We start from the raw sequence: 114,186 nt of genomic DNA, 5'->3' as shown, positions 1-114,186 counted from the left end.
ATGGTACCTGACCAGTCTATAAAGCACGACGAATTGTTCAAGGGTGGCGTTTCTTTTTTCGCGCTACAAGCTAGATGCTATACTTGCATGTATAAACGCTAAACATTTGCTGGCTGATTTGAAAGTACTGTTCTGAACTGCTAGTGCCTGCAGGAAATGTGCGCGACCGTGACATTCTCCTACAGCGTTTACAAGCAAGAGAAAGATGCCTGTGTCCAACCATTGTTCCTGCTTTCGGTACAGCAGAGCCAACAAGCTGTTGCGAAGTGTTCTCCATAGTGTGTCTGACAACTGTCCGTACTCTCTCGCTTAGCAGTTGTCTATACTTTTTTTCCTTAAATGGGAGGGTTTGATCCTTTTTTGGATTGCGCTGTTAGTTGATCGTTTCTGTTGCTTCATTTACGAAAGTGGCCAAAATTTGTGTCGCCCACTGCAAGGAGCCCGCTCCTTGCAAACCTCCCTGTAATCTGCGGATTGTGCGATGGCCATTTGTGAGTATACTGCGCTCCGGATGCCTCCTACGTACCTCTGGGCAAGTTCATTCCGGACGAACGCTTATAGCGGCCTGAAGACATTTCTACATGACGCTGGTGTCAGTGAACCGACACGCGACATCATCTGAGTCCTCGCCTGAAGAATTTCATTTTGCTGCCAGCGCCAGCCCTATATATACTGTCCGAAACTCTCGCGTATGCCCAAGGTCCGTGTCTGCCGTGTGGGTATTTGGCGCACGGCGCCAATTAAATTATCACCATCGGCCTTCTGGCGCGGCGAACTGCGACCGCGTAGGCGATGTTGCGCGACGCGCGGCGCACAAACGAGAAGCCCCCCCCCCCCAACCTATAGCCGCGGGTCCGGCCCTTTCGTCGGTCGGACGCGCTCGGTTGGCCACGGATCTGGCGCGTTGCTCTGTCCTGTCGGCAGCATTACGTGGAATGACTCTGCGCTGCCCAATGTCGCGGACGCTGATCGAAGAAGGGCCGGCCACCTCTCAGCCCCCCCACCCTCCCCACACACTCCGGCGCTGCTGCGGTCGCGCCCGTTGTCCGCGGGGCTCCTGTGCCCACCGGAGCTGCAGCTTTACCTGCCAACTTGGGCTCTTTCGCCGTGTGTACACGGCTCCTGTCCCCGGCTGGTGCGCCATGTCCCAGCAAATTTTAGTCCTTAAACGAGCGAAAGTGGGAAGGTCGTGGTGAATGTCCCCGTACTGGTAGTATTTCCTTTTTTTTTTTTCAAAATAGCTTTATAACGCCACCACCCAATCCCTGTTCCAATGCACTTGAAAGTTGGCGAAGGGAGGGTGGTTATAAATGGCTGTATATCCTTGTCTAATATTCTCGCAATATCGGTTTTAAACTGATACCTTTTAGTTCACCTGAATCGCCGGGCAAATACCGATCGCTTTTGCGAAAAGCTCTGACAACTGCGTTGCGGTAGGGCACTTCGAACGTGGCTTCCTTCTTTTGGGGACTTCTAGAATTGCACGCTATAAATGCGATGGCTGAATCATAGAGTTTCCCAATATTACTCGGAGCGTAAGCAGACGGTGCTGAGCACTTCATCAATCATGGACCGAGGCGCAGAGATGACGGGGAGAGGAGGTTCCGCATTTGGCTTGGCTACTGCTGGGCGTGATACGTGGACTCAACCAGTACGACACTTCGCGCGGCAAACCTCGAAGAAACGGTGTGAACGTTTTTACACCAGCCTACCGTTTGCATTCAATGTATCGGAGAAGTAAAAATTTTGTATTAAAATAGCCTAATCTGTGCGGGGAGGAGTGCACACCGGCGTAGCTGCCGATTCAGGTGCGGAATCCACGCTTTCGGCCTAACACTAGCAGAGCCAAGTAAGATACCTCGTCTTCCCGGCATTCCCGCGGTGGAATGAAGTGCTCTTGCAACTCGCTTAGACGGTGGCGCCAACTTTCCCTCTAGGTAATACTGAAAAACTCTGTGGGCTGAATCGTTACTGACTCAAGGTTCAAGAGTGCCTGTATACACAGATTCTGTGTCCATTAAGCGAGTGATCTGAACCATGATCACCATCGCAGCGCTGCCTCTCCAGCTGCTTGCCTTGGAGACGTCACCACCCGCGTTATAAATCCCCTGATTAATAATCCTGCATAGAAAGCCCTACGGCTTTATTCGTGGGGATCGTTTGGCTGTGTATTGCATGCGTTTTGTAGTTTTTTTTGCATTTTGTTCTTGCTTCAATTTGTTCGTTTATATTGTACGCTTTGCCATTATGTTCCTGTGCATATGTTTGTTCCTTCATGCTGCTAAAGTCCCGAAAAGGGGATTGCAGTATTAATAAAAACAGTACAGATACAGTCTTCTTAGCCTTGCTTTGGAGGGCGTTAAAGAATGAAACATACGTGCCATAAGGATTGTCATGATGTGAAAAAACAAAAAAACAAAAACAAAATTGAACTCGCAGTATCGCCTCTCTTTTTCCCCGTACGAAATTAGGCTTAGCGCAAGGTCAAACACTTAGAAAGATTCCATTTCTCGAGCCCAAATATTTTGCTCCCCGCTGCCACCCCCCTCACGACTGGAACGTGACGGAGTTACGGCAGCACAGCGTGCAGAACCAAAGAGGCCGGCCAGGCGCTGCCCGTGTCGCCGCTCATGGTTTGTACTTTTTGCGTGGCCGTGGAGCTGCAGTGCCCACTTTTTTTCCCCCTCTTTCACTCTGCCCCCGTCGGGCGTTTACCAACGAATTCAACGGTTCGCTGCTCGAGGCCATCGCCCAGCGACGTTTGCGTGAAACGTGCGGTTATCGCTGACTGCGCAACCTTTGTATTCGTGCAGCCCGTCTGCAGAGCGCGCAATGAGTTCAGAAGGGGTTCTGTCTAATAAGGCACACGTGGCTTTCAGTATGGAGCTGGATTTCGTTGCACTGCAAAGAGTTGCGGTTATTTTTTTCCGGGATTGGGGTACGATATTTGTAAACTGCTCACCCAAATGAGTTGTTCAGCTGGTCCCGCAAACAATGTATACTCAGGTGCAATTCCCGGGCACCTGTCGCGCTATTCAATGGCTATACGGCGTTCACCGCGCAAGAGGTCGCAAGTTCGATTCCGGCAGCTGCGATCGCATATTGAGGACGGTGCAAAAATGAGAGAGTGTCCGTGCACTGGGATTTCGGTCCACGGTGAAGAAGCCCAGGCGGCCAAAATCTGTCACACTCCACTGCTTGTCTCCAAGCCGAGGCGTAGATTTTGGCACGACTGCGAATGCGCGCACTTTTCCGTCGTGCAGCATATGCACAAACTTCCAAACCACCTTCCTATGCGGTCTGTGCGAATTATCTGCTCTGGTAGCACAGGTATCAGAGTGGTGCTGCCCTAACGTCATAATGTTATCTTATTCGATGCTAGGGATTTCGAAAACTGTTTTTCGTCTTTTGGTCGGCCAGTGGCGATATACTATGGTGATATACTGTTTACTTCGAAACGAAGCGCATCTTGGGATTGTTAAAGAGCACTCAGAGGAGAAAAAAAAATACGGAGGGTACTTAAACGCGAAAGCATGCACACAGGGTGTTCGGCTGCGGCGATGGCGTACTACTCTAATGCAGTGGCCGGCGTTGTTGATCCGTTCGCGGCGCCCGAATGGAAGCTGATGCAGACGACGGTATACAAACCCAGCACGAGAGACTGACAGTTTAGCGCGCGGAGTGTTGTGCTGCTGTGATGGCGCAGTGCTCTAATGAAGTGGCCAGCGAAGCTGTTCTATATACGCGTCTGCCTTGCTTCGAAACCCACTTCGGGAGAAATTTTATTTTTCTCTCTTTCCTGATGCGGTTACATGTGCTTTCGGGCCAGCTGGCATGAGCCATATAATGCTTTCGCATAAATAAGACTAGTTTGCAAGTGTGAAAACATCTGCTTCACTTGTTGAGGTCGTTCCGTATAGGCTGCGCGGGCCTCTTGGCTAGGTGCACCTGTTTTTTTTTTTCGTCTTATTTTTTTGTGAAAATTAGCCGAGCTTGATGGCGCTGTTTTGTCGGAAACGCTAGTTACTACACACTTAGCGCCCGGTGCTCTACTGCACGGCATGCGCTATGCTCTACTTGCGCGACTCGTTGTACAAGTATGAGCACAACCACACAAAACACGCAGCGTCTTTTGATGGGAAACAACTCTGTGTTATGTGACTTCGCACTTTGAAGAAAAGCTGCAAAAATTGCTGTGATTAATACTTCGCTCGTTTGCCCTTACCTTTGTCTTGTATGCTTTAACATCGTGTGCTGTATGCCATCTTTTTCACTGTTGATGAAAATTATTTGGCCCTGATGAACAGCGACGGGCAAGCGCTTCTTGTCCCTGCTTTAAACGTCCGCTGGTGTTTGCTGTTTCGAAATGGCTAGGAGGGATCAGTTGAGCTGCGTCAGTCCCGAATGTCTTAGCGCATGCGGTATGGCGCACTATACCAGGCGCTTGGTTCCCTTCGGGCGCATTCACACCTGCGAGTCGCGGACATCGCGAGGCCGATTTCGACCGATTCGTTACGGTTGCTGGAGGGAGGGAGCGCATTCATTAATTGTCCAAAACCAGTCGCGCGACGTCTGCGACTCACAGGTGGGAATGGGTTATTGCTGTTATATATATATATATATATATATATATATATATATATATATATATATATATATATATATATATATATATATATATATATATATATATATATGCGCTCGAAGAAAACAGACGTGTTCAAGCAACACTGCATTTTTATTGACGAATGAGGGGCTCGTTTGACACACACACACACACACACACACACACACACACACACACACACACACACACACACACACACACACACACACACACATATATATATATATATATATATATATATATATATATATATATATATATATATATATATATATATATATATATGACTGTTGGCTCCATTCATATGTTTGTCAAACGAGCCCCTCATTTCTTTTACCTTGCCTCTGCTTATAGCTTAACGGGGGTGTCTCGGTTCTGGCAGTCTTGATGCTGTAGGTAGCTTAAGAGGGCTCTCGCACAGTTTCCACCCTCGCCGTCAGATGACGTTCCACGTCACACTCGCGGTATTACAGGACGTGCAACGTCCGCCGCTATGGAAGAGGGTGGCGCTGGTGAACACTCTCAAGGTTCGCTTACACGCAAAAACATAAATACCCAAGAGAGCAGCAGACCGGACAGCCGTCGCCGTAGCTCAGTTGGTAAGAGCACCGGACGCGATATTCGGAGGTCGTGGGTTCGGATCCCACCGGCGGCATGGTTGTTTTTTCTGCTGCTTTATAAGTAATTTTCTTTAAGGTATAGATTAATCGAAGTATTATTATCGCACTGATCAGCACTACACATTAAAAAAATTAGACATTCCCCCTATACACCTTGGTTTCGGTGACTGCTGGCTCCCTTCAGAAGTTTGTCAAACGAGCCCCTCATCTCCGTTACCTTGCCTGCTAATATATATATATATATATATATATATATATATATATATATATATATATATATATATATATATATATATATATATATATATATATATATATATATATATATATATATATATATATATATATATATGTATATATATATACACTAAGGGTTGGATTCCCGGTTTTAGTTTTTGAAGATGCGAAAAACTTTTATTCCTGTTTATTTCACAAAGCAGTTTTTTTTAACGAGTGTTGATATTATTTTCTGGAGTGAATTACTGTTGTTTTCTTTTCCGGTGACATAATGTGGTATTCCTGTGCAGTCGAAAGCCACTTAGAGTGTATCTTGGTCTTTCCGGCAGCACGAGAAATCGATTTACCGCTGATTACGCACATTTGATCGTACTTATCGCTTTGGTTGAAGAGGAAAGTGGTGTCGCTGATAACGAAATAGGAACGGAAGTTAAATCGTGGAGTCGTGAGACAAAAGTGCAAGTGAAGGTTTACAGATAAGTGGCTATCGTGTTATCTTAGGCTTATATTGCCGCGTGTAGCGGGAGAGCAGTCCATCACGTGGTCTGTGTGTTGACGGTACCAACGAAACTGCCGCTGCAATGTTGCGGTAGCCACAGCTTGACACCTTTTAGTAAGGCTTATGCATCATGTAGCGTCAGTGAGCTTACATGCAGTGGAGAAACACACTGAAACAACTGCCCGAAGCGGGTGATGAGAGTGAACAAACAGCGCTTCGCAAGCAGACAGCGCGGACGTGGATCCCTCCGGTCTGCAGACGCACGCAGACCCGCGTCTGCAGACGCTGAGCGATGCCTAAAAACGCATAACTGCGCGAATCCAACAGCATCAGCGCCTCACCACGCGCCTTTCTTCCTTAATTTTTCAGTACCCTCCTTTAACCGAGTGCAACTCTGAGTCAATAGCCGGCTAGATGTGGCGCGCAATTCGGAGATACGGGCCTTTCCCGGTGAAAACCCAATTTCCAAAAATGAATTCGGCGGACGGTTATCGTTTTCGGCTTAATCCGAGAGGCCCGACCCGTAGCTATAATAAGCAAGCAAAGGAAAGACCAGATCGCGAGCGCGCCGGCCGGTCCAGATCTCCATCGTCGGGTCTATCGCTTGCCGTTCGTGGATGCTCGCGACGGCCTCTCCCATCTGCGTCACGCACGCGAGACGCAACTCGCTCTCGTATGCGTCGCGCGAGAGCCCACTTGGCAGGTGCCGACTCTCGAGAGGATGTGAACCGGAAAGACGCCCGGAGTCCCGCCTTGGATGGGCGCCAGCGAGAAGCGCGTCGCGTGCCAGGAGCAACACAAGAGGGGGGAGGCTCGTCTTCAACGATCCCGTCGAGGGCGGCAGCTCGGCTCGCTCGCGCGCACCGCGAGGGCCACTCGTGCGTTGTTCCTCGCGTACGCGGGGCGTCGGAGTGGGCGACGCAAGTGGGACGGAAGGAGCACTCGGCAGCGAAGCGAAAGAGCCGCGAGCCGTCGTGTTCAGTTGGACTCGTGCAGAGCAGCGCGCTTGTGGAAGCCGTCGCATCGCGGCCGTGAATTTGTTCCCGAATATAGAGCCTCAAAGGTTGAATTCGTCGCGAAGGGGAAGACCGACTAGGGGAACCTGCGCTGCCAAGGTGCCACTGCAATTGTTCCATTCGGTGAATCAAAACTGCTTTTGTCAGCCGCTTGGGCCTCTGCAAACGCGAGATACCCGCGTTTGGCTGACAGCATTCATCGCCTAGCTTCTCTCGGCGTAGCCCAGATAGCTGACGCACGGCACGTGCGCCTTCGACAGAGCGCGGAGGGTCACACCAATAAGCGCCTGAAGGTGGCGCGGAAAAGTACTAAGAGTACTACCCAAAGATGCTTGCTCTTCTCGCTAGGCAGTGTGTTATGGCGCTGCAATCGGCACCGCAAACTTCAGCGCAAGTTCCCCCCATAGGCAGCGCTTCACGAGCTGTACGGCAGCTCCGTTTCAGCACCTGTCTGAATAGCTCGGCTGACGGGTGGAGCTTTTTGCAAGGGGCTCGACAGCCCCTTGTTTTTCGTGTTTTTTGTTGCGCCGTTTTTAGATGGAGCTTTTCGGAAAAGAAACGATGCGCCAGGTGTCGTGACAAAGTAACCTTTCACGGTGCACTTACGACGCACGCGGCGGGTAACACTTCGGGCGCAGCTTGCCTGCCGGTTTCCGTGAGCGTGGCGTAAAGGGCGCGCACGCCACATTACTATTCCGCTGGGAGAATAAAGACGCGCCGCTTCGGGTGACAGATATGAACGAGCGCTCGGCGCTCGTGAACTAATGGGACGTGGATGCGCGCGGCTGTTTTTGAAAGTGGAGCGCCCGCCCGCTAATGCGGCGCGTTGTTCCGCGCGCCGCTGTTATCATTAATGCCGGCCCGCGTTCGAGAAATGCGCGTTTCGACAGAGGCTGACCCAGTTTCGGCAATGTTTTTGCGAATCCGGCGCCATTAGGCCGCCGCGCGTTCGTGGGCCAAAACGTCGATACGGCGCCGCCGACGCGATTGCTTCCCGCGCGCGGCGGCAGCGTGACGGGGCTGCCTCCGCTAACCACCTTTACGCACGGCAGCGCCCCTCGCGTTGCGGCTTATCACGGCCGAGGTCGTTCACAGCTCGGTCGATTGTTGTGCAACTTTCGGAGCGCCGGGATATACGCGTATACGGACGCTGAGGGAACTGCATTCTGGTGGCATGGAGCACCCCGAGTGCCAGCCTGCTCGGTACAAAACGAGAGCTCTCTTGCCGTGGTGGTCTATCTGCACGGAACCTGCAGGATGGGAAGGTGTTAGGGAAAAAAAAATAACCGTCCCCCCCTTTTCCTTTTTTCAGGCTGTCGATGTGTAAGGAGCGCACTAGTTAGGAAAGTTAGTAGCTTTGCGCAAATCCGACACCTGCAATGGGTTGCGTATAGCGTTCCCGTCTATCCGTAGTATGCGCAAAACATGTGAACGACGTATATTTCTCCTGGCCGGAGGCACCCGAGAGCCGGAATTTGAGCCACGCCACGGGTACCTCCTTTCGGAAACAAAAGGCCAGAGCTTTCTACGGTACTGGAAACAACGACACACACGAGCGCTGTGTGTGTCGTTTCTTCGCGCAGTTTCCAGTACTATGCATTACCAACTAGCCAGGAACCTTGCTCCTCTTTCTTCGGTACTAGAACACACGGAAGCGAAAAATGCACTGGGACACCATTAGGCGTTGGCAATGCGACAGCATTATCGGCTGTTGATGCCTTTACCAGAAGTGACGTCACTTCCGCTCTGATGACGTCACACCCTCCAGCCAATGGGCGAGTTTTATGACTGACGACGCATCTTGGCCCCATGTGGCCTCCCTGCTATCGCATTAAATAATGACCATTCGTCTGGTTGAACTACAAGCCGCATTCTGCGGTCGCCGTGGCTGTCGTCTGATGCCCGTCTGGCTGCCGAAAGAATCGACACCTTTGTGTAATTTTCCTATACACCGCGAGTCGTGAGGTATAATCCATCACGTGTACAGTATAGCCTACTAAGCAGATGAGATCGAGGTCCTCGGTCCGATGAAGAGTCGTGAACAGCTGATACTACTGTCATCATTATTGTTCTTGAGGGCAAAGCCTTCTCCCAGGGAGCTTTTGTTATTGTTTCTTTAAGAGATCTCAGCGACATCTAGTAATTCTTCTCATAAGAGAGTGCAGTGCTTGTTGTTGCAACACTTTAGTTCGTTACTTTGCTTCTCGTTCTTTGTTTCTATTTTGTTTTTATGCCTAAAGTTGAGAAGTGTAGGCGTTGCAAACATTTAAAGCGTGAACGTTAACGATGGAGAAAAAGCGCGAAACCGGTAAGTTTTAAAAGGGCACTTCGTGCTAATAGCGCCGTTAATGTGCCGCTCTCTCTCTTTTTTTTTTTTGCCGTTGCCAGCCCTCTGCGTGAACAAAGCGTTCGCAATTCGAAACGCAAGGCTACGCAAAAATGCGGCTGGCGTTTCTGCAGCGGCGCCTTCTAGCGGCTATTCGGCCGCAGCCCCAATAAGCGTCGTGCCACGCTGGCTGCTCAATCCTCCGCGAGCGCCGAGTCGAAAGCCGGAACGATCGGAACGCCGAAGGCGTCGACACGCCGCCAAACAGTGGAATAGCAAAGCTATATGGAGTGCCGGGCCTGTCGCGAAAGGGTCTCACCGAACTCGAGTACTACGCTCGAAGCTAAAAGAGTGCCTGGTTTCTGAGGCAGCGCGCACCACCTATAGCGTGAACTGCTGAAGCAAGTAAAAGGAAAAGGGAAAAAGAGAAAGAGAAAGAATGGAAGAATAAGGAGGAAGGAAGGAAAGGAAAAGAAAGGAAGAAGAAAGAAAGATAGATAGAAAGAAAGAAAGAAAGAAAGAAAGAAAGAAAGAAAGAAAGGAAGAAAGAAAGATAGAAAGAAAGAAAGGAAGGAAGGAAAGAAAGAAAGGAAGAAGAAAGGAAGAAAGGAAGGAAGGAAAGAAAGAAGAAAAGAAAGAAAGAAAGGAAGGAAAGAAGGGAAGAAAAGAACGAAAGAAAGGAAGGAAAGAAAGGAAGAAGGGAAGAAAGGAAGAAAGAAAGGAAGGAAGGAAGGAAGGAAGGGAAGAAAAGAACGAAAGAAAGGAAGGAAAGAAAGAAAGAAAGAAGGGAAGAAAGGAAGAAAGAAAGGAACGAAGGAAGGAAGGAAGGAAAGAAAGAAGGGAAGAAAAGAACGAAAGAAAGGAAGGAAAGAAAGAAGGGAAGAAAGAAAGAGAGGAAGGAAAGAAAGAAGGAAAGGAAGGAAGGAAAGAAAGAAGGGAAGAAAGAAAGAAATGAAGGAAGGAAGAAAGGAAAGAAAGAAAGGAAGAATTGAAGGAAGGAAGGAAAAAAGGAAGAAAGAAAGAAAGAAAGGAAGGAAAGAAAGAATGAAAGAAAGAATAAGCTCAAAATGGCGGCGAAAAACCGCAACCAGACATTGCCCGGTCCTCACCACGGACATTATTGACCGACCGTCCGCAATTTTCTCGTATCGCGCGCCGATCCCTTTTATCTGCGGAGGTATTTTCGCAGAACTCATGATTCCCCTGACGTCACTGTACGGCGCCCGCTCTACGGCGCTGCGGCGTTTTTTCTTTTCCTTCCGGAGCCGGGATAAATAATAAAAAAAATACAGCCGCACCCGCTTAGAGGTTGGTGCAATCCTGGCTACTACACGTGCCTGGTTTTTATTTATTTACAGGTTTTTTTTCATCCCGTATCGCCGTTTTTCTGAGAACACAATCCTTCATCCACGGACATCACGCGCCGCCAGGTGATTTTGTTTTGCGCTTCTTCTTTTTTTCGCTATGCCCGTCGTTTAAATCCCGTTGTCCACCGCGCAGTTATCTGCAACTTTTATTGCCGTCAGGCGGCAGCGCAGCACGCTTGTCCGCGGTTCGAATCGGTTGCCTCGACGACTGCCGTTTTGCGCTCGCCGCTGTCCACACTGGCGCCGATCAATTTTGCTGGCTGCAACGATATGGGGCGCTGTGGAGTAAATAACAGCGTCCGTCCTTCGCGACGAGGCCGGCGGTTAGCTAATGCGGGGCCCCTGACGATCGAGCCCAGAAAATGGGTTTTAGGGCCACTTTGATTCTTGAATATATCCGGGCTTTGTTTTACTGTCTAATAAGCGCGTGCGGATGAGTGCGCCTGTCTGGGTGTCTTCCGTCCTCGGCAGATGTACTACTTACATTCCCATTCATTTGTCGGCTGATAGTCCATTTGTCTTCCCGCCAGCGAGGCCTCACCGTGAGTGAATTGCACACTTCGTCTGGCGTGATGGGGAAAAGAGCTGCAAAGGCGAAGTTGGGGAGGGGAATAGTCGCTTGTGTTTTTGAATAGCTTTCTGTTGGTTTTTGTTTTTTTTTTGGATGTGTTTAGTGTCATCGCTGATAATTAATCGGCGTGTGAACTCGCCAGCAGCGTTTGCAGGAACCTCAGTCACAATCACAATAATGTAAAGGCAATATAAAAAAAAGGCGCCCGAACAATATCATAGTCTGTGGATGCTAACAGCTACTAAAATGTAAGAGTCAGAAGAAAGGAAACGCATAGAGGCTGAACAGGAAATGCTTGGCTGACTACCCTACACGTGGAAAGGGGCGGGTTAAAGGGAACGAAAGGGAAAATGATAATTAGAGTTTAGTTCACAGTCTGGAAGGTGGGGAAGGTGTACAAGTTGTTGTTTGGTCTATAACGGAATTGTACACGTTGCACCAAAGAAGCAACCGATTATAATTACAGTTACTTCATATGAAATGTGACTAATTTCAGTGGTCCATTACACGTTACAGCAAAGAAGCAACCGCTTACAATTACTTCATATGAAATGTAACTGATTTCAGTGGTCAATTAAAGCCCCTCCCCCCCCCCCCTATAAAGTAACTGAACAATTACTAAATAGTAATCGATTATTATTGCGTTATTTTCCTTCCCAGTTTTATTAGCATAAGGCAGTAAAGTGAGTCAGTGCGACTTCCTTGGTCTGTTGAGTGCTGTAATTCATACGCTGTTAATTTTTTACCAGCAGTTGTTTTTCTAAATTCTTGTTGGGATTTTTTTTCTACGTTTCCTATTGCAGACATAAACAGTAACACTAAGGACTGTGTAAGTGTGCTCGCCGGAAGCTAGGGCGGAGTTCTGACACAGAAGGCCTTGATCACCAACTCGTGTAGTTGCGCAAAGCGCCCCCCCCCCCCCCCCCCCCTTTGCGAGGAGACTAAGGTCCAGCTCACTAAACATGACATTCTGGTTTGACCTCGTAAAGAAATGTGAACCGCAGAAAACGGGGCTTTAGTCAGATGCGGGCAGCTCGGGCTTGCATTCTCGCACGCGCGGCCTTCCCACAGCGTTCTCTCGAAGGAACGCCCCGCGCTAGCACCAGTTGCCACCAAGTTGAAGTTCTCGAAGTTATACCGGTGGTTACAACTTGTTTTTCGAATAGAAAGTAACTGATTACTAGTAATCGATTACAGAAAAAAATAGATTACTGAAAACGCTACCCTTTGGGAAAAGTAACTAGAAGAAAATGTAATTTATTACAAGTAACCAAATGCCTGTAACGCGTTACGTACAACGCTGGGCTGTAACAACACGCGACGGCCAGAGTCAGACTACATTGTGGCATTGAACCCCGTGTCTGTTAGATATTTGAGGAGCACCTTGATGGCTTTCCTGACTGAGAAAAGTTGAGGCCGTGTAAAGCAAGCACAATAAAACAAGCACTGCCTCAGCTACGGTGCTAACCTGCAGCGCATGGATCAATCTAGAATTTAGCATTTACCTTGAATGTTGCTGGCCGGAAACAATGTTTAGGCGCAGTCATTGCACATTTTTATTGCGAACACGATGACCAAGAGCCTAACAGCTTTTTTAACTAACATTTTATCAAGGGCTGTTGAACTAATCATCAATAATGTCCTAAAGTTTACGTGTTGTGAACAGTCAAATAAAAGAATTAATATTGTAGTAATTACTCACTGGCATCCATCCAAGCGGCCACAAAGGAAAGCCACAGCTTCCACGGAAATTACGTAGTTGAAGAAAAATTCGTCCTGGTCAGGGGTTCGAATCCGGAACCACCGTCTCACCGGAGCAGTCGCTCTACCAAGTGAGCTAACCAAGGAGGCTAGCATATGGTAGGGGGAACGGTGTTGCGCCAGCGTTTAGGGGAATCCCCCAAGGTGGAGTAGATTTGTTATAAGGGAGTAATTACTCATTTACACCCACCCAAGCGCAGACACGTGGCTATAAAGGAATGCTGTACAGCTTCCACAGAAACAGTCTGATTCCTAAAACCAACGGGTGCCTACCTGTGATACAATGGGTACAAGCTTCCCCCTGGCCTGGTGCTCCGCTGAACTTGGACGAAATACTTGGAAAAGGTGTCTATGGCCCCACCTTTTGTACTCGGAAAAAAAGCAAAAGGCCACAATTGGCATTACGCTACGAGGCGAATTTCGGTACCACGCGGATAGATTTTCAATCGAGGGAGGGGTGCACTCTCTTATCACAAATCTACTCCACCTTTTTTCGTCAAGTTTTCTTCCTCAAGTTCTTTGAAAAATGCAATGGTATGTCGAGTTCACCGTCCTAAGCGACACATAGGCTATGAGGGACACCGTAGTGGAGGGCCCCGTTGCCGTGCGCTCACATCGCTCAGCACACGGACGCCTTTTGCGTTTCCCGCCGCCGGGGTCGAACCCACTACTTTGGGATCAGCAACCGGACGCCAAACCTACTGAGTAACCGCGGCGGGTATTAAAAGCGGACAATTCCCCGAATGGTACATAACTGATAGGTGGGCTTCGTTCGTGGCCAATTCTGTGAAGTGCTTTGTGTGGGTGGTTTCCAGTCGCGAACGCTGAATCACAGTCTCCAGACTTCTGTTTAGAGTCAATAGCATGTTAAACTGAATTAGAGAATCATTGTAACATACATAGGCCAGAACTTCTAAAACTGGACTCGAACCAGATTCTTTCTTGTGACAAAGTCAGCACGAAAACTAGAAGAGGGACTGAAGAAAGAAACGATAGAGACGACATTCCCCAGCTCTTCTTCATAGCATGCAGTACGAACTACTCTGGCATCATGCTCTCGTGAACAACATTCTTTCGCTCATTCGAACACGCGTGAACCTTATTTATGTGACGGCGCATTTCGCATTGCAAGAATGGAAGGCCAGAAGGGCTTGCATTGTTATGTGCTTGCCTAGCCGTCGCGTAAGCGTCAATGTTTTCCGAAATCGGGCAGTATCCTGGTATCCATTGAAAGACCACTGTATGTTGCTCTTTGATAGTCCTGGTAAATTATTTGTTTCATGCAGCCACGTGGTATTCAGTGATTTCGAGTTTTGATTTGTCCAGATAGGTTTTTTGTGAGTCATTGAAGATTACGTAGTTCCTCCGACGCTGTAGTGGTGGTATGATCCGCAGTGCCTGCGTAAAAGCGTAAATCTCTCAATCGTTGATGTTGTTTTGTGCATTAATTTAAATGCTCTTCGCTCATTCTGCTCTGGAGTCACAAATGCGGATGTAGAAGAATTTTCAAGACTACAGCCACCAGTATACAAGGAGTCGTGGTGGTGGCATACTTCATTCCTTAAATAGCTTTGCACCCCCGTGAACTGGGAGGGGCCCTTAGTCCAGGGCTCCCACGGCCTTAGCTGCTTGCTGCGCCCGCTGAACCAGCTGTCTGTGGTCCTCTACAGGCTTGAGCTGAACAGCACGGCCTCCCACTGCTCAGATGGTGGATTTGGGGTTTCCGGGGCAGCCTGCTTGCTTTGGCAAGACCATGTAGTGTGATACAGTGCCGGGTGTTGCCCGCATAGCGGGCATGTGTTTGAGTATAACGTGGGGTGTATGTGGTGGAAGAGGCTGATGTGCGAGCATGTGTTCGTCTGTAGCTGCCTCCAAGCTACGGCTTGTTCCCGCGTCAGCTTCTTGCGCAATATCACTTCACCAGATGACAAAGAATGCTAAATATATATCACAAAGAAATGTCGCATCACATTACATACGGGTATGTGTATGGGGTTACGTGAATATAATACCAAGCGAACGACAATAATATTCGTATGTGAGGTACGATTGGAGAGACTTCTTCGCCCCCTAACGTGATCCGAATGATGGTACGGGGTTTCTGGGGGTTTGCCTCGTGGTTTGCGTTTGAGTATTACTCGTTCTGATATTTCAGTGGAGCACCGTAAGCCCCTTGCACACGCGTATTTCTGTGCTCCATCGGTCGCTTACTGTAGGGTGCCTTGCATCTCCCCCTCGGAGCCTGTTGTGGCCCATAAAGTGATGTCACCCGCCTACAAATAGTACATCAGGGATTGAGCTGAGCTGCTCTGGGGTCTCATCATGGGAATATTGAAAAGGGTGGGAGAGAGGACAGCCCCTTGCGCGTCTCTCTGTTTGAGGTGGAAATGATGGAAATTCGCAGGCGCACCAATTACTAGTGTGGCTGTACGAACTGTATGGAAGGAGCGAATGTAGCTGTAGGTTCGGTGTCTGCAATTGGTTTGATTGATATTTTCTAATATTGTCTGGTGGCTGACATAGTCAACCGCGCCTTTCAAATCCACAGCCAATATTTCCTTGGGATTGTGCTGGGATACGGGATTCAGGGCGTCTTCTTTGGGCTGCTAGAGAATATCTTGAGTGGCGGTCTGAAGCCGAATATGGTATGAGGGAAGTATACAGATATGGTTGGAGCCTGTTAATGATGACGCGCTGGAAGAGTTTGCCATGCACGATGTCAGCGATATCGGTCTCAGGCTGCTCAGCTGAAGGGTATTGGCTGGCTGCGTTATTAGGACAATTTCTGCGTGTTTCCACTCCGGCGGTACTTTGCTACCAGTGGGTGTTAGTCTGTGGGGGCTTGTATGGAATGGTCGTCAATGTTTCGGAGAAGCTTCTGGTGACTTTGCCCTTTGCTAGGGGCGGTGTTCCTGGTAAGGGCGTGCAGTGCTTGCAAAACTTATACATGCGTAATCAGGAGGTCGAAGTCGCTGTTTGTATTGCCGCTATACTGGAGGTTTTGTGCTAGTGCGTTGGGGACGCCTATATATATGGCTTCTATTTCTTGGGGGATACGTAATATCTTCTTTCCAAATTTCATAACCGGCAGAATGTTGGCAGTGGTATTGAAACATGGTTTCTGTCTCGTTCCTGCATCAATCGCAATATCACATCATTCACAAGGTCCTGTGAGCAAATGGCTGAATGTATTCAGAGCCACACAGAAATATCGGTAAGCCATCATTTGGCACCCTCAGTTTGCGTTTGATGACTGCAATATCAACGACCCATTCGCGATCGTTGCAGTGGTCACTACTAATAGTAGTATTGTGTGCAAGTGAAATCGTATATCTGTAAATTTTAGCCTACAAACTCGTCATATTCTCGGGAGAGTCGACCGAAACGCGGCTAGAGGCTTGCAGGTAACAGTTACGCAAACCTCACCAAGGGAGAATTCACAGGCCACATACCCTGAAACGTTTTACTTGCTTGACTGGATCTGGTACAAGGTCAGGTCCTCTTTGACACACTGCGTCGCTCTACTCGGGCTAACACGACGTGATGCCTTGCAAGTCACTTAGTTTGAGAGACTGAAGTCACCCTCACCAGCTTCCTGCGCACAGTCACAAGTCAGTTGTGTCGCACTAGAGATCTGTGAGTCTGGTTATTCGGAAACAGCTTGCTATAGCGAGGAGCCAGGTGTAGCTGAGCAAGTGAAGGCTCTATGTACAGCAAAGGATTCATCACTTCTTGGAGGGTGCTTGTATGCGGAATATCCAGCACAGAATCATCGTAAGCAGCATAGGCTGGACCATCTGCGCTATAGAGGGACTGCTATGTCTCCGGGTACTGGAACTGCCCCAGCTGCCACTAGCGCAGGTCGCTGAGAAGGACGGTGGAAAGACACAGCTCGAGAATCCGAAGTAGGATCTCGCACTTGGCTGCTATGACGCTGCCGAACGGGGTTCTTTAACGCGAACACGTATGACACAGCCCGATGATTGGAAGCAGGATCCTGCACTTGGCTGCATGGTATACTGCATTTCAGGCTTCTTTAACGGGTGAACTTCATAATTCAATGCCTGTAGTCGTTGATGTTGCATTGGCTCCCACCGCAATGGATTCGCTGTTGCTTGGTTAGGAGGCAGTACATTTCGGAGAAAAGGTCTGGCATGAATTCGATCGTGTAAATTATACTTCTCGCTCAGTACGCAGGTATCACCACCGCCATGGAAAACGTGCAGATCTACGAGGTGTCGATCAGGCTCAGTGGTGGCCTATATAGGCGGCGGTTTGGCAATTGATGCAACCCCCTTTTAGCTTTTGCCTGGGATTCCGGGCTCGTACACTGGTTGTGGAAGCTGTCCATGAGCAGCTCGTCTTCCCGTTCCAAACAATTAGCTACGCGACGACGACATGGTTTTTATGCGAAGCATAATAGGGACACTACTTAGCTCAACCATAGCCCAGCCTGGCGCGGCCGCGACCACCAAGGCTAACTCCCGCTCCTCCCGCTAGGGGCGCTGCAGCCGAGCACGTGGTCTGACGTCACGACAGCTGAGGAGAGACGGGGCTCAACTCGCGCGGTCGCCGCGCGGCCGCGACCACCAAGGCTAACTCCCGCTCCTCCAGGAGATTGCTAAACAACGAAGAGACTAGCCTGACTTACGGGCAGGCGATACCGAATCCCTTTCACAAATCTATTATGCTTCGCATCCTAGGCTTAACCTTAGCTAAGCCAGGCCATTTTTTTTCTTTCTTTTCGCTCAGCATATGATGCGAAGTATAAAATGATTCTTACGTGCTACGCTTTGTGATGGGTGTAGAAGTATTCGAACGCTGTTGGCCTTGCGAAACGTTTGTCCAAAACTGGCAGGCCTGAGAGGCTTCCGAAAGGGACAGAGAGCTACGTTTTAACGCAGAGAAATGGCCGACGGCCATGCCAGTGAGGAACAGAAATAGGGGAGGAATGGTTAGTTGCATGCCAGTAACATTGCATGCGTGCCGTTTACTCATGAATGCAGTCGACTGGCACCATCAGGAATATCAGTACTCGATGCACTACATTTGCTTAATTTCTGGTCTTTGAGCGGACAGTTCCTAATTTTTTTAATGCTGTGTCACTGTGGAGGAAGTTTTCGCCTGACGCACACTGCTGTCCAGCCTATCGCATGTTGACGGCGGCTGGTCTTGCTCATAAAGCAGGACTATTGCAGCACAAAGCCAAATGTATAGATAGATCCGCCACGGGGGCCCAGTAGCTTTGGCGTCCGGCTGCTGATCCCAAGGTAGTGGGTTCGACCCCGGCGGCAGCGGCCGTACTTCGACGGAGGCAAAACGCGAAAGGCGTCCGTGTGCTGTGCGATATGAGCGATTAATCAAGAGCCCTCCACTATACGGCGTGCCTCATAGCCTATGTGTCGCTTCGGGGCGGTGAACCCCAAAATTCGGTTTGGTTTGGTTTATCGGGTTTAACGTCCCAAAGCGACTCAGGCTATGAGAGACGCCGTAGTGAAGGGCTCCGGAAATTTCGACCACCTGGGGTTCTTTAACGTGCACTGACATCGCACAGTACACGGGCCTCTAGAATTTCGCCTCCATCGAAATTCGACCCCCGCGGCCGGGATCGAACGCGCGACTTTCGGGCCAGCAGCCGAGCGCCATAACCACTCGGCCACCGCGGCGGCCCCCCAAAATTCAATTGAAATGTATAGACGCAGTCTAGCCATTCTGCCAGTTCACGCATGACGAGTCAAGCTGCACTAAAAAGATTCGAATAACGAGCAGTATGTAGCTTGGACGCACTGACAACCATCACTCATTTAGAAACCGTTGACACAAGGACAGCGAAGGCTTGAATTCCGAAGAGGTTGCTTGCTGTCTTTGGTCACCTCAAGCCTCGTCAAAGTTTCATTAATGAAACGCGAGTTAACGCGTCACTAAAAACGCTTTTTTTCTTCTTCTTCCGAGGGAACTTTTGTTTCCCCGTATGGCGCATGAACATTACTGTTTGTGTCGGCCATTTTATGTCGTTGAGAGATGCCGCCGAGCGCTTGCTGCAGCCATGCGTCGCTCAAATTCTCAACACTGCGCACTTTTTTTGTCTTTGCAGGTAGTCCTGGTGTTCCTGTTAAGCATAGCATCTCTCATAATATACTTCATTGACGCTTCAAGGTGAGCGCTGTTTCTGCACGCCTCATTCGCATATGAGGCCTTCACGTTCTTGCTTTTGTCTTCTTTATACCAGCGCAGCTCAGAGAAAACTCTGGGCTGCGCTGCTGTCACTGTGCTTGATCTTGTTTGCCCGCACGTTAAGCCGGGCTAACTGTCGGTAATGTGTAATGTGCAACGCTCTCTCTTTTTATTTTCGTCCGTTTCCAGACAATTCAACTGCCTTTTGTCTGCGGAGCCGTTCTTTTTTCTCTTCATTTTCTCGCCTTCGCTTCGCAGCGATAACTGATGTGTGACCGGGATCGCAGCAGTCTGGTCACTTTCTTTGCGAGACAATATTGAGAGCGCGCTCTGCTTCCACCTCGAAAGTTCGAGTCGGGGCGTTGACCTCTTCGAAATAAAAAAAAAACATGGCTGTTGCAGCTGGGTGCAGACTAAAGTCTGCATCCAGCAAATCTTTTTTATGGCCATCATTTTTGTCTGTGAGTAGTACTCGCAAGCTAGCTTGACTTATGTGTTTACCTTACATTTCTCGAGGAAATAAAAGCGAGAAAAAAACTTAGTACCTCACGTGGCATGTCACGGTGCGAGAAGAAATGTTTGTGCTTGCTCTTTTAGTGTCGTCATTATGTGTTTACAGTATGTGTTTACACGTGCCGTAAGCACTCTCTGTGTTGTGCCACTAACACCCATGTCCAGCCCGCATTTACTGAGAGTTTATAAAGGCAGCACTAGACGAAAAAAAATGCAGGTACTCGCGCGAAACGCCGGTGTAGCTACTGCAGCGATTTCTCGTAGTCCCTGTATTATGTCCCTGTATTATGTCCCTGTATTATGTCGAAGCTGTGTGTTATTTCGTCTGCTACCTCATCCTCTTCTTCCAAGGTCACCCGGACAACGCGGATAGCTTATCGCATCAGATAAACGAAAAGTAACTGCCTCGCAAGGGGTAGACGAGTGTATTTTACTGACCACTCCGATTTTGCTTCATAAGTGACTTGACTAATGGCGTGTTCCAATCAGCGGTTCGGAGCCAACCCCCGAATCCGCGAAGGAGCGGGATATCTAGGGAGTCTAGGGACCATACCGTGCGTTCCAATCAAAACTCAAGATCTGACTCCAAATCGCCCGTGGAAACACGCTCTTAATTCGGTTTCGGGGAACAAGAGAACTTGATCCGCATCGCCGATTGGAGTGCGCCATAGAACCTGCAACTTGTTCTGCCGATGTCTTTGGTCGCCTCGCTCAAAATCGTGTGATAGGAGTCTGTTTACAAAGAGCTGATGTCGTATACGTGCTGTATACGCGTTGCGAAGCGCTGCTGGCTATCATGTAAATGTGGCGCTTCTGTGTGCACGTGTAATTTCCTTTTTGAGATCTAGCGAGGAGAGTAATTACGGGCCGCAGGGCGCTATCTTATCACAGCGCATATCAAAGCTCTAAAGCTTTTTATCGCAGCGCATATCAAAACTCTAAAGCTTTATGCCGGCAACAAGCGCCGCACACTGAGTTCCTCTTAACACGCAGTTTCTCTAATGTGGCCTTTCGACCGTTTTCACGCGACGAGCCAGTGATTTCTGTTTGTAACGAACTTGGGCGCCCACGTCAGTGCCTTCGGTTGGTGCTCCAGACTGGGTGCACAGAGTGGATGCCTTGCCTTTCCGCTCTGCACAATTTCCCTTTCTCTCTTTCCTTGTGTGCTTGGCGCTGTTCCTTGTGAGAAAACGCAAAAAAGAGAAAAGAATATTCACACCATGGCGTTTGCGTTCCCCCATGCTGCGTAGAACTGGAGCCAGTAAGCAGTAAGTACTGGCCTTGGCCTCAACGTCACGGCGGCTGTGCTGCATTTACACACTGCTTGACCTCACTGGCGCTTTCTCTTTTCCTTAGCCCTGATATGTCGCAGTGCCACGAAACGCTTTTGCCTTGGGCCCCGCCCGCGCGTGTGCGGCGCGGAGGGGACTGCGCAGGCGCTCGAAAATTTTCCAGAAAGCCTCGCAGTAAATTTAGCGCTGACCATTTGATTTGTGCGCGCGAGGGTTTCTGGCGTTTTTCTCCCGCCTGCGCGAGTTTTGTCAGTTTATATACTATATTGCACACATGAACGTGGCAACGGTGAGGTGACCATGATGCGAAATGTTCAAGAGCCCCAGCTTCGGAGAAACTGCGCTGTACCGGGGATTATTTGCGTTCGCTCTGCGGAACAGCTCGGCGGTCGCGCAGCGCTCTCTGAGGGAGGTGGCATACTGTGCGACTACTCCTCTCGCGGAAGGCCCAGCTTCGTCAAGCTTCACTGCACTGTCGAAACAGGAGCGAACAAGAAGCAATTAGCGCGTAGACAAGGTGTAAGGGGCAGTAGGCGAGAGGGTTCGTGAAGTAGTCGCTCTCCGAGAGGGCAGCAGTAGGTTATTCTCATCCAGGTTTTTAATTTGGTCACTGCGTTAGCGATTGCTTGACTGTTGACGGGATCGCTCGACTCAGCGCAGGTTACTGCTGCGAGCGGATTAGTCTGGCGTCGAATTGGGTCTCGAGCAGTGAGAGCACCGACACGCGCGGGATAGTATCCTGCTCCTCGCTGATTATGGAAATGGGGACAGCGAAATGGGTGACATTGACTGCGCCCGCAAATTTTCTGCACAGGCGCAAAATCGAAATGGTTTAGGCGGAGAACTGCATACGTGCAGAGAGTGTTGCCCTCGCCCGCGACAGGCAACTTTCAGCAAGTTTCGCACGCTTATCGAAGTTCAAGCGTAGGGAACAGTTGCCGTTTTTGTTGAAAGGAATCGCAATTCGCCCTGCGCATGTACATAATTTTGTTTTTGTCGAGTGTATCCGTCGCAGCGTAGATTGGCCCTTCCCGTAACATATTCCGGCACACAGAATACCAGGTGCAGCTGGGGCGTTGAAATTTCTGGCGACTGTCAAGAGAATGTTCCTCTGAAATGCAGCGCAGAGCGCATACGTCCGAACGTTGAGCGCGTATGTATATGGGCGGGAGCATGCCTTAATGACGCATGATTCGAGTAGAGGGGTTTCTCTTCGCTTCGGCTCTTGAACGTATCGCCGATGTTCGACATGGCGTTTCTCTTTTGTGTGCGTGTGTGCGTGTGAAAGTTCCGTGCCACTGTTTGCGCAACACATCGGCACAGCCCACTGCTAGAGACTTTCTGAAGACTGCACACTTTGTGCTTGCAAACAAGCGCCGGCGGCGACCACTTCGCTCGCTGCCAGCGTGCACATATCGCTTGGTACAGGGCGAGCACAAGCTCGAAATGCTGTGTAAAGCCACAAATGTTACTCTCGCGTTTTTTTTTCTTATTCTTCTCCTTCTTCTTCTTTTTTTTGTTTTTCTTGGCACGTTGCGATCCTGCTTTACGAACGTTTTCTTGCGGGCGGGGGACCGGCACCTGTCAGAACCGCAGGAATTCGTCACTGGTTTCATACGTGCGAGCGTTTACGTGTGAAAGTGTGAACATTGTACTCCGGAGGAGTGAAACCGAGGCCTGCAGTCTCGCCTTCACACGTAAACGCTGGAATAAATTTCCGAGTGTGCGGCTTTCTGCACGTGCCCGAACTAAGCGCGCACGCCGATTACCTCTGCGCACTGTGGAGTCCGTGGTGCCGATGCGGTGCGCAGCAAAATGTTGTGCCCTTCGTGTCTTTTTGCTCTTCGTGTGTCTATGAGTGCACAATTCACGCTGAGCAATGAGAGAAACTAGGCAGTTAACGACTGTCTGGGATTAACCGCGCAAAACAGCGGAGGGTGTTAAAAGGAAGAAATTAAATTTAAAAAAAACCACAACAAACGCGACTGACGAGTAGTGAGGAGGTCCGGCCTAGTTCTGCCCAATAGAAGTACTGGGGTGGAGGGCTGTGTATTACTCGTAGTTGTAGTTACGGTACCTGTGCATTGTTATTTTTTTGCATGGTAGTTAGTGTGTAAAACGCTTTTCACTAGTGTACTCTTTTTCTTTTCTTTTTCATTTCGCATTCTTCGAGACGTTTCTTGAACTGGTGGGCATTTTGCGTAGGCATAGAGAACATCTTGCGCTCAAGGAATTGTACAATATGCTCAGTAGGTGCTGTTTAGTGACGCAATTGCTTTCTGCTCTCTTCTGTTTCCGCTCATTTTGGTTTCCGGCTCTTTCTCGATTGGCCAATCACCATGGCCAATCTTACCTTCTGCCTCTTTACGGCTGCCGTATTGGTCGCCTTTCTTCGGTTCAGTAGCAGGTACCATGTGACAAAGCGTCCTTCTTTTTCTGTCCGCTTGGTTTGAATACTGTCTTTCGTTTGGACTACTTGCACGGCATATATCCTGGCCCCCGCCTAAACAAATTGGCTTTTTGTCTAATTTCATTACTAAATATATCTTACTAGAGTGTTGATTTTGATTGTTTGTTTTGGGACCTCCAATTAGGCTGCTCTCCAGGATTTTATTTCTTGCCCTAATAGCCTAAACAAGTAAACGTCTGGTGTGAATACCTGTGTCAGCAAACGTGCAGTGCCTATCACTAACGCGATGTTAACAAGCTTGCCACTGTTTCCCGCACCTGAACACTGCTGTTATTTTCAATCTATCTCTCTTTTTTTTCCGTTATTACTATTGATTACCAAAACCGTTTTCGCACCTCAGCCTGCACCTCTTGCTATCAAGGTGACCGGTATGCTTTGCGCTGGCACTGACTAATCGTACGATCAAATATCTCTTTCTTTTTTTACCGCTCACTTTCTCGTGCGACTTCATTGTCATCACAAGCCGTGAAAACATACAGTAAGTATGCATTACGAAACACGCGTTCGCACTGTGCTTAAATCGTGTTCGCAAGAGAATCTCTTACTTCCGTTCGAACGAGCCTTCCACAGGCTCAGCACGAGCTTGCTCGTAATCGTTCTAAACGCAGCCATCTGTTGTTCTCTGCCACTTTTTCAAGTAGACAACGTAAAGCGTAACTCGTAAATTGTGCAAGACATCAACGTATTGTCCTGGACCGCGATCTCTGACTGTGCATCAAGCGACGAAGTTGTAACCCTGCGGCTTTCTTCTTTGTTTCTCTTGCGCTTACCACCTTGCTGTCTCAGCGGTCCTCACGACATGATACAACAGTAAGTTTCACATCTAGTTTTCCAAACGAAATGTCAGTTGTGTCTTGTGCGCGAATTAAAGAAGAAAAAAAAAGCCTATTTCATCTAAAGGCACCTAAGCTCGAGCTCGGAACTGAAGCCGTCGTTTGAGGCGCCATCTAGCCAAGAGAACCAGAAAGACCGTGAATCAATTGTCTTCGTAGCGCCTAAACGGAGCGTGGTTCATGTGTTGTGTGTTTGGCTTTAATAGTCTTATTCGCGTACGTTAACCAACCAAAGTGGGGAGAAACTGAACGGCTGTGTCTGTCGACCTCCCAGCGAGCTGCTATTGGCTGGCTACTTTCAGCATAGTTCGTGGACCCAAAATTACGCTGCTTAGGTTTCCTTTCGCGGCCTGCGTTGTTACGTCCATGTGGGCGACGCCGAAAAATTCGGACACTTACAGTTTTCAACGTTTAAGATTTTCGCTACGTGCAGACGATGCTGGAGAAAATCAACAGCGTGAAGGCAAAAAATTATGTGGCTGTTCTTTTGTTAGCCATACTTGCGTGTTCCACTGTGTTGCTGCGTCTGAAAGACAGCTGCTTCCGCCCCTCGAATCGAGCACTAGTCCGGCCAGGCAGTCTGACCATGTTTCATCACGCCTAGTTAAAGCGGCGGGCGGAATCGCAGGGGCGAAAACAGAGAAGTGGCTTAGCTGTATGAGATGCTCCGCGTATAGTCAACTCCACTGCGCCCCAGCTTTGTCGCTGCGATTAACAGCAACAGCGTCGGCCATTGTGCATCAAAATCGAGTGGCATCGACTCGCGTGCGATGCAGTAATCGACGCTTATTGCATGCCACACCGGAGGCCTCAGAGCTGCTTTACATGGACCTGCTCTATCTTAGCTACTTGTGTCGTTTCACGCTACGGGTGTAGCGGCAGAAAGCTCCGGAATCGCGCCTCCTGTTACGAGGCTTGAAATAACAGTGACGACGCCGGGGTAACGAGAGCGAGGATAGATGGGAGCGTGTACGCACGTATTTTATCCATTTGTGGCGCATCGCAACGCGCAGCCCCGAGCTCGTTTTGTTGTTTTCATTCTCTCTTTTTTCCACTCCCTCCAGTTTCGCCGAGTCACCGTTTCTAGGCGTCTCTTTTCTTTTTCTTTCGCTCGCTCGCTTCGATTTAGGAGCGTCACGTGCGCGATGTATACACAGCGCGTTGCAACACCGCCGTCGCTGGTTTGCGCAACGCGGCGACGGCCTACTCAGCGCGCCCTATACGAGCCCCCACGCGCAATTCCAACTTCTCTTTTTTTCGGCTTGCTGCTAGACTTGTTTCAATTTCGCCGCGAAGAGCTAACCGCTCGGAGTTCAGCTGCGAGCGACGCTCGGCACGGTCGCCCTCGGCACTTTCGATTGACGGCTTTTGTGTGGGCGTCCGGGATCCTGCCATGCCCTTCTGTTCGGTTCTTTTTCTTTTCTTTTTTTTTGCTCATCTTTCACGCAGCGATAAGCAAGGAGCGGAGGCGGGGGGGGGGGGGTCGTCCGGTGTAGTTTGGCGCCCGGCTGCGATACGCGCGCGCGAACGCTTCGCAGAGGGGTCGTGTCGCGTAAGCGCCGGACCGCAACTACCACGCAGCGTTCGCGTTGCAAAGACACCCGCTGTGTGGTTACCGTCTACGAAAGTATTGCGTGGAGCGCAAACGGAGAAGCCTCTCGCCCGAGTAAAGCCAGCAGTCGAAGCCCTGTATACGGGTCGGCGCAGTCGGGTGTACACGTAGCCCGCGCACGCTGCGAATATTGCTGGTTAAAAGGTCGGAGGAAGAAATACGACGGCTGTTTTCAGTCGCGCCTCGAAATGTCGGTTTTCGCTGCGGTTGGCTGTTTCGGGGGGTTACGACGTGACGTAAGAGGGGCCCTCCTGAATGACCGCGAGATCCTCGCGTGGTGCGGTAAATATAGCCCCGGCGGAGGGAGCCATGCTGGGGCCACGGTGCCATTACCGCTCCCAGTGCTGGAGCTGGCGTGGTTCGATTGAGGTCAGACAAAATTACACGCGCCGCGCTGAATAAAGATCTCCGAGCGCTAAAAAAAAGTGAAAAGAGGACGGTTCCCAGGAACACGTCGGAAAGTCAAGAAATGGATAGAAAATACGCGCTCTTTTAATTGGTGCTCACCTCGCTCTCTATGTGGCGCGAGGAGGAAAATTCGGATGCAGTGGCGTGTTTGCTATGCGCGTAGTTCGGAGAGGGCACCTCTGCTATGCGAGGTCAAGGCACCGTCGCGTTCTGGATAAGTTCAAGCGAATTATGAGGGGGATATGTCCAAACGACGACAAAGCTGCTGTTGCAATGTGCGCGTTTCGCCAGTGCTTAAATACCGAAGGGGACAGGGTGTGAATCGGCTTCCAAAAGCTGCGCCAAAAGAACACAGAGCTGTAAACACATGCACGTTACGACGTCCAGTCTACTGTGTGTCTGCGGCTCTGTTCTTGCGCGCTGTTTTTTGAAATCCAACTGCTCCAACCATACGTGGCCCAGAACAAACTTTCGCTGTAGTTCGCGAAGTTTACTGCCGCCAGTCTCGTGCGTAGGGATCTTTTCGTCGGCAGGTCCGCACTCGAGGCTTGCGTCTTTCAGCCACTACGCTGTGTTAGGCTATACAGACGGGTTCTTTGGGAGCTCGTTTTTAAGTATCCCGACGAAAGAGCCAGCTGACCTATGTGCAGGTTTACGGATCTTGTTATGACTGCTGCTGTTGATCACACTGAAAAGCCTAGGTCAGTCAGCTGCGACAGGAGCTCCCACAGCGCTCTGAATGAAACTGCCGCCGCAGACAGGCGAGAAGCGTTAAAAAATGCTCGATATGCAGTGCTTCCGACGCACAAGCGGCGGCGGCCTCCACTTGGGGAAATTTGAGCGCGCTGAATATCGCGCGCGCAGTGTAAGCTACGAACAATCTCCCAGTGGCCGCCGAGCTGTAGCACGCCTAGCGGAGACACGCGGAAAAAGAAAATCCTGTGTTTGTGTGTGTTGGCTAAAAATTATGTTCCTCTTTCTTTATTCGCACTCTTTTCCTTGCGGCTCAATCAGTAACGAAAAACAACAGAGATACCAGTAAGTATGCCACTTCGTACTATTCCGGTGTCCCTTTTGTCCTTTTGTCTTGTGCTTTGCGAGCGCTGAATCCACAACTGAGAACGCCGAAGACGCCCGTGTCAGAGAAGATCTCGACGCGCTGATACCTCGCAGCTCTTACTCTGGCAGCTGTGAGCCCAAAAGTGCCGCAAAGCAGATACAAATCTGTACAAACACCGGCGTCACCTTCGCGTGGCGCAGCTTCGGTTTGCTTTCTTCTGTAGCCCCGGAGCGAAAAACACGTTTTATCGGCCTCCAACGTTCGGGGCGTTCGCTTTAAAGGCCAGCTTTTGTGAGAGCGCTTGTAGATCTATATGTATAGCCGCGGGCCGGTATACAAGAGCTCGCCTACTATATAGAATTTTTTTGATGGAGCCGCTTGTCATTCCTTACCCACGTTGAGGGCGCAAGCCGCTTTGAATTCGCACCTGTGCTGGGAGTGAATTGCAGTCGCAAAGGGAGGGATCGAAGCCGCTTCTTTTCTTCGTCTCGTGTGGCGTGACCTTTGTAAAGCGACGTCATCCTGTGTATGAATGACGAAAGGACATTCGCTTGTTGGCATCTCAATCTTTGCGCTCTCAAGTCCGTTTGTGGGCTGGACCGTCGTTCACCCCGAGTTGACCCGTGGGTTATTTCGTCTCTGTGGGGATGCTGCAATCAGTCTGCTGGCCCCGTGGAAAGGAGCGCGTAAAGTTGTGACGCTTTGTCCAGCTTCGACGGAGTCATGCTTGTAAAAATTTAGCCCTGACGTCTGTCTGCAAGCGAAAGAAACCACTCAAATTCATTGCGCGAGAGCGTGCCAGTACATCGGCTGCAGTCCGATGCTCTTGAGCACTCCTTTCACGATGGCATTGCATGCCACGAAGCATTAATGCCAACACTGCAGTCGAGTTCGTAGTTAAATACCCTATCATACCTTGCGCTGCATGTTAAAATAAGCATTCTTTCGGAGGTTTCCGTTTCCCACGTGCTTGAATGGGCATCACCATGTAACCGAGACCGCTGCTTTCGCGGAAAGACCAAGGCTCCTTTCCTTGTTTCACACACAGGATGAGCGATTCCTCCCGACTTTATTTTAGTGTTTTTTTTTTTGCTCTCACCTTTGAGAGAAACGGGGTGGCGCGAGCTTCGAACAAAGTAGCTGCTTCGTTTCTGCAGTGCCTTAACGAAGCGCGCGCGTGCGCACAGAGCGGTATACACGTTGGTGAATATCTGTCTTTTCCGTCACCAAAAACATGTCTCACAGTGACACACAGTAAGTACGGCCTGGCTCTGCGGAGCCCCGCGGCTTTGGCGCACAGCGGTGGTCCCGCGCTGCACGGTGCACTACTATGCGTACTCTCCGGAGCGGGCCGCCTTCCCTGCGCACGTGTCCCCCTCTGCACCGTGTCTACGTAGCCACTGTCGCGGCGCTCAAGCCACCTTTGTTCGAGCACGGCACGCTGCGCAGTCGTGAAGTCTTCAAGCAAGCCGTGACGATGGACTGTGCCCAACCAACCCTCATGAAAGGACAACGCGGATGTCGAGCAATCGCACCGCCGGCTCTTGACTTGTCTTGCCTTTCTTTTTTTTCATTTTATGGATTTTTTTTAAATTTTACCACACAAGAGCCGATAGCAAATTCGGCTTGCTCTTCCCAGGTGTTAAAAATGAGGGGACGATAGAAGGCTAAGAAGCAGCAGCTAATTCGAGTCGCCTTTTTGTGCTCTTGTGCTTTTTGTCATCGCGCGCTTAGCAGCGACTTCGTATTTTCCGTCCTGCAGTATAGAAGTGAGCCACTAGAACTCGTCGGCGCGACTGCTTAGCATCCCAGCGCTCTCGAGGCAGTGTTGAGGCATGGCGGAAAGTGTGGTAAGAGGGCTTGCCTGCCTTTCCCGGCCCTGGTTCAAATACGTGCCTCGATATTGGCCTGTGTGGCACTGCGCGGTGAGGGCGACTTGCAGAACGAAGAAGGAAACCGCGTTTCACGCTGGGAGCGTCGCCATTGTAAGTAGCGAATAAAGGAAGGAAAAGCAACAGGGCTGTACATTTCTCACTTTTGAGCCTCGAGGTGGTCTAAACGGCAACCGACTCCTTTGCGACGTTGAAGTACCGAGTTTCACGAATTTAACCAGTGTAGTCACACCGTCAGGACTTGAACATTTCACGACTGCTATGTGTGATCATCTGAAGGCATGCTTGTGTGTTGTCTCTATCGATGTCTGGCGCCTACACGTTCAAGTCTCTGCACAATGAAGCATCCACGTCGCTGGTCATCGCTGATTGTGAACATCTTCATCAAGAATTTCGTTTTTTTTTTTTTTTTTTGGGGGGGGGGGGGTAAAGTGAGATCATATGAGAGGTATACGGACTCTAATAACTAAATAGACGATATTTAACTTCGCAATACAGATATTTATTACCGCTGAATTAGAAGAAACTAATACAGCCACAGTTGTTGCACTAGTATAACGTTTCTGATACACGGCTTAACTGGCATGACGTGGCCCAGGATACATGCTTTTAGCAGCAGTAATTAATGCTCGCGTCCGAGTAAATACCTTAGCATCCTGAACAGCGCAGTGCCCTATGTAGCCATTCCCGTACTCCTGGTCCAGCTCGCAGTAGACGAGGTATGGACGAGGGAAAAGTTCTGCGCTACTAGAGAATGACCGCGATGTCAGATAGTGCGCCACGACAACTACTTGGATTAAACTCATCGCTATGCGTGGGCAGTGCGAGGAAAGGACCCTTCAGGAATGTAGTGGCGCTGAGAAAGACTGCGTTACCAGAGGCGGAAGGATGCATTTTTGTGGCGAAAGAGTGGCAATGTGTAGACAGCGCTTTATACAGAGTATTAGCTACTCATAAAGCACAGGCTCCTAGAGGTAAAAAATAAGATGCACGTTTTGAGCGTTACGTTTGTACATACTGGGTAGCCTGAGGCACGTCGAACATTTGGTACACTGGAATCCTTAACGGTTGTTGTCGTCATGCAACAGTTGGGGCCGGAAGCTGTGGCCTCGGGGTTAAGGGTCCGACGCCCAAAGCACTACACGCGTTTTCTCTTTCTCAGAGTTGAGGGAGCATACGTTGAATGTAGTGTTATATACCCTCGCGGTTTTACGAAGAGTCGAAGAATGGACAGAGACCAGAAAAGTAAGCACACGTAACGGGCAAAAAATACGCGCGACTAGCGTAAACGACACGTGTTTCGCTGAAGTGACAGCATCTTGTTCCTTGCCGTATTATCATATGTGCTGCAAAGAGCCAGTTTTGAGGCGGATCATCTACTAAGTGAAAGAGATCCTTCATACCGACACTGTATACTTGCGTTCGGAACTACGGTCAAGTTTTAAGCGCCGGCAGCCCATCTCTTACACAGATCAATGTAGACCTATAGTTTATCGACGTTCGGTTAACTATTAATTTCTCGCTTTTTAATGGTAGACCCCTAAAAACGCTCTTGAGCACGAGGTTTCTGCCAAGAGTCACGGACAGCATGGACAACCCAGAGTACGTAGGCTCGCAAGCTTGTGTGTTTATTGAACCATGGTTCTGCTGTCAACGCATCTGATTGTTTCAAACATTTTATAAAACTTAATGGCGTGTAGTTCACATGGTATGAGTATCGTAGTTGGCTTACTCGCCGGAAAGCTTTAAAAATGCGCCTTCAGTTGAGTGAATTCGCGTCTTTCATCCTGGTTTAGCCAGAGTGTTCAACTCGAGAATAAAGTCGCTGTAAACTCGTTGCGAATTTGTTTCTGCCTCGTACGACGAAGTGTTTATCCTCTACGCGTTCTGGAACCGGTTCACTGTTAAACAGAATGTGGTTAGTTTTAATTGAAAAAAAAGTACTAGTTGTACAAAGAAACCCATGGCTGTGTTGCGAACCCTACTGGCAAAACTATATTTGACGTCTGGCGAACAAACTAGTTTTGTTAACGGTATAGTCGCTTTTTTAAACTACGACCTTTTCGATAGCCTTGGTGTGGGCCTTCCGCTAAATGTTTGGAACGTAGAACAATTTTTTTTTTGCCACTGTATGCTAAAGTTGACAAAGATTGGTACATTTTCCAGCGGGAAACTTTGTAGGTTGGTTGCAGAATCGCTCAGCATCACAGCCTCACCTCAGCGTTAAGTATCGTGTATTGTGTGCATTTGACTGGTTCTCCCGCTTGGTTTAGCTTTAAAAAGTAGTTCATCGCGCAGGGCGCTACCGCAAAGGAACTCTGAGAATCGTTCTTCGCAAATATTTGGAGTAGCTTGACTCTACACTGTTAAGTTCAGAAACTTCTGAAGGTTTTTTTTTATTTTCGTAGTTCAGCGCGTTCAGGAATTTCAGGTCGTTGGCTTGTTCGGCTTTTGCTTACCGGGAAGTGAAGCGCTCAGCGCATACACCGAGCTTCTCTCTCCCGACAGTTGGCCTGTGCAGTTTTGCTACTTCCTTTTAAATTGAAGCTGCGCAGCCCTCTACAACTGAAGGATACTAAGATGTGAACAATGTTTCGCTTAATAGATGCTTTACTTTTTCTGCTGCGGATGCCTATTATCTCCCGTTTTGAAAACAAGGGTCAAAAAGTGCCGGCCTGACTTGGAATCGGAAAACGGGATGTGAAGTATATTTAGGGGACGCGTTAACACTATACAACTGATGATAGAATCAGAGGGTGGCAACTAACTTCGGTTCGTGTCCTAACCGCCAAGTAGCCAGGTCTGGTTGTTTCATAGCCGTGCGTAGGCGCGTTACGTCTTATCGCGCTTGAGGCTTAACTGCGCCACATTGCACGCGTGAAAAAGGGGAAAACTGCGTCATGTCGTCACGAAGTGACGCGCACATCGAAGCGAGTAAATGAGTTCGGAGTCGACATGCTGTGCTAGTGCCCCCCTTTTTTTTTGCCGTCACGTCCAACATTTCTTGAGCAGGAAAAAAACAGTGCATAGTCGGTGACTATAGAGAGTCGCTAGATTCCTCGCAAGTTACAATAGTATCACGCGTTGAAAAGCGATAGCTGCGGCACGAGACGAAGGCTTGCAGTAAAACAAACACCGCCGGTTGGCTGACTATAGTTTGAGCAGGACAGTTCAGGATGAGACGGGAGTGACACGAGCGTGACACAACGATGGCCCGGTCTCGTACAGGCAGCATCGCCGGCTTCATGCCGTGCCGTTTCGCGTACCCATGTCGTGCAATCGGAGACGTGAAGGCTTCACATAGAGGAGAGATCGGCGACGCCTGTCTCACTAAAGGGTTCTTGCATCAGGGCCTCGGCATTTGTCACGCCTTAGCGCGGTTTCCGTTTTTTTTTTTTGTATGGCGTTCTCTATATAACTTCATATTCCATATCACTTCGAAATCCCGCGGCCAGTGTCCTCGGTGTCCGCGGGTGAAGGACATTGCTAGGTTTGTTGCATTTTTTGTAATTTAATTGCGACGAGAAGACAGTTTAGAGAACCGCCCGTCTAATTTACTGAACGAAGAGTACCGTAGGTAAAAATATCGCATAGATGATGGGATGACTCGGTTAAAAGTCTTCCGGCCACCGTGGTTGCTTTTGAGCTTGTACAGTCGCGCAGTTACTGCCCCTCCGAAGCTCGGAAAGGCCGGAGGGGTGGAGACGAGGGCCTTTCTCCCCCATCGGAGATTTGGAACTTCGGGTGTGCCGCAACCGTTCAACTGCGGGGCTCGCAAACAAACTAGCTGGCCAGAAGGCTTTCGACCCGGGGCTGTAAACATTTCGCATTTCGTGTACGTGAACTGAGCTGTTCACAGCTTAAGCCAAGGAGTTGAACGAAACTGTTTCAAACCAGTCTTAACTGCGCCTTCGTGAATATTCAGCACGCGAAGTCGCGCATTTATCCTCGACCGGACCCTCCGCTCGCGCCAGAATTGTCAGCGAGCGCAGTCCGCGGGCTATTCCTCAGAAACAAGCTTATCGAGCGGCCCGCCAACCCATGACTTGCAGTGATATAAAGCGATGGGAGCAGTCAGCGGTTTGTGGTCAACGTCGCAGTGAGAAAACTTTCGCGCATAAGGTATTCCGCGCGACCTTTTGTGCGACCAGAACTCTGGCGCCGCGTCTTGAGCTGATTGGAAGTATCTAACTATACGGGAAACGGTTACCAGAGACTCAGCAACCGTTGGTTCTGTCAGGGGGGCCGCGCGGCCGCCGAGGCAAATCGCGCACGACGAGAAACGAGACGCGAGCGTTTCGCGCACGCGCGAGGCGGTAATAAATTGACAGACTAGTTGACAGCGTGGGCGAGTGAAACAGCTCTCCTGGGCGGCATCATCCCCTTTGGCCGCGACTGCTTTGCGCCGCTGCCCGAGGAGATGTGGCTCCCGGGAGCACCGTCCACTCGGCTCTGCAAGAGGCGCAATGAATGCGGGGCCGTCAGAATTGTCAGAAGCGCGGCCCGGCGGCCCTGATTTATCCGTCTGGCCCAATTCTAAATATCGTTCCGCGTTGTCAGCTGACTTATGCCTTTCGTTTCTGGCTGTTTCTCGGCGTTTTTGCCCGCGGCGCGTGCCACGAGGCCGTTTCTTGTAATTCGTGGCCGCCGCCAAACTGAGAAACAGTCGTTGGCGCAAGTTTTATGCGGGGGTGAACTGCATCACTGCGCTGGTTTAGGGTCTGAGCTGTGGCCGTGCTCGATGCGCAAAGTGCCGCGCGCGCGCCTCCCCGGGAAAAGGAAGGAAAAAGGAGAGAGCGCCGGAATGAAAGCGTCTGGGGTCTTTCTTGGAGCGCGCCCTCGTATTTGAACGGAACAAGCAGCGCCAGCAACTCGCGCTGTTGTATATCGTTAGGCCGATCGCCGGAGCGGGACGCGCGCTTTTTCTTTTTGTCTGTGCCGTGGGATGAAGTATACATTGTAGAATGGTTGCGGTAAATGCTTCCGTGCTATATACAGGGTGTTTCACCTGAGACTTTACGAATTTTTTGAAGATAGGCTTTTTGAGATAGCAGAGCCCTTTTTTTTTTCGCCATAGCATTGTCAGCGGTGTAGTATACATCAGAATACAGATAAGACGAGCTAACTAGCAGGCTGGTTGACTAATAATGAATAGCTAACTTTTAGCTATTACTGCCTGGACACAATTTTTTTCTTTTTCTAGTCCCAATATAATCTGTTAGTAAAACATAATTTATCTATTATAATCTATAATCTATTCATTATATCATAAATATAATCTATTTATTGAGAGGCGTTTAGCCCACCGTAAGTAATATCCATATCAATTTTTATAATTTCGAAAACGCGGTTACCCCCGGCACTGTGGCCCAACAAATTTTGGCTGTTTCGACTTGTTATGTGCACTGGAGAGGTTGCTTTGCCTGCAAGCTTCTCGAAAGCGCATGTATTTTAGGCTTGATGTAGCCATAATTTGTTGATCCACAGCGCCGGGGGTAACCGCGTTTTTGAAATTATAAAAACTGATATGGATATTACTTGCGGTGGGCTACTCGCCTCTCTGTAATTAAAGAGCCTAACTAATGGTTTAAAAGTTAACTATTCAATATAGTTTGCCAGCTTGCTAGTTAACACGTCTTAGCTGTATTCTGATGGACAGCACTATATATATATATATATATATATAATATATATATATATATATATATATAATATATATATATATATATATATATATATATATATATATATATATATATATATATATTAGCAGACAAGGCAAGTGAAATGAGGGGCTCGTTTGACAAACATATTAAGGAAACTAAGTCACCGAAACCAAGGTGCATAGGGGAATGGTTTCTATTTTTTTTAATTTCTAGTCTCAATGAATTGCTTTTTTTAAAAGAAAATTACTTATAAAGCAGCAAAAAAAAACAACCACGCCGCCGGTGGGATCCAAACCCACGACCTCCGAATATCGCGTCCGGTGCTGTTGGCAGAAAAAAACAACCATGCCGCCGGTGGGATCCGAACCCACGACCGGTGCTCTTACCAAGAGCGCTGGACGCGAAATTCCGGAGGTCGTGGGTTCGGATCCCACCGGCGGCATGGTTGTTTTTTCTGCTGCTTTATAAGTAATTTTCTTTAAAAAAAGCAATTCATTGCACTAGAAATTAAACAAAAAATAGGAAACCATTCCCTATGCACCTTGGTTTTCTTAATATATATATATATATATATATATATATATATATATATATATATATATATATATATATATATATTATATATATATATTTATATATATATATATAATATATATATATATATATATATATATTATATATATATATATATATATATATATATATATATATATAAGCAGGTGGATCGACGCGCGGGGAAAGAACGAACAACTTTTATTTCTACGTTTCGAAGATTGTATATAATAAAACATGGAACACAAATCTCAAGATATTCATTCCAGGAATAATTTTCAACACATTGCCGTGTTACTGATTTGTATTCGGGCAGTTTCGTGCTCTGATTTCACTTCCATACTTTTTTTTTATTTTTTGTTCAGTTTTGTCCAGTCTGCAGTGTGTTTGAAGCTTGTGCTGCCCTCATCTCTTCATACTGGTGCATGCGTTTGCCCCGTGAGCTCGCCTTCTAAGTGTGCACTCGTGAACGTAGATATAAGTGCTTGCTACTCGGCCTTGCAAGTGCGTGCGCATGCGCAAAGGAATGTGCATGGTCTCTTCGACTCTGCTAGTAGTGCAAGTCTCGTGCCATCGTGTCTGCTGTTTTGGAGGGGTAAGGGCGTTGGTGTTGGGTGGCGGAGGGCGAGATGTCATGGCTCACATGGCCTGCCTCGAGGTCCAAGGTTTAAAGAAAAAATGGTCTCTGATATCCACGTTCCTCTTTATGCTGTCCGTGTTCTCGAAATTATTTTTTTCTATAAAAAATTTGCGTTTGAGAAAATTTCAATGTGGCATCATGGAAGCCGTACCACACTAGTGGCCATGCAACGCGAAATGCCATCGCTGCCTCAGCAATTGAAGCGTGGATCCTCCGCGAAAGGCCTTAAAAAAAATAGAACAAGAGTTGAACCCATTGAGGGGCGCGAATTCGGTGCAACTCTGTTTTGTAATGTGCGGCTCGCGGAAAAACACGACTATAATGTATTAACGGCAAAAAAAGAAATGTCACAATTAGTTCGCTGAAGCGTACTGGACAGATCGGAATTTGCTAGGTGAAAAAAAATTGTCTGGAAAAGACGGGAATGACCAGCATGCGCAAAATTTTTGCATGTCTGTGCTCTTGATAAATTGAGCCTGGGCTATGTATCGTGCTGTGTGTTCTTGCCCTGCAAACACCAAATGTCTCTCTCTTGAGATGCAGAGCACACGATTGCTACACGCCTACGAATCACGCGAGCTTAGATGAACCGTCGTGTACAGAGTTGAGAGCCATGCAACCGACGAGTATGTCAGAATATATAGGAAACAAGTGTATACCTGTGCAACCGCAAACCGACGTTACTTTAACCGTGCTCACCACTCCTATTTCAGAGACGGAGTCGAGAAATGCCAGTCTTGGTCGACGAACACAACGCAGCAAATAGATCTAGCTCTCAATATATTCTTCATGGTCTATTTTTTTATACGTGTGAGTATGAACGTTTTACTTCTCACGACTGTCCGGTAACCACAACTCTCCAAAACATGGCCGGCACGTGGAAACGGCAGGCTGCTGACAATTTGTTTTATTTCGCTACTCAATTTTAGCTAAGCCGGTGGCAATAGTGTCATTTGCATAACTCGGGTAAATCGCCACAGCAGAACTGGAGCCAAACCCACGTTCCTTTTCTTTTTCTTGGGAGGAGGGGGGGGGGGGGGGGGGGGGTACGGAACCAAATTTTAATTTCGCAGAGGCGTTGACAAGCTCCAGAAAAGAAAAAAAATCGCGTTTCAGACATCTATTGTGCTGGTAATTTGATAAGGTGACGGCAGCAGTAAAAGGCTCGGGGCAAGCCTGCTTATTTGAATCGCACTTTCAGATAGCGCAGACGCGGAGCCGGGCAGAATGAAGGCGATGAACCCGCTGCGCGTGGTCGCTGAGTGTCAATGGCGCTGTGCTCCTGCTTTTACGCGAGGCCACGGTTCGATGGCCGTTCACGGCGGCCGCGTTTTTAACGTAAGCGAAGTACGAGTACTCCCACGCGCGTAGATTTCGACGCACGTTGAAGAACCGTATGTCTTTGTTGAAATAAGCCCGAAGCCCACCTCACTGTGCGCAGTGTCACCCACGTAACCCAGGGTGTAGCTTTTTGTGGAAAAACAAAATGCGTTACTAGTTCTCTAGAGCTGTTTTTATTTGAGGTGATTAAAAACACCGCCGTGCTGCGTATCCGACAGCAGGCGCTGCTAAGGTGGCGCCATCTATGCGTTCAGCGCGGAAGCAGAACCTCCGTTCAATACTCTGCGCGGCGACTTCGCATTTCGGCGTTGAATGGACGGATCGAAAGCGAGAACATTGGCACGACGTCGACATCGCATTCGTCGGTTACATCATTACGTCAGGATTGATGGCGCGTCTTAATGAACATGTTCGGCCCTCTTTCCGATGTGAGAAAAACAAGGAGAGCGGAGGGGACTGACGGCCAATTGTTGCTATTTCTTTGAAACAGGTCAGCGCTAAAAAAGACAAAACACACGGCGAGGAGAACGACGGACACGCCGTGTGTTTGTCTTTTTTTAGCGCTGACCTGTTTCAAAGAAATGCTTAACCAACTAGCCAAGCACCAAGTTTACTAAACGCCAATTGTCGCGCTTGTCAACTGTTCCTCCTCTCCTGCTCCCGCTGCAGGCGTGTCGCTATATATCGAGCCAAGCCATTCTCTCGACAATCTTCGTTACAGTGACAAATTTTAAGTGATTTCTACTGTCGCCGGTTAACCGCTTTTTGACGCACCTATTTTTGACCTATTTTTGACGCGCTTACGCATCTGCGTAGTTGATGTGCGTGAAAATGCTAGAATGCAGTAATCGCAGAAAAATTCGCAATCTGAAGCTCTCACGAGCGCGCCCACACGTGGCGGCGCGCTCGCCAGTCGAATGCCTCTCTTATACGGTCCCTCTGCGCTCTAGGCTGCGCTACGCAGACGAACGATGACGTCAGTGCGACGCACTGTCGATTGTGGAGATTTTGGAAAGTTGTGAGTTAGATGCTGGTGTAATAGAGAAAATATGCAATTAGTGTTTTCATGTGTTATTGTCAGCACATTGATGTCGCTGTGTGTTTTTTTTTTATGTATATATGTGTGTGTGGGTGTGTGGTAGTGTCGTGATTGTGCAGTGATTCTGTGCGTATTTCGAATTGGCACCTCGGCGACAAGCAGGTAATGCTCCGGTTGTTTTTCTCACTTTCCAGTTCATTGCAGCCAGCGATAAGTTGTGGTTCATGTTGGAGCTATATTCATTGTTGATTACTTCACCATTCCGCGTCCTTCGTTTCTATCTACTTAGACCGTACATGGATTGGTAAGTGGCCGCACTTTCTCTGCTGTTTACACCTTTCGCTGTAACGAGTCTCAAAATCAGGACAGGTCCTGCTGTACGTCTCACACGAACAACTCCAAAATGGAAATCAGCGACATGCATGAGAAAAATTGCCGTCTGACGGCTTTAGTTTTTTAATTTCGCTATAATGAAGATAATCGCTGCAGTGCATCGCGTCAGATCACGTACTTGCGGAACAATCACGACAACGGGACTCTTGTACCATCCCGGCCGCGGCGGTCGAATTTCGACGGAGCGAAATTCTAGAGGCCCGTGTACTGTGCGATGTCGGTGCACGTTAAAGAACCCCAAGTGGTCAAAATTTCCGGAGCCCTCACTACGGCGTCTCTCAAAGCCTGATTGCTTTGGGACGTTAAACCTTCATAAATCATAAACCTAACTCTTGTACCATACGCATCACATATCTTCCTTGAAATCATCACCGCTCGCTCCTCTCCCTTTCTCAGGGTGCAACAGGGCGTCTGTACACTCTTGCACTCTGACATGCAAGACTGCAGGGATGCTCTTTGACAGCGACAGAATAGCGTTAATCCGGACTGGTGGCGTCCGTATTTTCGTCTCGCCATCGCTTTTTTTTTCCTTTACTTCCTTTTTTGTCTTTTTTACAAAAATTGTCGCTCCTGCTTAAGCTTTCTGCAAACACACATCGGTAGATAGTGAGTAAAATCCACGCTGCACTACATTAATGGGCGAGATTCATGGAGTCGCGTTACTCACTGCACACTGTAAGTGCGTGGTTTTCGGAATCGGTAGCGGTAGCCCCCTCCCCTGCGAGTGTCACCCGTAGAAGCTTCGCTGCTCTTTCACGGGCGGGGGGGGGGGGGGGGGGGGGGCAGAGTGGGTGGACGGCAAGGGAACCGTGCAAGGCTCCACTGTGGTGCTGCGAGCGCGCCCCCGTCTTGCAGGCCTCCGTTTTCTGCGAGCTCTGCGAATGATGTCTGTGCCCGACATCCTGCAGTACCTGAACGTCCTCAAGACAAGCAGCTCTATCCGACTCGCCCAGCTCGTCTCCATCGTCATCAGCGTCTGGCTGACCGCCGCGGGAATTATCCATCTGGTAAGCGCGCCGCCTTTCCCCGGTCTGTCTCCCAACAGCCCTCGAAGCCGCATGCGCAGCCATGGGCAAAAGTTTGCACGATGCGGATTCGCGGGAAGAAAAAAAAATGACTTCTGCGTTGGCTCGTCATCAAGCCAGCTGGAATTACTTTTTCTGAAGATGGAGCACGCATGTGCCTTGGTGCTCCAATGCTTTTCATGACTTGCCTCGTCAGACCACACCAAAATATTTTTTTTTATTTTGCGTGAGCCAGCATCCCGCAAACGTTTGTCAATGACGGTACAAGCTTCAGGCATCCATGCAAATGGGATGCACACGATCCATATAAGCATACAAGCTCGAGCTGAAGACAAGCGCCCTGTACGGTGCGGCAGCTGTTCAAGTCGCACGGAAAGTGGCTCGCCAGCTTTTTAAGCACGCTGTGTGCTCTGGTTAAAAAAAGAGGAGCTTTGGCTTAGCATTTGTTCGGAAAGAAGCGCCATGTGGCCGGAGGAATCCTCGCGGATGCGACATGCGCGAGGATTTCTTCAGCCCCCTTTTTTTTTTTGCGCGTCAGCGAATGCAAAAGGGCGCATTCGCTTGCTCTTGGTAACGGCCGATTGTGTCTTCCCCAGTTGGAGAATTCTGGCGACCCCCTCGACTTCGCCAATGCTCGCAAGTTGACGTACTGGGAGTGTGTGTACTACCTGATTGTAACAATGTCCACTGTGGGTTATGGTGACGTATACTGTCAGACAACACTGGGACAAGTCTTCATAGTACTCTTCATACTGGTCGGCTTGGTGAGTACCACCATCGACGTCGTCTTGCCCGCCGTTTGTCCTTTTTTACATACTGTGTACTTAAAGGTATAAGAATACGGCATGATTTTTTTTTCTTGCAGTTAATCTTCTCGGCTACCTTTTCTGCTCATGATATTTACCACTAATAGATGTGAGATATGCGTAATTTCTAATAGTGTAACTTCTTTTTTTTTCTACACAGCAGGAAATCATACACTAGGGCTTTACCTTTTTGGAAGTGCAATATATTTTACGAGTAGCCACAATAATTTTGCACTTCCAAATAACTTTTTTCGTTGTTGGTTATGGTAGCCGATATTATCTGTCTTATTCGAGGATTCCTCAGCGCAATGTCATCTAATCTTGTACAGAAGAAGGCAAACATGGGCGTGACAAAGACGAGGATGACCATGCGCTTCAGCAGCATCGCTATCGCCGTACGCGTTGGTGCTTGACCTGGCTAATCTCGGGCTGTTTTCCCCGCTTCTTCCCGTCGTCCCAGTTCCTTTAAATAAACCCCCGCCGTATATTTAGTGGAAGTGCCCGAGATTATCCAGGTCAAGCACCAACACGTACGGCGATAGCGATGCTGCTGAAGCGCATGGTCATCCTCGTCTTTGTCACGCCCATGTTTGTCTTCTTCTGTACAATGGTATATTCCCTTACATATGCTACCTAAACTTAGAATGCAAGATTCCGTAGTCATGAGAGGACTGATGCCTAGAAAACTTATTGGTGTTGTTCAGTAACCCGCTTACATATACATTGTCGGCAATCGAAACTGCAGTCATTATGGCTCACTTGTCTAGCTGTTTTCTCTTGTCGGACTACCGCCTTTACATTCTCCTAGGTGGATTTTTTTTACAGAACTTCTGAGGTCTCAGTGGCGACACAAATGTGGTGCATCATTGAGCGTAAACAAAACACTTCAATAGTTACTTGATTTTGATCCTGTTCGTAAAATTATTAAGACATGCATTTTAAGGCACAAGTTTGAGAGGCGGACTGTTTCATGTGTCGTAAGCCGTCAAGCACCCATCATATTATCTTTGTAATGATAAACTTTATGGTTATTCTCAAGACCATTTAAACTTAATAGTTTGTAGATGTGTGCCTCGAGTATGTTTTCTGTCGCAATTATCTTGTGACCTTTCTTTTTACTGCTGGTATGTCTAGCATCCGACTTCACCCACATTTCACAGGTGGCTAGCGTAGAAGGCTTGTGAAGTCTTGCAGTCACTGGAAGTGCTTGTTGAGATGCGGTCGTTTCAAGCTTGAAGAAGGGTGTGAATAGGGCGAAGTGTCGATTAGTAAGCGACTTCGTTTAGTTTCGTTTTCACGTTTAGCTGTCACAGTGAAATTGTGCGTGGAGTCTGATGCTAACCACTTCTGGCTCCTGTCTTTCTCTGCAGTTTATCAATTTGCAAATGTGCCCTGCCTATGTTATTGTGTCTCATTTTCACTTAGTGTACGTCAAGGTACGTTCACGCAAAATCAACCGGTCCAGAGCCCGTATCGTGGTCCGACCGTTGCAGCAACAAAGTTGTCTTTTATTTCTGTACATCTCAGTCTTCTTTCTTTTAAGTGGACATTGCACAAGCAGCCGTCTTACGTACACGTGTCTTGTTACCAATGAAATAGCGCACCAGTGTTTGTAGCGAACGAGCCTCAGCCAACGTTTCCAATGGCTACCTGCTGCTCGCGGTGCTTCGGTAAGCGCAGTTTTTCAACGAGTGCTTTGGTCTCGGGGCAGTGGTGTTACCACTTGTGCAGCACACTCACGTGCACCCTCCGAGCAGTGAGAAACGATTGGGACGAGAGCAGCAGAGTTTTGTCTCTAAAGCGCCGCATTCGGCCGTCACCCATGTGGCGACCAAGCTGGCTTGGCGCGGAGTGCTCTTTTCAGGTGCACTGATTGCGTAGGAGCCGAAGAGAGCGCTTCGAGACGGGAGGGGACATTTGTAGGCGTGTGCAGTGATGAGCGTCGCACAATCTATAGCGACCACTTGTTTGTTTGTTTTTTGTTGTGTTTTTTTCTTTCTCTTTTTCTATTCTCGTAGGCCGTGTTTGCCAGTTGCATTCCCGAGATTCTAGAGTTGATAGGGACTAGGCCCAAATATGGCGGCGAGTACAGGCGGGAGCATGGGAAAAGGTACAGTGTGGGTGACCACGGTGTTGTGCCGTACACCTATCGGCAGGCCTCATGCGACGTGTGACGTGTGGCTCACGTTTGGTTTCTTCCTGCCACCGTTTGTTTTATCTCTTTCTTTTTCCTGTTCTGTTGTTGTTTTACTTTGGCCGTCGTCCTACGTCGTTCGTCGTCCGTATTGTGCCTCTCTCTCTCTCTCTAATGCATGCCTTGTTGCCCTGCACGGCTTAGTGGTTGGTTGCTGGCCAGAAAGCGTTCATCGTTGCGAGCCGCATCTGGTGTCGTCACTTTGCACATTGGGCTGTGTGGCACGCTGCCCGCGGGGAGGCCAACACGCTCGCGGCGCGGCCGTAGAGTCCGGGCCTCCCGTGTCCCCTGGGCGCCGGCTTAATTACGACCCGCTACGCGCAGGGAACGTTCCCCCCTGGATAGCTGTTCTCTGGCGCACGTACCCGCGAGCAGCGAATCTTTCAAGCGGGCTTTCGCGCCATAATTTCGCCACTGGCTACGAGTTTGAAGTCCCGTCCACTTTCCTCCTTGAGCTGAATCATCTGAACGCTTGTTTGCGTTTTAGCGAACAAAAAATAAATGTACAAAAGAAAATTAATTCCCGAGGTAAACGAGCGTGCTTGAAAGTTGATTTTCTTAAGGCAAAAAATACTTTCTTTTTTTTGCGTAAAAAATTATACGTTTTTCGCCTATAATGCGGAAAATTTAGGCAGGATCAGGACTGCTGTTGCTTGTAGAAATCGTCTGGTGCGTAATGGGGGTATCAGCCCCTAGACTCTCGTTTTCCTTCTCCTGAGCAAGTTTGCCTTGAGAGACACTTGTTTTAGCACAGAGTGGTAATGTTACTGGTCAGTTTATTGTCCATGGACTTGACCTGATATTTCTTACCGCTGAAGTAGCAGGCAATGTTAATAAATACGGAAATTTGGAGCAGGTCATCTAGAGTAATGCTACTCAGACGGACGAGTGCGCAGAAGAATATTTTGAGACCGGTCAGAAATAACGATAAAAACAGCACATTCATTGCAGATCTCCCCGCCTTTACTGTCCAGGAGATACGCATCTCCACCCCTTACGCAATCCATGAATGCCTCCTGCATCCTTTCTTGGGTTAAGCAGATCCAGGGTGCTTCTTTCCCTCCTCCCATAAAACCAGCAGCAGGCGGTCAGAGGTGTTTCGCACGCGAAGCAGCTAATCAATCAGGTTTTCCATCCGGGCGGATAACGGCCCTGCTCTACAGTGGGGTGTCTTAAGGAGAGCTCAGTTCAGATTAGCGAGCTGTGCAGGGAATGATTACCTTCCAAATTTATCGCGCATGCTGGCTCTTCCACGCTGGAAGCAAAATGGCCTTTGCTTGTGCTGGCTCTCTAAGCATCTGTGTGTCACTTGCGTGAGCAGCTCTTTCTGCTCGTATTTTTTTCATTTTCCCCCTTTTTTTTCTTTTTGCTCAAACCGGCTTTTTATTTTTCTTTTGCGGTTAGGCAGTTCAGAGCAGGACAGGAACCAAGGAGCATTTGTGGGTTCAGTGCATTGCCATCACGGACAGGCGTTGCCTGGTGCTGGTTGAGTGCCTCTTTCGCTCTCTCTCTCTCTTTCTTCTTCCTGTCTTTCCCTCATCTCTCCCCGTCTTTCCCTCTCTTTTTCCTCCTCTTGCTGTCCGGCTGTTGTGATAGGCCGTGTTCGCTAGCTGTATACCGGAGATCATAGACCTAATTGGTTCAAGGCCAAAGTACGGTGGAACATTCAAGTCAGAAAGAGGACGAAGGTAACGTGTATTTTGTGGCACTGGTAGAAATGTAGTTTCTCTCTCTATTTCTCTAACCCTACTTCGTAGTGGTTTTTCATTTTTCCGACTGCCGAATTCCCCCTGCATGGTCTATGAGCACCCTGACAATCGGACCCCTCCCGTGGAGTCCGTTATAATCCTAACGACATCGCTAACGCCTCTCATGGCGGCCCGTATTTTTTTTTCTTCTTCCCCGCGGCCGCTAGCAACTAGGAGGATCGAAATTGAGCATGATATTTGGTTAAAGACGTGGAAGAACTCATTCACCTTGTCATTTACGCAGCCTGGCGTTACCCAGCTAACATAGCTCCTTTAACTGCATGCTTTTAAGGCGCCACTAGAGCTAACAAAAGAGTGGAGTAGTAGCCACGTCGACTGGCCCGTGTGAGTCTCGGCCTTCCGACAGCGCCTTGGAGGTTGCTTCGAGAGCGGAACACGTAGTGTCCCTTTGCGCGCATGCTGTTCCGCTGGTCTAGGGAACGTGCCGCTGCGCTGAACAGGACGCATTCCCTATGGCATCGCTCAGATTTAGGACAGGCGCAGGAATCGCCGCTGAAGGCACACCCCAGCTGCCTCGGCTAAGCGGAGCCAACGTAGAGGCGACATCCTTCGCGCACGTTCAGGACCCCCCCCCCCCCCCCCCCTAGTTCCCCGCGGTACTCGTAGTTGCTGCTCGCTGCATGTCCTTCTCCGCATGCTGGCATGGTACTTTTTGTTATTAGACACAACGAAGGGCAACGTTGCATGTTTGGTGCTTTGGCCTCCGTTAGCTCCGAGTGTGTGGTGGCATCATATGATATTACATGTACCAGGCTGTGTGTGTCATCCGCAGCAGGCTGTACAAGATGCTGCCTGGGCCAGTTTGCTGTTGGCTTTGAAAATTGCCTGCTGTCTGTGGTGCCTACTGTGAACTCACTGGTGTCACTTGATGTGAACTTTGTGTCGCGATTACTTCTGTAGAAAATGTTCGAGCGCGCGCGCCAACCATAGCCCGCTAGCACCGTCCGTTTAGCGCCGTTCCTACAGGCACCTTGAGGATTCACCTTAATTACTGCAGCAATTATTTCGCATAGCGTAGTAGAGCCACGGGAACGTAATCGGACGGCAGTGTTCAAGAACAGGCCTGAAGATGCAGGGACAGGTTTAATAACTATCTAGGGTATCTTTACTGTTCCCAGGGTCTTCCTGGGCTTTGGGCAAAAGTTAGCTTATATAATTTTCGCCCGTGCTTACGTGTTTTTTCAAAAGTCCCTTGTCTATGTATTCGCGAGGCGGCAAGTTGTGGTGTGTGCGACTGTCACTTCAGCGAAGATCGACTTGTTATTCTTATCACAGTTACACCGTGAGCTCGCTTCCTTTTTTTTTTTTTTGCTGCCATTTCATGAATTTCTGTAGTTCCTTTCAAGAGTGTAACTGGGGACGTACAATATTATGAGACCACGTCAAATAACTTTAATGAACGCGCTCACAAGAAGAGGGGAAGTTATGTCAGCTTCCGTAGATATTTTTGACGCGTCAAGAATTCCTCGCATTTTGTAGCGCATGCATACTCTGGTGGCGTTCGGGAAATTGGCATCCTTTACACGGAGGCCACTGTTTTTGCTTGCAGGCACATTGTGGTTTGCGGGCACATCACCTACGAATCTGTGTCCCACTTCCTGAAAGATTTCCTCCATGAGGATCGAGAAGATGTAGATGTAGAGGTAGTTTTTTTACACAGGTAAGTTTTGGTCTTTCATATCTAGCTTCGCTTCCTTCAGGTGGCCTTAGTCGTCGAAATGGCTGAATTAGTGATGACAGCCGCATGGCTTAAAAGTGCCACGTTCTCCACACGTGTTAGGTTGCTAAACGTTTCTTTGTTCTGACGCCCTGCGTTATGTTTTCTGCTTTTTTTTTCCCTGTATATAAACAAATTTGAGAAGTCATCAAGTTTTAACATTGATCCTTTCTTAATAAAATAACTATAGCCTGTAGCTCACCGCGAATGATTTTTGTCCAGATGGTATACGTTCAGCGAAAGAGCTGCCAAGAGTTGAAACTAAATTATACCAGTAGGCGTATGTGTATAGACATTTCTCATGTCGAACGGAATGCGAATAAGATAATTTCCTATTTAAATGGCTTTCGAATGAAAGCTAAAACTTTGCACTCAAACTGGCAGCGTGACGCAAGGAAAATTCATTGCACCAAGCAGCACAGAAAAGAGGCTTGGATACCTATCTTAAAATAACACCGAAATCATCGTTGATGTTATAATCGGAAAGAAATGCGCAGTCACGGGAATAATGCTTTTCTGTCACTCCGGAAAAAAAACCTGAGGGTGGTTTCAGAATTGTTTTCCCTTTAAATATCCGTGGCCGTTAAAAGACGGCGCCCTTTAGTAAATTCTCCACGGACCATCTTGTTTAAATATCCAAGCATTGTGAGTGATCCAGGAGTTGAAAAATACAGATGGCTGCGTATATCCCACTGAACGCGGGCGCCCTGCTCATTACTGAGTAAAAGCTGCTAATGCATCGCCGGCAAATGACACCAGAGCCCACAGGAGGCGTGTCCGTCTATTGAGCTTCGCAACTGTAGCCGCAGAGAACCGCGGAGGGCTTCGCAACTTCCGTGATTAAGCAACTCTACTTGAAAGTCTCATAATTAGAGTTCGCTGTGAAAAAAAAAGCATTACCGACGCCTCTGTCGTTGCCTCCGGGTAGAAACGAGCGTGGCAAATGTGATAGAAAGATAAAGCGCCAGAGTCACTGCAAATAGAAAACGCAAATAGAAAAAGCACAAGTTATGCCACCAGACATCTTTTGCACAATTGTTTCGCTTTTGATGCGTGATTTTATCGCATCGCGTATTATACGAGCTGTCAACGTAAGTTGACACTGTTGGGGCGCTCGCTTCTTCTCGCTTCCAGAAAACCTCCAGACCTCGAGTTGGAAGGTCTGATAAAAAGGCATTTTACAACTGTGGAGTTCTTTCAAGGCAGCGTCATGAATCCAATTGACTTGCAACGAGTCAAGGTATGCGTTGCCTTTTGCGTCACATCTTTGCGTAGCGGACAAATGACGCGGCGTCAAGCAAACGCAGCTCACCGCCGTGTAGGCCCCTTCGGTGGCCTGGGCGGGCCGGCTGACTGGCTGTCCTCCGTCCTATTCGCAGGTCCACGAGGCAGATGCATGTTTGGTGCTGGCAAACAAGTACTGCCAGGACCCGGACGCAGAGGACGCTGCCAACATCATGAGAGTGATCTCCATTAAAAACTATTCTGATGACATCAGGGTCATCATTCAGCTGATGCAGTATCACAACAAGGTGCGTGGTTGATCAGACTGTCGGGAAAATGGAGCCTTTGTCAAAAGCACATAGCCATGCCGTGGGGCTCGCTTTGCGCCGCCAGCGTTTCAGATCTACTTTTTACAAATGGTTTTCGTGATAAAAAGCGATTCCCAGAATTAAGAGCAGTTGGTAATGTTTAGTTTGCATTTGTCGTCTATAAGTTGTGCGAGCGTGAGGTACTATCTAAAGGTCATTGTTTGATGTGCCAAGTTCTTTATATACGTATCGTTACTTGCTGTGCTTATTCGGTATCATGCAATTAGCTCTAGAACTTTATCTGTCACCAGCAAAAATTTCAAATGGTGGAGGACCGGTTTTGCGTGGGCGTCAAATCTAGTGTTGTTAATTGTACGCGCCCCTTTTTTCCGTAAGGAGACTGTATGCATTACCACTCATTTGCAGTGCTCCGAATTTAGAAACAATTACTTAACGTGGGAAAGAAAACACAATTATAGATCAGCAATTGCTCTGAGACGAAAGAAGGCATCGTAGTGACACCAAGCTCACAGCGCGTGTGAGTTTTGGAACAACTTAAGTTACTGTGCGAGTTCCAGGATCTACTGTCATGAGAAATAACTCTAGGGCTCTTTGCCTCAATTGCTTAGGTTAAGGTTAAAATATGCAACCTTGTTTCGAGGGTGAAACGATACTGATTTCACATTGGACGCGTTAATGATCAATGTATTTGAGGTCGTACAACTGTTGCAATGCAAGTACAGTCGTGAGCAGTATGAGAGGGAACAAACCTTTAGCGCAAAATCAGAATTCCTGTTTACTTGGCCACTAAATTTGAAGATTAATTTTGGATATTATAGTCCTCAAGGAAAACCAGTTGTAGAACAGAAAAATATTGTGCTCGTCACATATTTATGGAGCAATCAATAAAGGAATATTCAAACTACGTTTCCTCTCATATTGTTCACTTTACTGATTTCACATGCGGTTCCGGTAAGTATGTGTTGAAAACAAAAACTGGTATCAGAAGCACAGACTATGTAGTGGGGAACTTTATCTATTTAACTATATCATTGACGTGTATGTTAAATAATAAATGTTCGAGAATGCTGCCATGTGCGATGCCGGTGTTGATTGTTTTAAATCCACATCTAAAATTGTTAATTTGTACCTGCCTGTGGCGATTATTCAGGTAACTTTGCGAAAAAATCAAGAAACTCTCACGGAATCCATACAATTGGTTTTTTTTTTTTAGTTAGAGTAATGTGGTGGTCAACAAGTATTGCCAGGCGGAATTGTTCGTGCGTACACGCTTCCGAAATCAATTACTTTTGAGGGAAATAGTGCACTTTCTCTTGAGCTTTATTTTTTATTTTTAGTGAAACAGAAAACAAGAGATGTGATGGTAAATTTCGATGAACAACAATATTTTTTTCATGCGTTAGTTTTCTAATGTCTTAAAGAAAATGGGGGATCCACGCTGGCTGGTAGTTATACAAACGATTCTGGTCCCTCGCTTTTAATATAGTCGAAACTTTATTGAACCTTTAGTGGCGCATTTAGGAATGCGCCTGGCAAAAGCATCAAGCTAGATAGGTGTGTTTAAATAGGGTTTATGATGTAAAGGGCGTGCTTTAGCGCAGGTATATGTAATCCGTCAACATCGGAGGTTTCGCTGGTCTTTAGGGACAGATCGAAACGCAGCTTGAAAGCCTCCAGTAGTTACTGGCTATAAGGAAGAACTGTCGCGTTCACCAGGTTTCATTAAGTGAATGGAACACTGGTCATAAATGCTGTAAAGTCTTAAACAAAGTAATCATTGAAAGCAGTGGATAGCTCTTCAACCGCGGCTGTTCGTTTATCTTGTTATTGCAGACGGGATGCTGGTTTAGCCTTGTCTGGGTGTTATCGCAGCATTTAACCACTTCCACAGTACATCGAACTATTTTACTGCGTTGGCGCTAGAGGTTTTCACAGTAACTAATCTAGCTTTTGCGCAGGAGAGTGTATGTCTTATTTCTAAAACTTTTTACTTTTTTTCTTCAATTCGACGACACGGTGATAGAGCATATTTTTATCGTTAATGGCTTTAAACATTCATCACTGAACTAGGTTTTGCGTGCCCTGCGCGGTTGCTTCCTTTCTATGCAGGGAAAACATTGGGAATAAGTTTTTTTTAACTGTTCGTGATGACGATTAATGAATTTTTATGGCGCAAGCACATCTGTGGCCAAAGAGCGCCTTGGCACTAGGTGTTTCCGACCACTCATGGTGGGGTCAACAACCCATTTTTCCAAGCAATTCACCCAAGATAAGCCGCGAACCAGGCCAGGGGAAAGCTTGCACCCATTGTATCACCAGTGGGTATCAGCGGCACTGGGGATCGAACACCGCACCTCCCGCATGCGAGGCGGATGCTCAACCACTTCGTCACCGCTGCGGTAGTTTCAAACTCTTCAGTGACCGCTTTCTACGCCATATCAGCCCCTTCACTGTGTGGTGCAGATTCCCGTCCCGCTGAAAATAACGCATTTATAAACTGTCGTAGAGTGCTATCATTTAAGTTTCGATATCGAACAGAACAGCGTTTTGTAGCTTGAAATTAATTATTCATACCCAGAAATTTTGGACAAGCGCATTTTTCAACGGGAAGTTCGCTATGAACGCATTTTTTTTTCACATATCCTAACATTCCGCTATACCAAACAAAATAATCGTGGATCTCCCCGCGGGAGGCTTTTAGTTTTTTGTTATTAACGTTTCTTCTATCGCCAAAAACGTTCTCTAATGATTTTTTTATGGCAGCCTTATATGCTCAATGCGAGCGAATGACTAACTTTAAAAGAAAGATTCTGCTACACATCGGAAGGTTGGACTATGACCTTCAACATTTCTGTAACAGTGTCTTACAATATTTCACTGTTGCCTCAGAATTAAAATTGATGTAAAAGAATCCTAGACATGTTGCAGCCAAGGGACCGAAATATGGGAGAATGGCCACTTATACTAATATCCAAAACCACCAAGCCTATTGGTGCATTGCTGACCTTTGTAACGAAAATATAAATTAAAGTCGACGTATTTAATTACGTGCGAGTCTCTTGTTTTAAGACTTTAGTGAAAGCATTACTTTCTAACAGTTTGTAAAGCTCAGCTCATTGCTGCGTGACAATTAGGCGATCCACATTAAAATCTCCTGAGATTAGGCCATGATCGTTGTCATTAATTCAGCCAAAATGAGAGTGCAGTGAATAAAAAAAAAGTAGTAAGCTTCGTTGTCGGTGGTCAGCGCATAACAGGGGTAACGCCCGGATTTCTTTTTACGGTTAATATTTCAAAATCATCTAACTTTTTAGAAAGAAATGATCGGTTCACAGTCGAAAATACCCCTTAACAAGAAGAGCATGCCACCACCCTTCTTATTGCTATGATTTAAGAAGCACGACGTGCTGCCAGCTACATCTAGAACTTCAGAGCGGTTCACAACACTGTGCCTCTATGATCAGGATGTCAAGGAGATTACTCATCACGAGTAATCACGAGTAGACTGAGCGTTTACGTGAATGCAAGACGTGTACTGACTGCCACTGAAACCTGACGCGTTTAGACTTCGTGTCGCTGACTTATTCATACTCACTGGGAAACTCAACTTATAAAAAAAAACAGATTTTTTTATAGCTCGCCTAGAACTTTGAAAGACAGCGCATGAGAACATTCACAAGCTCGCGTCGAAGTGCGTATAGTTAACGCTTTGCTGACTGACCTTGGGTGAATTTCCTCAAATCCCAATGAAGCAATTCATGGGCTTCCCGCTTTGAAATGCGCTGCTCATCTGCAGTGCATAATGGCGAACTTATTTCTTCTTTTCGTTTTCTTTTCACTGCATCGAAAGCGGGGTGCTCACGAAGTGGGTCGTCGTTTCGGGCCTCCGAAGCCAGGCCTTATGCGACTCCAATTAACCGAAACCTCGAAAGTGTGGCAGCGTCAGTTAATCTTTCCAGGCGGACGAAAAACGCCAAGGCCGTCCTCTTGTAGGGAAGCCAGAAAACTGATCCTCGTAGATCACGAAGAGACGCAGGGCGCGTTGTCGCGCTTTGAGTGCGAGGCGGCCATTGCGAGTCGTTATTAACCCCCCTCCCCTCCTTAACCCTTTGCAGCCTTGAGCTATTCGTTAAACAACCTTGAACTGCAATTTCCCATTTAAATTCTGAAGTTCTGATTAAATGGCTTCGTCTGTGCAGTCCGTCAGCCTTGAGCCGGCTCTTAGAGACCGTTCATCGCTGTTCGCTCGTCAGCTGAATCATTGCTCAGAGTTGGAGGTGATTTAGGAACAGGATCTGCGGCATCAAAATTATTTACGTTGATTCGTTTCTTCGGTTTAGAGTTGAAAACATCGAGTACACTCCCGACCTAAGGTGCTACCGAGCGGCGGAAGACCCTTGCACGACATACCCAGCATTTCTGGACATAAGCATTTTTGAGCTCGAAACCGTTTATGAACGCAATTTTTTCATACAATGTAAGATTTCACTATAACAATCAATATATCCGCAAATGACCCGACGGCAGTGTTGTATTTTTTTTTATAGTCACGTTTTTTCTATCGTCAAAAGCTTTCCTCATTGGCTTTTTATGGCAGTCTTAACAGTTCGATGCGATCGCTGGAAGCACTTTAAAGAAAAGATTTTGCTAAATATGAGAATAATGTTCGATTACCTTCAATATTTTCATAATAGTGTCTTACAATTTTCAAAATTTTCGCCCGAGAAAGCTGCACTCGACTACTGCGCGTATTCTCCATCGTGGCGAGCATTAGCAGCCGGTACCAAGGCGGGACATAAGGCCTCGGGACTCCGGGTCGCCGACATCTGAGTGAGAACGCGAAAGCATGAGCGCACTACTACTGGAATTATTCCCTCCGCGGAAAAGGCAATGGTTCACTGCAGTGCGTGCGCCTATACTTCTTTCCATCTCCCCGCCCAACAGGCTTACTTGCTGAACATCCCCAGCTGGAACTGGAAGCGGGGAGACGACGTGATCTGTGTGTCGGAGCTGAAACTTGGCTTTATTGCACAAAGCTGCCTGGCCCCCGGTTTTTCAACCATGATGGCCAACCTGTTTGCTATGAGATCCTACAAAACGGTGGGTTGTGCGACATTCTTCATGCGCTTGTCGACTTTGTCAAAGATGTAATAAAATACACTCCTCCCTAGCTTGCATGTTTCTTGGACGTTACATCGCAATAAAGATTGCTTTTGATGTTTTTCCTTTCATCCGAAGCTCCGATTCTGAAAGTGCGTAGTATGTGCTGACAAGGCTAAGCCCTTTCTTTTTTTATGCCACAGGGCTTTTAATTTATTCTTTGAGCATGGCGGTTTCTCGCCAAAAAAAAAAACGCCACAAATACTGCTGTTATGAATGTTAATATGTTCAGATAAATTTCCTGCCGTTTTTGTTTTTGTTATTATTGTAACCTGAAACGCTTGCCAGCAAACTGTTTTTGAAGTGCCATGAGCTTCAGCCGCTTTAATGTGTTGTCCTGTTTTTGCGATGTTGATTGCAGGAAGTCAGCTTCTTCAAGAAAATATTTGGTGTGAGTGAGTGAGATGGTGTTAGCTGGGTGTTAGCAATGGTGCTAGCGTAGGTGACATGGTTTGGATGTAGGTATAGAAGCAAATGCTCTCTTGGTGGAATAGTGTAGTGCCTTTTGGTGGGTATAGATATAGTGTACGCGTCGCCCTACTCTCTTGGGCGGACTCGTAGATTTTTCTGTAGGTAATGTACGAGCGTGGGGCTTTCGATGCACGCTTTTTAGCTGCCCATTGCGTGGCAGTTTTGGATCTGGGGGCGTTCTCGCTGGTGTGCTTCCGCTGCTTTCTTATCCCCCCCCCTATTGCTTTCTCCGTCTCCCTACCGCTGCCTCCGCTTTCCACTTCACGCATCGAGGTGGCTGAGACGTTTTACAACGAAGAGGTGCAGCCCGCTCTAGTTCCGCACTGTTTGTATGCAAAACGCTTCGATAAATGCTGCCTTAATAATAATTGGTTCTGGGGGGAAAGGAAATGGCGCAGTATCTGTCTCATATATCGGTGGACACCTGAACCGCGCCGTAAGGGAAGGGTAAAGGAGGGAGTGAAAGAAGAAAGGCCTAAAACTAATTTTACCGACGTGGACGGACGGGCTGATAAAACAAAACAAAAAAAGAAACATTACAGGGGGAAAAAAGGGGGTGGGGAGAGGAATCGGATGCCTTCTGAGAGCAGTCTTCTGAATATGTATTGTTTGCATGGCACAGTTGCTAAAAATTTTCTTCTTATATTCCTGTTTTTCAGTCTCCTGACATGCCTGCATGGCAAAATGATTATCTGTGCGGCACGGGAATGGAGATGTACACCGAGAGCTTATCCGCCTCTTTTACAGGCATGACCTTTCCTCAGGCAGCAGAGTAAGCGCACATGACTCGTTTTCCTCTTTCGGGCGTAAGCGCCGTCCGCAGGAGTTGCGAAATGCGCATGTAGGTTTAAGTTGACAGCAGCTGCTTTGTTCACACAGTGCCTATATAGGAAGGCAGGTTGACTCCACAGAGAGCAGCGGCGCAGCACGAGTTTTCCTGCTCATACAACGCGGCGATAGCCTGACCGTTTAAATTTGGGCTCTTGTATTTATTTCGGTGGCATATTGATTTATTCGCCCCATTGTGTCAATCAGTCGTGCTTGATGTTATGTGCTGTTGTGTAACTTTTGTTTACTAAGCATAACGTGTCATCTTTCCGTTCGCGTATCAGCACTTCAGTGGTCTTGACCAGGCTGATGATGATTAGTGCCGCTCACTTTCGATTGTTCCGCCCTGTTTTTTTTTTTCCTTGAATTTTTACAGAAACGTGTTTTCTGTTCCAGGCTTTGCTTTGTGAAATTAAAACTGCTACTTTTGGCCATTGAGGTGGCCGTTGATGATGGCGCAGATTCCAAGATAGCCATCAATCCGAAGAAGAAAATTAAGATTACTCTTAACACTCAGGGGTTTTTTATTGCTCAGTCTGCAGACGAAGTGAAGAGGTAACGCAGCCGCATGCTTATTTTTTTTCGTAGTTCTCCCACGCTTTCCCACTCTCACCACTCGCTTTGCCCAGGGCCTGGTTTTACTGCAAAAACTGCCACGAAGACATCAAGGATGAAAAGCTCATCAAGAAGTGCAAGTGCAAGAATCGTAAGTGTTTTGAAATGCCGGCTCAGCTTTTCTCCGGCGCGCAGTTGGCGTGCGCCGGTGACGACCGGGCGCCGACAAAGCTTTCGCGTGCTTTGTGAGTGTGTGTTGCTGAGCGGCTAAGTGTTGCTAAGTGGCGCCGTGACTGCGAAGCACATTTGGCTAACGGCAGTGTTACAGCTATATGTGTCTGAAACCGGTCCCCCCCGTAGGCTGAGTGTTCAAGCGTCGCTTTCTGTTGTGTCAGTGAATGGACAGCCAGGAGTCTAATCGTCGTCCCCTGCTTTGTGTGAGCTTTCTGTACGACCACACTCTCTGTGCTTCAGCTGTCACGAGCGGAAGGGTCTGCCTTGGCAAAACCGCTTTATGCACCGCCACACTTCGGAGCTGAAAAAAAAAAACACACTGAATCTGCTCTTCTACCCTTGACATGAAATGCTTGCTTGTCGCTTCATGCATTGTGCACCGTGTTGTTTACTTTGAAAAGGCAAAAGTATGTATTCCACGCTCAACGCACGTGGTGTGTGAGCGCATTTCTTACCTTGTTCTTCGTTGCCCTGTGGTTGTTGAAATTGGCAATAACGTTACGGAGATTTTTCTTCGTTTTTTTTAGACAGACGGTGACCGTGAAACAAGCTTTCAAATTTCGTGGAGCCGAAAGTGGACCGCTAATGTGGAGTGTATTGTACCGCCGTTTCTCACTGACTTACAATGGCGCAGATGACGCAGAATTACCAGTTCTCTTGCTCAAGGCTGTAACCTCGGTATCTGCACCCTCGCATATCATTCCCAACTTTTCACGAGGTTTCAATGAACCAGCTGCTTATTTTGAAGGGAGTTCAAAAACCGGGGTGCCGTGGTTGTCATTGGTGCCTGTTATTAGTCAAGAATGAATGTCTAGATTACGGTGATTATATTAAAGCTTGGTAATCAATTTAGAAACACGCCAACTTTTCCTTTAGGTATGCACTCATATTTGTGCACTTTTCACTGAATATGGTTTGCGCGAACTAGAACGACCTAGGACAATAAAAATCGCAAGCACATTCCGTAACAAACTATTCCAGGCCTTAAATACGCACGGCATACTGGGTGCTTTAGAGGCTATGCTATTGAATAGATGTAGTAGAGAATGGACGCTTCAGGTGCGATTCACACCTCAGCTGTTTGCGGTGGCATCGAGATTGTGTTCAAGGGATTATACAAGTGGTTGCAGACATTTTTCGACTGAACGTCGTAGCATTTTCTTGCACGTTCTTGCGTAGCGTAGATTGGATCACGTAGATTTCGAGAAAAAATTCAGCTAATTTCTCAACGTTGTTTCGCAAATTAAAACTAACGCTTGACCCTTAGCAGACTGAGAAAAGCGGAAAGCTCTTTCTTTTCGTTGCCCCCAAGCTTCCATGGAAAACATGTTTACCCTGTCTTACCATCATGCAACGAGTAGTTGTTCACTTTAGTGATTTCTAGTTAGTTGATCGCACATTTTGCTTGTTTGTTTGTTTTATCTAGTTCAGAATATTTCGTGAATAATGTAAGGAAGTTGTGATTCTCAATAAACGCTGTTTATGAAAAAGCGCTCCAGGGTGAATACCCTGCTTGGAGGTAAGAACTGAGTCTGCAGCCTTGAACGGCGAAACCTGTATTATGCATTGAATGTGACTTGTGCATTAATGCGACAGGCATTTGATTCGTTTTGTTTTTACAGCCCATTAACTTGACTGTTCACTCATAGGAAGCATGTCTACAAGTTACGCACCTACAGTGCATCATTTTTTCATACAATAGCCTGCCACGAGTTTGGCCTGCGAAGGCGCGTGGCATTGCCGACCACCTAAAAGGCTCCGTTGGACGAGAAGTGAAACGTTCAGCGCAAAGTGACTTAATTCACCAAGTCGTCAGGTCTTAACGCATTTTCTCTTAACATCTCACTAACGTACCTGTTGTGAAAATAACGTTGCTTGACTTTCTAACAGGTGTTTCAACATTTTTTTTTATTATCTTCACTGAAAGCAAACGGATGTGCTAACATTGATCACTAGGATTGTTGCAAATACGCAGGAGTTTGAATTAAATTCCAAGTATCGGTATGTCGTGTGCTCTTGGGATGTTTTTTTACACCCAACAACTAACTGTCGATCCTGTTTTCTTTCTCTCTCCCCCCATTTTTTCTGGCTTTTCTTTTCACCCGTGTTGCTGCCGGAGTTGGTCTGTTTAAAAAGGGTGTCAGGGCAGTGCAGGCAGTTAGTCGAGCAAGTAGGTTGCCTTCAAAGTATTTTTGTTAAATGTTGTGACCGTAGTTACATGTCGCCAGCAGCCCAGAACTGCCACTGGGATCTGGGAAAAGAAATACGAAGCCTGACTGCACTTTTCTTGGCTTACGGAGAGTGTCCGTAGCTCGCAGGGAGAGGTTCAGGTAATCGCGCTCATCCCAAAGATCGTTGACAAAAGAAAGAAAGCATAAGCAGAGTACGCGAGTTGAGGTCACAGGAAGTTTTGAAATGTTTAAAAGAAAACAAATTCGCGTACTACCACTTGAGGAACTGCTCTCAAATGCTTAACAGGACGCTCCCCTATAAGTTTCACAAAGCCGTACTTTGTTTTTCTTTTTGCAGCTGTCTTGCGATCACTTAAAACAGGCCTGTACCTGTACGCGAATAGCGCTCGTATGAATGCCACGACGTCAAGCACGCACTATCCAATTTGGGCCAAGCCTCTACTTTTGCTGCTTGTTGGCAACTATATAGTGAGCGTACCCCCATGGGATGTATGCATACCCTATCAATTGAATCCCCGTGCCCCAAAGCCTGCTTACCACCGACGGCCGCTCCTCGCGCTCGCCCCCCGGTATCCTGGCTCAAGAGCCCAAAGTGCAGTCAGGCGGCGTGTCCCTGTAACTCTGTTTCAACGTGTAAATGTGACGTAACTCTATTGCTTGCCAACGGCATGCCTTCCTGTCAATGTTGCATGTCGTACCCTTCCACACGTGCACGTCCACCGTTTCCTAGCGCGTATCGCATGCCGATGTCTGCCTGTTTGTCTGCGGTCGCATGCGTTCTGACCTCCAGCCTTTGTTGTACGGCGTGCGCTCTGCCACGGCACTTCGCCACGTGTTGCGTTGTGTCGCATGCAGCATACAAGCCCACTGCTTGTATCAGGGACTGTCTGTCTCGCGGCTGGTTCTGCACCGCCTCGTCACTGTGTGTGCCCTCATTTACCGCTAGCCGCTATCGTGATGGTCCGTCTCGACGACCTGTGGAGTACAGTTAGGAGAACAGGCGCCGTCCAGGCTTAAGAACATAATGTGTGCATACTCGGAGCACAGAGAATAAAGCTGGGGCATGCGACTTTAGCATCGCATAGAACACAAAAGAAAAAAGAAGGAAATCAATACTTTTTTCTTAAGTGACGGCGCTCGCTGCGAAAAGAGGAGTGGAGAGTTATTAGTGTAAAGATCTGGGGAAGTGTACGCAGTTGTCAATTAAGGCAAAACAGAGATAACGAGGCGGGGGCGGCGCCATCTCTAAACAAGTCTTCGCGAGCAGGCTCGCCGTTTAGCGGCCGTCGGCGCTATTACTTGCTTGCAAGCGTTCCGAGCACGGTCCTACTGGTGCTTAGTACGGGGTAGTTCCGAATAGGGATACGGGCTCCTGTGCACGGTCCGAAGCACCAGATCTGTATATCACACCACACATCGCTGTGTGGATTAGTAAAGAATCGTGCCAATATAGGATGCCTGAAATTACTCGATGAACGCAGAAGACTGCCTGCGTGTATACTTAAAGGAAACAAGTAAAGAAAGGCATGCGCGTAGTACGCACTATCGCAAAATATACCTCTTGAGCAAAGCCCGAAGCTCTCCTGCAGCTGAGAATGGACGGGAGATGGGGCACAGATAAGGGGAGTCTTCTACTGCAGCATCTCGAACGACGTTGACCTCTTGACAGGAAGCTCTTGACCCTTTGTTCATGAATTCGAAATTCAAGCTTCTCTGTACTGATTTCAATAAATAATCTTTATCGCCTCCGCGCAGGTATGAAGACTTGATAACTAAGAACTTTACTAAATCTGCCCTAACACGGATCGTGTTAAATTTCTGCGCCACATTTCTTTGGCCGTAGCTACTGTGCGAAACAACTAAGAAATAGGAAGCAGAGCTTATCGAACCCATAGTCCACCACCGTTGTCTACGACTGAAGCTTTCATTTCAGCGATTTCTTGGGGCTTAAGGAAAAAAAACTTGCTCATGACTGGTCACGTTGCCAGCAAAGATGCCATGTTGGGCGCTCCACCATCGCGTCCATGATGCACGCAGTTCGCTGGGTGGTGGTTGCATTGTAGACAAAAGTGGTTGGCACCGTCCACTAACGAAAGCGATTTTTTTACATCTATTTGTTAAGAAGAAATCTGTAACTTAATACAAAGACCGTCCAACTTTCACTGTAAAAGTAGTTCTCAGTTTTGTGCGCATAGGGCAGAGTGCATGCCTGTTCAGCTTCTCATCAAGAAACGCGTACCAGTGACGGAAAGGTGCCCTTTTGTGTGTGACTTTATTCTCTGCTGTCTCTAGCCTGTGTTACATTATCGTGCGTGCTTTACTATGCATGTGTCCTGTCTTTAACTGCTGCAGTCTTCCAGCAGGCATTGTTCTTCGGTAGTGCTTACCACTGGCACAATCGTGCGATAGTAACGTGGGGTGGTTGTCTTGTTCACTAATCCACAGATGAAGGTCTGCATAACTCCAATGTTCCCACTTTCACACCCACCGAAATACCCAAGAGAGTCAAGCTACGAGGTAGTCATCCTTTCACTAACATCTACTCTTGTAGTCTGCATGCCCTCTCTGTTTCTGTGAAGTGCTGCTCACCTGTAGACGTGCTCTATTTCATGCTAAACAAAGAGCTCGTCGTCATTTATTTTTCTTGTTTGCTATTCTAGCACAGGCAGAGCATTAGTGCCTGTCTTTATTTGTTTTGCTCTCTTCCCGTCTACTTCACACTTGCACATCGACGATCACTTGTCGCCGCCGTTCTAGCCGTCTTCTGTGTGCCGTCTTCGGCGACTACAGTGTGGCGATTGCGTAGACGTTCTCTCTGTAGCTCCACAGTTCGCAACCCCTCGGAGCAATTTTGGGCACGCAACACGGTACTCACGCTATTCGCTCAAAACTCACGAAGCTCAGTGGTGGCCTGCTATCGGCACCTGTATTTGGAACAAACTGAATAGGACGCCGTCGCACTGTCCCAATTACCAGTGCCAAAAATATGAGATTTTTTTTTATTCTTGTGCCAATCAGTAGTCAAGACGACGAGATGAAGAGGCGTAAGCGCTCTTCACTGGAGTCACACTGGTGTATACTGCTTTGGAGACCTGACCATCGAGTCACTTCTGCCCGTGCAGTTGCAGTCGCCGTAATGAAAGCGGAATGACACAGAAACTCTTTTTATCGCTTACTGAATTATGCTGCGATTAGGTACTAAATGGTTTGCTTCGTACTGTAAAAATCGCATAATTAATCATGAATTACCGATATCTTCGTTTCGGGGTGCCGTGGAAAAACGGTCGTCTCACTTATTAGCCACACTGCGGTTGTACTTCTAATGCAAAAACCAAGCAATGAAAGGCGAAGAAAAGCGCTGAATAAAACTATAGTCGAACCCGTATATATCGAATTCGGATATTTTGATTCTTGGCTATATCGAATATATAGATTACCCCCTTGAAAATCCTGCGTAAAGGTATAGGAAGGTCGCGCACTATATCCAACTCCTAGTTCGCTGGTCGTTCGATGTATCGAACTGTGTGCGATGCCCCTGAAAGTGCTCTTTTCCTAACGGCGCTGTTCGATCACTTTTCGCGCGCGGAGACGGGTCAGCTCCCCAGCCTTAGGCACTTGCTGGCGACGCTAGAGCTGTGAAATTGTGCGATGAGATGAACGTGCGGTGTGCTCGAGGGTGGCTTTCGGCCTTTTGTACTAATTTTCCACGCCACATTTCTGTTATATGGTGAAGCCACCCTAACTAAAGCTAGGCGGCGTCCCTCGTCTGGCGTGCTTCGCTTCCGAAGGCGTTGCGGTCATTTTAATGAGTGATTATCCTATTTATAGCGCACTGGTAACAGGATTAATCGTCTTGTAATATGTGGTGGCTACTTCCAAAGAACAGTCCGCTCGGGCTTCAATGCGAAGCGAGCAGGTTAAGCCTGTAGCAACCCCTAGCAAGAGGTGCGCTACCAGCATGCCAGCGGACAGCACGTCGCTGCAATCGTGGGTGCAGTACGTTCTTGCTTATGGGCCACAGATAAGCTTATCTATCGCAATTTTTGTATATCGAATTATTTCACGATCTAATTCGAATTCGATATATCTGGGTTCGACTTCCTGTTAGGGAAGATTGCGCTACTAGTTAGAAAGGTGTTTGAAAGATGGGATTAAAAGGAACTGAGCTCTGATGTTTCTGTGCAACAGGAATCTTATCAGCTGCAAGCTTGGGACACGCGCACATATCGACTTGTGCTGAGAAGGGAATCGTTTTTTTTTTTTTGTAAATTCCCGTTTAGTGCTCTTTTGGGCCCTACGTCGTTATGCAAAGAGTACGTCTTACGCGCTCAAGATTAATTCATTAATGCTTTTACCAAAGCTGCCAACTCTTTCACCAGATATTTATGGCTCAGTGAGTGGCTGCAGAAAACCTGAGCTGCTGAGCCAAAGAGAGACGAATTAAAAACGCTTACGGCCATCGACAGATTAATCCAGCAGAATTAAATGATGAGACGAAAAAACACAACACAGGACGGGCGCTGTGTTGTGTGTTTAGAAGCCCAGACCGAAACCCTGATCCTACTGGCATCACTGCTGCAGTTCCGCAGCTGATAAGGATGATGTTCTGCGGAACAGAACTGATACGTGCGTCTGCACTATTGCGGAGTACAGGTTTACGTTGGAATTAACAAGAAGTTTTTTTTTTTCTTTTTTCGACTTCTGCGGCAGCAGAAATGGCAGGGCGGCCTTTAAGGCAAACCTGGGTCGTTTTCTGTGAAATTCTTCTCGTTCGCGTCCAGTCTTTAACAAGCTCAGCCGCAGTGGGTGTGTGCAGTGGTGTTCAGTAATGCGAGCCAACAATCTGAGCTCTCCCGCATTTGTTAATGCAGTGAAACTGCACACAGGAGCATTTGCCCTCTATCTTCGCCCATACTGATCATGCTTGAGAAGTCTACTGATGAAGTTCTAATTTATTATTTATCCAATGAAAATTAGCCTGGCTGTACAGTTTAATGCTCGAAATATGGGTATCGGCATGCTGGTGCGAGCATCTTCCCTTCATGTGCGCTGCTCCGGCTAGACACCCGCAGCTCGTTCTATACCTGAAAATAATGTCAGGTGGTTCTGGTTTACTAATATGCCTGATGAGCAGATTACTCCTCAGGAGTTTTGCAGAATTACCGCCGAAATATTGCTCGGCCGATAATTGCTGGGTGCGCAAGAAGCGCTCTTTCTTGATAGTTCATTATGAACGGGCTGGAGTGTATCAGTATTTGTGTCAGAAAGGCTCAGCAACATTTTATGGGGTTATTTTTTGCCTCGGAGACTGCAAAAACACGCCGTGCTCGGATAGTTGGCATGCCGCCGAAGATTGCCGACGTTGACACCACATGGGTGTGCAATACTTAAAAAGAAAAACTATCGTCGCTGACATGCGGTTCATGCACAATAGAGGTGCGCGTGTCCGACCATTTATCATCCATCATAAGCTTGCTTACTGCAGCAATAGCTCGTACTCAGTCTAGCGCTTTATGCGGCTACTTTTTAGAAGCTGTAGCTTGCGGCGTATTCCAATCGGCGATCCAGAGCTGATCCCCGAATCCGCCAAGTAGCAAGGTGTCTAGGGAGTCTAGGGATCATACCGTCGCAGTCCAATCAGAATTACGGATCCGAATCCAAATCGCCCATTGAAACACGGTGTTCCGTTTTGCGGAGCAAAAAAAAAAACTTGCTCCGGATCACCGATTGGAATTCGCCATTAGGCAATTAACTGTCACAGTGCTGAGACACGACTGCAGAAGTCTGTTGGCGTGTGCGCCTTCCTATAAAATTGTTAAGCCAAGCGTATCCATTGAATTGTGAACACTGTGTGGGCGAATTTAAAACTCTTACCCATTTCTTCGGATTAGCACGAAATAATTGATGAATTTTTCAATCCGTGCGTGCAAACAAATTGTAATTTGCAGGATATGGGGCAACTTAAACGTTTAAGTCTGCCATATGCTGAGTACAGATTGTGCCGGCAACACTGCTTGCTGCGTGCTTCCTAAAGTGAACCCACTGTTGCGCACCTTTAATTTGGCAATTGGCATCAATCATCCGAGTTGTTCACATGTAAAACACTGCTTTGTGCTTGATAAACCAACTGGCAAATGTTTATTTTTGTGTTGATTTGCACGTTCTATTTTGTTTTATTCACCTAGTTGAAGAAGAAAGCTTTACCTACACGGGTATGTTCATTCGCATATATTTGACAGCACTGCGTACCCCGCACGTTTACTTCTTTCGGACTCTGCCATTCTTTGATATATTTTGTACATTACGAATAACTTCACCCCCCCCCCCCCCCCCCCACGTAGAACAGCAATGCCAGAGCAGTTAGTTTGCATCTCCTTAGCGCTGCATGCTGGCCATGTCTCTCTAGTGACTGCATTATTAGGGTTTAAGAGGCCGCACGTTTAGCTTTAGCACATCCGGCATCTGTTGGCCTAGTATGCAAATCGTAGTGCATAAAGTTCGAAGAGCAACGGAAGCTCGCAATGGAAGCTATTTTCAGCGGCCATTTTCTTCGTCTGTGCTGGCAGCCTTGTTTTACGCTTAATGTCTTCATCGAGATTATCCATGATCGCAGTTTTATTTGCCCCCCCCCCCCAACCTCTCTCTCTCTCTCTCACTGCATTTTGCATGTTTCAACACATTTGTGACCCGACTAAGAGTGCCTGGTTTCTTACACACAACTAAATGCTGCGCATGCTCGGTGCGTGTTATGTGCGTTACGAACTTCCAGACTGACTCCCTAGAGAGCTGACGACGTTAACGAACGGTTCATTAGTATTAGTGTAAACAGTGTCCTCCGCTCAGAACACGATGCACATTGGCTGAGAGCAGCTTCAAGAGGCACTCACCTGAGCCTTTAAATTCGCGCTGGTTCAGCGTTCCAGTCCTCTGCCAAGAACTTCACAGCGGACGTTTTAGTTCTACTCTAGGCAAGTGCGGCAGGGTCGCACCACAGGACCGTGGCTGTTCCCCTGCGGCCTCAATCCGAGGCCCATTGTGCCCAGCGCACATAGTTCAGAAACACTGCTGCATTGATAGTGTGCCGCCTTGTCAAATAAAACGCGAGTCCGGAGTTTCTCACCGCTGGGTGGCCAAACCTAAGCATAGGGCTAAACCTAAGTTACATACGGGCGCAGGAGTTCACATTTTGACGAATAATTGTTCGCGCTGATTTTGTCCTTTTTATTATTTTTCGAACTTTTAGAACTCTTTATCAAGTGTCAAAAGAATTGCTATTATTTCGCGCCACTGTTTTTAGAGAAGCGCTGCCTGGCTTTAAAGTGTATAGAGAAGTTGTGCTCAGGAGGCTTTTGGCCTCGAGTTTCTAACTTGGCGCTGAAATAAGTCGGGGCCCAGAACAGGCAGCTCTTGAATTGAACGCCTTTCTCCTTTTTTTTCGACCTCTCTGATTACAAGCAGGTGCCGTCCTTGGCCCTTCTAGTATGATTGCGCTTAACGCGAACATCTAAGGAAAATTCAAAGCTAGTGTCCTATAGGTTCCCACACTAGCTTCGATTATGCGGACTTTACATGCAGAATGAATGTCAACGCATTATTCCTCTCAAGTGGTAATCTTCAGCGTGAACTCCTTTATCTGACAGTGTTTCACCTACTGTCCCTTTCGTAAGCATTTCTTGCAGCATAGCAGCAGCCACACCCACGTATAAGTTCGGGTCTAATGTGTTTTCTTTTGTTTGCGTGTGCGCCTTTCGGTCTGCCAGCCGGTGGTTTTAAAGCTTGCCGACCGCGGAAACTGTCGCTACTTTTGCTGACGATGCACAGACGGAGAAAACTGAATAGCGTTTCGTAAGCCTCGGAGTGACCGCTGCAACTCCGAGACAGAGACAGTCTGTTCGCTTTTACTTTTGCTCCCATCCCTTGCGCATGCCTTAGTCGAACGCTGTCTTAATTGTGTAGCTCAGAGGACGGTGGGGCTGTCGTCCTTCGGTGCCTGCCCATAAAGGCCCCATACAGAGCCTCGAGGGGGCGGTCTTTCAGCAACCTCTCTTCCCTTGCTTTTCGCCCGCAACACCAGCCACCCAGCCTCAAGTGGGCAACAACAACGACCAGAACCGCGTGAGCTCTGCGCCGAAGCCAAAGCCAAGTACAAAAAAACACGACCAGAGCAATTCGCTGACGTCACCCAACGAGCGCGGAGGACGCTCTGCACCCCCCTCCTACGCCAGGTGAGCCCCGCTCGGACCCCATCCGCCGCCAACGGAAAGACGTGTCCGCTCGTGCGTGCGCTGGGCAGCGCATCTTTTACGCCTCAGCTGTCGCCGCGCGCATGATCTGTTGCACAGCCTGAATCGATTCGTCCCAGTCGCTGGGGAGGGGGGTTCGACCCTGGCTGCTGCGCTCGTAACGTCGAAGGACCCCCGCCCCGCGAGTGCCGGTTGAAAGGCAAGCGTCCGCTGTTCCACGACTCCTTGCCGTGCGCGATGTTCGGGAGCGAGGGCTGAAACGTCGCGAACGCAGTTTGCTGGGCCGCTGCCAGTGTGGCCTTCTTTTCATTTTGATTGACTCCAAAAGCTAGTGAATAGTCTGTTTCGTTCATTCGACTGGCTAGTCTTTTTCCTGCAAACGCTCACTGGTGCAAAAGTAAGCTGCCTATACCATCATTTTTACGACCACCTTACTGTGTAGAAGAAAATTGGGAAAATGCGTGCACGTTTTCTTTCAAGTCGACTCAGGCTGTTAGCACAAGAAGCGAGGCTGTCGAAAACATGGATCGCCAGATCGCTGCCGCGAGTGTGTTGCCGCGAGTTTCATTGCAGCAGGCGCTATGAGCGTAGCAGGCGTCCTCGCTTAACAACGTGGCTTGCATCTCTTCTCATTTTTGCATGGCAGTGACTATTTCGGTGTTCATAAACCGCCTACGAATTCACACAACCCGACGCAAGCTGAGTAACGCTGCTATCCCCTAGTTTGTTTTTCTCATTTCACTCTCGATGGCGCCACATGAACAGCATACTTTATAGAGTGGGCTGATGAAAAGAAAGAAAAATAAAAGTGCCCTGCCCTCACCGCCAGTTGGCACAACGCGCTTGAAGCAATATAAAATAAACAAATGTGGGTCGAAGCCAAGAAAGAATTTTGCATAGCGGAAGAAAAAAATGGGGGGGGGGGGGGGGGGGGGGGGGGGGCATGTATCACCACCATCAGCGAAACCAGGCCAAGGGAAGGTCTGGTTTATTTCTGGTTTATAATTATTGTCATACACTCCTGAATACTAAGTTTACAAATGTAAGCTACAAAAGTCGTGGTATTAACATGCTTCTTCATGGAATTTACACAATATCTGCAATCTTCAACACTAAGCGGTAAACACATTGCGATGTGGGCCTAACTATTTCGCCTGAAAGTCCTGAAAGTGCTGCGCCGAAACGCTACAACAGGGCGGCGAGTAAAATGTAACAGCAATAACCCCAGCAAGGCTTTAAGCCGCGTCGTGTTCATGTTGGCGACAAGCGTTATCGTTTCTAGGTCACGTGCTCTGCGTAGGTTAACTACAACGCAGAGTCGTAATAGATACTGAACCGCAATTTCGTTCTTGCATGGATGCGAAATTCAGCAGGAAATGGTTGCCAGACGATGATTACGAACAAGGGGTGTTCGTGTTGCTACCGCAGGCCAGGAAGCCACTATATTTGAAGCGATTATCCGAAAGCATCCCACGCTGTGCGCCTGCTTTATTTTTTTCTTAGGATAAATTAAAGCTGGACTCTCTGAGGCGATGCCTTTGCTCGTATTCTGCTCCTAAATCGGGCTTGAGGAGTGACCTTGAGCCCTGGGTGTCATTACTGTTGCTCTGTGTGAAACGGCGCTGGAGCAACGTAAGCGAGAGTGGGATTGCCTTGTATAGCTGCGTCTCACCTTCTCGTTGGCCAGGCACTTGCAACGACAGTCATTTGGATGTTAGGCCGAAGCTACTTGTTGAACTCGGTGACAGTAAGAGCTTCAGAGAGCCAGGAAAGAACAGACCGCTGGCCCGGTTTGCCTTTTCTTGGCGCTCGGATGCAATATGCAGGCAATCACTTGCTAAGTGTTATGAGTGCCACACACTTTGTCTACGGCTGATACATGTGGCGATGAACGAACACCGATGGAAGTGGGAGAGGGAAAAAAGGGTGGCTGCCCGGCGACCGGCCCAGCCTCTCGAGTGTCGCGCTAATTGCCGAGCCGATATGATAAACTGAGAGATGATACTACCCTCAAGCTATCCACGGAGGTAAACTCCTTGTTGAAAGATGTCAGCTAACTTTTTGACCAAGAGTAAAAATACCCTCCGCGGCAAGCGTTCTTAAGGCCTAATGCTTATTTCTATATTCTCTCCTAGCGCAGCTTACGCGCGCGCGCAAAAAAAAAAAAAAAGATGAGCGCACGCTGGAGCAGCGATCGAATATCGAGCGTTAGCACACCTAACATAGGTCGCCGGTTCGAATCCTTGCTACGAGCTAGGCTCTAGCTTAACTAGTAGGTATATACTGCACAAAACGCTAAATCTTATGGCACCATCCGGGACATTTTTCGGCGAATGTTTGGCCCACAAATTTTACACGAATGTCGGGACTAAGTGGCCCGAATCTGACGCCTGCAAAATGAATATATATATATATATATATATATATATATATCGGATCGACATAGCTTAGTTTCCGAGTTGTGGTGCTCGGGCATCACGGTGCCGCCTCTAAATATTTATTTATTCCATTCTGTAACGCTGAGACGCGAGAAGCAGAGCTTAACGCTGTATTGCAGTGTCATTGTTATGGAGGCCGGCATCTTCTATCCGGCATCTTCTATCCGGCCTCCATTCTATGACATCCGTGGAATCGCTGCATAACTCGGAAGCTTGAAACGCTTCCAGCAGAGCTAATGCTCTACAAAAAAAAAAAAGGTTATGAGAGGGGTATAGAATTGTACAGTGTACAGTCTTTGTCAAAAATATAAAGCCCAAGGGGTTTGCTTCTAAGCCGCGTAGCGAGCCTCTCGAGCACATTTGGCAGTCCTAAACTTGGGAGGGTTGACGACGTACGTTTCTCCCGCCTTCGTGAGATTACGGTCCCTAAGAGGGGCAGGGCTCAGAAGCAGACCCCTTGGGCTGTATACTTTCGACAAAGACTGTACGTGGCGCATGCATCATGAAAGAGTACCTAAAACAACACAGGTCTTCATCTTGTTACATTCGGAGTGCTAGCAGGTAACGCAGGTTGCTAAAGAGATTAAGTAATCAGTGTCTTACTGATTGCTAAGCCAGCAACAGATGAGGTGCTGTTTCGCTGACGGGTTTCTATTTCGTCCGGCTTCTGCGCGCCAAAGCTCCGTGGAGAACCGCAGGATGAATTCCGCCAGGTTCTACTTGATGTTGTAGTGTTCCCTTCGAGAGCGGCTTAGGACAGTCACTGCCACCGGCAACTACACTCAAAAGGATCGAAAGCAACTTCTCCAATGTCTTCAAGGTGCCCGGCTTTGTGCGCTGATAGCGCGCACTCGTGTGGCGCGTTGGCACTAACCACGAGCTCCCGACACTTTTGTATTATGCCTACGACTGGTGTGCAGTGCCTTAGCAAATAGCGCGTACGCATTGCGACACCCTGAAAGCCCTTCTCGGCGGCTGCTTTAGGGGAAGCGCCAAGTATGCGTGCCGGAATAACTGGCCCACCGACTCTGAGGCGCTTCTGTAGTGGTCAACGATTTCCCGCCAAGCTAGGTGTAAGGCTGGCCTTATAACACATAACCTGATGGCAAGGGACGTAAAGTTGTCTGCACCCAGCCGCTCGCTGGTTTGAGCGTTTTGGCGGCCTTTCATTTTTTTTTTTTTTAGACAAGCCTCATGAACATCAAGGAGCTCAGGTAGTTACCATGTTGGGAAAAATATTTTCGAGTGGAAGAGTGTCAGTTCTGCGGAGCGGGTTATTAATGGCAACTATGCGCTTTGCGAGTGTTATTTATTATTCGGCGAGGTATGGCTCACTGAGCTATCGAGAAACAGCGCTCCGCTAGTGTTGGTAAAAAAAAATAGTGTTTTTCAGAGAGTTGGGACGCGCCTGGGGGACGCTCCCAACATATAGATGCAATACAGATAGTCCCCTTTTTTTCTCATGAGTACCTTTCAGGCGTGTTTCTTTCCCGACACAAAGACGTGCAGGAAAGATACTGACACAAACTGGGCGATCTTGCTCGCCTTGAAGCAGGCCTGTACAGCTCCCTTCGAATCACCGCAGCGGCAACGGCAGCGAGAGCAGCGTCAGCTTTCTCGAACGCCCTTTGAATATTCTTTCTCTTCCGTTCCTGCCGCATCCTTTCTCTAACTTGCGCACCTTCTGAGCACGAGCGTCTTCACACACGATCACTCACTCACTCACTCTCACTGTCACTTGCGTGTGTGTGAGATGGCGCGTCGAGACTCGAGGAAGCCTCCGCTCGCTTTGTTTGTTCTCTGTTTTTTTTCTTCTTCCTCACTGGGGTGCACTGTTTCTCTCTCGTAGCGGCCAGTGGGTGTACACGCACTCACCCGCACTGCGCGCGCGCGCGTGTGTGTGTGTAGCAGCCACACCGCGCGCAGCCTTGTTCGGACGCACTCGCGGCCACCTCACAGCAGATTTTTGTGTATGTTCCCCTCTCTTTGCAGTCCTGTCTCTGACACTTCCCACGTCACGCGGACGGCTGCGCCCGACATGTTTGCTGGCTTACACCTTGCCTATGAGGTCAAAAAGCTCATGTATGCTTTCCTTTTCTCACTTTCTCTCTCTCTCTATCTCTCCTTCGTTTGACTGCCTCTTTCTCCTCCTGCCCTTTCGCTGGCCCCCTTCTCTTTTTTTTCCTGTTTTTTTTTCTTGTACGTGCACTGTGCAGGTCGCCGCGCACGCATGACGCTCACGCTGTGAATGCTTCTCGAACCGCCACGCTCTGTCGTTTGTGCGACTGCCTTTCCGCAGTCTCTCCACGCTGTGGTCTCCACACTCGCGCACACGGCAGGCACCCAGCCAAAGCATAGGCCCCACTCGAGGGCTTTTTTTTTCTTTCTTTTTCCGAGGCAAAACTGTTTTTCTTGCCGTGCTCGGCTAATTCTTGAGTCAGTATTTTTTCTCCTTGAACTTTTTTTTTTATCAGATAGTCTTACCTACGTAGGTATTGTAGAGAGCTTCACTATTCATTTAGGAAACGTCCTTGGTTTTCTAGGCGGTCAAGGAGCATTCAGTGAAAAAAAAAAAGCAATCGGGTGCCATGGTTGCCCATTTCTCTACTGTCTCTACTGCTACTGACCAACTTTCTGTGCTCCGCCAGTTTTTGACCGTTGCTAGCAAAAAGGATGTTTTCTCGTGCCCATCCGCGGCCGTGTAAAGTTGCAGCACTTTATCGGCTGGTGACGTTTCGTCGTCGCCTTTGAAACGCTGACAAGCGTAGCGTTCCTAAGGGAACATATTTACGCCACGCTGCATGTGCCACCACCTTTGCATGCACTGCTCAGAACGGCAGACGCTTAACCTTGCATCGCCGCCTGCGCTCACCGTTTTACGTATAAAAATCCGCTCAACACGCAAACGTGCAACGTATTGCACCACATACTACACGAAACAAGACATGGCAGTGCTACACTTACGTCAGATACATGGTTGCCACTTTCTTGTGGGCTTCTCTGCCTGAAAGCGAGGAAATCAAAAACTCCCCATTGCAACGGCGCAACTTCTACGTTGTTCGCAGTTACTGATCCACGCTTTTTCCCTTGCTGCAGCCTTCCAGAAGAAATTTAGGTAATGCCATGAAGGCTGAACGTGCGGTTGTGATAGCGGTTGTGTTTGATCCGAAAACGATATTAAGAGAAATTCAGCAGGTGACGCTTCGTACAAGCTGCCGCCAGTTGCCTCCTCAGCGTCGTGGAATGGCAGAAACCCCACGCCGCTGATAGTAATTTGCCTTTAGCGGCGCCTTAATCGATGTGGGTGGTCTTTCTGTACATCGGAACTTTGGAACAATGCCCAACGATCCATCCTTTATGCACCGCTACAGCTTTTGGGGGCGCTGCGTCACCTAGATTACATCAGCTTTTTCAGAACTGCACATGGCGCTCATAAACTTAAATCATCATTGCTGCGTGAGCACCAAATTGGATACCCAGTTTCCAGCAGCAGCGAATTTCAGTTTCGTCGTGTCCATGTCTGTGCATTACTGCGCACTCCAGAATGTCTACGGCTACAGACACCGGGCGAGAGAAGTGCTCCACTTATAAATCAACAGTAACTAAGGTTTGGTGTGGACCGGTGGAGAGCAGATAGCCATCCGAACTTGGGCTCTCTCAGCCGCTGTACCATGATTTACACGAAAGCAGACATGCTAAAAACGTGCCCGAAGGATTCTTGCGCCCCGGTTCACCGCGCTACTATGAAGGGTCCTCAAGAACGACACAAATAACTGCGCCCAAAGAGCCGCCAAACACGGACCGTTTCCTTGCCCCATCCGTTACAGATGCGCCGCTGGCAGTAGCCGTCAGGGGTGCCGCAGATGTCCAGTAAATTGCATGCTTTCCCTGGAAGAGCTCTTGACCAGCTGGTCACTTGCCGCTGCTGTGTCAACGTCGAAGAAATGGCTTCTTTTTCATCGCATGTTTTTCGCTGCTAATGCACCGATAAGGGGATCGTTCGTAATCGGCCACCCTTTCTGGAATCAAGAGTGGAGAGTGGCGCCAGCTGAAAATTACCGATCAAGTGCCGTGACAAAAAGCCAGCAACCACAGCAGCATCAACAATGGGGTGACAATGACGCAATAACGTTTTCCCTTGGCCGCACATTATTTTTTCGGTTTCACGGTTAAGTAAGGAAACAATTTTAAGCTTGAGCAGGTGTCGTCGGTTCGCTGCATAGCATTGAGTAATTACTCCCGTATTTCAAACGTACTCCACCTTGCGGTATCCCCCGAAACATAATGGGCTAAGCTGCAATAATATTTTTTTCTCTAATTTTTAATATAGGAAAGTGGTACCTCTTTTGTGCCGAGTGCGCGAGATTTCCGGTTCATGAGCCACAGGCTTGAATGGTGTCGCCGAAAAATATGGAAATCAGAGGTAACCCCTGGCTCTGCAATAGGGAGACCATGGCTGGGAGCAGCGGCGCTTCTCGCAGTCATAAGCTGCCAATTAGGTGCGCCAGATACGGTTCTGTCGTCTTCACAACGAACAAGCACCACGTTGCTGTGGAGTGGCGACCTTTTCAGTACCAGGGAGCTTTAAGCAGCATTATTTATATGCAAATTTCTGCTGGCGTTGTTTCTTTTTGTATCTTTTTTTTACAAATTTAGATGCAATAAATGAACACCACCGGAAAATGTCAGAGCTATGAGCTTTCATTATTTTATTTGATTTCCTATAATGGATGATTTTTCGGCGCCATAGAAAGTAAATCGAACTTATCAACTGTCAAGTTTAATGTGCGAACTAGGGCCGCAGATTATGACGATTTGCTTTCCTCATGTTAATTGTCTTTCCCCTTCATCACTGGGCAGTATAGCTTGTAACGTGAGAGCTGCGAGCCGCCGGCCTGCAATGTATATCGCCGTACGTCGTATTGCAGGCGGCGGCGCCTTTCAATGCCAAAAAGGTCAGAGGATGAGTCGGAAGGTGACTCCTTACTATACTGTTAAAAATACCCTTCGTTTCTCGCGTCATAATGAAGATCTGTCCGGCTTGTTAGCCTTAACAAAAAGACCTTCTAGAACAGCAGTGCCGGAGATCTTGCAGATTACGTGAAACTCATTAGCATGGCATAAGGAAGGCAGGTAATATAACTGAGCCTTCCTAAAATTTCACTTTCGCGTCATTGTCTTAGGACTCTGACGTAGAGCATTAGCACTTGATGACAGATTTCTCCTCGTCGGTGTGCTAAATCGTTCCACTTATGGCTCTATCCTTTATTTCCGCTGCCCCAGCTCAGGTGCTTCAGTATCGATGGCAGATGCCGGGGCTAGCAAAAATCTTTTCCTTCCTTTTTACTATTATTTTAACAAAAAAAAACACTACCACCACCACTTATGGCAGCGCTTCGCTGTTTCTATCGTACAGAAGACCTTTTGGAAGAAGCGAAAGCTTTTTCAACGTAGTGAAAAGTATTTTCATCTTAAGCATCCATTTAGTGAACCCGGGTGACAGCATCGTAACGTCACTGTGATAAATAGATTTGTGTTAAAGTTTGCAAGATAAAATTGCGATGTTCCGCGAATAATTAAAACCTCGTTGGTCCGCTGAAGACTTCGGTTGAAACGAGAATTAGGTGTGCATGTATATTATCTTTACTAATTTTATGTCTTTGTATGCGGCACATTGAAATTATTAAGGTGCATTATTTCTGAACAGAACAACAGTTTTCACTTTGCTCAACAGCGCGGCTTTCTCTTCCCGTAAACCGGCATTACTTTTTAGCTTGGCCCGTGCCGTTGCATGGGTTCGAGCAGACCTTATCTACCGTATAGCCCAGTGGCAACGTTCCTTCTTATGTTTATCGGTCGGCATCAATACCTGCCGCACTAACAGCGAACATTTAGCGTCCGTTGAAGCTTCCAAACTTATACAGTGCCTCGTAAGCAGTGATGATCGAAGTTTACCACAGCCATCTTTGCCACATGTACGCACACTGAAAAAGCATTCTTCCTTCCTGTTCGCCTTTCAAGAGTGATATAATATTCCTCCGGTTGTTCCAACTCCATAACGGAAATTTTATTACCGAAGACAAAACGACGCGTACAAGAAGTGACTGGCCATTTGTGCTAGTCCTCTTTCGTTGCCTCCGACGTTGCGACCTAAAGGGAATTGTTCCTGTCGTTGTGTTTGCGCCTCTGCGAGTGTGCAACGGAGGCGAGCCCCGTATGCAGCGGCTGCACGCCAGTAGTTCTAGATATACATCGTAGTTTGTTGCCGCGTTCGCTGTGGCTACTTACCAGCTGTTCGCATGCTCGTATGTGTGAGTGCGCGCGTGTAGTTACTAACGAGCGTGCATTCCTTGCGCAAGCTACCTCGCCCGCCTCTCTCTTCTCTGCTTCAGTTGCGTTTGCCTTTGTCTTTCCCTTTTCCTACCACGTCTTTGCCTCTTCTCGTCAATTGCCCCTTGTTGTTCTGAATACCTTGTCTATAGTCGGTACAGTACTGTTGAAGAAGCCTGTCTTTCTTTTTTTTTTGTCTTCCTTGTCACTCTGTTTCGCGAACGTATGTCTTGAATCTATATTCTAAATATGATTGCTATTAGTGACACTTGTGTAAAAGAACTGTGAAGCTACGCTTCAGATAAGTGCATGACATATCTCGTGGAGAAATGTGGAGACGGTAGGGACGTGCCCTAAATTACGCGCAGTCTTTCCGTCGTTGTTCGTGTCCTTGTTGCTATTGGCAAGTGAGCTGCTGTCTTTCCCCCTCGGGGCCCGCGCCCTGCGGAGTACCGCTCCCGAGCTGTCTGCAGCGGGCCCCTTCGCCCGGGCGCCGCCTCCCCCCCTTTCTCTCTCGCCACGCAGGCCCACGAGCCGGGGAACCAATGGCACCGGGAACTCGCAGAACGAGAAGCCCTTTCCAGTGGGCTTGTCTGACGATCAGGCGAAAGATTTCGAGAAGACCGAGATGAAGTACGACTCCACTGGAATGTTCCACTGGTGCTCGGCGCGCCCCATCGAGGACTGCATACTGGTGCGTCGTGCCGCCTGGCCGGTCTTTTCATTTTTCAGCGGCGCCTTTTGCGTGCTCGCTGACGTACATGAGCGACCTTCGCGCGGTCATATACTGCCCATTTTTGTTGTCTACGCAAAAAAAGAGGAAAAAGTAATCTTGTCGCGCTTTGACAGCGTACGTGCGTGAGTTGCCCGAGCATAATCATTTATTTACGTCTGAGAGCCGCAGCAGAGGAAATCTGAATGGGAAATGGTGACAGGGAGGGTCTGCAATGCACTGGCAGGAACGTCAATCCGGGACAGAGGAACGAGAAAACGCGACTGTGTAAGCGCGTATCACAAATTGCAGCACTACGAAAGAACACAGCGAGCAGTTGATTAAGCCAGTAAAGAAGAAACTAAATGTTTTAAAAAAAAAAGCGAAAAGAGCTTTTCCGTCGCACATGCGAAATCGGAAATCGGTTGTGTCCCGTGAAAACGTCATCAACCATACTAAAATGGCTGGTGGATCGGTTTTAGGCTGGCCAGCAGGCTCTTGGGGTATTCCTTAATTCCGATCGGTCTGTAGTAATTGAGAATGGTGAGTAGAAGCTCGTCTCGCAGGTAACAGTATTACATTGAAAACGTTTGGTTGGGGCGTCTTGTGAAACCAGGCTCGCAGTTGGGCGAGTTCCCTTAGCTTAGTGTGTGAAACCAGAGTACAGTGCAGAGCAAATGACTCGGCTCGCTCGCTTTTAGGGTCATTTTCTGTGTTATCCTTACTCGTGTCTGCACGTCTACGGTGTTTGGCGTCCACGGTGGGTCTGACGCACGCGTTCAGTGAGCAGGAGACGTGAAATTGCCGGTAAGCAGCAGCAGCAGCAGTTGCAGTGCCAGCCATCTTAGGCATATGCTTCACTCACGCGCACAGCATGCATGCGCACATGGCAGTCTAGCGGCGGGAGGATTTCTTGCGTGATCGTATTATGTGAAACAGTTATAAATAGATCTGGTAGATATAGGCCCTCTGCCTTCTTTCGGTGTGTGTCGGCAGTCTGAGCGCAGTGAGAAGGCGTAAAATGTCCCTTGTTCCGGATGGAGCCAACATGAGGCACTTCCCGCCAGTTTAGAACAACGCGAGAGCTCTCCGCCCCGAGTCATTTCCGGCATAATGTGCGTCTCATGTATTCAGGGGTGCTGCTTTTATTAGAGATGGTCATGCCTGGCACTGATGTGTTTTGTACTTCTTTTGCTTTCAGGATCGAAATCAGGCGGCAATGACTGTGCTCAACGGCCATGTGGTTGTGTGTTTGTTTGCTGATCCCGATTCTCCACTAATAGGGTTGCGTAACTTAGTAATGCCACTTCGTGCCAGCAACTTTCACTACCACGAACTCAAGCATGTTGTCATTGTCGGCAATGTGGACTACCTGAGAAGGGAGTGGAAGATGCTTCAGAACCTGCCGAAAATATCTGTCCTTAACGTACGTAGCCTTCGGCTCCTCCGCGCTCCTTTTTACCTTCCTTTGCTACAATCTTGGCACTGTCGCGTTCAGCCTGCGAATATAGCCTCTTTGTCCATTTCAAACGAGTGCGGTTTACTACTTGCAGGGCTCCCCCTTGAGTCGAGCGGACTTGCGAGCGGTAAACATCAACCTTTGCGACATGTGTGTGATATTATCTGCAAAGATCCCCAGCAGCGATGATCCCACGCTGGCTGACAAGGAGGCTATCCTAGCCTCGCTCAACATCAAGGCTATGACCTTTGATGATACCATAGGTGTCCTTACTCACAGTAAGTTTTTGGGCTCCACTTCGCATTTCTGCTTGTGCCCGCACTGGGCTGCATGGCAACAGTATACAACTTGCCGTTCCGTAGTTCAAAATTAGTCGCGAACATTCGATGCTTGCATACGAAGATCGACTGCACAGCTTCCCCCCCCCCCTTTTTTTTTGGCGAGGCACATGTGTCCCTGCTCTCCTACACGATAACAAGAACCGTTAATAAACCATGTGCGCTGTATCCTTGATTTAGCTTTTCTCCGCGCTTGTGGTGCTACTGGGGTGAATTCTCATTTTCAGTACCACTGATTGAAGGCCCTGACCAGCCCAAAACAGACTCGCGAGTCATGGGTAGGCCAGAAAGATTGTAATGCTAACAAAAGAATAGGGGGAAGCAGGAGAAAAATAGACGAAATGTGGTGTGCACGAGCGCCGGGAGTTCTGTACAGGCAATAAATGCGCACAACTCCTCCCAGAAACATATTACTGTACGGAACTTTCACTTATAATCGAACCGTACCATCTACCATTGAGTAGGTTTGCTGTACTGATATACTCTTTATCCGTACCGGCCGCGGCGGTTGAATTTCGATGGAGGCGAAATTCTGGAGGCCCGTGTGCTGTGTGGTGTCGGTGCACGTTAAAGAACCCCAGGTGGTCGAAATTTCCAGAGCCCTTCACTACGGCGTCCCTCGTAGCCTGAGTAGCTTTGGGACGTTAAACCAACATAAACCATAAACCTTTATCCGTACGGCGTTTCTGAGAAATCGAATGCGAAACCGCCGCACGACACCATTTAGTGGGGTGCGTTTTCAGGATGGTTTCTGCAATGAAGCTCCTGCTTTTATGTACTAAACAATGCTCAAGTAAACAGACCGTCAGACCTATCGGATCGCATTAAAATGTAAACACCAGGACGTGACGCACTAATTAGTATAAATGGTTGAGGGCTGTAACACTGTTACCAAATCAAATTTATGCAGAAGCTCATAAATTCGGGCACCCGGCATAAACGTAATCATTTATTCTTCATTCCACTCCTCCTAGATCCCAATGGTGCTGAGGGATTCTCCCCACTGGGTAGTCCCATTGTGATGCAACGACGAGGCTCTGTGTATGGTGCCAATGTGCCTCTAATCACCGAGCTCGGTAAGTCAAGTCCAGCTGTGAGGCTTCAGTTTTGCTTTTTGTCTACGAGTTTATCGCTTACTTCTCTTTTGCCTTACCAAGTCGCTCTCTGTCCACTGCCCGTTACATGCCTCGTCGGTTTTCCTTCACGCAGTGAATGACACAAATGTACAGTTTCTGGACCAGGACGACGATGATGATCCAGACACAGAGCTCTACCTAACGCAACCCTTTGCCTGCGGTACCGCTTTTGCTGTTAGCGTGCTCGACTCGTTAATGAGCACTGTGAGTATTACTCCCCGTCATCAGCAGCGCACTTGAGCCCTCAGTCTGACAGGCATTGAGTAGTAATCTTTTCCCGCTGAGAATTCTCGAGGCCGATACTTGTGCATACTGCTCGTCCGCAGTAAAGGTTTGGCGGGCCGTGGCCACTGAACGTAAGATGTAAATCCGCTATTCATGCGACGGCTGTGGAGTAATTCTGAGGCATCTGCAGCGTCTGAAACGCCAATGTCAGAAATAGCGAGCGCAAGCCGTTTTGCACTTCTAATGGAGAAGAGAAAACTGGTTTCATGTCCTGCGCAGCTTATTTCGCAGCATCTGCTTTGTGACGACAACTGTCGAGTGTGCGCTTGGAAAGGGGAGGTTGTTTCCCTTGCAACGCTCCCTCCGCCACCCCTCCCAGCCAAACAAATAAACAATGAGAACAAAATACTGCGCCAGCGCACGAACGCTGCCGGAAGAGTGCTCATAACGCTTCCGGCCCTGCCTCTTCTTCCTGCCCTGTGCCACAGACGTACTTCAACGCGAATGCACTGACGTTGATCCGGTCACTGATTACGGGTGGCGCAACCCCTGAGCTGGAGTTGATCCTGGCCGAGGGAGCGGGCCTTCGCGGAGGCTACAGCACGCCGGAGTCCCTGGCCAACAGGGACCGTGCAGAGTTGGGCAGATCTCCCTCTACGATGGACCCCTGGCTCAGTTTGGGGTGAGTGCCGCCGCCCCCACTGACCACGGGCGCCTGCCGCCTAAGCCCCGCGCGCGGTAAACTGCGCTTACTGGCCGGCACACGAATTAGGCGCAGTTGACCGTATCATTTGCGCTGCCGGGTGCCTTTATCTGTGGAGGAGACTCCCCCCTGGTGACCCTTTCCATCCCTGTCCATGCGGTCGCTGCTCTCGCACAGTTCTCGCCAATAAAAACGCCGTTGCTATAGCTGCATGTACAGCCGCGTTTTGTGAGCCCGTTTTCGAAACGAGAGCCCTGTAGGCTGGCGACAACCGGTTCCTTTGGTACCTTGTCTGCAGCTGAATGCATTTTGTTTAGATGTTCGCAGCACGCCTTTCTGTATGAAGGAAGATCTCATGCTAAAGGGAGAGTGTATACTGTCGGAGACGAGTATTAAAAATTGACATATTCTGGTAGATCTCACCCCATGGTGGCAATAACGAGGGCAGAACTCGCAGTTTATGCAGGAATCTACACTTTTAATTGGCAAAGAAAGTCAGGTCTGAGCGGATGGTAGCGCCACGCTGTGTTCTTTCGTTGCGGCCACATCTTACACCGTGGCTGCGGTTAACATGGCAGGCGCCCGAAGTGCATACATACCGCATTTCGTGACTATGCCTCAGCGTCACACAGACAGTTATTTTTGTTTGTAGTAACCCTTTTTTTGCTGTTTCTATAAATTTCAGCTGTTTTTACTGTTTGGTGTGCTGGCTCCTCTTAAAATATATTAGAAAAATAAATCGCACAACCCATGCCGCCGCTATACTTGCAGTCCTGCTGACGGCAAAGGTGGTTACTGGTATCTGTGATAGATATCACCCGCTTTATATTTTATCGTTTTTTAGAACCACCTCAGCGTTCCCAATCAATCGGTTATTTTCGCAAAAAAAAAGGGGGGGGGAGAGGACTCCAGAAGAAAAAGAAAACTCATCAGCTTGACTGGCTTCCACTCCCTGTATGAAAAGACAGTTGTAGTTTTAACAAAATTAGTGCATCTTGGTTGATGTCTCGCTTATTATTGCCACTGCACGCTGCTGAGGTGGCGCTGCAGTCGTCTTGTCCACAGAGTTGCATAGAGCTACTATACTGACTATATATCGCGTCCCCGATTACAGGGTTTGCAGACGCCGTCTACCGTTGTGAAAAAAATTGGATTTTAAAATGTTCAGCTGTGTTTCTCAGCGCTAGAGCCGGCTATTCGTTTATTTGGGCAAGGAGCTTTCGAGGGCAAGGAGCTTTCGATATAGTCGATAAAAGCTGCTAGTCTGTCCCCTTAAGCAGTGTTAAGTACAGGCTGTCTTTATGCTTGTTCACTGCTGTACGGTGTTCATTTTTCGTAAACGAAAAAGACTGTTATCGGGTAAAGAATTTCAGAATAAGAGAAAATGTTCTTAATAACTCTCCGCGACTTTTTTTTTCCTACGTATGATAGTTCCGCATTGCATGAGGGTTAATAACGCACAATGAGGTTGGTGCTGTGGGGCCTTCAGCACCTTAGCGTTTTTCTTGAAGATAGCGATGGCGAGCTGTTTGCTATGCTTTCTCTGGTGAAAACGTTACTTGTGAACATTTATTTAACAAACGTTCACCCCGAGAAAACCTAGCAAATGGCTCGCCACTATAACGCTTGACTTTGCGGAATTAGCAGGCGTACTGTGCCTACGAGATGCGCGTTTCTGTTCGGCATTTCTACACGAACACATTAGGCCCCCGAATTTCTAACGCCCCAGTGGAATCACCGAACCACGTTTTGTTTCCTTTTGTGCGCGACTTGCACCTGATTACGAGCCGAAGGTAATTAAAGCGCGTGTTCCTACGGCATATTATTTTTCGATCATTTAACTCGTTCGTTTTGGTTTCACCAGGGTCTTTCTAACTTTTGTTTTTTGTTGTGTTGAAGTTACAGTTAATTTTGGCGTTTATCGCTCCACGCTAACAAGTACCTAATAACTGCAATCTGTTGTTTTTCTTTTAGGATTTTCGGCGAGTAAGTAAATGCGTTCGTATTCTGGGTTTTCTTTCGCAATATGGCTGTAGTCAGCACTCGTAGACTGCTATGGCATATCGTTTACAGCACGCTGGTAGTGAACAACTCAGCGATGTAAACATTATTCCACAAACTGCATGCAAGGATTAACATAGCAAAAATCATTATTTGGCGCAATGGCTGAGCATGCATCCCCCCCCCCCCCCCTCTGAAAAAAAAAAACACAGTATGTAGGTGTTTATTGCTAACTTTTCGTCGCCAGCGAACTATCCGCTCTTCGCTCTGCATCTCTGTGGCTTTTGTGGCGCAGTGCTTGCTATAAAAGTAGGCGAAACAGCAATTTTTCCAGCTTGCATGCCTTCACTCCTCGGCTAAAATAGATCATCCTCGTCGAAGGCAAATGACCGGCGCGTTACGTCTCGTTTTCCTTTCTCTTTTTTTTTCTCTCGCTCATTGACAGCTGAGCATTATGTGAGCTTCTGTTAGCAATGCTTAAACGCAGTAGTGCGGAATTTTGCGTCACAGAATGACAGTAGTGGCTTTCGTGCTACGTTATGCCTTTAACAGAGTGCAGCAATGCGTTCAAACGCTACCAAATGGCGTAATTTTCATTTTTTATTATCAAGAGATCGCATGTAGTTCGTAGGTGCAGCGTCGTTATCGCGCACTGCGCATTCAATAACTCTTAACCCTAAACGCACTCAGTTGTATTGCGTAAAAGTTACCCGTTTCTTAGCGTCTTCTGTCTTTGTCGTGTCCTCCTATGAACCAGAAAACCAAATGTTGCGGGAATTAGCTTGAGGCTAGGAATATGCTTAGAATGATACGTTGAAACAGTGTGCTCGCCTGTGGTATGAGCTCGGAACAGCGTGTTCCATTTCTATGTGCTTTATAACAGCACAGAGGCAGGCAACTTAGTTAGGGTTAGCATTTAATTGGCGCACGACAAGCTAACGCGGACTACAAATTGATATGGTGCCGCTCAGCACGTCACTGCGCTTTGTACGCTACAATTAAGGCTAACTTAGCAGCTGCAACTTAGCAGACGTTTGTCATCCGGGGCCAGGGCACAAAAATGATTACACAGATTGACCTTCGCCTCTGCGATGCGTGTGGCACAGAAGCATGTCTCAAATACTGTAATATTAGGCTGTCACGGTTGCCCTATCCTGGCTAGATCCGCTTGTCGGTGCTTTGGCGCCAGCGGCAACCAATACTGACTTGCAGCCATGCGCGTACACTTTTGGCACATGCCGGGTTGGGGCAGGGGCCGTTCTCGCGAAGCTCCCAGAAACCGTCATTCGCCTTCTCCGCAGTCTGCGCAGTGGGGTGCAGGTGTAGCTGCAGGTTGCGTGCATGCGCGGCGAGGCTCCTGCTCTGACGTAGCGGTGCGCACGTCGCAGGAGGGTGGCAAGTATGGCGACCTCTTCGTGGCAGCCCTTCGGAGCTACGGCATGCTCTGCGTGGGCCTGTACAGGTTTCGAGACACGAGCTCCTCGGGCGAGGCGTCCTCGAAACGGTATGTCATCACCAACCCGCCGGCAGACTTCACCCTGCTGCCGACGGACATGGTGAGTGTAGCCCCTCTCTGCGCCACTGGCCGGAGGTCTGCCGCCGCCGCGCTGATCGGAGCATGTTTTAGTGCCGAACTACTCTGACGGCGGCGTGTCTCGAGAAACTGTGCGCACTATCCTGCGTACCTTCTCGCAGGGAGTATTTTCTTCCAACCGCCCCCTCGGACAACTGACTGGCGGCGGCAGCCCTCCAGCCTCGCTTTTAATCTTCCGTTCGCCGCTTGGACTTCGGTGAAACTGTTCTTGTGAGATGGCTTTCTGTTGCATGTCCTCGTCGAATAGCGACGTTCGCGTAACGCCCATTTTGTTCGCTGCGCAGCTTCTGTTTTATCGTACGATACCTCCAACGCAGCTCGGATGACTTATCGCGCCGCCCCGAGGGTTAGCGGCGGCAGCTGCGAATGCCAGTGCCGCCTGGCACCTCCATTACACCTCGGTGCTGAATATGCTAAAGGGCACTCTTGGCTCCGTCTATACTGAAAGGCAATCTTGACTCCGACCGTTCGTGCTTGGAGCGCAAGTACTGACAACGAATGAGACAACGGCGAAGAATGACATTATGGGGGGTTTGAATTGAATTCAAAATTTTATAAAACTTAATTTTTGAATTCTAATGAAAAAAAATTATGGGAAGTCCCAGCTTTTTAATCTTGAGGTCGTCCATGAACAGAATGAGCCGAAAGGTGAATGTGGTACCCCGGCTGTATGCAGTCCCTCCGGTGTTCGTATGCTATAAGAGACTGAGGGCAAATCAGTGATAAATACGACAGGGCGCCACTTCGTAATGAAGGCATCATATCTCCCGTTCTCAAGAGGGCATGCACAAACCGTTATTCGTCGTGAGCCACTTTTGCGTGAATGCACCTGGTTTGAGTAATTGCTCGCGGCTCATTAAGAGTCGGGGCAAACTGAAACTCGGCGACGACCCCAACGGTTCAGAGTCGGCTAAGGAGTGAATGATATGGCTCGTTTCGCCCTCTGCCTTCCAGGTGTTCGTCCTGCTGCAGTTCGACCCCGGGCTGGAGTACAAGCCCAACCGGGCCGAGGAGCCAAAGGACGACAACTCTTGACTCCTGCTGTGTAGCGCTTTGACTGACGGGCCTTATTCCTTCATCTAAAACAGACAACACTCCACCCTACTGCTTGCCTCCCGCGGTGTGGACGCAGTTGGGACAAACAGAATCCGACACCGTACACCCAAATTGCACACGACAGCGAATGCCACGCACATATCCTAGAGGAGCACTCTGACCCACTGCAAAGTCGCTGCAGAGGCTTCTGCTGAACTGGGGGCTTTTCTTGGCTGTTTTTTCTCATTGAGACCCCGGACGACATACAGAAGTGGCCTTGTAGCTTAGTTTGGCATTACACTGTGGGGACACTTCTTTCGGTTCCTTTATTTCGAGGTGTCGACTTTGGAACAACGAAAATCCTAGGCAGCGGACTAGCCCTGTGGATGAGCTGTAGGCGATCCCCTTCGGGCGGCGCCCGGAGAAAGGCCGCCCCGTTTCCGAACTCCGCAGGCGTTTCCCCGACAGTACCAGAAACAAAGGACCTTACACGATGGTGTGCAAAGCTCGAGCCCACTGCTTCCTTGTCAGTCGTCGCCAGCAGCACAAGGAGACAGGTATCTTCAAAGTATCTTCTAGGAGCCTAGGGGGCATCTTGCGCAATTCGCCGGTTCAGGAGGAGGACACGCAGCATGTGGTGTCGACAGCGCCCATCGGCGGCGGTGCCAGGCAACGCGCGCACACACACACACACACACGCACACAAACATGCACACCGGAGGAAAAACACAAGGGTCGTCTGTTGAGGTCGCTACACGGTTAACGAACGCATTGGAAATGCCTGAAAACGTGCAAAGTGCAACGCTGCCGCCGCAGCACAAATGAAACCAGAGGTCCGGCTCCGGACGAACGTCTCGTTTCAGAACTCGCTCTGCATGTCTCTCCCTCTGTCCTTCTCTCTGTTCCCGACTCTCTGCAATACAACAAGTGTTTCTTTGTGTTCAAAGCTTGTACATTTGACATACGTCCTGAATGCGACCGTGGCGTCGCGCTCTTTGTACGAAAGGGTTCATATTTTATGTACGAGATTGTTGGGAAATCTGTTTAGTTGCATTGTTTCCAAGCGGAAGCACGTGGTGTACAGTAGTGTTGTAAAGTGAGCAAGTTAAACGCTGAACACTACGGAGAAAGCGTAACACTGTGTAACATACCTCTTCTTTGTGTATAGAAGTGTACATACGCACGACGGCGCCTGGCCTGCGTGCATTCGGCGCGGAGCGACGAGAGGCGCACTCGGGGTACGTTCTTCTCCACGGAGCCTTACATTTTTCAACCTTCGGTTTTGCGTTTTCGCATCAGTGTTAGCTCAAGGTCACACCGACGAGATCACGTGCTACTGTGTAGTTAACAACGCAGTGCTCCACTCAGCAAGCCTCCTCCCCCTCCCTTCCTGCGGCGCCGCCGCTGACGCGTGAACAGGGCGCCGCGCGGCGGCGGCCAACGACCAACTGAATGTACAACAAGCGTAGATACTCGCCGGCTTCAGCGTCGGCCGACTCGCATGCACTCTCTTCTTCTTCGGTCAATGCACGGCGTCGCTGGCCACCGCCACGACCGTCCCCCGTCGCGCGACTCTCTCTCGATTTGGGTAATACTATATATACATATATATAATATATATATAATGTTGCGTACGGTTCCCCGGATGATCTGCATTTCCGCTTGAAAATAAAAGCCTGTACGCTGAGAAGAAGAAGAAAAAAACGAAAACGAAAAAAAAAAAATTCTGCTGACGTTTCACGCCGAGCTTATGGCTGGGTTGTCTCCATCGCTTCCGCCCGCGGACGCCCGCCGTTGCCGTGAGAGGCGCAGCGGGGAACGCGTGAGGCGCACATCGTTTCCCCACCGCGCGTAGCTGCGTAGGGCACTGCGAAGCGCAGCGCTGAGCAAGAGAACTGTCTCTCGAGGTATAAACACAGACACTAGACAATCCATGCATGTTGTGATTTTTTCATTGAACGAACTATGTTGCAACTCTTTTTTATTCTCATTACACACGAGGGGCTCTCTTTAGCCTGTCGCGTGGACGCCCCAGCGCGGGCCGTTCGCAACTTTTGTGACGCGAGGGAGGAGCCGTGGCCGCAGATGCAGCGCGCCGGCTTCTCGCTGACAGTTTGTGTGTTGAAATCTTGAGCAGTAAGGTTCGCTTTCTCTCTCTCTCTCTCGCTATACATATATATATATATACATACATATATTTAATTTGTGTGCTCTGTGTCATTATTGCGCTGTGTTAAAGCCGCCCTCATTTATTATTCTGTTGTTTTTTTTCTTATTCCACTACTTGGGCTAACCAATTTCACCTGCGTGTGCATGCTCACTGTTGGCTAATTTTGCGGACGGAAATTTGCTTGCGAAAACTGAGCCAGTGGTCCTTTGTTGTTACTACTTTTGTTTTGTTTTTGTTTTCTCGTGTGTGCACTCGGCGTTGGTGGCCTATCTGCTGCTGCATGTAAGCTAAAAAAACAAGGGACTGTCGACCTACTACCACTCGCATTTCATTTGTTTTGAGAAATCAGACTACGTGATTGCCTGTCCTGTGTGTTGCTTTCATTGCAGCGTTGCTTTGTCGTGATCTGCTGTGACGCAACGAGCTCGAAGCGTCAAGTATGCCAGCGTTTAAACAGTCACGTACCGCAGCGAATCATGTTGCGCGAGCCGTGGCCTTCCTGGCCACTTGATTAAAGCGACATCGATAAAAACAAAAACAAAACGACGCGTCATCCGACGTTCGTTTACTTAATGCTAATTGTTGATTAGATTAGGGTTGAGAGAAGTAGGAAAACTTGGGTTACAGGTAACATGCTCATTCGTTAGCGGATTTGGCGGGCGCTATCCGTTTAGGCGGCACCGTGCGATGCCACTGCACTCTGTGTTACGTTTCTTCTGTGGCTGAGAGGTTCTCCACGCCGGCAGATCAACGAATATTCACCGCATGGCCCGCAAACGTGAGGGCCGACCTTGGTCAGAAAAGTCTGTTCCCGGATGTATTCAAAATGCGCGCTTCGCGTGTGAGGGCGCCACTGTATTTCGTAGCGTGCGGAGTCGCCGCTGTAGGGAGGAACTACGCACTTGCGCATGCACGGGCACTTGGGACGCACGGTTTTTCGGCACGTGTCAGGGCTTTGAGAAAAAAAGAGTCAAAAAGAGCGGGGCAGCGTAGAGAGATACATATTCCCGTGGCCGCCGAGAGCCGCGCGGTGCAAGAGACAGGCAGCTTTTCGTCGACGCTTGGTCGGTTTCGTACCCGATCGTCTCTGGAATTTAATTTCGCGTAGTGAATGCGACGATATCTTGAGCCAGGAAAAACAAACGTACGAGAAACGTACTGACTCGTGTTCGACGCCCATGTGCACCATATAATATACGCTGCTGTCGTGCTAGCTGTAGACACTGACTTGACGCCGCATTTGCTACGTGGAGCTCGCAGCGGGTGGGCTCAGCTGAGGCAGGCCCGCGGGCACCGATTGTATGTATACCTCCACCGAGCTTACTTGTCATGGCGGTGTGCACGCGTTTTCCGGTCGCTAGCCAACCGTCGGTTGTTCCTTCTCGGATGCTTCTGTTGTCGCAATCACGAACAACACGCTAGTCTGTGAAATCGTCGTTTTTGAGTCGCGCCGGACACGTGCGCGCAGCACGCGTTGTATCATACAGAGGGCTCTCATCGTCTGGCTAATGATTACTGGGGCATCGATTATTGCGGTTGCGAAGTGCAGCGACAGAGACCACCAATGGTGCGTGCCTGCTGCCTGGCACCAGCAGGCGCCGTGCGCAGACTACTATAGACGTTTCCTTTGGTTGGCTGTGTTTCTGCTTCCGTGCCGGCGCGCTCCGCACAGGCGCGTAGGCGGCGGGACGGAGCTACTGGTCAAAATGTGGTCGGGAGTACTTAATTCTGTTCGTTATATACATATACACATAATTTTTTTTTTGGTCGTAGGGTTCTCACTTTGTCAATGTTTTTTCAGAGCCCGATGAATAGTGCCCGCTTAAATTTTTCTCCCCCTAAAACTGCAAGGCCCAAAATGTTAGCTCGATTACTCATCTTGTAAATGTTTCTCCCACGAGCATAATAAACATCTGCATTTAAATGTTTGTGAGTCACAATCTTTTTTTTTCGTTGTTGTTCGTTGATTGTTTGCCTGTTGTGTGCCGCTGCGGCTGTAGCATGCTGCCTCGCCTTCGTTTAGACGAGTTGTGGTGTGTCGGTGTGAATGTTTCCCATTGCTTTCTCTCTCTCTCTATCTCACCTCGTCAGCGGGTTTGCGTAGTCTTTCTCGTTAACCCGTTCTAGCCGGGGCCCGCTCCGTGTAGCCCTCGTTCGCTGCTGCAGACCTGCGGCCCCCAAATGTGTACATATGCATACCGAGAACGATGGCCGGAAAACTGCTTTGTGACTGTGACGCACTTGAGAAACTAAAGAGCAAAGAAAGATAGAAAAACGAAGAGAAAAACCCTTCGTTGTGAAATCTCTCCCTTTTCCTCGACGTTTCCCTTATTTCCTTTTTGTAAGTAGCAGACATGCGCCCCTCCCCCTTTGAGATGCGAAGCACGTAAGCTGTCTTCACCTGACTGGGCAGCAAACGCATTTTCATGTATTTATATCCTATTGTGGCATTGGGACCTTTCTTCGGTTATTTTTCGCTTTTTTTTTCGCGAGAACGGAGGAAAAGAGTGAGAGAGATTTCACAGCGCGCCACCCCGGTTCTGCTCCTGTCGTGCACCACCAAACAAGACCCAGCACAGGAGCAGAAACAGGGCGCCGCCTTCTTGCCCGGCAGTAAGCCGAGCCTCCCGATTCGAACCAATCGGTCGCGTTGAAGAAACCCCAGGTTGCGCGAATTGATTCGAAACCTTGCGCTGCGGCGTGCCGCAGAGCCCAGGTGTTGCCTTCGCGCGTTAAGATCCACTGGTTGTAAAAAAAAAAAAAAACATTATCCGATCGGCACTCGCAGATGGCGTGTAGAGTGCGTCACAGAGCCAACGGTACATCGTAGTTCACTGTGCGATGCTGCATTGACGATGCATGTGATAAGTGCATAAACATGAGAGGAAATATTTTCCCATGTTTGTGTACTAGTTGGTGTGTTGTTGCATTTGTTTGAGTTTTCCCCTCTCTTTCACTGCGTTAAAGCCCATACCACACAGGCTTGACTTGAGTTCTCAACACCAGCAATTGGGAACTTAGGTCAGCCTCGCACATTTAAGACACCGGCCCAGTCAGGTGAAGAACACGTTGTGCACGCAATGGCCTCAAATTTGTTCAGCCTCATGTCTGCCACTTACACTTTGCCACACATCTTTCTTGGTGTCGTCCGCCTCTGTTTCCGTTATTTTGTTTATTCTTCCTGTAAAGTACACACGCGCGATAGCAACGTCTTTCCTGTGATTATTCTTTCACACACTCTCACTCTGCATCTTTCCTTTCATGTGCTGTCTGCGTCTCTCTTTCTCTCTATCTCTCTCTTGCATTGGATGTACGTCCATAGTACACTTGCAGCCTCATGCCGTTTTTGTTGCTCCTTCACTGTACTTGTCTTAAGTTGTACTTGCAATAAATGTTGGTTTACCGTCGTCATTTTGCATGATTGTACAGCATTATGCTTTATTTCTGTGCGTGTCTGTGTGCCTTTGTTGGAAGCAACAGATTAGAGCTTGCTTCACACCTGGACCGGCACTTCCCGCCGCGTGTGCGCGAGTCTGTCGAGGCGACCACCGCTGAGCCCGGCGCAGCCGGTGCCGACGGCTCGGCTTCCCTAGCTAATGTCTTCCGCCCGCTGACAGTTTCAGCCGCTGCCTCCTCACGCGTGCGCTCCGGCCTCTTTCACAAGTGCGGTCCGCGCTTTTCTCCCTCTTGGAGCCGCTCGGGTTCTCGGTTGGCGTACTCTGAAATTACAGACAGTTATTAACGGAGCAGCTTTGCCTACACTGGCAAATCATTTTCTCTCCCTTCTCGCGTGTCTTAGCTGTCCTGATAAGCGCTGTATTTAATTAGCTTCTGAGGCGCTCTGCTTTTGTCCGTCCTCTTTTTCGGTTCAGCTCAGCTTAGCTTCTGCTGGTGTTTCGGCGGCAGTAAAAAAAAAGGGGAACGTTTTGTGGTTTGCCTTGAAGGCTTGCTTGCGCGACGGGTTGGCCTGAAAGAGCTCCCGCGGCTACGTTTTAGTGTAATGGGCACTTTTACCCTCTACATTGTCTGTTCACAAAAGACTGTGTCACGTTTATAGTAGAGGAACAGTGAGAAAGCTAAACATGCCGAAAACACCGGCGGCCTGATATGCCTCCCAGTAAGCAACTCTCAGTCTGGAGTCCTTTGTTTTTGTAGGAGGAGTCAAAGCCAGGAACGCACACACCTCGGCTTTAGCCGCTACTTTCTCTACGCGAATTCTACTCCCTTTGACTGAAAGAAAACTGTCCAATTTCAGCAAAGCGAGAAGAAAAAAAAGAGGCACACAAAAGGAAGCGCCAGATGAAACGATTGCCTAAAAAGAAACCCTGAAGAGAAAGAAGCACAATCCACAGGTCGCTGTGTGAACACACGGTTAGAGGCCCTCAAAGTCGTATAAAGTCAACTGTCCAGCCCAGGCGAGATGCGCATCAAATGTTCGCTCCTGTCTAAAGTGACCGAACGCCAAGCGTAGCTGCTGTGGAGGTTGGTTTTTGGAGAAAGGAAATGGCGCAGTATCTGTCTCGAATATCGGCGGACACCTGAACCGCGCCGTAAGGGAAGTAAGTGATAAAGGAGAGAATACGAGAAGAAAAGAAAAAAAAAGAGGTGCCGTAGTGGAGGGCTCCGGAAAAATTTCGACCACCTGGGTTCGAACCCGACCGCGGCGGCCGCGTTTCGATGGAGGCGAAACGCAAAGGCACCCGTGTGCTGTGCGATGTCAGTGCACGTTAAAGATCCCCAGGAGGTAGAAGTTATTCCTGCTGTGGAGGCAGGTATAGGTAAAGTGTTACTCAAGCCGGTTGTGCGCGTCAGCCCTACCACGATCGGTGTCGTTCCGCTGCTATGCTTAGCTTTTGCTTCCTGAAGCAATTATGTTCAATGAACCGGACGATTCGCTCGTGACGTTCTACACACGGCCCTGTAAACTATTTGTTTGTTCTGGCGACGGCGAGAAGAAAGGCCCCACCCTGGCTTCGCGCGTAAATCGAGTTCGTTTCGAAAGACTCGCCGCGGTGGCTCAGTGGTTAGAGCGCTCGGCTACTGATCCGGAGTTCCCGGGTTCGAAACCTACCGCGGCTGCTGCGTTTTTAGGGAGGAAAAACGCTAAAGCGCACGTGTGCTGTGCGTTGTCAGGTGGTCGAAATTATTCCGGAGCCCTCCACTACGGCACCTCTCTCTTCCTTTCTTCTTTCACACCCTCCTTTATCCCTTCCCTTACGGCGCGGTTCAGGTGTCCAACGACATATGAGACAGATACTGCGGCATTTCCTCCCCCCCCCAAAAAAAAATATTTATTATTATTATTCGAAAGACGCGCACTACGCATCGCGGACCTCGAACTCTAGCATTCGACTCGAGGGGGCGCTTTTCCCTGCTTTCTTGCCCTCCACTAGGTTAGGGCGCATCGGCGGTGCAGCGCGTCCTGAGAGGAGCTGGTCCCAGGCTTGATGGGGCACCGTGGCTTGCAGCTGTGATGTCTGTGCTGGTGTGTGTGTCGTGTCGTAGTCACTGTCGCACCAGGCGTGTCGTGTACTGCTTTGCACGATATGCACAATCCGCAACAACGAGCCTGGTGAATCAATTCAGTCAAATGGGGCCTCGTAACTCGGGAGGCGACACGGAGACAAAACTTCCTGCGAACTTCACATTCGGTACGGCTGTGCCAAAGCACCTAATCAAAGTATTGTCATCTACAAAGTCCAAAGACATATGCATTTTTTTTTTCATGGAGCTGTAGTTCGCACCAGCTAAAAGTGGTACAGCTGATGACAACATTGAGTACTTGCGTTTGGTGCGCGCGCACCGATACTGGCCATCGTCACCGCATTGCGCAAGAGCAGCGGCAAGGTGGTGTCGTCGCATGTTCCGGTGCCCAAGCGGCTTCATTTCGTCGCACGCCGCGCTCTTGAAAGAACCGATTCACTGTCGACAGAGTTCGCACCGGTAAGTAAAGAAGTAAAGAGCAATGTGTTCCAAGTGAGTTATGACGTCACTGTGTACTCTTTGTCCTTTGTTTTCATTCAGCCTTGTACACAGGGAACCGAGCACAATATGCGGAGCCAGACTTTCTGCCCTCAGGACACTTTCTCCAAAGGAGGGGCGACCAGCGAAGTAGGAGCTGAGCCACATAGCGATATAAAAACGTGTTAGTGCCAATCGCAAACAGTGAGGAAATTTTGGTTCTGCGTGGCCCAAACAGGTCTAGGAGTCGAACATGGCTGCATAAGTTAAGAGTTTGATTAGTGGTGCGAGGCCATGTTGAGTGAACAATGCGAAGATATGGTGTAGGAGCCTGCCGGGGCTCTTGTTGTGTTGCACTCTTTCTCCATTGTTGTCGCTCCATTGTTTTCGTGACGTAATTTGATAGCACAATTTTTTTTCACTCAAGCACTTAGATTGGGGATGTCAAACTCTGAACTTGAAACATAAAATTTGGAGGACGCTTGAGCTTCGCCTTTAAGAGCAGGACGCGACAGCGTGTTGCAGCATTGCCAAGCAATCCACGGAACGCCATCGTCCTTCGGTGCGACCCCTTGCCCGGACAATTTAAGAAAAGGAAACAAATTGGTGAACACCCGAACCGCGCCGTAAGGCAAGGAAAGTGAAAAATTTTTCTAAGGAAAGGAAAGGACGCCTGTCTCACATATCTCGGTAGACACCCAAACCGGGCCGTAAGTGAAGGAAATTGAAATGAAAATTGGTTTTAAGGAAAGGAAATGACGCCTGTCTCAATTCCCGCTGGACACACGCGTACCGCGCCGTAAGGGAAGGAAAATCCCTTCCCTTACGGCGCGGTTCAGGTGTCTACCGAGATGCGCCATTTTTCGCTTACGGCCAAAGACGCCGACGACATCGGCTTTCCTGAGACACGAGCTCCTTAATGCTGTCGCGTTAAAATAGGCGTCTGGAACTTATGCCAGTGGTTTTGCTCTGCACTCGGGGCGGGGGGTTTAGGCGGCTGACACGAGTTTCGCCTACAGAAAAATTGTCAGTGGTCTTTAGAAATTGCGTCTCGTTAGCCAAGCTGCTGCAACTTTGGGGGCCCCGCACCGTGCCTTCTCCACTCCTACCAGCATGGCTGGTCTACTAAAAAATTCCGGCTGCTTTCTTCTCGCCGCTCAAATGGCGACAAAGTACAGGCAAAGCGGTACGCCGGAGTGATAAAATCACGAACTTTGAAACAGTCGCCGCCAGTTCCCCGCAGTTTTGCGTGTCTAATGGCGTATTACAATCGTCGATCCGGAACAAGTCTTCTTGCTCCGTGAAACCGAAGAGCATGTTTCAATGGGTGCTTTGAATTCGGATTTTGAGTTCTGATTGGGCCGCGACGGTATAGGTCCTAGACTTCCAAGACATCTTGCTCTTTCGAGGATCCGGAGAGTTGCTCTGGATCACCGACTGGAGAACGCCGTAAGCAGCCTCAGTTACGGAACGGACTAAGACGCCCCCCCCCCCCTCAAAGAGAAAGTAAATTTATGTTCTGAACTCAACCGCGTGAATGTTACTTTCTATAGTCAGTTACGACTTCAGGATAAGTCCCACCTTTTCACCGCCTTAATTCTGGGCCCTGCAACAGCCTATAGTGGGATACAACTCAATAAAGGAGCAGTTGGTAACAATGCGTCATGGCACGCAGCGTCTTGTGTTACTCCGCTGACCAGTAACCACAGTTAACTAAACCAGCTTTCTAACGCTTGGCTGTCTTATTTACGCCAGAGGCATCAAAAGTTTTGAGCCTATATGATTTCGTCTGGTGGTTACCGCCTTGTTAACGTAACAAAAAACGTTTCAACAACGGGCACTTTTTGGTCGCGGAAGAATTCTGTGCGGTAGTCCTGAATGTGGGCGGAGCTTCGTTGCAGACATAGCTGAATCCTGCTTGAAGAAATCGCTATAGCCGAAGTTACTGAGAAGCAAAATTCTGTATTCAGATCAAGTTACAGAAGTTAGAACATTGTCATTTGTAACAGCAGAACAAGTTTTGTTTTTTTTTTAAAAAGCCCGACGTGGAACAGCCAAGCAATTATTTCAGGGCATAAAACAAACGCGCACGCTGTCGCTATATATAAAAAAGAAATGATTTCTTCCTGTAATTCGGTATTTCCTAAGCAGTGAACGATTTTTTTATTTGCAACCAGCGCATACAAAGCATGTGCGGCCCACACTTGCAATTCAGGGGCCGTATTTTGCAAGACTTATTTTCCCGTTCCATTCTTCACCTCTTTGATACTGGTAAGCCCCGTTTTGGCAGAGCCTTAGAACGACATTGCTGGCTGGCTATCATCTGTGACATCACAGGCGGCAGCTGCCAATCGTAAAGGGGCAAAACAACTAATCGTGAATTTAATCGTTGAGAAAAAATGGCAGTGGCTTAACTTGGCTAACCCTGAAATTCAGCGAAAAGCTAGCACGCTTGCTGAGCGTCTGAGACTCGTCCATGGCAGCTCCGCTTCACGCTCGCGACAACCGTTCTATATACCCACTCGACCACGTGGCTATGACGTAGTATCACATGGTCTTACGACACCCCCATCGGATGTCATCATGCGGCTTCACATCACCCCATCGTATGTTCTTAAAGGTCACCAAATGTCAAACGTCAACTAAAGGTTACCGGTCAAGGTCAAGGGTGAAGAGTTCGACACCATAACTGTACCACATATGGTCATAGACGGCTATCCTTGGTTGGGCTGAAGGTCGTTCAAGGTCGTTGTGCTGCTTACCGAAGACTTCTTTAGCAAGCCTAGTGAAGCTTTTTCGCTTCAATATGGCACGAGGCTTTCACGATTCCGCGTCACTGCGGCTGTGCAAAACCGGTTTGGTTTCATTCACACAGCGTAGTGTGTCTCCCTTTCTGTCCGTGTCCTTCAAGTGCTGGTTTTTATAAATGCATAACTAAGTATAGCCCAACAAGCCACTTTTTAAAGTTCGTTCATGAATCCTCGCATGATGACGTCGAAAAGCGATTCCCCATTACCGATCGTGCCCGTTGCTCACACTACATGCACGCCAATGAGCATTGCAGAGAAGCCAACAAGAGGAGTTTTTCGCACTAGCTAGACGCCAGATATACTCTATTGTTACACGTTGTCCAGTGGGATAAATTGCCTGGGAGCACTGCGATAGGAACGCGCTCCTTCATCGGCAAAATGCTCGGTGCTAGTGCACGGAGTACGCCCGAAGCTAATGAGGGAGTGACAATGAATGGAGACGGTAACGCAACGCTCCGTAAGATGGCTTCACGCTGTGTACACTTAGGCCATGCGCTCAAACCGTGCTAAACACGGAGATAAGAGCTTTGGAAACATCTCCTCATTAGAAGGTGAATCGTGCATCCTGCTGCACTGCACTGATTCAAGCAAGAGAAGAGACGACACTGAGCCGAGTGTCATAGCGGTTGAAGAAAATGTTCCCCTGCAATCGACATATTTAGCCGGTTATCATTAGGCTTGATGGAGACAGTTTTTCAGAGAGCGAGCTGTCGGGCATTTAACCTCTTTTTGTAATGTGCTTATATAGTTACAGCACGGGGAAACACCTGCAGTTACTTAAATCTACTGCTGCTTTCTGAAAGCCTGTGATGGTCATGAGGACGTCACAAAGTCATGACCTAGGCAGCCAACCTGCCACCTAGTTTGCTTCCCTGGGGATTTTTCGTAATTTTTCGCTCACGGCCAATGACCCCGACGACGACGCCGGCTTTTCTGCAACGCAGGACCCTTAACGCTGTCGCGCTAATATAGAACGCCGCGGACCGTTGGCGCCAACGTTACTGCCGTTGGCCCAGGTCCATTCTTATCAACTGTTGTTTTTAATTCAATAGCATTTAGGCTGTCGTCAGGCAGTTCCCGGTTTCTCTGTAACAAAACTCTCAGATACGTCACTTGTAGTCACGTTACCTGTAAGAGGTCATCATGGTCACGTGACCCCAATTGACCAATGAGAGAGCACCGCCAAATTTGAAATTTCATGATTGGTAGATGCTGTCATCATGGTAACGTGACAAATCTTAGAGCACCACCAAATTTGCAAATTCGAATGAATGGTCGAGAAAGGTCACTTTACCTTGAGACATCATCACAACCTGGCCGTCATGGTGATCTGCCCACTGGATTGTGGGCTACATGGTGCCCCCGAGTAACGTGGCAGGTAAATTAAGTAAACACAATGCAGTTACCGCCTACCCACCGCGGCCTGGATCATGAGCCTCACTAGAGCTCGGGAAGACCAACCTGGGTCTCACAAGCCTCACCAGTGGCTGTGCTTGAAACAGCCGCCTGCCGGGGCAGTGGCGCATCGCTTAACCGATTACCACTGCGGCAGTATGAAGACTCCCCGCGATATATGAATACAACTGAGAGGATCGTGACGTCATCAACACGCTGTGAACGCCAGTGGACCAATTATAGGGCACCGCCAAATTTCAAAATGTGAGGATGTTCCCTAATTTGGAAGTTCGCCCACGCAAAAATTTTGGAAGTAGGCCCACCCCAATAAATGAATTAAGGTGAATTAGACGGATTAGCTGGTGGAAATAAGGGGAATTAGTGGGTCGGATTAGTGCAATCTTAATGATAATCCAGTGGAAGGTACCAGAACATTCCAGAAGGTGAAGACTCATGCATGCCATACAAGCGCAATGGAACAGCTTCCAACCGTAGTTTTGGCAGGAAAATCGCAAGAACATTAACACTCATTGTAGGCACCATAGCCTACTATTACAGCCTACTATTACAAAAGAAGCTCTAGCTGTCGTTCGAATTAATCGGGTCTTCACCGTGTGACATCAGCATTAAAATGACATGTTTACTGTACAGTACAGGATTAATAAAGAGTGACGAGAAACGTCTGGTAAACCGTCTACATATAATCTTATCATTGTTCTCATAACCTGTAGTCCAAGTATGCCATGGAGAACCGCTTGACAACTGTTATTAAAGGCACGGTCTGCTTACTTTTATCTACTCGTTTTTTTGCGGCAGTCGAAACCTCCTTTCCCAAATAAAAATACTACCTGGTCCGTTTAAAACCTAACTGTACGCCAGTCACGATTTCTCATGGTAGACGGCGTCTGCAAACTCTGAAATCGGGGACATGAAATATGGTGATACGTAGGAGGGAAAAAGACTAGGAAGGGAGCAACACGTGACATTTTTCAAGCTATAGTCATAAAAAATATGGAAAGCATCATGTGACAGAGGTCCTCACGTGGCAAAGCAGCGGCAGCTCCTAGACAGGCTTCGCTTTCGCTCGCTGTGCAGCGTAACTCATGCGCTTTAAATTTGAGACACGCCTCGGACACAGCCGATGCAACCTGAGGCCACCTCGGAACAGGTACCACCAGAGCCGCCGGACAGGCTGCACCGGTGCATGCACGTTCACTAAAAAAAAAAAACACCACGAATCAAGCCATGGCTTGCAGTCTGATAACTATGAAACACCAATTTCCCCAAGGTTCATTGCGCAAAGGGGCCGTCGGTAAGGTGGCTAGAATCTAGCCACGTTACCGTCGGTGAGAGAAGGTAGCGACGTCAGAGGAAGATGGCTTGCGGAGGATGAGCGTGTGTCCATGGTCGATACCAAGGAGGTTATATAAAGGCTATAACCTCCTTGGTCGATAGTGACTGTGGTCGCTTCGTTGGGGTGGGGATGGCTCCATCTTCAGCTTCCCTCTGCGAGGATAACACACAGTGACTCATGCGAATCTGTGGACACGACTGGCGCGTCGCCCAAGCAGCTTGTAATGAAAGGAGGAAAGTCGCATTAACCGATAAGCATATGTTTTATTAAAGCTATGGTTAAGGACACTAAGATGGTATTAAAAATACTATCAACAAAATAATACAGCTGATCTCTATCACAGATGTTAGCAACCGCTTTTGGCGGCAGCAGTGCTGCCGATGGCAGCGCCGCTGCATGTGTGGTGGCGGCTTCGGTTGGGTGATTTCTTTTTCGAAAATATTTTAAAGCTGATCAAGCAAGGTTAGCAATTAAAGCAGGTGTAATTTATTGAAAGAGCAAAAGGTAAGCGGTCTCAAATTAATATGAACAGAAATGCTGCATTACGCTGTGACACAGTAATGAAATGCAGTATATTCACTCCAGGCCGCTCCACGCGTCTGCCATCTCAGCCGCAACGAGAGAACACAGCGTGGCGCTATCATTTGTTCAGACCTCACTTTCTCTGCCAATTTAAAACAAACTCCTGCTGAAGCCGCGAGTTCTGCCCCCACTATTACGAACATATACTTTATACTCGTCTCCGACAGTATAACACGGTTTAAACACTGCAAATTCGACAACGAGTATGAGACAGAAAGCAACGTACTCGCTTCTAATATTACCCATGCATCCCGAACCACTCGCACAATTTGTTTTAGGCAAGCCGAGGTCAATAAATCCCTTCTTTCTCTTTTTCCTCTCGTGTTTATTGCACGCGTTTTCGGGACCCAGCATGCAGAACATAAAACAGTATTGAACATTTGCCTGGGCTCTGTTCAGGACTGACATGACCCCTGGTGTAAGTTTGTAATATATGGTAAATAACATTGGTGGTCAAAACGAATGTGCCTATGTAGCCTTCCCCACATATCGAGGTGATGTATATGGGTGCCAAGAGGCATTCTATGAGCCCTACCTGTCAGTAGAACAATGGGCTAGAAGCTTATCTATAAACCATGGACCGCGAAGCATACCAGATAGCCTTGCGAGCCAGTAGGGTAGGAAAAATGCGGCTTCCCTAGTACTTATTGCGCCTTTTTAACCGCTTGAACACGCTTTCGTTTCGCGTTTCTAACCCGTCCGCCCAGTGAAAAAATTTACCAGGTGCACGAAACATGTAGTATGTGGGGTTTCAACGTCCCGAAGCAGCACATGTGATATGAACGATGCCGTAGTCGTGGGCCTCGGATCAACTTGGACCACCTGCTTTTTCGTTTGTTTTTTCATCGTGCTCTTAAAACTCACAGCACACGGGTTTCTTGCCTTTCGCCTCCGTCGAAATGCAGCTGCCGCGGTCGGGATTCGATCCTGAGACCTTGGGAGCAGCAGCCGGACGCCACAGCCGCTGAGCCAGCGCAGTGGCTCAGGCGTATTAAACACGTATCTATCACGGGCAATCATGTATCGCTGACAAGTACAAAAATGATGCCGCCGACGCCTCATGTACGACCGTTTCGGCGCTTTGCGCTGTACGCGCGGGGAAAGCTTTCTGTGGTTATGCAGTGGAGGCTCCGAGCGCGATACGCCGCCTTCCACAAGTGCGCTCTCTACAGGCGCTTAGAAGACAAGACGCGGGAGCCTAAGCTGGCTGCGCGCGCTCGTAGATTCGGCTGCGTAGCCGCAGAAAGCTTTCCCCCAGTATAGGACTTTCGTGGAAATTCCCCCCCCCCCAAAAAAAAAATGATGGCTGCTGGTTTATTGATGAAAATTTCAGAAGTTTTTATCGTGATTTTTTCAAAGCATGCCCGTCTAGACAACAATGCGCACTTGCCGGCACGTATATGTCTCGTATTCCGCCGCGGTGGCTCAACGGTTATGGCGCTCGGCTGCTGACCCGAAAGACGCGGGTTCCATCCCGGCCGCTGTGGTCGCATAACGTTGGAGGCGAAATCTAGAGGCCCGTTTACTGTGCGATCTCAGTGCTCATTAAAGAACCCAAGGTAGTCTAAATTATCCGGGGCCCTCCACTACGGCGTCCCTCACAGCCTGTGTCGCTTTGGGAAGTTAAAGCCCATGAACCGTAAACAGTATGTTTTGTAAAGGCACTGCAGCATAAACAGCCTGCCCGGGACGTGAATCGAGTCCAACAAGCAAGTACGCACAAATCCACGTGACCACTACAAACCCGATGCAGCCACACAACGGCCTTACGCTCAATATATAAATACTAGCAAGTGCGCTGAGGGGCATGAAATTGGGAGATTTCTCAGGTATCTCCGCGATATACTGCTTTCATTGGGAAGCAGACAAAATAATCATGCAAGTTGACCTACGACGTCTTCTGGTAAAGGCTTTTCACTTCAGGCGCATTAAGGAACCATCGTGACAGCATTAAACACCAAAGGGCCTTTAAATGCTGGGAGAAAGTTTGTTGTGGTGGTAGGGAAGCTTTGCTGCTTGACAGCTGAAAGTTCCCGTAAAACGTGGAATGACTTGCTTACTGGAGCGGGTGGCGGAGATGGTTTATTAATAAATAAAATAAAATAATAACAGAATAAATTATTCTGCCGGCCACGGCAACTGCAACCTCATACCTTTAGCATCTGAGCTGCAGCCAGCGGAAATAAAAAGGATATAACTTAGAGTAAGCACTTAAACATAAATAAAAATAATATTGCCCAGCCCGCAAAAAAATGAACTTGTGGTTCTTTAACGTGCACTGACATCGCACAGTACACGGGCGCTGCGGTCCTGGTCAAAGGTAGTTTGTGTCATTGGGGTTGTGACGAGACTTGTATGGAAAGCTGCTGCCATTAGTCCGCTCCTCTGTAAACGAAACAAATATTTCTGCGCGCAAACATGATGTGGCGCCTTGCCTCACGTCTTCGTCAGTTGTGTGGCTATATATATATATATATATATATATATATATATATATATATATATATATATATATATATATATATATATATATATATATATATATATATATATATATATATATATATATATATATATATATATATAGCGTCGGAACAAAAGATCTATGGCATTGCTATCACAACCGTAAGGCCGCCTGCCAGAGAAAGCGCATATATGCAGGTACCGTCTAAGTGTGAAGTGAATTGCGTGTGCATTTTGTAAAAAAAAGCAGGAAACAAAAAAAACGGCTAATTGCTTTGTGATGAGAAGCGTCCTTCTTGGAGCGTTCGCGTGACTGTTTTCACAACCGCCTCCTCATGTCCCGAAGGGGTAAGTGCCTCTAGGTCGGCTGGTTAACTGCCCCTTTCTCGTCGTATCCGCCAGTGACAAGAGAAGCGACCAGGGATTATCTACTGGCCCTTAAGTGTTGCTGCTGAATCATGTGCTGCTGGCGGCGACTGCCAGCTGTTTTCCGCTGCACAGCCGCCTGGGAGGGAGGGAAGGGAGGTGGGTGGGTGGGTGGGTGGGTGGATGGATGGATGGATGGATGGATGGATGGATGGATGGATGGATGGATGGATGGATGGATGGATGGATGGATGGATGGAAGGGTGGATGGATGGATGGATGGATGGATGGATGGATGGATGGATGGATGGATGGATGGATGGATGGATGGATGGATGGACGGACGGACGGACGGACGGACGGACGGACGGACGGACGGACGGACGGACGGACGGACGGACGGATGGATGGACGGATAAGGCTGAACCCTTTAATTCGGGCGGTGCCTCAAGCCAACTAACTAGCCATGACTTATGAAATTTTACTCTTGCCTTGATTTTAACCTTCAAACAGATAACCTTTGCTTGGTTACTTCTACCCGCTTAAAATCTTAATGCTTAATGCTTAAAAATGCATTTTTCTACATGTAGTGCCACATAGCAGCTGCCACAGCAATTAACATAAATAGCTCAAGTTAGCCCGAAAATATGGCGTTACACATACGCACAAACATTTGTTTTGGGGAACAATTTCTAGAGAAGAAAATAAATCAGTCTCGATACTTTACGGACAAATGTTGTAGAGGGGGCCGGGCTTTTACAGCAATGCGCAATGGTGGAACCAGCGAAACAGACGCAGGACAAGAACAAGGAGGTACACACACAACACCTCTTTGTTCTTGTCCTGCGTCTGTTTCGCTGGTTCCACTATTGTGCATTATGAACCAACTACCCCAGCAATTTACTTTACAGCAATGGTTTTCAGATTCTGGTCCTGGATTGTTTCACATTTCAGCGAAAGTAGCACATAGTAGTTTAGTGGATGTTTATATTGCATTTAACAGAGTATTACCGCAGCGGTTTCTGTGTGATGTTAAAGAGCCGTTAAAGAAATGGCACCCACATTTTTTTGCCATAACACTATATTTTGAATGCATCATAAACCACTCAGAAATGCATCATGAATTCAGTACGTATGCAAAAAAGATTAATGAGAATCTGAACAGGAAAAACACGTCACGTCTTAACTCAGAAACTCGGCGGCCAATATTAATCACCAATGGATCAGATACTCGACTTAGAATTCGTCAGAAATTCAGAAATACCTGATGAGTGTAATGTCAGAAATCATTCAGGTTTTCTCAGAAACTGACCAAATTTTTTAAAGGTATGTGGGACTTCTCTATCATATGTGTGAGCAGATTACACGTCAGATACCGCAATTAATGCAAAGAATGAATTTGTACAGGGAATTCATTTTAATGCCGAACAGGGAGACAAATATTTTGCAAACATTTTTCATTGCTTTAAGTACGTGCTTATTGCTCTCGGTGCAAAGCAATTTGCCTGTTCGTTCTTCATGTGAAGATACCATATTACTCTGTTCTCCCTTTCCACCTCTGGTCTCAAATGTACGTTTAGCAGCCTTGCTCAGGGTTTTTATCTGATCTCGTTTGGGCGCCGACGATTTCCACCGAACACGGTTCGTGGACAAGTTAGGAATAGTGTTGGAAGAAAATTGATGAAACGGCATGCGGCACTGCATTCCTTGAGGCTGCTACGAAACGAAGCTTCGCTATGGTCTCCTTATTGAAAATGCAGCTCGCAGAATCTGAGGAACGAAAGAAAGTGAGAAAATTGCCGTCAGTATTGGAACACATTATTTCGCAGAGCATTATGCTTTTGTTCAGTTTGGCAGCTTGCTGAATATTTTCTCACCTTACTCCTGCACAGCGCTGCAGGCAGCTCAGTAAGACTACCCAATGTATCTCAACTATGAATTCTTAACCGCTTCTAAAGTTGCGACGCAACCACTGCAGTTTTACAGAGCAGCACGTGAGGGCTTCAGGTGCAGTTCTTGAAGTACACAGTCAGTGTGAAATCCCTGTGTGGAATAGCTTCCATCCAAGTCTGTTTGCGAAAGTCATCTTTAGGAAACGCGAAAGCAGGCCATTTCCAGACACCGCCATGTTTGCCGATGAAGTCAGCAATGCAGCATCGACACATTTTGTACGGAGCCATAGCGTACATTTAATGCCGCGCCCCAGTGTGGCGTAATAGTTCCACGACGCCTACCTCACTTACATGTAACCATACGCCAGATAGGGCAGTTGAACATGCTGTTCCACACAGAAAAAAAACCTGGAGAAAGAGGCGTCAACGCAATGCGTAGCGATTCTCAACCTAACCAGAGGGAGATAGCGATCGGCGAACTCGTCAAGCCGGTTGGTGCCAGGCGCCGGGCGGGTGTGCAGAGGAGGACAACAACAGGCCTTCTCAAGAAAGTGTTGGATTCCTGCAGCAGCAAAAAGTCTGCTTTCATTATCAGAACATCCAATCACTGGAGAAGTGTGTCGACCTCAAGTGAATCGCATTGAAAAGTAGTGCATTCAATTTTCTTATGACATTGTTTCAGTTGATATTCAGGTAAATAAGCTGTTGAACACCACCCGTAAGAAGGCAGAAGAGAACCGATTTCACCCATTTATCCGCCCTCACGAATACATACGTCTCGCTGCTATCGGCACCCGCTGCACAAACCCGTTACCGCGATCTGCTGGCAGCGCCGTATACCAGCTCGCGGGCATCGCCGTTATATGTGCGCATGCACTGTCGCTGCTGCCGACACATGCAGTATGGCCTGCGCCGTTTGTTCGATTCGAATCAATGCAGGTTGCATTGGCGCGCAGTTTCCGCAGTCACTTTGATACGCGTGCGTTTCGGCCGCAACCTCTTGAGACAGAGTGAGGAGCGCAAGCTTCTGTCCTTTATTAAAAACAAAAAAGACCGCCCTGGTGGTCAGCCGGCGGATTGTGACGACAGAGACTGTGCGCATTTATTTCCGCGGCCCGCGGTGATAACGAGTGGCGGCCGAGAGAGCCACGATAACCGCTGCAGGACGACGGATTCGCCCCGCGGATGACGACACAGGCAGACGTATATACGCGGGAAAACCTTCGTTAATGGCACGCTTTTGTCCGTTTAGGTAGTTTGTGAAGCGCCAAAAATGCAAAATTGGCGTGTAGCGTCCTGGGTACCTGTTTTTCCCTAACTGCATCAGTTGTGAAATGGAAGCCCACGCAGAAAGGTTTATAATCGGACAGCGCCGGAACTATGTACCGATGTTTGAGCGGGCACTTTCGAAAATCTCTTAAGAATAGGGTGTTGAAATCAAACATTTTCAGGAACATATTCTCACCCGCAGCGGACGTCAGTTACTTAAAAAATCGTACTAATTACATTACTGGCTAACTATTACGTACTAATTAACTTTTACTTCACACAATCTGGTGGTTAGTGCGAATTTCCAGTTTGTAGCCACGTACAAGGCGATGCCATATCAGGTTCTCGAACTGATTAAAAGTCGTTCTCTAAAGACCTGCAGCGTGAGGAAATCCGGAGATTTTTTTTCCCCCGCACAAAACCGAAACCGGGCACGACTTGTGAGGACGTTTTTGCAGGCTAGTTGGTGCATTACTAGAATTGGTTTGCTGTTGGTTAGCGCCCTGTCCTGTCATGTTCGTTTTTTCCTGTGCTGTCTTTCTGCACTAAAAAAAAAACAATTCCAGTGAGCACTGGAGGTGCGCAGGAGCCCAGGCGCAAATGCAGCGTCCTCTGATGACGTGTTTTCCTGCCTCTTACCCAGCACACGTGCGCGTCTGTGTCCGTATATGCGTGTGTAATGACCATCTGCCTTTCTATATGAGTAGTCATAAAGAAAAAAAGAATCGAGTAGTATTGCCTCAGTAAGACCGAAGGTGCATTGCCTCCCTTTGTTCCGTTTTCCGACAGGCATCTGCTCCCTAAGAGTTCTTTTTGCCTTGTACGTAACTGGCCGCACCGTCGTGCTGTCCGCGGCTCGGAAGCCCGTGTGTCCCCCGTCGTTTCCGGGGGCTTCTCATTTGTTATACTTCACTGCTATTGTTAGAGCGCTATATTTCATTTTTTAAATCTCGCACCATTCGTTTTTTTTTTTTCTCGCCAGTCAAGTTAGGGACCAGAGGGCACGCACTCCCTCTCCCGAGCCGCAACCACAAATCGAAAAAGCTAAGGCAGGGGACCTAGCAGGGATTACCAAAATTCTAGAAAACATGCAACAAAAATTCCAAGCGACAGAACAGCGCATGCGAATGATGGGTGCTGAAATCCGCTGCCAGCGCAAACAAAGAATAACGGAAGGCGTAAAGGACAAATTTAATGCCCGACGTCCGCTACAGGATTCGGATATAGAAAATTAATCATGGCCAGTACAATTAAAGGCAGTCAAAACACCGAAAATCTCGAAATATGGCAGTGGAACTACAATGGATATAAGAAGAAGAGAGGACTATTGCAGCAATTCATAAACGAAATAACCACACCTGATGTAATAGCGTTCCAAGAAACCAATATGACGCCAACACTGCAAGCATACATGACATACGTGTACCCGGAAAGCTCCAAAACTGCAACGCTCATAAGTAAGAACATAGTCGCAATCATGCACAACAGCATAGCCGACATGTAAACAGAACATGTAATCACAGAGATAGTTCCAAAAATGAAAAAGCAGGGCAGCAGCACCTTCGTAGTCAACATCTACAGCTCCTCTAAACAACAGGACACGAAATTCCATTAACTCTTCCACGGCATAAGCAGCCTAGCCAAAGAAAACAAATTGGTAATAGTGGGAGGCCCGCCGCGGTGGCTCAGTGGTTAGGGCGCTCGACTACTGATCCGGAGTTCCCGGGTTCGAACCCGACCGCGGCGGCTGCGTTTTTATGGAGGAAAAACGCTAAGGCGCCCGTGTGCTGTGCGATGTCAGTGCACGTTAAAGATCCAGAGGTGGTCGAAATTATTCCGGAGCCCTCCACTACGGCACCTCTCTCTTCCTTTCTTCTTTCACTCCCTCCCTCATCCCTTCCCTTACGGCGCGGTTCAGGTGTCCAACGATATATGAGACAGATACTGCGCCATTTCCTTTCCCTAAAAACCAATTATAAATTATACATATAGTGGGAGAGTTCAACGCCAGAGACACAAGCTGGGGCTATGGCAGAGCAGACAAACAAGGCAAGAATATAAAAGAAGCGGCAAAAGCCATGGGGTGTTAATTGATAACGGACCCATATACCCCCCCTAGGACCGGGAACAGCGTGTGCAGGGACACCTGTCCCAGACCTAACGTACGTCAAAACAACGGGGCAAACGACGTGGGAAAACCTTAATGAAAACCTAGGCAGCGACCACTGTAGTATCAGCACGCAGATTACAGCCAGCCGATTCAGGCGGAGAATCAGCACTGCCAAAATTACGGATTGGGACGCGTTCAGACAGGCATGTAAAGAAAGCCCAACCGAGAGAATAGACTCGATTGAGGCATGGGGGAACATGCTCAAAGACAAACAACGCAGCTACACCAAGGAGACAGACAGGACACAGCAGACACTCTAGGTGGACCCCAAACTTCTTGGGCTATGGGAAGCACGCAAGCGCCTCACCAAACGGTGGAAGAAGCAAAGATACAATAGGAAGCCAAAACTGAAAATTGCGGAAGTAACAAAAAGGGCAGAGGAGTGCGCGGAACAACTAGCGAGAACGAAGTGGCAGCAATTCAGCAACTCGCTATGCGGTACTCTAAGCACAGCCAGAACGTGGCACATACTCAGAGCCCTCCTCGATACAACTAAAACCAAAAGCAAAAACAATAAAGCAATCCGCAGACTGGTCCATCAATTTCAAGGACCAGATTCAGAATTAATAGAGAAAGTTAGGCAGAAATGCTTCGACAACAGCGACCCAGCAGCGTACACCGAGCACTACCGAGGATACAAAAACCAAGAATTATATAAACTCATAACCAGGGAGGAAGTCTACGCAGGAATTAGAAGCACAACAAGAAATACAGCCGCAGGGGCGGACTAAATTACAAACGCACTCATCCGTAACCTAAGCGACGGAATGATTGAAGAGCTAGCCGAAAACTTTAATAAGCTATGGGAATCAGAGACTGTTCCAAAAGAGTGGAAGCACGCGGAAATAGTAATGATTCTCAAACCAGGTAAACCACTGCAGGTAGAAAACCTCAGGCCGATATCTTTAACCTCGTGCCTGGGGAAATTATACGAAAGAATTACAACCAGACGGGTGCAAGATTACATGGAGGAAAACGAGCTATACCCTCATAGCATGTTTGGCTTTAGGGCAAAACTGTCCACGCAAGACGTCCTGCTGCAGATCAAGGACAAAATATTAACCAACGTACCCAGACGCGGCTAATGCATAATCATGGCCCTGGACATAAAGGAACTTTTGATAACGTTAGCCACAAAGCCATACTAACAGGCATGAACGATTTGAACGGTGGGAAAAGAATCTACTGATACGTAAGCGCTTTCCTCACAAATAGGACAGGACGGTTGCAATAGGGCTCGGGGGAAATCAGGTCCAAGAGCTTTCAAACACCCAATAAGGGAACGCCGCAAGGGTCAGTGATTTCACCCATACTTTTTAACATAGCAACGGTTAAGCTGGCTAGACAGCTAGAAATCATACCAGGCATAAGCATGCATGCAATGTACGCGGACGACATCACTGTGTGGGTCACAGAGGGCTGCACTCAGCGAAAAGGAAGCGAACTTCGCAGCAGCGGCTGTGGCGACCGATTCACTAAATCTGCGCATTTTATACACAGGACACCACCGCCTTTCCCGGTGGCTTTGGGTCTGCATCTTCGGCGGATCACCGTTGCACGTGCCGTATCTCCTCGACTATCGCAAGTTTCGCCGCTCATCTATAAACTGCCGTGGCCTCCAGTGTGACGTCAGCGAGCCGTGGACCATGATTGGCTGCTTGAAAGAGGTGCCGACTACAAAAGGAACTGTTCCTCACCGCTGATCCTCACTTGGCAGCAGGGGCTGTGGCGACCGGTTCACTAAATCTGCACATTTTATACACAGGACTCCACCGCCTTCCCCGGTGGCTTTGTGTCTGCATCTTCGGCGGATCACCGTTGCACGTGCCGTATCTCCTCGACTATCGCAAGTTTCGCCGCTCATCTATAAACTGTCGTGGCCTCCAGTGTGACGTCAGCGAGCCGTGAACCAGGATTGGCTGCTTGAAAGAGGCGCCGACTACAAAAGGAACTGTGCCTCACCGCTGATCCTCACTTGGCAGCAGCGGCTGTGGCGACCGGTTCACTAAATGCGCATTTTATACACAGGTTTGTGCAATCATTTGTAGCCAATTTTATTTTTTTTTGTTTTTTTCCCCGGCCGCTGCTGCCAAGCTCTTGTACAAGTGTTTGCTGAACTGCTAATTTGAAATGTATTCTGAAGTGACAAAACTGTTGAAAGATTTTAACCAAGAAATGCGATATGCGCAGTGCACTAGAGAAAGAACTTCGAAAAGAATATAAAGACCTGAAAAAATCCGATTTCTTTAGTGGACAGTTTGATGCTATGGCTGAGCGTTGTGCAAAATTAGAAAAGGAAAACTCGGCGCTAAAGAAAATGCCGCACTATCACAGAAATGCAAAGGACTGAAACAACAACTATCTGAGCTTGAAGACCGGGTGACAAACCAAGAACAGTACTCAAGGAACCGGAACATTGAGATTAAAGGTGTTCCGGTAAGCGACGATGAGAACCTGCCTTCAATCTTGACTAAACTAGGCGACGTCATAAGTGAACGCATTTCTGATTCCGATGTAGACATATGCCATCGTGTGCCAAGGAAAGACAAAGGATGTCCTAACATTGTCGTGCAGTTCCGCTCTCGTGCGAAACGGGAAGAGGTGATTGAAAAGGCCAGGAAGAATCGAATTTTAACCTCTGATTTTGGTTACCAGAGTGCTGATGGTTCCCGTTCTCCCCCGGTATTTATTAATCAACACCTTTGCCCCGTCTTGAAGAAACTTATTGGACAAGTTGTTGAGCGAAAGAAGGAAAAAGAATGGAAGTACGCGTGGACAAAGGGCGGCAAAATTTTCGCGCGCAAAACAGACACTTCGAATGTACTGCGCATATCTTGCGTTGCGGACATCGATAAGATGAAATGAGGATCTAGAAACCCGAACATTTTTTCCAACCGCCACTCACATCGATGGCTAGTAAATCGCTGAACGCTGCGGATGTGACTAAAATTTATCGTAAGAAGCCATGCACATCTTTCTTCCTGTTAAACACTCAGTCAGCGCGCAATAAGTCTGATGAGCTGTGTGCCTTGCTTTCATGTTTTGGCTTTCCATTTGATGTTATTATGATTTGTGAAACATGGTACCGACACGAACACGAAGTAATACAGATCCCGGGTTACACAAGACACTACTTAAATCGCTCAGTCAAGAACGGTGGAGGAGTACTTTTCATGGCCAGAGAAAGTTTTCAGTGTGAAAAAAATCGACAAGTTTACGGCGGTCACACCGGACCTTGAAATTTTGACTGTCATTCATAAAAAAAGCATATTTTCTGTTTTATATCGCCCTCCAGGCGGGAACGTGGCAAAGTTTTTTACATATATGGAAAAATTCTTATCCTGGATAAATGAAAACAGTTATGAACTCGTCCTGGGCGGCGATATAAATATTAACATGTTGAACGAAACACAGCTACATACTGATTTCACTCGACTATTAGAAGCTAATGCATGTTTTAACACAACTACTGCTCCAACTCGCAACGACTGTGAAAGTTTGATGTTTTTATTACAAACATTGAATCCCGAACTATTAACTCCGGAGTAATCAGCGCTCATATTAGTGATCATTTGCCAGCATTTCTTCTTTTGGACTCGTATGTCTCTGCTAAAGAACCGAAGCAGTGTCCCCCATTGACTATTCAAGATATTAATCCGGCTACACTTGAGGAGTTCCGCACAAAAATATCAAAAATAAATTGGCTTGAGGTGTGCAATCAGTCTGACGTAGATGCCGCGTACGAGTCATTTCTGCGTCTTTTCAAAAAGGCTTACTCGGAATATTTTCATCCTAAAACACTGGAGACTAGAAAAGCTGGAAAACCTTGGATGACCAATGCACTTCTGAAACTAATCAAACAAAAAGATGCTCAATTCAAACGTTTTTTAGACACAAGAGACACGTGCCATCTATCCGAATTTAAGAAATTTCGAAATAAGTTAACTGCTACTCTCAGACAAGCCAAGAAAGATTACCTTCATAGGTTATTTAATCCTGAAGCTATAAAGCGAACGGATATCACGTGGAGAAACCTTAGCACAGTGCTTAACATTGGACGTCAGCATTCAGAGGGCGTACGAGAATTAATAATTAACGGGGAGCGTTCATCAGGCGTGCATTTAGCAAACGCTTTTAATAATTATCTTGTGTCCCTTGTAAATAGTTTTCACGATCCACGCTCCGCAGTGTAACTCAATTCCAGAAATTTTGATAGTGCTTTTTTACTTCCAACCAGCGCCGAAGAAATTTATTTCACGTTCTCCGCTCTGCGAAATAGTAAAAGCTGCGATATTGATGACCTGCAAATACGCCCCGTAAAACACATTTTAGATCTGATTTGCCCAGTTCTTGAGCATGTGTATAATTTGTGCTTTGTAAATGGTATATTCCCCAGCGCATGCAGCTCGCAAAGGTAACAGTGCTCTTCAAAGCCGGTGATAAAAGCAACCTAACTACAGACCAATATCCATTTTGACTGTATTTTCAAGATGCCTAGAAAAACTAATAACACTGAGAATGACCGCTTTCTGCGAGAAACACAGTATTATTACTGACTGCCAGTTCGGTTTCCGAAAGGGTCGGTCGACAGAGTTAGCTCTGCTAACACAAAAGAAACATACTACAAGCATTTGAGCAAAATTTAGTGACACTAGGCGTTTTCATCGATTTTTCAAAAGCCTTTGACACAACCTCACCACTCTGCTAACAAAACATGAAATTTACGGTTTTAGGGGCCCATTCCTTAGCTTAATCAAAAGCTATCTGCAGTTCAGGTGTCAGAGGATTTCAATAAATAACTGTATTTCCGATAACTTACCCATTCATTCTGGTGTACCTCAAGGAAGCATTCTTGGACCTTTGTTATTTGATATTTACGTTAACGACATAATGAATATTGACACCACTGCCCGATTCATCATATACGCTGATGACACTAGTCTGTTCTTTACATCTGGTTGTGCAAGGGGCCTGTTGGCTCTTGCGAACGCTGCGTTAAGTGAACTTAATCGATGGAGTTCATTGAATTCACTGCCTATAAATAAAAACAAGACAAAGGCTGTACTTTTTCAACCTAAAAACAAAAATGTCCACATTGACGGCCATTTGCAAATGGTTCCTCGATTATCAACTTTGTGTCATCCATTAAATGCCTCGGGGCCGTATTTCAAGAAAACTTACTTTCGAATCTTTATACAAACTCAGTTGCTAACAAAATTGCTCGTGTCGTGGGAATACTAACGAAACTTCGATTTTTTCTTCCCTTGAGCGTCAAAAAACTGCTTTATAACTCTCTTCCTGTCCCATCTGATTTACTGTCTGGGGAAACACCACGATGTGTAACATCACAAAACTTCTTCTATTGCAGAAGAAAGCAGTGCGCGCTATCGCCAATTCTTCATATGACGCTCATACGCAGCCTCTTTTCAGCGCCCTTAATTTACAACCAGTCACCTCCATATATCGTAATATTTTACTCAAGCGTTTCACTACTGCGAAAAAACAACGCGAAATTTTTCGAGCATTTATCTCTATTGACAATGAATTCTAACATTTACAACACACGTCACAGAGAAACATGGTACGTTCCTAAAGCGCGCACTAACTACGGTCAACAAATGTTACGCCACGCACTGCCATCTTTGTTAAACTCATTAGAAACTCAATATACACCTATCTCTCCTTTTAATGGGCTCATTGTGGTTCCTTTTTTCCCTGGTATACACTGACGCCATGAATGCTTGACCAATTTTCTCTGCTTGTAACTAACTTATTATTTATAGATGTGAATTTCAAGACTATTATTTGCATCATTTGATACTATTCGCTTTCTGTAATATAATTCCTTGCAGCATTCTATCGTTGATTTTTTTACCCGTATGTATTTCTGTTATACAATGTTCACTAATGCTTTTTTTTCTCGTTTATCCAGTACTGTATGTTTGTGTTCTCTTTATTGTGCACAGTGCCATTTCTGCAGGGGGTACAGACCCCGTCAAGCCAAATTCATTTGGCTTTTTGTCTGTACTCCCGTCATCTGTACATGTATAGATGCAAATAAACTTGAATTGAATTGAAATTTAAACTGCAGGCTGCCGCAACGTGCATAGAAAAATATGTTGGAGACAGGGGCTTGGCTTGCTCGACAGAAAAATCAGAACTACTAAGGGTCTGGCGAGGTAAACTCAACCGATCAGTACCGGAAACATAAGAACTAACACTAATTGTTTATCTAGAAGGGCAGCCTGAACAACCATCAGAATATTAGGGATGTGGATTCAATCCGTCCAAAGGTGCACGCAGGCGCCCAGACTAATACCCCTGTCACACGGGCATTTCGAGGGCCCTCGAACCGATAGTCTATCGACTCAAAGGCTATCGAGCGCTGCCACACGGGCAGTTTCAATGGCGATCGAGTCAATAGCCTATCGAGTCAACGGAGTAGCGCAGAACTCCATCGAGATTTCGAGGGCCTTCGAGCGCTGCCCAAGGTTGCTAGCGTTGCTCCGAGCGGCGCCAAGCGCACTTTCGTACACGACACATTCACGGTGAAAAAACATGAACAAACATTATTCGCATAAAATTTAATGTAAGCAGCCTGTAAAATTGTTTTAAAATTATATTAGACTGGTTTTAAGCGCATTAAGCGCATTCATTTTGAGTTGCAGTCTTTGCGTTGCTTGCGTACTTAACGTTGACAACATGGCGGCACCCTGCCCGCCCGCTTCACAGCGATAACAGCTTCGTCGCTAATCCCTCAAAGCAATATCGTGTTCTAAGCTGTTGTATTCGCCTTCGATTTGCCCATTCTTACTCTCGCATAAAGTTTCAAGAGAAAAATAGCTCTTGTTTTTCAGATATCATGGCGATTTCCCCGGTCTTAAGCCTGACGAAGCAGCGCTCCGACGCTGTTGGACTGGCTTGGTTTTAGCTCGTCTTGTATTAAAGTGGCTACAGCAGTGTATGCATATGTACGTCGCGTACGTGCAACTAAAAGGGTTTTTAACGACTTTCGCGTATGCCTGTATTTCAGCATTTAGTATACATTTATCAACTATTTTTGTTATTGTTGCAAAATCCAAAGTAGCGATTGTGGCGCCACTCATCTGTGGCGTAAGACACGAGAACCATTTCAATGGCCATTGAGATTTGCCGTGTAGCAGCGGCGAGTTCGATGGCGATTGAGAATCTCGAAGACCCTCGACTCGAGGGTGATTGAAACTGGCCGTGTGACAGGGGTATAATACATAACTCGGCGACACAGGTCGCCCGCATGTTAACCATGGTCTCTAGGAAAACACACGGCATGCGGTAGAGTGACACGCTTAAATTGTAAAGAGCCTAGTGGTTTGCCGAACTACATACAGCATACCGTACTACAACTGCAACAAAACAGAAATAGAGCTAGCGGACACGATACTTAGGAGAGCATGAAAAACAGCGCTACACCTACCGCAATCAACCTCGACGGAGAAGCTAATGGCTCTAGGTCTGCACAACACCTTAGAGGGGCCAAGGGAGGCCCAACTTGTAGCTCTGCTCCAGAGGATAAAAAAGACCAAAACAGGGACAGAGCTGCTCAAAAGGTGCGGCTGCGAGGGTGCACTGTCAGAGATAAAAAGATCAAAACGAATACCCGATGAACTGCGGGAAATAATTAGGGTAGCACCAATACCTAAAAATATGGATCCGAACCTGCACAAAGGGCGACGGGAGGCTAGGGCACAGTATGTACAACAGAACCTAGCCAACAAAGAAAATATTACGTACCGTATTTACGCGCATAATTTGCGCCCTCGCATAATTTGCGTACCCTTAACTTATCACCCGGGTTTAAAAAAATTTTTTACTCGCATATTTTACGCACCGCGCCGAGCTAGACCCCCATCATGTACGCGGTCTCTACCCTAAGGCTCTACCCAGTAGCATTCCACTATTCCGCGTTTGTTCGGAAGGCTTTTTGAATCTTTTGTGCACTGGGCGTTCATGGTGGTGTCAGGGGCCGCTGTTACAATCGCGGCGGCACCAGTGCATCGTCACCCAGAACAGCCAGCAGCGCTTCGGGGGAGGATCGGCAGCTGATAGAAGAGCCAACACCGCTGTTTGGCTGATGCATGTGACTCGACT

At 48.0% G+C, this 114,186-nt stretch overlaps 1 protein-coding gene across 1 annotated transcript; it reads left to right on the top strand.

Annotated features, from left to right (window-relative positions):
• Nucleotides 1–19,117: 19,117 nt before the first annotated feature.
• On the top strand, nucleotides 19,118–87,725 carry LOC144115280 (calcium-activated potassium channel slowpoke-like). Its single transcript, XM_077649600.1, is given in 30 exon segments — nucleotides 19,118–19,180; nucleotides 20,962–23,410; nucleotides 36,850–36,946; nucleotides 38,711–38,756; nucleotides 38,759–38,779; nucleotides 38,782–38,820; nucleotides 39,765–39,916; nucleotides 40,531–40,698; nucleotides 42,759–42,850; nucleotides 46,253–46,363; nucleotides 47,555–47,660; nucleotides 47,800–47,952; nucleotides 52,918–53,073; nucleotides 54,264–54,376; nucleotides 54,829–54,987; nucleotides 55,062–55,138; nucleotides 57,332–57,391; nucleotides 59,859–59,930; nucleotides 63,599–63,625; nucleotides 65,488–65,638; nucleotides 70,087–70,176; nucleotides 74,950–75,118; nucleotides 76,338–76,562; nucleotides 76,690–76,873; nucleotides 77,908–78,009; nucleotides 78,143–78,273; nucleotides 78,783–78,921; nucleotides 78,924–78,976; nucleotides 82,387–82,554; nucleotides 83,547–87,725. Coding segments are annotated over 29 exon segments (3,210 nt in total). The 5' UTR covers nucleotides 19,118–19,180; nucleotides 20,962–23,342; the 3' UTR covers nucleotides 83,628–87,725.
• Nucleotides 87,726–114,186: the final 26,461 nt, after the last annotated feature.

The sequence above is a fragment of the Amblyomma americanum genome, chromosome 1, assembly GCF_052857255.1.
Source record: "Amblyomma americanum isolate KBUSLIRL-KWMA chromosome 1, ASM5285725v1, whole genome shotgun sequence".
Taxonomy (NCBI): domain Eukaryota; kingdom Metazoa; phylum Arthropoda; class Arachnida; order Ixodida; family Ixodidae; genus Amblyomma; species Amblyomma americanum.
This window is presented reverse-complemented; position numbering and strand designations above follow the sequence as displayed.